General features: G+C 41.0%; 3 protein-coding genes across 3 annotated transcripts in view; all 3 read left to right on the forward strand.

Annotated features, from left to right (window-relative positions):
- Positions 1–1,406: 1,406 nt before the first annotated feature.
- Positions 1,407–34,342, forward strand: LOC311494174 (plexin-A1-like; the record flags this gene model as incomplete). Its single annotated transcript, XM_084553084.1, has 7 exons — positions 1,407–1,421; positions 2,120–2,273; positions 5,320–5,419; positions 13,022–13,136; positions 31,708–31,908; positions 34,095–34,151; positions 34,241–34,342. 7 exons carry the CDS (start codon positions 1,407–1,409, stop codon positions 34,340–34,342), a joined length of 744 nt encoding a protein of 247 aa, XP_084409210.1.
- A 22,175-nt stretch (positions 34,343–56,517) lies between these two features.
- Positions 56,518–71,541, forward strand: LOC311494693 (plexin-A1-like). The gene is made up of 4 exons (XM_084553880.1): positions 56,518–56,978; positions 69,618–69,769; positions 70,640–70,760; positions 71,341–71,541. Exons 1-4 carry the CDS (start codon positions 56,796–56,798, stop codon positions 71,479–71,481), a joined length of 597 nt encoding a protein of 198 aa, XP_084410006.1. The 5' UTR covers positions 56,518–56,795; the 3' UTR covers positions 71,482–71,541.
- A 52,963-nt stretch (positions 71,542–124,504) lies between these two features.
- LOC311494969 (plexin-A1-like) overlaps positions 124,505–144,179 on the forward strand; it is a gene marked incomplete at its 5' end in the record, with an annotated part of 21,486 nt that continues 1,811 nt past the window's right edge. The window contains 9 exons of the mRNA XM_084554249.1: positions 124,505–124,509; positions 126,514–126,580; positions 135,087–135,233; positions 135,858–136,017; positions 137,275–137,378; positions 137,493–137,589; positions 138,875–139,065; positions 142,222–142,391; positions 142,923–143,135. Of these exons, the coding sequence (XP_084410375.1) occupies positions 124,505–124,509; positions 126,514–126,580; positions 135,087–135,233; positions 135,858–136,017; positions 137,275–137,378; positions 137,493–137,589; positions 138,875–139,065; positions 142,222–142,391; positions 142,923–143,135 (1,154 nt within the window). The remainder of the gene's footprint in view (positions 124,510–126,513; positions 126,581–135,086; positions 135,234–135,857; positions 136,018–137,274; positions 137,379–137,492; positions 137,590–138,874; positions 139,066–142,221; positions 142,392–142,922; positions 143,136–144,179) is intronic.

Consider the following 144,179-nt stretch of genomic DNA (forward strand, 5'->3'; position numbering starts at 1 on the left):
AAGGTTAGAATTTGTACCCAGGAAATGGGCCTTTGCTCTTTTGTTCCATAAACTACATCTACTAATTCAGGGAGAACCCTTTGTGTTACCAGTAGACTATTTATACCTAATAAAATTGATTATATTAATAGGAAAAAGCACCTTCTCTTTAAAGGAGGTCTCAAATAATCCAAAACATGCGATACAGTATTCTGCGGGGATATGTAATTTTCCCATTCCCAAATTTAGGCAGTATTTAGACATTAATACAAGCTTACTTACATCAACAGTACAGAATGTTTAGCAGATAAAGAAGTTGGAGGGAAGAAAGCTGTGCCACCAAATGACCCAAGGATATCATCAGAGTAACATTTAGAAGTATGGAAAAAGGCCAACAGTGTTATTATGATTATAAATGTTAGTGAGCTGGTAGCCTAGCAGCTAATGTATAAACCACTGATTGTGAGGCATGAATGAGCAGCTGGTGCTATTCATTTAATGCAAGAGCAGCATCAGTCCTCTGCCTGGACTAATGCTGTGCTCTATTTGTTTTTGCACTCTGCTTGTGCATTGGACTTTATGTCTGACTGTTATACCGTAGGTAATTTTGATTAATGCAAACCCTGGTTATATATTCTGTCACTGTAAGTACTCGTATATATTGTGAGGATCTTAATAACCAGACTATGGTCGTGTCACCTGCAAACTCTTTTATAATACTATTGAAAATGTGTTCAGTTTGTGGTTGTCATGTTGCTGGGTTCTGCTCGAGGTTTCTTCCTGTTAAAAGGGAGTTTTTCCTTGCCACCGTTGCCTTCAGGCTTGCTCTGGGGGTTTCAGGCCGGGTTTTTGTAAAGCGTCTTGAGACGATTTGTATTGTTATTGACGCTATATAAATAAAATTGAATTGAATTGAATTGAATTGAATTGCCTTTAAAGTGACCAGTTACTGCTGTGTTAACTCCTTTAACTGCATATGGTGTTCATACACACTTTCCTAATTTACTTCTGATTTCCACGCATCTGTGCACCCACTAATAAACACACTCTCTGCCTGAAACTCAGCATCCCGGGGTTGTTCAATTAATACTGTATATCACAAATTCTGTCATGTCTGCAATCCAAACAATCTGGGATGTGCACAACTTTGTGAGTAAGGATTTTTTTTCGTTTTCCAAGTGTGAAGTGCTGACTGCATCAAAGCCACTTTTTGACCTAATACAAGAACAAAAAGGGAACAGGTGTAATAGGAAGTAATTCTTACTGTATGGATCAAATGTGTTTAAATGGAGGTGTAAAAGTGGTTCTCCTTCTCTAGATGTTCAAGGAAGGATCGTTGCGAGCGAGCAGAGGAGCCTCAGCGTTTCACCACCAGAGTGGAACAGTGTGTCCGTCTTTTCGTTCAACCCAACACAGTCTCAGTCACCATGTCAGAAGTCCAGGTACACATTTCTGTTTTTTTTTGTTTTTTTTTACGTGTTGTTACGTATTGATGTTTTATTTGCTTGATGGGGGAATAGGAAACAAAAAAGATGCATAGGAAAAATGAACACAGTAAATGTGAAATGGGATTTAGTAAATCTTTTGTAAATCTGTTTTTGTGCCATTACTGGCATCATATTGAGCATTAGCTGAAGAGTGAGTTTCGAGCCACATATCTGAGCAGCTGTGGGGCATCACTAATAAGCAGTGTTGGGCACGTTACTTTTAAAAAGTAATTAATTATAGTTATTAGTTACTTCTCCCAAAAAGTAACTGAGTTAGAATTACTCCACTATAAAAGTAAGTAGTTACCAGGGAAAGTAACTATTGCCCTGCCGCTGATTGGCTTACCATAAAATCTTACCCTACCTTAGCCAATCATCATCACTTATGTGGCTACACCCCCCCCCCCCCCCCCCCCCCACAGCTCTTGTGGCTGGCTGACGGCGCAAGTAACGCACCACATTTAACTGTCGGTAAAGGTAACGGCGTTGTAACGGAGGAAGTAGTAATTACTTAGATTGCTCGTTACTGAAAAAAATAACGCCGTTAGTAACGTCGTTTATTTTAACGCCGTTATTCCCATCACTGCTAATAAGGTATATTGATTTAAATTTCTGTTTTATCTAATCTTTCTGCTTCCCTTCCTACTTCCCAGTTGGAACTTAAGACCCAGAATGTGCCCAGCCTGTCTGCTGGAGTGAACTGCTCCTTTGAAGACTATGTAGAGACAGAAGGACGGATCTACGGTGGACGGATCATCTGCCTGTCTCCTTCTACAAAAGAGATTGCACCCATCACACGGGACCAGGGTACGCACAAAAACAAGACATGAACATGTGTTTTAATTCTATTTCTGACCTTTCTGGGGACCCTCTCAGGTCTGTGACACACCAAGCCGATGGTCGGGAGTATTTGTGGCCCCAGTTTTTCCAGGTGTGACCTTCAATGTTGATACTAGCCAGACTCTTGTCACTGAATTTTCAGCTGATTCAGCATGTTGAGTAGTCCCTCTGACCAATTTATATCAATGAGAGAGATCATTCTGATTGGCTGTTCATCTTAGAGAACCACTGTGAAAGAAGAAAAGCTTCAGTGACAAAAGTAGACAAAAGGATGAAGTTCAAAGGTTGCACACTCCAAACATTCCAATACACAAATATTTTCAGAACAATATGATAATCTAGCTTTACTGCAGAACTTTATCTAGCCTACCAGCTAATGGTAGGTCTTCCAATTTCCAGGAAGAGTTATATCCTTTCAGAACGTACACTACCAGTCAAAAGTTTGGACACATCCTCTCATTTAACCCCTTAATGCCTGAATTGATTTTTTCATTATATAAAGAAATTAATTATTTGTGTTTTTGCTTACCACTCCGACCGGTCCTACGAGAAACTAGTGCTTGCAAAAGGTTCCTAGGAATTTTTTGAATACGCACAAACCGACATTGGAGTATTACATGCGTTATTTTGGCTGCAGTCTGAGCGGACACTAGGCGTGAAGGGGTTAATGTTTTTTCTTTATTCTATCATGATTATTTACATTGTAGATTCTCGCTGAAGGCATCAAAACTATGAATGAACACATATGGGATTATGTAGTAAACAAATAAAAAGTGTGAAATAACTCTAAATATGATTCATATTTTAGATTCTTCAAAATAGCCACCCTTTGCCTTGATTACTGCTTTGCACACTCTTGGCATTCTCTCGATGAGCTTCATGAAGTAGTCACCTGAAATGGTTTTCCAACAGTCTTGAAGGAGTTCCCAGAGATGCTGAGCACTTGTTGGCCCCTTTTGCCTTCACTCTGCAGTCCATCTCATCCTAAACCATCTCGATTGGGTTTAGGTCAGGTGACTGTGGAGGCCAGGTCTTCTGGCGAAGCACTCCATCACTCTCCTCCTTGGTCAAATAGCCCTTACACAGCCTGGAGGTGTGTTTGGGGTCACTGTCCTGTTGAAAAATTAATGATGGTCCAACTAAATGCAAACCAGATGGGATAGCATGTCCCTGCAGGATGCTGTGGTAGCCATGCTGTGCCTTCAGTTTTGAATAAATCCCCAACAGTGTCACCAGCAAAACACCCCCACACCATCACACCTCCTCCTCCATGCTTCACGGTTGGAACCATGCATGTAGAGACCATCCGTTCACCTTTTCTGCGTCGCACAAAGACACAGCAGTTGGAACCAAACATCTCAAATTTGTACTCAGACCAAAGCACAGATTTCCACTAGTCTAATGTCCATTCCTTGTGTTTCTTGGCCCAAACAAATCTCTTCTGCTTGTTGCTTTTCCTTAGTAGTGGTTTTCTAGCAGCTATTTGACCATTAAGGCCTGATTGGTGGAGTCACCTCTGAACAGTTGATGTAGAGATGTGTCTGCTACTAGAACTCTGTGTGGCATTGATCTGGGCTCTAATCTGAGGTGCTGTTAAGTTGCGATTTCTGAGGCTGGTGACTCGGATGAACTTATCCTCAGCAGAAGAGGTGACTCTTGGTCTTCCTCTCCTGGGGCAGTCCTCATGTGAGCCAGTTTCGTCGTAGCGCTTGATGGTTTTTGCAACTGCACATTCAAAGTCTTTTCAATTTTCCGGACTGACTGACCTTCAGTCCTTAAAGTAATGATGGACTGTTGTTTCTCTTTTCTTAGCTGACTGGTTCTTGCCACAATATGAATTCTAACAGTTGTCAAATAGGGCTGTCAGCTGTGTACCAACCTGACTACTGTACAACACAATTGATGGTGCAACTCCATTAAGAATGCAAGAAATCACACAAATGAACCCTGACAAGGTACACCTGTGAAGTGAAAACCATTTCAGGTGACTACATCATGAAGCTCATTGAGAGAAGTCCAAGGGTTTGCAGTGCTGTCAACAAAGCAAAGGGTGGCTACTTTGAGGACTCTAAAATATGAATCACATTTAATTCAATTCAATTCAGTTCAATTCAATTCAATTTTATTTATATAGCATCAATAACAATACAAATCGTTTCAAGACGCTTTACAAAACCCGGCCTGAAACCCCCAGAGCAAGCCTGAAGGCGACAGTGGCAAGGAAAAACTCCCTTTCAACAGGAAGAAACCTCGAGCAGAACCCAGCTCATATGGAGGGACCCATCTGCCTAAGGCCAGCCGGGTACAGAGTTATTTCACACTTTTTTGTTAACAACATAATTCCATATGTGTTCATTCATAGTTTTGATGCCTTCAGTGAGAATCTACAATGTAAATAGTCGTGAAAATAAAGAAAAAACATTAAATGAGAGGGTGTGTCCAAACTTTTGACTGGTACTGTATGTGCCAGTTGTTCGTTGGTCATAGTCTTTGTGGTGTGTCCAAGTGCAACTTTTTGGCCCAGAAACAGGCAACATGAGGTGATGCCACAGTCGGACACAAAAATCCATTTCAAATTCTTCTATTGTGAGCTTTTTGGTTGAGCAGCTTTGTTTGATGCTGCAGTAATATCAGTTGTTTGCTTCATTCAGTGTGTTCATTCAGCTGTGTGACGCACAAGATATTCTGCTCCTTAACTGCACCCATTTTTTCACAATGAATGTATATGGATAGCTGAACCGTTCCCTCCACTGAGTAACTTCTCTCCAAACTGTGTTAATTTCGTTTGAGGCAGAAACACTGTGGCCCCAAAATGCCAGCTCTAAAGGAAATGACAAGTAACACCTAAAATGAGCCTGCTAACATTTCAGAATGCATCACATTGGGGATGGGGCTTGATCCTGGGTTCAAAAACGACTGTCCACACGCTAACTGTAAGTGATAAATGGGCTATAGAAAGATACAGAAAACCCACTAATGATGTGCAATGTGTATGCTTTGTGTCTCCTTGTAGGAGACCAACGTGTAATAAAGTTGTATCTGAAGTCAAAGGAGACAGGGAAGAAGTTTGCCAGTGTGGACTTTGTCTTCTACAACTGCAGCGTCCACCGGTCGTAAGTTGAGAGTTTGTTACTAAGTAGGACGAGTGGAAAAGTTCAAATTCTCCATGTTAAGAAGCCTGATTGCTGTTACAAACATACAGTAACATTAGACTCAGCAAGATGCATATTAGTGGAAAGCCATGGTCAATAAAACAGTGATGGCAAATATCGGCCTGCAAATAACTGATATAATGCAGAACTAAGAGAAAGGCATGCAACCTTTACTAATTCAGTATTCAATGTATTCAAGCTTTTTAGAAATCAATTAGTTAATTAAATCCCAAGCAATAAAGGGACTACTGGTGAGTGTAATAATAAATTGATTCCTAACCATGCAAGACCTAGAAGAGCAACCAAGCTTGGAAGGCAAAAACACGCCAGTCATGTTCTTTGAAAACAAATTAACCCTAATTTAAGTATAGGAATACTGATAGACTTTTCAGGACTGGTGGGAAAGCATTGTTTTTGTTTGTTTGTTTCTGTGCATGGTTGAGTCTTAAATTTAAGAAAGAAGCGGGGATGGAAAGAAAGAGACCAATACGCAGTCTTCATGTAGGAAACGCTGTTCTAATTTGAAGAGAGCCATTTATTTAAATTGTTGTGAAAGGTACTTTATATCCACAATATTAATTCAGCTGATTGAATATTTGTTGGGCTATATTTGTTAGAGTCAAACAATTAATTGGTTTGTAAAAGTGTGATTTATAAGGCTGCAGTTTTCAAACTGCAAGGGCTAATATTTTTCATTGTAGGAGTTGCAGTATGAAAACCAAAAGAGGGGAAGATTGTTTTTTCAGTTTCAGTTATAAGGGAAACTCTCTTCCGCGAAAGCTAAAGCTTGTCTTATTAGTTCTTCAAAGTGTGGAAAAAACATATGCACGGACATTGGACATTAGTGGGGGATCATCCCACAGATACTTGATCAGTTTGGGATCTAGTGAATTTGGAGGCCAGGTCAACGCCTTGCACTGTTTTTCATGTTTTTTGACTTGTTCCTGAACGGTTTTTGTGTGTGTGCCTGTGACAGGCTGCATCCTGCTGGGGATGGCTGCTGCCATCAAGGAGTGTCATTGGTATGGGGTGGGGGTGCCTGGTCTGGTCTAGGTGGGTGGTATATGTCTAAGTAACATCCACATGAATGCCAAGCCCAAAAACTGCCCAGCAGAACATTTCATTGTCATAAGATTGATATTCACTTCACCTGTCAGTGGTCACAATGTTCGGTGTGTACATATACCGTATATATAATTAGTTTCTTCTTTTCATACCACTAAAGTAGATCTTTATTTGAACTGGCACAAAGAGAGGAAGGGGAGCTCGGAGAGAGCGTCAGAGCAGCAGTGAGATCAGCTCTATAATGAATGAAGAATGTGTTCCTAATTGTCCTGCCTTGTTAAATAAAGGTTAAATGAAAATAAATAAAATGTCACTCGCTAAATGACTCTTGGCTGCTCCTGTGAAGTCGCTGAGTGGGATGCACTGCCCAGAGGTTCTCTTGCCCTCTCGCTCTCGCTCTCTCTCTCTCTCCCTCTCCCTCTCTCTCTCTCTCCCTCTCCCTCTCCCTCCCTCCCTCTCTCTCTCGTTCCAGCCTCTTCCACTTGACACTGACTCAGATCTCTTATCTCGGTATCTGCACTTTGCGTCAGTACACCTGAAATTAAAATGCATCTACAGTATACTTAAAGAGGATTTCTGTTACTCTTGCCAAGATGTTGATGACTGCATGACTTCCTCTCCTAATGTTTACGTCATTTAAATATCATAAAGTTAGGATTAAGGCATCCTGAAGATATGTAGCATCAGTATACATGAATATGGACTTTTTTTTTTTTTTACACATGCTTATCGTGTATTTTATGCATTCAATTATAAGAATACAAAAGATCAATAATGGATTTTTTAAAAATATGGCCAGTTATGACAACAGCCTTTAGTTTCTGAATCAGCGCTACAAGCAACTAGTAATAAAAACTGTAAAGTGCACTTATTCTGGCGCCAGCCTCTCCTAACCTCCCTGTAGCCCCCCGTCTTCCCACCTTTCTCTTGTCTGCCCATTACTTTTTTCCCTCCCATTCGTCACTTCACTCGTCTCTCCATCCCCTGGCTCCAACCCCTCATAGCCTTCTCCACCTCTTTTCTTGCCTCTCTCTCGTTCATCAAGCCCATTTATTGCTCGCATTCTCCTTCTTGTCCTGCATATATCTGCATAGTAATAGGCCGTTAATTAGCTGTAGCCAGGGTCCCTGTGTGTAGATGGACATAATGGAGTGGGTTTGGAGAGAGAGCTCACCTGGGCCACTTCCCGGGGCCTCTAGGCCTGGTTCACTGACTTTGATTCATTTTTGTGAATATGTGTGAACCTGTGTGTGTGCACAAAGAGCACTGTAGTGTCGATTAATGCACATTTGTGTGAATGCAGGACATGCTTAATCATTTGTGCGTGGGTGCGTGTTTATGCCCTGCACCCTGTTTAACTTGCCCACCTCATCCCCCTGTCTTTGCTGCATAAACAGGCATGCTGCTATTTAAGCCTTTCATGTTTGCTTTGCTAGCCCCCTCAGGACTTTGCAGGACTGTAAAACTACTGTGCAGTTAATTCCGCAGCAGATGTAACATAAACCCACATATTATACACCACTCCCTCTCCACCGTCACCTTCCACCTCTAAATCTTTAACCCCGGCTTGTAGGAAGCCGGGCCCAGGAGTAGGGACGTTCATCTGCTGATAATGGAGTCGTCCTCACGGCTGTGGTGGGCAGCTGAAAGCATAGCACAGGCTCCCACCAGCAGACGCACAGACCCACGGTATCAGCACAGATGAACCAGAGCAGCCTGCAAGTGAGAGCCTAGACAGGCCGGTGTGCAGCTTCACACAGCCTTGTGCAAAACAAGCTTGAAGGCGGACACAGCACCAGCCGAGTGCAATACTCATGCAAACACACTAACAGGTGCGCGCACAGTCAGAAGGAATATGCAGAGACAGAAGGCACAGACTCGGCACAGCAAATTTTGCCATGAGCTATTTACATGCAGTTTTAGAAATTTGCATTAAAAAAGAGGTTCAGGATAGTGTAATTGAACATGCGGGAGGAGGAATAATGCGTCCTGGAAGAGAGGAGCAGAGACAAACGTAAGGGAAGGGAAGAAAAGAAGGAAGCCGCACAAGAGTGGAGAGGGAGAAGAGCTTCGAGAAGGGGAAATGAAGAGGGAAAGAGAGATATAAAGACAGAGATTGTGCCCATTGTGTCAGGGATAATGTGTCCCACAAAGCTAAAAGGTTAGCGTCCCAGTCTCAGGCCACCATGACCATTACAATATGAAAAGGCTGAAATCTATGCAGTGCAAGGAAGCACTCAAGGGAGGGGAGCGACCCACACTCCAGAACTCATCTCATGTCCAGGCAAGCCGTTCCCTGTCACCACACTCTTGATCCACTGGTAACTTTTGGACTCATCTTGTGGGAAACAGTTTAGAGTCAGTTTAGAGGCCTGGAGTTGTGTGTTTCTGACCTGTGGAGCTCCATACTACACTTGTTGTTGTGGTCTCATCAGCCTGCCCAGTGTTCATGGCTTCCTGCAGTTATCCACTCCTACCTGAATGAACAATTCTCCAACCTGCCTATGATTCCTCTTATATTCTCAAACTGTCATGTAACATCATCAGCTATATGTTGTATTTATGTCATCATCAGATTCTACATGTACGCTTTAGTCAGACGTATGTATCTATGACAGATGTATGTCTTGTGACACGATGCAGTAATACCTTATAATGAGCCAGTGTCCCTCGCCTAGAATCTAGAAACTCACTTGGCTCCCGTGCTGTATAAATTAATAATTTATGCATCAGTTTATTGCTGCTCACTTTGGAGCTTTATTGGATAAAACACAAAGAGACCTATTTATAGATCACACAGCACCGACAGCCTTATCTATGTTTTTAGCACTATAAACATGAAAGACTATCAGATATCTCAGAGATATGATGTCAGACCCATCCAAGGTTTATCAGAATCATAACATGCCTATAGCTGCTTCAAGTTGTTCTGATCTGGCCATTAAAGCTGTAAGCTTTTGGCCTGTTTCATCTGGGTTGACACATGCTGACATGTTTTGGCAAGCTTTAGATAAAAGACTAACCCCCTAATTAGGAAAGAATTGCAGCTTTATCTGTGACTTTATCCACATTGACCGGAATTAAACAAGCATATGATTGTTCAGTCCTTTCATACATGCTTGTGCGGGGCCATTGCTCGCATATCAACAGCTTTGTTTCATTGATCCGTCCTCGCTAGAACAAAAGCTTGGAGAAGATGAAAAGGTGTTTGACCCAGCTCTGTTGCTAGGCCTTGTTAAATAGCAGGGGATTTTATTGACTACATTGCAGCAGTGCAGCCACTTACCCACGCCAGTTGTCTAGGCGTTGACAGTTCCACTGTAGGACAAGCCTTCACTGCTCAGGTAACCCAGAGGATTGTTTCGATATTGACATGGGTGACAGCTAGTGTGTGTAAGTTTGTCTCAGCCCTGCCAGTGTGTGTTCTTCTAGTCATGAGCGTGCATACACATGCCTGTGAATGTGCACACACACATCCCTGCAACGAGGAATCGATAAACCCCAGGGTTAATAGTGAGGAGGAACTGGCTCACTAGCTCTGCTAACAAACATCAGACTGTTAGCATAACCTCAGTCCACCCGTCTCCCCATGGAAATCCACTGACATTGATTATAAACCTCATGCAGCAGTTCAGTCTACTCTCACTGGCTTATCTCTAGCTATATGCAGCCTCTGCCATCACTCTGTCAGTCCAGTTCAGGCGATTTAGGATTTAACCCTAGAAAATCTGAATAAACCAAGGACAAGGGGACAAATACAGAGCAAGGATTAGATTGAAATCCAATTTAAAGTCTGTCTCTCCGGCAGCAGGGTGGCATTGTGAGCTGAGCGATTGTCCTTCAGTTTGGAGGACCCAGATTTAAACCCCCGTTGTGGCTCATTACTGTGTGGTGTTTTTGTTGCACTGAAAGTGTCAGAGATCAGTTTTCAGTCAAACAATGAAAGTGGTTTTATGTATTTTTTCTGTAACATTACTACTGACATTTGTATTTATCAAGCCAGTTTCTTGTCCAAGGAATATCCTACCTGATGGAGCCTGATTTGAACAGAAGAACATTTGTGGAGTGATTATAGACTGAATTCCTGTACATCTGTGTCCCTACACTAATGCGAAATGTTTTGTGACACTTTGCCTACGCGTCATTGTAAAATGTGCTAAGCATGACTAACTTTTGCTCCCAAATACACAATGCTGAGTTTTACACATTTGACCTTTTGGTCTTTACAGGATTGTAAAGCCTTTGGGTTGCAATAGCAGCAAAGATTAAGTCGTATAATTACATACATATAGGATATAAGTAACTAAAGTTAGTCAAACTTCTCATAATAACAAAATAAAAAGCAAACCAGCTTTTGCATTATTTTTTTTTTTTTTTTTTTTTACAACATTCTCTTGCGTTGCTTCTTTGTGGTAGCCATGACAGACTTGTTTTCGACTGGTAATCCATGTTTGAATGCATATATTTTCGTTTTGCTTCCTCAACTCTGAAGGAATAATAAAAACAAATGTTATATAAAAACAGGCTTATCTTGGTCTGCCAGCTTACGTTACTGTAAGCCTCAGAGCATGGAGAATAAGAAGGGGAGGAGTGGATCGCAAAGGATTTTTTTCCTACTCTCTCTCTGCTGTTTTAGGCATCTGCCTTGGCCTTGCCGTCAGATGGAATAATGTCTTAATGCACAAGGCCATAGTTACCTTGTCATTCCTACGTGTTTTCTGGAGACTTGATCATAAACATTCAACGCTGTATGACTGTGAAGATGATGTGTCCACTTTTTCAGTATTTTAGTTGGCAACTGTTCTCCCTGAGCATACTGTAACTTATCTATGAAGTATTCAGGTCTCCGTAGTGTTTCCATCAGTTATAAAGAACATGTTGAAGTTTTGATTAATATTGTTATTGATCGTGTCTGTGGTTTCCACTCTATTTTTCATTAAATGATTGACAACCAAAAAAGTTCGCTACATGTCTTATGATGCATTGACATGTTAGCTTGAAAGTCAGAACATCATTCCTGCCCACATATACTTTGCAGCAGAAAGTTGGTCTGTTACTCTGTTGGGAAATGGTTATGCTTCAGCAATGATCTGCTGGGCCAGTCGAATCATTTGGACGGGCTTTATGTGGTGATGGACAGAAGAGTTACAGCGACATTGTCATACATGCCATCTGTGCTGTATGGAGTTGAATTTGTTAACAATAAAGTGGCTGCCATCAGAGAAGCGACCCGTACGTACTCGTTCACGGAAAAGTTCAGATGTATCAAGAATGAAATGACCGCGAACTTGTACGTGCCTCACGCCAACGTCATGGCTGGCGTACGCTGGCTTCTACAACGGTTGATCCTTTGGCGACACTTAGAGGTGATGCTGGGAAACTGACATAAATGTGGAGGACAGCGTTCCAAAGAGTACATTTTTGCGCACCTCCACTCCAGTGAGTAGCATCTCCAATTCGCTTTCTGTGAAGTTCTTCTTTTTTCCCGTCTTATTCATTCTTATGTTTTCATTTTCTGATAGTGCGGAGAGAGGGAAATCTCGGGTGCAGGGTCAATTTAAATACAATTTGCATATTTCAAAAGGGTGTGTATAAGGAGGGGTCAGGTACGACATGTGCGCTCAATTCCACGTTGATTGGGATGTACAAAGGAAATGTGCTTCTGGATTTGAGCGTGTGCCACGTTTTAGAAGGAAATCCACGCAAGTCTTTGTACATGAGTAGCCTGGTCGTTACCATCCTACGTTTCCGCCCGAAATTTGATTTCGGTCTGGCACGTTAGTCTGGCCCAATGTAATAGGAATCTGTCTCCACTAGTGCAGTGCCCGTCGGAAGTATGTATTCCTATAGTGGGAGCCTACAGGTGCTGTGTATGAGGATTAGTGGAAATATTAGAGCGGTGAAAACCTATTTTACCGATATATTTTACATTTCTTATCCAAACAACGTCAAACTTAGCAGTGCACATCTTCGTGCCCGTAGCGAGACACCTGCCCAGTTTCAACGGTTCGCGAGATATGCGTGCCACAGACAGACACACAGACGCTTCTTGATTTATAGATAGATTCCCAATAGTGAACTGAATTTCTAACTGAATCAAATTAATGCACTACACATGCTCTCAGGACATCTAGCCTACGATTTTCAGGAAACATAGAAAATAAGACTGCTGCACCTGTAACAAAATAACATGGTCATCTCATTGTTTGTGGCAATGTAGGTTATCACCTTGTCTATTATCAAAAAAGTTTTGGAAATCCTTCTTGCCGTAATGTTTCCAAAATTATGTCGATCATCTACAGGACATGAAATTGCTTATAACAGAATTATATATAGGGATTTTTTGTGGAAACAAAACACCATGGTTCACCAACAAACAAACAAACAAAAAGGAATTAGAAAGAAAATTGGTACAAATGGGTGACAAATGTAAATGTTGCAGATTATATTGTAGCTTTAAAAAAATGTCTTTTCTTCTCACATTCTTACTTGCTCCAGGTGCCTGTCATGCGTTAACGGAAACTTCCCCTGTCAGTGGTGCAAATATCGTCACATGTGCACGCAGGATGCCAGCGACTGCTCCTTCCAGGAGGGACGAGTCAATACCTCGGAGGTGAGGGTTTGAGCATGCGCAAACAAACACACACACACACATACACACACACACACACATACAAACACACACACTGATGAGCACATGTTGTTAAACAATCTCTCACAAACTCACTAACACATTCAGGCATACAAAGCATGAACACATGAGTATTAATGCCTGTGCAAACACACACACAGCGGCATAGTAATGCGAAGGGTGCGGGTGATTCCAGCACACACTCTAAGGGTGTGTGTGTGAGTGTATGACTGAATACTGCCGCGAGTGGCCCAGCAGCAGATGTTGTACTCTAAAAGGCGCTGGATTTATTCACTTATAAACAAGTCGGGGTGAATGAGTATGCAAATGGACGTGCGCTCTACCCTCCCAAATGTTATATTTGCATGAAAACCCTCATCCACCCGTGAGCTTACTCGCTTTCACAGTCCCTCTGTCTTCGTCAAACTCTCTATCTCTCACTGGCTCCGGCACAAACACAGAAATATATACGCTCAAGCACAAGTGTCTTCAGAAAGTAACTTTGTTTAAAATGACATGCATATTTTCTCATCCATCAGATTCTTCTTACTCCTGTCTTGTCACCTTTCCTTTTCTTGTTCCTATTTTATGTGGTGTATGGATGGCATTCATATTCCTCTCTGACTTCTCTCTTGTTTATTCCCATACACATGTTCAAATAGGTAGGTAGGTTTGTATGTTTATGTGTGTGCATCACTGTCTTTATCTTATAATATGTAGAATTTCATAAGAGAGGGAGGTGTATGTTATTAGCACTTCCTAAAGGGGTTGCAATTTGAAGAATTTTATGTGTGAATATTTGTACGTGGGTGGACAAGGGGAAAGATAACACTTGACTCCACACACCCTGTCATCACGTTACGCCCTTCTGTAACACACCATGCTGACATGCAGCCTCGTCTTGTCTGGAGAGCCGCACCAATCAAGCTTTCATATTTTGTTCTCTTTTTGTTTTTCTTCTTCTGATACTACCCTGTCTTCTTGGTGCAGGCGTTGCCATGGCTACCAAGACACTTTGAATGTTTGGAGGGTTTGTTGAATTTTGATAGACACACACATACACTCACACATTGCGCTAGCACAACCTTACATAGATTATGGTTATTAACACAGCAGACAGTGAAGAGACAGCTTTGGGCTTTTGTGATGAGTGCGTGTCTTTTGATGTACCCTCACGTTCCCTCTCACCGTCGATGCATATGCTCACTTAGGCCAGCAGTGGCAGTTTTGTCGTCACACATTTATCTCCTCTAGCCTTGATTTTGTTCCAATTTGCCAGTTCGTAGCCCCTGCTGAAAGCAATATTGCCCATCACTGCTGCCTGGAAAAGTTTCCCCCTGTGTCATTAGCAGTCAGTTGCCAAAGTGATTGAATTCACACTACACTGGTTATATTCCCGAAGGCATTTGTCATATTTCTTGAGGCTGACTTCACTTCGTATCTGATAAAATTCAAAGCATTTGTGAATCTGCAGCATAGGTAAATTACAAAGACTGTTCCACATACATGTAAACCCGATAACCTGTAGATAACCACTAATGTATAAATTTTAGCTTTCTTAAAGTATGTAAATTCTCTGCTGTCACTTCCCAGATTTGTAAATCATATAAATCAGCTGTGTTGTGACAGCAGATAAACACAGAGGCACATTAGAGGCGACCAGGCAGAAAATTGCCAGAGTAGGCGAAACACTTGAGAAGGCCATCAACGGAAATGCATATAAACACAAACAATGAGAGAAACAAACACCAGTAGAAACAAACACAGAGACAAACAAATTTGCTCTGCTTCGATGAATCCCAGCATTGGGCTGGTAGAGCCGTCTGGGCTGGCGCTGGGCCCCAGGGTTAGTTCAAATGACTTCATTTAGATTCAAGGAAATAGGAAAAATAAAACTTTATTAAAACCATGCATTCATTTTGCTCTCTACAAGTTTCCCTGCTTATTCATTTATTGATTGCAATTCACCTGCTTGGTAATTAAGTCATTCATTTATTTTGCATGTGGTTGCTTTTCACTCAGGACATGTCCCACAAATAAATTAGTGCAACATATGACTGACAGCAGAGACAGAAAATAGCTGCCAAATAACATCCCCCTAATGGGAACATTGACAGGAAGTGACTTATGTTTTGTGTTTGGGTGTGTGTGCGTGTGTTTGCGTGTGTGTGTGTGTCAAATGCTCCATGCAATAACCATTTCATCTTTAAGCCCCGTCTATATACAAAGCAATTAGTTTGTCACCTATTGATTTTCAGTCGACAGTTGGTTGTTAGTGGACGTTACAGGCTGTGGTTGCCAAGGTAACACTCCTGTGTATTTCCAACCACAAATATTTCAGAGTGAAACAGTCAGTATGTAAAAATATTGCTAATATATGGACAGAGCTAGGTCTTTTTGCTGAATAACAAAGGGGAGATTGATAGGAGAGCTGCTGAACACCATTACTCTATCTGGGTTCACTCAACATTCCAAGCATGCTATCAGCATGGTAAGTCTTTCTGGTAGGGACTTAAGTCCTGGACGGTGCTTCCTTGCTGTTAATGTTTGTGGAACTCATGCCAGTATGCAGCACCAATCAAATGTGTACGTCTCTTTAGTCATGACCTTAGGTGGTGGTTGTTGATGAGACCCTAACACGTCTACACAGTTGGGTACAACAGACGCACCCAATTTACCAACAAACCACTAAGAACATGTCGGACAAATGTGCTGTCCCACATGTCCAAATTATCTAAATCTGTCATAGGGTAGATAGAAGGGGGCCCCTGGAGGGGGTTTATGGTTGCCACTGCAAAATATGCCAAGAGGTAGCAATCTGGGAACCCCATTTCTGAATGTTTTCCACAGGGCTAACAATTACTCAGTTTGCCTGTCCTGAGTTATACAGTATGTGCTTTTCAACCGTGTTTTCGCATGTGATTATTTATTATAAATCTTTACCCTGGTCTTCCTGGATCACAATCATCTTACCAGTACCAGTTAAAGCCATTAGAATTTTTTCAGTAGTGTTTTCTGAATACTGCCATGTAAAGTCTCACTTTTACACCTGCTATGTCAAGTTGTTCTTTTTCTGCATCAAAGACTATTGAGGTGTTGATGATTTTGACGAGTCTTTTTCTTCTATTTGTTCATTCACAGTTGAGGAGAGTGAAACTTCTAGTAGATCTTTATTTAGGCCCGATATATTCATAAAGACACTGCCTGAGTGAAGTCATCCAACTCTGTCAGAAGAAGTGCTCATTATGTTCTGCATCGGCCGCTATGAAACAGTTTAGTTAACCAGTGACAAACTGACCTTTTCAGTGTGAGAAACTGCAACTCAGTTCCCACTGTCATCTGTGCTTCTTCTTTTTTTTCTTTTTTCTTTCTTTCTTGCAGTTCCTTACTAACCACATGCAATATTTGTCTATTCTTTTGTCCCTCCCTTTTTCCCTTTTCAGTCCCGTTTTTCCCATTTCATCCTTTGTCATCTCTGTCTTCTTCCCTCTTTCCATCCACTCTCTCCTCCTCCTCCTCCTCCTCCTCCTCCTGGAAGCCTGACCTTCTTACACGGTTGTAAAATACAGTACGTCAGTGATGGATTGCTGCTCCACCGGGGGGCGAACCAGTGGCTTTGTAGCCTAGCCTCATTGATAATCATTAGCAGTGGCTTTTAGGTTCCAGTTATACAGAAGGTAAGCTTATAGATATGTGGATCAGCGTTATCCTCCATGCTGCTAATTAGAGGATGTATTACTATGATGAGTTATCTGGTCAGATGGTCACATGTTTTTGTAAACTCACCATGCTGCAGCTACAGCTACACTCTTTGATCTCTTGCCGATTGAGCTCTTTCCTCTTGTTCACCCACTCCCTCATTACCTCAACAAGTCAATTAACAGGAGCCAGACACCTTGTCTTTGTGTCTTTCAGCTAAGGGTGTCAGAGTTACAGCAGTCTTTCCATTGTTTCTGGTGGCTGGAACTCAGACTGGTACACAACTCTGTGTTGCCCAGCTCGGAGGCTCTGATGATGGTGCTGGCACAGAACAAGCTTTCCTTTTCCCTCTGGGTCTCCCTGGCTCGGGGAGCTGCCTGCCACTGATAAACTCAACTGTGTGTGTGTCGTAAAGACGCTCGCGTGTGTGTATCGGTGTGTGTGCAGACGCACATGTGCACATGACACATGTGTTAATTATTCAAAGTGTATTAAAGCTTAAAGATGCATCTCCAGATGCCTCTCTGATCGTTGCCGTGGTTAATGGAGAGAGACAGATGAGATGAGAAGCGAAAGGTGGAGCATCCGCGATGAAACATAAGGGGAGGAGTATGGCAGTGGCCTAGTTGTTAGAGAAGAAGCAAGCATTCTAAACCGACCAAGGGACACATTTAAGAAACTATGCCCACACTTTATATGAATAAAAAAAAAAGAGGAAAACACTGAATTGTTTTCCTTTGAATTGCTAAAACGCTATGAACATGCATTTTCTGATTCCCTTTGTTTCCCCACCAGTTCAGCAGTTAACAAGAAAACTAAAATGTGCTAATATCACCTCTGATTATGGTTCAGAAGGTTGTGTGGAATAAAGCTTAAGAATCGGAACTGAACGAGGGCAGTGTGACATTTCTGAGCTACTTTCAGGGTTATGTGTATTGAAATGAAAGGTTCAATTCTACCCTTTACAATGAGCCTAAGCATGTCCACCTTGCGCCTTCAGAAGAAAGCCAGCATTCTAATCAGTGACATAAACATAAATTCCATTCAAGCAGATTCCAGGGAGGCAATAATATATCAAGAGTTCTCTTATTGTAGTTTGATTTGGTAACACATACATCAAATTAAACCTTGAATCTTGCTCTTTTGAAGAAGACCAAACAAGTTGTGCTTGCACAAACACAGATAAACACAATATCATGAGAACATTGCTTGAAGTATTTTTAACTGTTCTCTCTCAAACGAAAGTTCAGAGTTGTGAATGAGATTCACTTTTAATTAAACTTGTACCAGTGGTCTTATAGCACATTGGACCACACTTTAAGGAGTCAATAATCAAGTGAAATTTATTCTTAGTTTGTATGCTCAAATAAGATTTAAAAATTGAGCAGTTAACAAATCAGAGGATAGAGGAGAGGAAGGTGTGATAAGAGCAAAGGGATAGACAAAGGAAGCTTAAGAAATTGTTAGGGGAAAGGAAATAAAAAGTGAAAGAAGTGTTGATCTGCTGAAGTAAGCAAAATTAGAGATATCCATGTTAGAGGTATTAACAGAAGGAGAGAACAGATGCATCAAGTCAATGAAAGGAGGAGAAACACGGAGGACTAGGAGGAGGTTGTGACATATGTTTAACCATTCAGGAGATGAAAGGATACTCGAGGGTTGTGACACCACACGTAACTTGTGTCTCCTTAGCATCTACTCAATAATTCCATCTCATTTAGCAAATGCTATCTGCCCTACTTTAATCTTCCCTAGAAGCCAGGCCGCTTAAATTCCATTTAACACTGTTGTAAGTTTACTTTCGAGTTACAGAATGTGTATTTGTCTGCAAAAGACTAATAGGAAATATTCAAATATCACATATGATTAAGTCAGAGAATTCTAAGTGATTTCAGCTATTTAAATTATTTAGTTTTTTTTCTCAATGTGACATTTCCACAACAGGGAAGATTTCATGTATTTAATGATTATTATTAAGAATCTAATAGATGTAAACTATCTACAACTATATGTAAACTGTAAAATCAGTTCATATTCACTATTGAGTTCACATCATGATTTCTTGCGTTGTTTATCTCATCTGACCTTACATCCCTCATTCCAGTGGCTTAATGACTCTCACTTCACATCTGCTCTGAAGACACATGAGTAATCACAAGTGGAAAATTGTTTTTGGAAGATTTTATTTTATTTTTTATGGTGCTCACAGTCTCAGTGGGTAACTGTAATGGCCATCAAACTGTTGAATGGTGCGCCAAGGAGCCATTAGGAGAGTCATTAGCGAGGGTATCACTTCTCCTCAGTCCATTGTTCTATGCTAACAGAGATGATTTGGCAAACTCTTTAAAGCCTAATCACTTATACATAGGTATAGTTCTACTCTAGATGTGAGGCCATTTTGTTTCCCATCTTTTCTCCAGTCCTACAGCATCCTCGTATAACACTTTCTGTTATAGTATTGTATGACACATTCTGTGGTCTTGCTAGATTGGTATTGCTAATGAAGTTAAGTAACAGTGTACATTCCTTTTTTTAGTGTGTGACAATAGGTTACCCTTGAGGTAGCAAGAAAAGGTAATAAGTTGCTTTGATTTTTCTTCTCAACTTAAAAATAAAAACTTCTCTGTTTAAGCTGTAATGAAGCCATGGTGTTGCTTATGTTCATACATTTATTTAAGTCTCAGAATTTCAGTTCATAGCAGTATGAAGTCTTTATGTGTACGGCTTCACCCCTCTCGCTCCTTATCCCCTATGGTAAAGGAGTGCGAAGAGTGGGTGGACACTCCAAAAGGCTTCCAGCACAGTTCAAAGCGTCTTTTATTCAACAGAGGAGCTCCTGGTATGCTGCGATGGGGTGCCTGCCCTGCTTCCACCTGAGACTATGACTGAGGAGCTCTGTTCATTTGAGCAAAATAGATGAAAAGTATTCTAGTTAAAATGAAGCACAGGGGATGAGTCACAATTCTGAAATAAAAGATGAAACAGGTCTCACAAAGAGGTGTGATCCTTTTCAAAAGTTTTCTGGCCCCAGTGAATTTGCATACTAGATACTGCCACTATCTTTTGTTGTGAAGTTTGCCGGGTTGTGTAATGTTTAAACTTTTCCAACCTAGGACCTCTGGGACCAAGAAACTCATTCTCTTTTCCCAAGACTGTGAAAAAATGCATATATGTGACAGGAAAGTTGGTGCGTTTGTCACTGGCTTTCTACTGACCTTGAAGGGTTGGATAATTCTTAGATGGGTCACAGAGATCTCTTTTTATTCACTGGGTCATAGTCTAAAGTGGGTTGTCTGTTTTTGGTTTGCTCCCACGTGACAAGGAGCACTTTGTCATTTTCTACTCATAAGCTGAAACAAAATTCATCAAATTCTGATCCTGCAGGCTGAGAAGATGAGAGCGCAGGACATTCTGAATAGCTTCTTGTTATCTGTCATGTAGCCACTGTGTCACAGAAATACACACATGCACACTCACAAACAGATTATGTATTTTTAGAGGCTCCTATTGATCCACTAGCTGATGCTTATCGTCTACATCCTCCTATTTGACCATCCAGTGCAGATAGCAAGACACACAATCACTATTGGGCATCACAGATAGCACACAGGGCCTTGCTATTCAAATGGATACATGTGATGAAGAGCCTCACGTGCAGTGACAGCCTCAATGGACACAGTCTCTTTTCTGCAGCGTGATTGTTGTCCACAACTTGACAAAATGTCTAAAAGGCCAGGTGTTATTAAATAGTTTGAAGTAACAAAACACACAAATTATACTGGTGAAGGATGGTCAGGAAGTAACAGTTATGTGATATTTTTATCAAATGACAAAATTGTTTTCTAATTGTTTTATTCAGTTTGACTTAACTTTTTAGTGGGTTTCAATTTTTCTTACTGGTTTAGATGACTGGCCCGCAACTTTATTGTTCACTCTCATTGCTTTCATATAGGGCTGCTTCAAACAATTATTTTTGAGATTAGCCGATTAATCTATCTGATTAATTATTTCAATATATATACCAACTATTTTCTGAGTAGTCAATTTATCATTTGGTTAACTACTAAAATATAGCAGCATTTTCCTATTTTTTATTGAAACATCCTGATGACATAATTCAACACAGTACCTGTGAATGACTAACCCATTTCAGATCTTTAGGTTAAACCAAATTATTCTATTCAACAAAAGTTCAGTCTTATTTAATTAAGACATGTTTACTATTTTTTGTAATTAATTAGTATTCCGAATGATTTCATTTCATTGACTTGTGCTGATTGTATTTGGAAATGCATCTGTATTATCCTGTAGAGGGTCAGCATTCATACTCACATTAACCTTTTGCATGTCTTTGTGAGAGGAAACACAGCAGACGCAGAGAGAACATGTAAACTGCACAAAGACCCCAGCCACCCAGCAGGTTAGAACCCAAAACCTTTATGCTGATTAAAATCACTGATAAAGGTTGCTTGCATCCACTTAGAGCAGAACATTGATTCAAACTTATGTCTTCCAACTTGAGAACGGACAGAAAATCAACGCAGTTAGCATCTGTTTTTAAGTCTCTTCTTTTCTACTGGTCGTATTATTGCCCTCTGGAATAAAATTATTAACGTCAAGTTTCTCTCAAGCGTCCGAGTTTAATGCATTTCCTCCCTTTTGACATTTGGGTAATGACTTTTTTGTAAACACTGTAACGTGTTGACATAGCAATTGACATTAAACAGCAAAGATGAATAAAACTTGAACATTGAAGTCATTTCTGGTCAGTTTGTGTCACGACTGTCTGTGGGGATAGGACACGCAGATTCAGTCACAGACCAAGAACCCCGAGATCGTGGTGATTTAACCGGTTTATTGCCAAGACAGAGGTACCAGGTGGTAACAGATAATGCAGGATGACAAAGATGGGCCAGAACCAGCTAAGTGGGGAATCCAGGAAAAGCTGGGTTAGATATGCTGGGAGGGTGGCTGGCTGACTGGCAGAGCTGGGTGAGGCTTCCAGGGAGAACACGACAGAGCAGGCGAGTTGATGGATGCAGGAGCTGAGGCCAGGGAAAACAACAGTCAGTTATTGCAAAAGAAGAACTCAGAACTAGAGGCTTGAGCCATGGCACTGTACCACTAAGGTAAGCTGACGATCTGGCAATGAGTGGAGAACTGAACCAGGATTCATGGAGGGGAGTAGATGGCTGATGAGGATCCATTGATTGCAATCCATTGATTGCAGGTGTGCAGGTAAGTGGCTCCATTTCCGTCCAGCTCCAGACCAACCTCACGGAGAGGCAGATACACCCAACAAGGAACACACACAGGAAATCCTGACAGTTTGAGCCATTAAACCTCATTGTCTAAAGGCTGGACAAAAGCCAAAGAGTCCAACAGGGCTGACAAAAAAGTTGCACCATGGTCAACTTTTCTGTCAGCTCTACACGGTAGATACAGCCCCATAGACTGTCTGTCATGACCCTTTGCACACCTGCTGTGAGTGCGTTACCTTCTGTTAGTAAGGGTATAACTACACCGATTAGGCATAACATTATGACCACCTTCCTAATATTGTTTAGGTCTCCCTTGTGCCTTCAAAACAGTCATCAGAGAACGGATATAGGCCTTCTGAGGGTGTCCTGTGGTGTCTGGCCACAGAATTTTGTGTTGAGGGGAGGGGCCTCTGTGAATCAGGTTTGTTCTAGTGCATCCCGCAGATACTTGATCAGTTTGGGATCTAGTGAATTTGGAGGCCAGGTCAACACCTTGTGCACCTAAACTGTTTTTGTGTGTGTGCCTGCAGGCTGCATCCTGCTATGCAACTGCTGGTCTGGTTTAGGTGGGTGGTACATGAATGCCAGGTCCAGAGTTTTTCCACCAGAACACTGAATTGTCACAAGATTGTCAATATTATTCACTTCACCTGTCACCTGTGGTTTTAATGTTGTGGCTGAACAGTGTATATTAGTGTCTGAAACTGAGACATTGCTCAACAGATGACTCTTCCTCTCTCTCTCTCTCCTGGGATATGCAGTCATCATATCAGGTCCTTTATTTATTTGTTTGTGTGTGTGTGAGAGAGAGAGAGTACTGGTCGATGGGGCCTCACCCCCTCCTTTCTGAAACGGTTCACTGGACTGTAACGCTAATCCGCTGGGACCCTCTACACTGTGGTGACCCCCCCGACACTTACACGCACATAGACAAACACATACAGACTCCCTCATTCATCATACTTGGAGGCTGTCTGCGCCTCAGTGAGGTACTTTCGCCTGTGAAAGCCAATCGGGCCTCTCGCTTCATCTCTGACATCACCCTTGATGTAATGTCTCCATCCTGGTAAAAAGCAACTATAAGCGAGAGAAAGAAAGAAAAGAAAATACAGTATGTGATACCTTAAGATGCATCAGAGACAATATAAGTTAAACACATGTCAGTTTTTTTTAGTCTTTCTTCCATCAGATAAATAAACTTGTGCCTTTTTCTTTTATAAATAGTCTTTCCAAAGCAATGGGATAATTCAACTTTATGAGTACATTGCCACCTTTGTAAGTGAAATGTGTGTTTCCCATTCTTTCCCTCTCTGTCTCACTGTCCTCTTTTTGGATGCCCTGCTCAGTGTTCCAAGTATTTTCCTTTTTGAAGGAGATAAAACAACGGTACAGTATTGGGAGAGGGAAAGGATAAGCGAGTGAGGAGAGGGTGGCTGTAGAGGAAAGGAAAAGTCAATATGAAAAAGCAGCAGAGCGTTCTAGACAGCTGGGCTTCATGACCATAAAATGTCATAATGCTTGTTAATGCATTTTAGCATACTGTTCTGAGGCTGAGAAGACAAGAGAAACAATGAAGTGATTAAATTTATGATTGTCGCCGCTACATTTGGGTTTACCTGACACTCCAAACCCACTATCAGCATGGTGAATTTGATGGTAGCAACCAAAGTCATAGTAGATTAGTGTTAATTTTGTCACCTATTTTTAATTTAGTCTTAGTCTTAGTCTTGTGCCAAATGTCCTTGTTAGTTTTAGTCATATTTAGTCATTCACATATCTTTTTTTCTTAGTCAAGTTTTAGTCGACTAAAAGTCTCGTCATTTTTAGTCTAGTATTAGTCAAAAGAAAACTCAGTATATCTTAGTCAAGTTTTAGTCAAAACATTTTAGTCTTTTTTTATATAACAAATTATTTCTGAGATTATTTCTGATAACCATTTCAGTCAAATATCGAGCCTCTTCCTTCTACCTAGCATGTCGACGTCTGCACCCACTCTGGCAGAAATCTCTGGTGTTTGCTACTGTCTATCTATGGGTGTTCTTGCTCCATGTAGTTTCATGTTGCAGCCACAGGTTGGCAGCATAGCCACAGGCTGGCAGCAACAGCACGAACTCATTCGGAATATTTTGAAGGCCTAACAGTTGAATATCGTATTTTACCTGAATATAAGCCGCACCAGCTAAATTTTGGGGAAACTACAGATTGTGCCATATAAGCCGCACCCGACTATAAACCGCTGGTGTTTTAATGTTTAATTACCGTAAGGGTTTCTTCTACCACGGAGGGGATTGTCGGGACAGAAATGACTGTTTGGAAACGCAAAGCGTCCCATTTATTTACATTTGACAAACATAAATCTTTCGATCAATCAAACAAAAAAATCAATCGATCAAACTTTCACATCTTTGACATTACAAACAGCATTCGTGCAGTGCACAAATAATACAACGGTGCGCTCCTGGCGCACTTCCTGCAGCCATAGTACCATAGTGCAGTATAACAAAAAACAAAGCTTACAACGCTTGACGAGGCAATAACGTTAAATGGCTAAATTTAATTCGTTTTTAAAAGTGCTTGCCTGTAACACGGCAGCAAAAGTGCAGTAACCCGGCTGCTCAACAAAATAACCAGCATCTTTTTCGAAAACAGCCAACACAGCAGTAAAGGTGCAGTAACACGGCCGTTTACTGTATCAAAACAACCAGCCTACTATACCAGAAAAGTCAGTTCTTAATCCTCGTGTCATCGTCTATGACATGATAGTGCGCCCCTGGTGACCGTTAGCTGTAAAAATCCATCCGCCGTTGTATAAGCCGCAGGGTCCAAAGCAAGTGACAAAAGTAGCGGCTTATAGTCCGGAATTTACGGTAGCCTATTCTATCTCATGATGAAAAAGTAGAGACAATTGTAGACGAAACTGAAGAGAGATTTTATCTTAGTTTTTATTTTATGCAAAACATTATAGTCTCGTAGCCTGGGTGTTCCCATACTGCTTTGCGCGCGATTTCATTCTCGCTGCAAAAGCAGTCTGGAAACCATCGCCCATATTTTCTCCTGAGATAGGGAACCAATCACAGAACGGGGGGGGCAGCAAGACGATGACGACGTCTATGCGCGACACCGAAACTTGTAGTGTGTTAATCCAACATGACAGCGGACCTAACGTTACCGTTCGATGCAGCCTTAGACAGTGTTTTAAGTAGCTTAGAACGCAAGTTTATTTTAAAAAAAGAGCAACGTTTGGCGTTGAAAGACTTCATTGCCAAGAAGGATGTGTTTGCTCTGCTACCAACAGGCTTTGGCGATGAATCGCGCGCAAGGCAGCATGGGAATTACCAGGCGCATTTGATAGACATTCGTAGCGCCCAATAAACGGCTCTAGGCATTTGTAAAACCACGCCTCAAATACGAGAAAATAAACACGTAGTTTCCAGACCAGCATCTCATTGAGATGTGCAGTCGCGTCAGCCAGGCTAATAGTCTCGTCTTTTTTCGTCAACAATAATGGATGTTAATTTAGTCTTAGTCAGCGTTTTTGGACAATGGTGCAGTCTCATCATCGTCTCGTCTTACTCATGGAAAAAAAGGTCGTTGACGAACATATTTAGTCTCGTCTCGTCTGACGAAATTAACACTATAGTAGATGGTGTTGGTCTGGAAAATGTATTTGTTTGCATATGTCCATCAACTAAATCAAACTCTCTCATTGGACATTTTCTGAGTCAAGTTCATCACTAACATTTTATAGTCTTGTGTTGTCACATTGCTGCATGTCTGTGTGTGCCTCTTAAGCCGTTGGGAAATAAATATGATCTAAATGCTTCTTAAAACTTTTGGCTTTGACAATATCACTGTTGACTTTAGTCTGAGCTAATTCTCTGAGGCAAACTACGGAAACACTGAAACGTTATGACTACATGGTTTAGCCCAAACCTCACTCTTCTAATAAGCAAGAAAACGATATGTTGCCTGTATTTTAAACATATCTGCTTGAATAACTTGAATAACTTTGAATCACCCTTTTTTCAGTGTGTAGTTTTGTTTTAACAGCATATATTTTGTATTTACCAAGAAGAGCACAGGTGACGCTAATACTTAAATATTTACGGATAGCTCTCCTCTGTTAAAGTAGTGCAGTAAACTATAACCACCATTCATACGTCAACATTAAAATGAGTGCAGTCACCTTTATTGTTATTATTTACAGTGGTACGTTTTTTACCATGGCTTGCAAAAATGCCTGCATACTTAAAATTTCTGGCATTTCTGCATATAAATTCAGCTATTTTTATTTTTTAGCAATCAACAAATTTTACTTAAATATGAATTATAATTAATACTTCCAAAGTATGAATATGGGGCATAACTTTGAGATTTTAAGATTTACAGTTCAAATAAGGATTGATTTTTGAACAGTGCATAGACCTACAAAAGCAGCTGACAGAAATCTAGTAGAGATTTGCATTTGTATTATGGAAGACGAACACGTACCATTTTCTTATTTTTTCCTAAAGGCTTACTTTACCACCTTTGATCACAGTATCTGTGTATTCGGGCCTGCGGCTACTGTAAAACACTCTACAGACCTAAGCACTAGCTTACTGCACAGAGCCAGAGGGGAAGATGTGTGTGTGTGAAAGACAGAGATGTGTATGTGTTCAGTTTGTGTGTATTTTGGACATATCTATATAGACATAGATGTGTCCTTGTGTGTTTTTATGACAAGTGTTCTGTGACTCCCATGTTGCAGAGCTCCACCCCTGCTTCGCTCTGTTGGGAATTTGACCTTCTCGACTCTCATCACCCACTTCAATAAAAGATTGTATAGCTTCCAAGACATCGCCTCGCCTCCTCATCTCCAAAACTCCTTCCTTTGCGCTTCACCTCTTTCACCCTTTCTCATCTACTGGCTTATCGCTACTCATCCACTGCACCACATCTCAGACTTACAGTGCAGTAAATTTAAGTCTCAAAGGTGCATTCCTGTCAGTTCTCATGTGCCGAGAAGAATCCAGCGACCATGGCTTGGAGCTATATGACTGAGGAAAGTCCTCTCTGAAAAAGAGGATGTTTGTACAGTTAACTGTAATACTTGCAAACAAGGTTCAAAAACAAGGTAACAATGAGAGAGAAAAGAAAAAAGAAAGAGAAGAAGAACGCTATACATAGTGTGACAAAAAAAAGCGACAGGATGAATGAAAAGAGTAGGGAGAATGAGCGGGATTAGAGGAATTCCCTCTGGTACAGAGATTGTTGTGAGCCATTGTGTAAAACTGCTCCCCTATCTGATGTAGACTCAGCTCTGACACCTGTCACCACTCCTAATGAAACGGCTCCCACAGTCCTCTGCTCACAGATCCTTTGTTCGCTGCCTCTCTCCTTTGTGTGTTTCCATCTCTTTTTTTCTTCTTCATGGGTTTGTGCAATTGTGTGTCTTTGTAGTGGATATATAGGCCCTGTGTGGGGGATGCTTTTGCATGTGTGTTGAGACATGAAGGTGTTATGCTCCGCAGAGAAATGTGGTGCTGTACTTTTTATTCTAACTGTGATGCAGGAGTAATAAGGAACATACCTTGGTGTATGTGGCTATGTCTGCATTGTTGAAGCAGTAGAGACTAGTATGGGCAGCGGAGAGGCACAAATGTGAAGTAGTCTCAGCGTGTGTATGTGTGTATGGTAACCACGCTGGACTTCCTTACACAATCGCAGCAGATGCTTGATTGTGGTCTTTATAACATTAACACTGACTGCTAATTCAACCCCTGTCAGAGTTTCTAGACACACACTCTTTTTCCCTTGTCCTTTTTTTGCTTCTTTAGTCATGGTTTCCTATTTGATGAGAGACTAGAAAGAGTTCATTAACAGCCAACTCTCATCTATGGATACTTTGGCAATCTCCTTCACTGGGCTTACTGTCGTTGTCATCCTATCGTATATTTATTCCTCTTTTCTTTCTTCTTCAGTAAAAAAGAAACTGTTGATAATTATTAGTAGCAGCTTTCATATAACTTCATTTTGGCCATAAAGTGGATCATATTGGTTGTTGTATAAAGTCAAATTACCAGCTGCACAGAATGTTCTAGTTTTGCATCTCCCTAGTGGCCTTATTTTCCTCTTACTTCCTGTTTAGACACAGTCATGCATAGGTTTAGTTTCCTCAAAAGAGCTTACTAGCTAAGCTGGAAATAGTGTTAAAGTGCAGTTTACTGGCTTAAAAAACAAAGCAATTAGCTAAAAGCAGCCAAAATGTCATTGTTCTTAAATGATTATTTTCAATGAAGTCTGTGGAACTTTTCTTGAATGCTTCTTTGATTATATTTCTTTTTTCATGAATTCATAGAAACAGGGTGTGTTCACACCTGATTCAGAAACCGAGAGCACTTTCTTATTTTGTTTGTTTGCATTTGTGTGAAGACAACAATCACACTCAAAACACACATTATCCATGGGCCTTCTCCTTTGGAGGTGTTTCCAAACAGGCGACAACACCTTCTCAGCATATACTTTTAAACTTTGTTTTCTACTGGGCCAAGAAACATTGAATGGCAAAATAATGCCAGTGTGCACACTGATGATGCTCCATGTCCAATTGAAGTATTTCTGGATTTCCTGAAAAAACGCCATAAGAAAATAAACTAAGAAAACACAAAGTAACTCTCTACAAGGAAAAATACTAAGAAGCAAAAGACTTGAACAACAAAACAGTATGACAGAATCAGCACTGTATGAACTTTGGCAAAGCCTTGAATATGACAGTGCTTCATTATACTGTACTAAAGCTTTCTTTGTTTGTTCATGACTATTCCATACATAGTTTTGACAACATAAATGGTGAATTATAGATTTAAAAAGAAGACTTTAAGCTGATTGTGACATATAATCTCCCAATATCTGCATCATCACATTTTCACCATGCATCGACCCATTATGTGTAGGTGCTGTCACCTCTGACTCTTATGGTGTATCATTATGGCCAAACCTCTATCCAAACTCCAGACTCCAAATCCTCTCTGCCATTCCCAGGACAATCTACAAGTCATTACCGGTGTGCCTCAGCACAGAGCAAACTCATATTGAGATCCCTCTTTAGTATAGAGGCTGCTGGTTTAATGTTGGCTGTTCATTCCTGATTAAATTGTATGCTGCTCCCACTGATTTATCACTGAAGATATAAAGGTTCGCTATCCTAATATAACATTTTTACTGCGCTTGATGGTGCTTAAAGTGGGATGTGATTTAATTTAGAAATTCTAGTTTGATGGCCCTCATCAAAACTACAAACCTACATTAGTGGATGTAACTAGTAATTGCGAATATTTTTTTCAAATTATTTAAAATATTCCACAAATAATATTTTCTCCATTTTGATCAACATACTCAATAAAAATTAAGACCTCAGTCACATTAGGGCAAAACAAAAAAAACCAAAACAAAAAGAAAAAAACATGCTGGATATCTGTACTGATACTGATATTTAGAATCACCAATTAACCTAACCAGCATGTCTTTGGACAGTGGAAGCCAGAGTACCTGGAGAGAACCCACATAGACACAGGGAGAACATGCAAACTCCACACAGAAATGCCCCGTTGGGCCATGGATTCAAACCCAGAACCTTCTTGCTGTGAGGCATCAGTGCTAACCACCACACCGCTGTGTCACCCGTCTCATATTGACTGGGTAATATGTTCGATGGAGATGAAAATTATCAACCTACAGAGGGCTGAATTCAAAGACACATTGAAAAATTATGAGGCAGGCTAGTCCATGTTGCTGAAATTTCATTGCAACAACTCAATATGTCACTTAGTAGTTTGTATGCCCCCCACGTGCTCGTATGCATATTTAACAATGTCAGGGCATTCTCCTATTGAGACAACGGATGGTGTCCTGGGGTATCTCCTCCCAGATGTGAACCAGGGAATCACTGAGCTCCTGGACAGTCTGAGTTACAACCTCAGGTGTCGGATGGACCAAAACATAATGTCCCACAGGTGTTCTATTGGATTTAGGTCAGGTGATTGTGGGGGGGCAATTCCAGGCATTGTTGTGCACCAGGAGGTACCCAGGACCCACTGCAGCAGTGTAGGGTCTGACAAGGGTTCCAGGGATTTCATCCCGATACCTAATGGCAGTCAGGGTGCCATTGTCTAGCCTGTGTCCCTCCATTAATATGCCTCCACAGACCATCACTGACCCACCACCAAACCAGTTATGTGCTGTGCTGTAGTAGCCGGACTGCCTGTGCAACCTCTTTAGGGTCCAGGAAATGCCTCGTGCTACCAGTAGTGAAACTGACCCTTGCTAAATGCGAAACTAGTGAAAAACAGTCAGAAAAGATGAGGAGGGGGAAAAATGTCAGTGGCCTCCACCGTAAAATCATTCCTGTTTTGGGGGCCGTTTCACTGTTGTCCCTCTGGTGCATATGTTGTTAATTTCATTAACATGAAAGCGGAAGTGATAAACAAACCCCTCCTCTACTTAACTGACCGGATCAATAACTCAGAAGATTAAATGACTCGATGCTATACTCTGGTTAAAAAGTGTTCCTTCAATTAATTTGAGCTGTGTATTTTCAGGTTAATCGCTTCTTCATTATCAGTAAGAGGGAACTTAAATTGAGCCTTCCCTTGAAATTAGGGAAATACAAAATCCTATACATAAATATGATGAGACTGAATCTCATTAATTGTAACAGATGTAAACCGTTTGGAATACTAATCTATTCTTTAGCATGTGCAATTATGTAACATGGGCTCCAGCTGACAGCTGCACATTGTCTTTTGATTTACTTAATAGTGAAAAACTGCTTCACGATTCAATTAGCTTCAATTAATATGCCACAAAGCTACTGTTCTAGCCAATTTTTGATTCAAAAGCAGCAGGAAGCTGCTGAAAGGAAGTACTGACCCCTCAGTCATCTCCCTCTCCAATCCTTTAGACTGTAGATGTTTCATTGTGCAGCGTGTCAGAATCAGTACTGTCCGTGTTCCTAAGAGACACTGCCTCGGGCTCTCATTTTTGGTCCACACAGAGACAATTAGAATCCTTTGGTGGGTTTTTGGGGGCAAAAACATGCTTAATATCCGTTAAAAGCCATGTTAATATGAGGATGGGGTCAATTCCAAAATTAAATGTAGTATTTGTGACTGACATTCAATATTCAGTGTTTCATAAACAGTAGTGTAGATTGTTGGTCTTTTGTAAGTGACATTTTAGACTGATTGACTCAGCATGAGAACAAAGGAAACTGAAATTAATGTGGAATAGTGCACAATGTGGTTCGATCCTCTTGGGAAGAAAAAGGAAACGATTCATAATGATGGACATAAGGGTGTTCTGTTATAGGTTGCCAAAATGGATTTGGTGCCACTTGTCAGTTATAATAAATAGCTATTTGAATGCAACTTGGATTTTACTGAATCGTTATTTATTTGCTGGAGAAAATGTCATGTATTTTTTCTAACTTCATCTCTCTCTACCAGCATGTCCAGAACATTCTGTCCATCCAGATCTGTGTCCCACTGAGATTTTCTACTTTGCTTTCCTGTCATGTCTCAGTCTCATTTATTCTCATTTTTCCCCATGTTAAGGAGTGTCCTCAGATCCTGCCCTCCACCCAGATCTATATTCCTGCTGGAGTTATGAGGCCGATCACCCTGCTGGCCCAGAACCTGCCCCAGCCTCAGTCTGGGCAGAGAAACTACGAATGCATCTTTCACATCCAGGGCAACACTCACAGCGTCCCAGCGCTGAGGTTCAACAGCTCGAGCATTCAGTGTCAGAAGACCACGGTAAGAATAAAAGCACACTCATAGTGCACACATATTCATAAGATGAGATATAATATGATCCTATGTTTATCCCACAGTGATGAAATTTGCAATGATGCAGCAGCTTACAGTTTAAAGGACAGTGCACATAAGAGAATAAAAAAGTAAACATTAAATGAATACAAAAATACTTATGTGTTCTACTGGGAGCAGACAAGGTATTACAGTTTCACAGCAGTAGGAAGGGAGTACCTGTAGTAATGCTCCTTCACACAGCGCAGGTGAAACAATTAGCTGCTGAAGGTGCTGATCAGTGCTGTTATAGCACCATGGAGGGCCTGGGATTGGTTTTCCATCAGGGATGACAGCTTTGCTTCCATTCTCTGATCACCTATGGAATGAATTTACTATCATAATGCAAGAGCATTTTAAATTGATTCGAGGGCAGAATTTATCGATTTCATTCTCAGATTTTGTGATATTATCTCTCAAAACTCTGCTCTCGCTCTCAAATTTGCTCTGCGCTCTCAAATTTGCTCTGCGCGTGCTCAAACTGTGTCCACGCACTCGGTTACGATGCTGCTCGCGCAGATTTCCTGCGCTCAATCTCCAGCTCTCTCTCTTGCTCTCACGGAACATGTGCGCTCACGGATCTCTGCTCTGCTCACGGATCTTTGGTGTATCAACGCTGTCAACCAATAGAAGGCCGGCTGGTAGTGACCAATCAGATGATCCCTGTTTGTATACGGTGCGTTGGCTGTTTTTCGAGGAGCGTCGCATACGGGCGGGCACTCTTTTAACAGGTTTTATCCACTCCCTACCCCCGGGGCAGTAATAAATGTGATTTCTTGTATTTGTTGGACTACTGTTCGAATAAAATATCATTCAACACATACAAGAGCGTCCGAGCTTCTCATTAAAATGGCTATATTGTATAATAACAGCCGCATCGAACACTGCTCTTTGCGGTGTGCTGGTGCAGAAAACAATGTCACCATCCTGAAGCTAGCGGGACGGACAAAATGGATCGGCGGCAAAGCCAAAGTGCTCAGGTGAGTTATTTTTAGACTCATTTTAATGTCACGCGCTCGTGGTAACTTTCGTGAACGCTTTAAAATCAAGGTAAAATGTTTACGATGAGGCAGTGAGCTGCTGAGGCTCTTGGTCTCTGTTCCAGACCTAGCTAATGAGCTATATTCTAGATGTGCAACAAATATTTACATGGGACATTGGTGGTTATTATTTTCCTTCCTAATGTTAGCAGGCCATAAAAATGCCTCATCGTAAACATTTTACCTTGATTTTAAAGCGTTCACGAAAGTTACCACGAGCGCGTGACATTAAAATGAGTCTAAAAATAACTTGCCTGAGCACTTTGGCGTTGCCGCTCCATTTCGCCCGTCCCGCTAGCTTCAGGATGGTGAATATTGTTTTCTGCACCAGCACACCGCAAAGAGCAGTGTTCGATGCGGCTGTTATTATACAATATAGCCATTTTAATGAGAAGCTCGGACGCTCTTGTATGTGTTGAATGATATTTTATTCGAACAGTGGTCCAACAAATACAAGAAATCACATTTATTACTGCCCCGGGGGTAGGGAGTGGATAAAACCTGTTAAAAGAGTGCCCGCCCGTATGCGACGCTCCTCGAAAAACAGCCAACGCACCGTATACAAACAGGGATCATCTGATTGGTCACTACCAGCCGGCCTTCTATTGGTTGACAGCGTTGATACACCAAAGATCCGTGAGCAGAGCAGAGATCCGTGAGCGCACATGTTCCGTGAGAGCAAGAGAGAGAGCTGGAGATTGAGCGCAGGAAATCTGCGCGAGCAGCATCGTAACCGAGTGCGTGGACACAGTTTGAGCACGCGCAGAGCAAATTTGAGAGCGCAGAGCAAATTTGAGAGCGAGAGCAGAGTTTTGAGAGATAATATCACAAAATCTGAGAATGAAATCGATAAATTCTGCCCTCGAATCAATTTAAAATGCTCTTGCATTATGATAGTAAATTCATTCCATAATCACCCACTACCTTCACAGGCTCAAGAGGGCAGAACAGAACAGAGCCAGCCTTCTTCAGCAGTCTGTTCAGATCACTCCATAGAAAATGGCTGATGCCACAACGGAGTCATAGTGCTCAGTAGTGCGCCCAGCACTCAAGTGTCCATAGCTGGTACAGCCTGTTCTGGGCTTTCTTTTAAAGAAAAAGGGCACTGGTGTGGTCAGTCCAGTCAAGTTTTTTGTTGAGGTGAACACCCAGGTACTCATAAGAGTCCACTATTTTTATGTCCACTCCATGGATGTTCACCAGTGTGTGTGGTGTTTGCGTCTGCTGAAATCCACCAACAGTTCCTTGGTCCACATTCACCAGACTACAAAATCTCAGATGAGTCCTCTCTGTTCTCCGTCTTCCCCATCCTGGATGAAGTCGATGACTGCAGAGTCATCTGAGAATTTCTGCAGATGACACCTTTTTGAGTCATGTCTGTAGTCTGCAGGGAGAAGAGGAAGGGAGCTAGGACTCCCTTGCTGCAAATGACTACATCAGACACACAGTCCAGTGTCCTCACGTGCTGTGGTCTATTGGTCAGTCCAATATCCAGGATGTTAGGTGGTGATCTACTCCTGTATGCACCAGCTTGTACCACCCTGTGACAGACTGGAGGGTGTTTCAGTGAGATTGCAGTTACTTGTACAGGTGAAATTCTCTGCAAACCCCCTCACCAAACACTGCAAAATCAGGGTGGGGTTGTGGAGCTCTGTTCATGACTAGCCATGCTGGTTTAACCATTAGGAGGCTGCATTGTGAGACAGACAGGCTGACAATAATTGACTGGTGCAGCAAAGACTTATATCTTAGGTATATGGCTAAAGGGACACTGTTGCAACGCTCTCTCTTCATTCCTGCACCTCATTCCTACTTCTTAGTCCTCAGTCAAACTGTCACCGCTAATATGGTGCGACCATGTCAGCAATGTTAATTTCCTCAGCTCCAATCAGGGCATTAAGGCAGAGGGGAGGAATTTTAACGACACCAATTATGACTTAACTTCACAAGACATATGATTAACATGCAAGGCACACACCACGGCGCTCTGGTCCAACAGCCTCCTCGCAGTTAAAAGGGAGCCAGGAGCCAGTGTGTGGCTTTGGCAGCTTCACCCTGCCCCCTTTTCTTCAGCCTGTCACACACTTGTCAGAGGCTTGGGGTCATTTAGCTGACTTCTGCATCACCACTGGTCTGGCGTTGATTTGTGACCACTTGCTGTTTTTGAACTATACTGAATCGCCCACTTTCTCCCTACAAAGGGATGGATTGAGCTTCTATATTGTGATTTTGGAAGTCTTTCTGCCTCTGATGTTGGTTGGTGACACAAAAAATAGTTCCTCAGCATACTATTGAAGTTTATTTCCAGAATGTAATGATGGCCCCTATGGTTCTTTTGTGCTTTGGAAAGGTAATTTGTGCATATTTAGTCACTTGTGTCTCAGTAATTGCTTTATGCAAGTGAGTGCCGGCTTAGATTTGACTTTTTTGGTTGTTATTTGAACTACTTGACAGCCTACTGAATGCATCAAGTTTAATGTTTGAATAACCTGGTCAGAACAAGTTTTTTTCTTTCTAAAGGAATGACAATTTTTGGCCTGGTTCAACACAGAAGTCATAACTTCCATGACATCTATTACAGTACTTCTAGAAAATATTATATAGACAAACATTTTTATTTTTTCTTAGCGGTAAATATTATTTTCTGAAAACCCCCCACTTCCAAAACCAACACTTACTCCAGGTAATAGCACTGTGCAGTTTGCATCATCCCCAGTGTTTGATACATTTATTACTGCACTGCTGCTCTTATATAGAATTGCTGATGGACAGAGACCTTCCTCTGCAAATCTCTGATTCACTGGTAAAAGCAAATGGACACACACGCACATATTTGGACATGCATTTATTTATTTCTTCCTCAGTGCACTTTAATGTTTAGTAAAATCCCAATGTTATCTCTGCAGGAGTCAGGAAATTTACAGGTCTCAACACAATTTTGCAGCTGTTGGCGAAGCTAGACATAGTGGGCTTTGGCATGTGTGTTTGTGTTTGAGCCCAGGTGCACACACATCCATGTGGCATTAGGTGGAGTAAGTAAGCCTCCTTCCCTCCACCCCCCGCCTCTCTTCTCGTCAGGTGGGATTGTGATAGGATCCAATTAAGGGAACTGTAGATAAAATGATGATGAATTGCTGTGGTGTGGTAGTTTGACACACACACACACACACGCGCGCGAATACAGACCCAAGAGCAAAAGGCTGGTAAAAGGTAAAGAAGGAAGCAAAGAGACGAAGAAAGAGAAAGCCAAAGAGGAAGTGAGGGAATTAGGAGCAGACAATAATGATGCAACAAGTGTGATGGAGGAAGTAGAAAGATGGGAGAGAAAAATAAAGTATGGAGGCCGGGAGGAAGGAGACTAAGCTCGGCAAGCAGGCTAGGGGAAACAAACGAGTGAGAAACGGACAGCGAATATATTTGGAATACAAAAGATATGCATGTTTGAGAAAGTGATTCTCAAAGAAAACAAAACCATGATCTGTGAAAAAGTAAAACTGTTTAGATTAGCTAGAACAGCCGAGGGTGGACAGTGTGGATGGGTTACAAAGCTGTTCAGCTGTGCAGTGATGGTTTTCAGATATATTCGTTGAGTTGTAAGATTCAGGCAAGAAGAAAGTAATTGGAAAAGGTGTAGCAATCCCAAATGTTAGTAATTCAGCCTTATTGTGCATACTCTTGGGAAAATCAGGATGGATGCAGTTAACAAAACTCAAAATTTTTAAATTTCACACTTTTGACAGATCAAGGCCTTACAAGTTTATAACTGCATATATATATTGCAAATGCCCTATAATGCTTACCAGTTTGTTTTGTTTGGTGCTGGCTAGATATGCCCTGTCGGCCTATAAAGCAATTTGCTTTGTAGCTGACACTTGGCTGCTAGTAGAGGTTGAAGGAGTGGAGAGTGGAACATAAAAAATATTGGTAGTATGTAGGCCTGTCACAATGATCAATAAATCAATTAATCGCATGATAAATGAAAATTATTTTGCCAGCCTCGATATATTGCCATGTGCATGCGTGCTTGTTTTCCCCGTCCTTCTCTACCAAACAGGCTGGATGACAAGAGGGTTCACTCTGTGCATCGGTCTCAGCACCTGGGCGGGTTGGTTCCATAGGGGAATGAATGGAGTGAACTCGCCTGTCAGTCATCCAGTCTCTTTCTCTAAGTGGGGGGAGTCTGGGTCGCTAGCATACACCATACAGTCAATGGCATACACACACAGAGAGAGTGCAGCAAGTGAGCCTCGTGAGGGGTAAGGTAACGCAGGTAGAAATTTGTAAGAATAAAAGGGATGATTTCAAAAAAGAATGCCACAGCCCCAGTGTGGGAACATTTCGGATTTAAACCTAATGAACAAGGTGAGCCCATTAACACGGACAAACCAGTATGTCGTATTTGTTTGAAAGAAGGGGCAACGAAAAACACTCATTGATGCGTTTTGTGCGCTCACAGAGAGTGAAGTTTGCTACATTGCAGTTGAAAAGCCAGCATTTCGAGAAATGCTGCAAACATTTGACAAACAGTTGTTTTTTGTGTATGTTTTATTTATTTAGGATATTTAAAAGTTCTTGACATTCCAATTAAAATGTTAAATACTCTTGAGAAATAAAAGTTTCTTGCTTTTGAAAAGGTGTGCTTGCATTATTATGCCATAGTATCATGACATTAGTGAAAAAATGGTCTCAAAATAATGTTGACAATAATATCGTTTATCTGCAATAAATTAAATTGTGGGACAACATACTGTCCAGCAAAATTCGTTATCGTGACAGGCCTAGTAGTATGTAGACTATTTGCCTTCTGGCTGTCTTGGCTTACTATCTGAAAAGAAGATACTGTCAGCAGTGCCTCACCATCACCATCAACACCCAACGAACCCACTCTTAACATGGTGAATTTGGTGGTGGGAACCAAACTCGTGGTCAGTGGTCCCATGTGATAAACGCTGGGGGAACTCTATGTTTACGTTATATGTCAGTCAGCTGTACCTGTCGCTCCCATTGATTGCTGCCACAGTCATGTTGCCTTAAAGTTAAAATGAGTTAAACATGGCCACTTCACATCGTCAAGTTGCTGCAACTCACTGAATTTAATTAAAATTCCATGGTTTCCATCTGTCACATTAATGCTAGTCTCCTAGACTACTACTCTCCTCCTGTGTGTGGGCAGGTAGAGCGAGTTGTCCACAAACCAGAGGGTTAGCTCTTCGATCCTTGGATCTCATGCCGGAGTGACCTTGATTAAGGCGCTTGAACCCTGATGTGCTCCCAGTGCTTGGCCCTGGTGTGTATATATGTGTGTGCTTGTGTGAATGAGTGTTATTGTGTTTTATTTGTAGTTATACCTTATAATATGTGAGGTAACAGAAAAAAAGGGACTGAAACCATTAATACTGAAGATCAACAGATAGGAGATACATCTGTGATTGAGAACCTGCAAACCGCCACCATTGTATTCAGTATTCTCACTGGGGAAGTGTGTGTATATGTATCACAGCTGGCTGTGACTGGGACAGTTGAGGGTAATAAATCACAGAGAAAATTAGCAGTAGTTGTGCACTCATCCATTCAATCTTACTGTCTCTTTGTGCATTATTTAGCCCCTCACCAAACACTGAAACATTGAACTTGCATACTCAAATACACCGGGGACCCACATGTGCATTGGTGCACACTGGAATAGTTACAGGAAAGAATGTGGGGGTGCGCACACTCACAGGCACAAACAGGATGACTACCCAAGCTTCGGGGATACCTACTGGTTTTGTTCATGGACAAACACATGAACACACTCATTCTCCCCAGGGGTTTGGAAGCACGACGTGAAGCAGACATATGGAGATTCTCCACATGATCCTCTTCCTAATCATGTGGAGCAGACGGAGACTGTAGCATCAGCAGCAACCAGCAACCCGCTTTACATGATTTATTACATTGACACACATAGGCAGATGCAGTGTGCGCGTGCAACTGCACTTGTATTAACTTTCCACTCTAAGTCTGTGCATCTGGCACTTCTAAATTTTGGGATGATGACAGACTGCATGCGCTTGTATGTTCGCAGTCCACTAACTGCCTGGCTGCAGTCTAGACTTGTCCTGCTCTCAGTCTTGCTACATACAGTATAACACGCATACCTGTATAATACCTGAGCAGCACATCTCAGTGTATATTTCTCTGCAATACTTTCTCCTAGAAATTTTGTTTGTTCATTCATTCATTCATTCATCTTCTATACCCGCTTAGTCCTGTTAAGGGTCACGGGGGTCTGCTGGAGCCTATCCCAGCTGTCGTCGGGCGTAGAAATTATGTTTACATACTAATTAACTTTGCTTAATAAATTTTGGAACAGTAGTGGGTGACTTGATAATGTTCATAGGCATCACTGTTGTTTGGTCTAGACAGTGGTAGAAAAGTATTTAGATTTTTCACTCAAAAACAAATCTCATGGTCCATGGTTTCACATCCTGTGGGGGGTGCTCCGGGAGTATAAGAAGGATGGTCCCTTGCTGGGGGGGCTCAGCCTTAGAGATAAGGTAAGGAGCACACAGGAGGAGCTCAGAGTAGAACCACTGCTCCTCCACGTCGAGAGGAGTCAATTGATGTGGCTAGGGCATCTTGTAAAGATGCCTCCCGGATGCCTTCCGGGAGAGGTGTTTCGGGCATGTCCCACTGGAAGGAGGGCTGACCCAGGACACGATGGAGGGATTATATCTCTCGTCTGGCCTGGGAACATCTGGGGATTCCTCCAGATGAGCTGGTAGAAGTGGCTGGGGAGAGGGCTGTCAGGACTTTCCTGCTGAGGCTGCTGCCCCCACGACCCGGACCCGGATAAGCGGGAGAAGACGGAGACTCAAATTAAATTGGCAATACTGCATCATAACAGTAATCTATTGCAAGTAGAAGTCTTGCATTGGCATAAAGTGTTGGATTTTTAGCAAATCTGCTTAAAATTGCTCATATAAAAAAAAAATAGTTCATTGACATGTTATACTGTGATCTTATATTATTGTGCACTAATGTAAATGTGCTGCGTAATTCAGATTCTCAAGGTGGAGCTTGATTTAACAGTTAGGTATGTAATTTAACCTAAAATAGTGCATGAAATTTATATGACTTCTGAAATACAATCAGCTGTGTACACGTACAGTTCGTTAGGTACACTTGAAAACTGCATAAGAGAGGTGGTAATTCATATGTATGGTTATTTTGGAGGATATAGTTTGCAGTGCTGTTCATCTGTACAATTGGGTTTGTCAAAATAATTGGACCATGTGTCGCTCCAACACGATACAATTCAATAGTACTACATAGCACAGTCTCCAAATGCTCTTCCACACAGAAAGTGTATGTCCTGAGCTCTTAATTGTGTGACTTATAAATATTGTTCATTCGTGGAGCTGCAGTATCAGTTTTAACCAAAAAATAACAATAAAGGGCAACTGAATTGAAATTAAGTGAAATGGAGGATTATGTGAGAGTGTGTGTGTAGTAGTGTATTTTTAACACATGCTCAGGTATCCTTCAACATGACTAATTACACGATGGTGACCTGCACACAGGCGCACACACACTGCACAGCTCTCCACCGCCCCACCCCACCCACACACACACACACACACACACACACACACCCTTACGCCAGCCAGCTGCTCTGTTTTGTTAACATCGGCAGTTTTCAGTTCCTTGACCACGTACACACACTCACACACACATGCTTGCTCTCTCTCTCTCTCTCTCTCTCTCTCTCTCTTTCACACACACCAGCCATATCTATTCATACAATCCATGGAGACATGCAATCCATGGAGACGATTCATGTAGCGAGAGAATAAACGAGTGCAGGAGCAGATAACGAATGAACCTGAGCCAGGCTGGTGTGTTACTGTAATGAGGCCAGGGACGGCTTTGTGCTCACCTTGTACTTTTTTACACCTCCTCCCCTCCCTCTTCCTTTTTTTCTCCTCTTGTCACCTTGCCTCCCTCCCTTGTCCCCCTCTCATAACCCCTCCTCCTCCCAATGCCTCTCTTGTCCCTTATCTCGTCCTCGGTTTAGCTCACTTTCCTCTGCTCTCTTTTTTTGTCCAGTTTGCTCTTCTCTGCCTCTTACTTTCTCCCCTGCTCTTCTTTTTCTCTATTTGTCATCCCACACTGGCTCTTACTGCCTCTCCTCTTTTCTCTCTTTGCCCCCCTGTTGTCTCCGTGTCCCAGCTAATCCCCTCTCCTCCTTCCCTAATTCCACTCCTCTTACTTTCCACTTATCTGCTTTTTAGTTGTCCTGCACTTGCATCTCCCTAACTTTCTTCTACTGCATCCTCTTCTTTTTTCCTCTCCTCTCCTCTCCTCTCCTCTCCTCTCCTCTCCTCTCCTCTCCTCTCCTCTCCTCTCCTCTCGTCTCGTCTCGTCCCTGGGGGGGAGGGGGGGGCACACTATGAGTTGTCTCAGGTAGATTAATTACATGCAATAACACGAAGAAGCTGGCCAGAGGCTTCAGTAATGAGTCTGATTACTCATCCCCAGCAGCTCTGGGCGCTTAGGGGAGGGAAGACAGGACAGCAGGCCAGTCGAGGGTCCTCTCAGTAGGGGGAGAGCAACTTTTACCTAACGGTGTTCCACCAGTACAGTGTTTCTGACAGAACTGATGTCACCACCTTGAAGAAATAGTTTGGATGATTTGGAGTGGGTTTGTTAGAGCTATTTATCCATAGTCATTGTCTTACTTACAGTAGATGTTTTGAGAAGCAAATAGGGGTACTGACCATCATTTAAATGTTGTGGACGAGATAAGCAACAAAATGTAATTTACCTGACAAAGTGTAATCCTAACCCAGAATCTACTATGGGCACTGCACTGTCTATAAAGATTAGTATCTCACACTTTAAATAATCCAGACTATCCCATTAAGATCAAGAGTCACTGACATACTGAAACTCAGTAGCTTTACAGTTCAATTCAATAAGAGAATACTTTCCAACCACAGCATACAGGTCTGCTTATATATCTGTTGCTGTAATCAGCAACTCAGTTAAGCTGTAGCCTAGAAATCCAAACAAGTAACCTACAACAGACTAGAGAAATGCCTAGAATGCAAAGAGGGCAAAGATGGAACCACACCTGGAATGGTTAAACCTAAAAAAATATAATTAAATCAAGGAAATGTGTGAAACCTGAGAATCAATAAGAAAAAGAATGGTAATAATTCCTAATTTTTTTAAAGCAAGTAAAGTTGTTTTGAGAACCCATTATTTTCTTAAATCAAACATTTTGCTTTATCTCAGGGACTACATGTTCATTGGCATACAATTTTTATTGTAATCATTCATGTTCTTTTTAGGATGAATTGGAATAACTTCCCTTTGCAAATTCCACTTTTGTTCAGTGCATTTGTTTATGACCAACACCTGCAAAACTACTGACAGTTCTACGTGCTCAGTGCTAATTAGTAATTATTGGCCCATGACTTCAGTCCAGACTGATTTATCTCAGCAATTAATGCAATGGATTGTCACTAAATTGTGTACAGAGGTTTAAGATCCCGGGAGGATAAATCAATTGACTTTGAAGATTCCTGTCATTTTTGTTAATGCCACACTGAGGTACAGTACTAGCCACTAACTAAAAAACAGTCTGAGAATGACTCTTGTCTGGCCTCTTGCTTGGTCAGTCTCTCTTCTTTGCTTCCTCTATCAGTGTTTTCCTCTTTGCGTTTGAAGGAAAGACAATCCATAGTGAGTATATGGACCTAGCTTCTTCTTCTCAGCTGAAGATCCATGTATTTGGTGTTATGTGACGTAGTGCAGTGAAGCAAGCTCTCCTCATGGGTGATCAGTACCTGATCAAGTTACTATACATAATGCCAGAGTAAGCTTACTGGGCTCAGAGTGGTAATGAAGAGGAGGAATTCTCCTTAGTTAATTTATGGTAAAATAGTCCATTCCATTGTTTTGCTTTAACAATTTTAGCTTAACTGGTCTCCCTCTGCTGCTTCAGTCCTCTGCTGTTTTTCCTCTTTTGGCTGTTCCTTTTTCTTTATTTATTTTTAAGCATAAAATCAGCATACAACTTTTCTGTTCCTCCTGAGCATCACCTAGGAAAGCGAGTTAGACACTGGGCGATGCTCAATGTGACTGGGTGGCACGGTGTCACAGTGTGGTTTGTGTCAGCGTTTTAAACCATGTGACAGTATGAATAAAGCATGATGTGGCAGGCAGCAGGGTGGGCAGGGACTGACAAAAGAACAAGCTCACTCTGTGTTTTGGTGACTGCCGACAAGTCGAAACCCTTAAAGTTTAATGGGGTCCACGCCACAGAGAGGAGTAATATGTGAGCGTGTGTTGGGAGGTGCTGTGGTTTCGCAGGACTGCAATAAACAGGCCTTTATCCAGTGTGATGTAATAGTAATGCAAATAGAGTCAACAGCACTGCGTGTGTGTGGTGGTTCAGGGTCACACTGATCTAGTGGGACGGGAATATGTTCAATCAGCCTTTCCTTTGTGGCGAAAGAGTGCTTTGGTTGATTCTCTCTTCTATGGAGCCGTTGATCTCCCAGAATCTTGTGGTTTCATTGGTCTCTGTTCATCTAATCTTTTTAATGTCTCAGTGGAGATCCAAACTTCCCACATTCTTTCGTCTGTGGCTGCTTACAATGACTGTATTTTTTCCCTTTTTTTGTTCTCCTTTTTCTTCAGCTTGTCTCTTTTTTCCATCTCTTTTTCCTTAAGGCTGAACTCAAACTATCTGAAATAAGGATGTGATTTTTGAAAAATTGTTGATTTATTTTATTTTTTTCTATGTGAATTCAAGATAAAACCTGTATACCCATAAGGAGCAGATACTGGTCCTACTGATGGGTTGAGGACAGCCCTGTCCAACTCTCCTAGAGTAACTGCCTGTCTCCTGGATTCTCCTCCATGCTCTTGAGACTGTGTTGGGAGACACAGCAAACTTTCTGGCAATGGCACGTACTGATGTGCCATCCTGGAGGAGTTGGGTTGCCTATGCAATCTATGTAGGGTTCAGGTATTGCCATATGCTACCAGACCCTACCTAAATGCAAAACTAGTGAAAAACAGTCAACAAAGGTGAGGAGGGAGAAGATATCACCGGCCTCCACCTGTAAAACCATAACTGTTTTAGGGGTCATCTCACTGTTGCCGCTCTAGTGGACATGCTGTTAATTTCCTTAACATCAAGCAGCTGAAACTGATTAACAACCCGTTCTGCTCACTAATTGCCCAGGGGCGCACGCTCAGATCCAGAAGCACATTTCGCTTGTACTTCCCAATCAATGTGGAATTGAGCGCACATGTTGTACCTGACCCCTCCCTGTCCACGCCCCCTTTTAAATATGCAAATTGTATTTAAATTAACCCTGCACCCGAGATTCCCCTCTATGCACGATCAGAAAATGAAAACATAAGAATGAGTAAGACGGGAAAAAGAAGAACTTCACAGAAAGCGAATTGGAGACGCTACTCACTGGAGTGGAGATGTGCAAAAATGTACTCTTTGGCACACTGTCCTCCACGTGCCACAATGTTGGTTAATTGCATTTGTGCATCACATATGATCTGTACATTGATCGAATGAAAATGTTTCCTGTTGATATATACAAATTCATCATGTGATGGCGCTTTTATAGCAATATGTGTGCAGTCAATAGCTCCGATTACATTCAGAAAACCGGCTCTCAGTGCAAATTGCACTTTAATGTTGACCTGTTCAGATGCATTGTATGGGAATTTGATATATCTGGCTGACATGCGGATAATTCACAGCTCTGCTCAGGGTCGGTCGGCAAAGTCCCGATTGGTCAGACTAATTGTTTTCACATTTATGACAGTTTCCCAGCATCACCTCTAAGTGTCGCCAAAGGATCAACAGCTGTAGAAGCAAGCGTACACCAATTGAATGCCACTATAAGAGCAACCCCAGAGAGAAGGGATGCATGCAGCGAATAGGTACGAGCCTCCTATTGGATAATTACTGCATGGGCGATTATCTTTCAGCTGGCAACAGTTATTTAAACCTAACTGATGCAATGAGTAACTTCTCATTTCTTAAACAACCATGTCTAAAGACCAAAAAAAAAAAGACAAAAACGTACTCGCTCATGAAAAAGTTCAGATGTATCAAGAGTGAAATGTCTGCGAACTTGTACGTGCCTACGCCAACGTGTTAATGGCTGGCGTACGCTGGCTTCTACAGCTGTTGATCCTTTGGTGACACTTAGAGGTGATGCTGGGAAACTGTCATAAATGTGAAAACAATTAGTCCCACCGATTGGGACTGTGCCAGCAGAGCCATGCCAGCCGTGTGGGACGGAGTTATTCTCATGTCAGCCAGGTATATCAAATTCCCAAACAATGCATCTGAACAGGTCAACATTAAAGCGCAATTTGCAGCGAGAGACGGTTTTCCGAATGTAATCGGAGCTATCGACTGCACACACATTGCTATAAAAGCGCTATCACATTATGAAACATTTTAATTTGATCAATGTACAGATCATATGTGTTGCGCAAATGCAATTAACCAACATTGTGGCGCGTGGGTTAGGGAAAGCTTGCTAAAGAGTACATTTTTGCCTCCACTCCAGTGAGTAGCGTCTCCAGTTCGCTTTCTGTGAAGTTCTTCTTTTTTTTCCCATTTTACTCATTCTTATGTTTTCATTTTCTGATCGTGCAGAAAGGTAAACATCAGGTGCAGAATCAATTTAAATACAATTTGCATATTTAAAAGGGTTGAGGACAGGAAGGGAACAGGTACAACATGTGCGCTCGATTGGGATGTACAAAGGAAATGTGCTTGTGGATCTGAGCGTGCGCCACATTTTAGAAGGAAATCCACGCAAGTGCTAGTACATGAGACCCCAGGTTATTCCATCAATGGATTTTTTCTTCCCTGATGGCACGGGCATTCCAAGATGATAATGACAGAATTCAACGGGCTCAAATTGTGAAAGAGTGGTTAAGGGAGCATGAGACATCATTTTCACACATGGATTGGCCACCACAGAGTCCAGACCTTAACCCCATTGAGAATCTTTGGGATGTGCTGGAGAAGGCTTTGTGCAGTTGTCAGACTCCCATCATCAATACAAGATCTTGGTGAAAGATTAACGCAACACTGGATGGAAATAAATCTTGTGTGACATTGGGGAAGCTTATCGAAACAATGCCACAGCAAATGCATGCTATAATCAAAGTAGGGGTGGGACGTGTTAATTCCGATTAATTAATTACAAAGAAATTAACGCGTTAAAAAAAATAACGCATTTAAATCGTAGTTTGCATTCCAAACAACGCAGAACTTTTGTCAGTGCACGATTTCCTGGTACACCCATTACACTGATACACGTGAGAGCTCGGCTTACGGCTACCTAAATCGAGGAATCAGATGAAAGCACATTGCTGGGACTGACGGAAGGTAACTTTATTTAAAAAACTACCTGATGGAAGCCTTGATAAAAGCGGGGTATTGCACACCACCGAAGCACTTAAACCCTACGGTGCCATCTAAATGCAAAGGATGCTGGCAGCCCAATTGTTTTATTATTATTACTATTTTTACCATTTAAAGTCAATACTGTTCTGAAAAAGTACTTAAAGTGGTACTTTAACTTTAGGTCTGTTCAGTTTTGGCTAGGGATATTTTCTTTCAGTTTCTGCTGTTTTGAATTGAAATGCAATTAAATGCATGTTACCAGACATTAAAAGAGCTTGAGTGTACAATATTCATGTCTATGCCTATTATTTGATTCAGTCCACTAAAATCCATTTAAATAAAAAAATGTTGGTTTTGGGGGCAAATATTGTTATGCGATTAAAATGTGATCAATCAAGATTAATTAATTACAAAGCCTCTAATTAATTAGATTCATTTTGTTAATCGAGTCCCACCCCTAAATCAAACCTAAAGGCACTACAACGAAATATTAGAGTGTGTGACCTTTTTTTTTTTCCGGTGGTGACTTTTTTTTGGCCAGGCAGTGTATTTGCAGCTTGATGGTTCCTTATGCTTGTTTATTTATAAACAAATGCCCCCATTTTTGTTTTTGCTCGCGCTTCGTGCACTGGCATGGATAGGGGCCCACTGACATTAAAAGTGTACAGGGCCCAGTATTCCTCCCCATTAGCAGCTGTCCGAACAAACAACAATCTTTCCCCTTACTTTTCCCTTCATCGCGGAACCCAAAGGGCTGTCCATTATCTCCTTCCTCTCCTATTTGCTATTTCAATAGAACCATTGGCCTTGGCGATACGTGGTGAAACCAGTATAAAGGGAATTCAGAGGTATGGCTCAGAAAATAAAGTGTCCCTATATGCTGACGATACGCTTTTGTATCTGTCTGACCCTTTAAGCAGTCTGCCCACCACCCTGAACTTACTTGAGGAATTCAGCAAAATATCTGGGTATAAAATTAATTTACAAAAGAGCGAAATTCTGCCAGTAAACGCGACAGCTAAGAAACTTAACTTTGACCTATTTCCATTTAAAGTCAGCCCACAAAATATTAAATACTTAGGAGTCTGGATAACACACACCTTTAAAGATATGTTCACAGCTAATTTCTCACCTTTATTAACTCGCCTTAAACAAGATCTGGAGCGATGGAGTTTACTGCCCTTGTCATTAGGAGGACGCATTAACACAATTAAAATGAATGTATTACCCAAATTTTTGTATATCTTTCAGTGTATTCCCCTATATTTATCCAAGTCCTTTTTTTGTCCGTGGACACATTAATATCTAGGTTTATATGGAATAAGAAAAACCCTCAAATAAGAAAAGGAATCTTACAACAACACCGTCAATATGGGGGTTTATCACTCCCGAATTTTCAGTATTATTATTTGGCTTCTAATATCAGATCAATGTTGTACTGGAAGGAGTTTCCATCTAATAACACTTCACCAGAATGGTTGCAAATGGAAAAATTATCTTGTCCTCAAACTTCCTTACATTCACTACTTTGCTCAAAACTTCCTCTTTTGGAGCCTATATCTAAATTCACCTCAAATCTGATTGTAAAACACTCCTTAAAATTTTGGGTACAGTTCAGATGAGCTTTTTTTTCTTAGAGATCTACCCATTTGTGCTCCTACAGTTAAAAACCATCAATTTATGCCATCAATTGTAGATACAGCTTTCAATGAATGGACCAATAGAGGAATTACCACAATAGAAAACTTGTTTGTTGACACTAAATTTGCATCTTTTGATCAGTTAAGGTTAAAATTTGACATTCCCAGGTCTCAGTTCTTTAGATTCTTACAACTTCGCAGCTTTATAACAGCATCATTTACTCATTTCCCATCGCAGCCACCCCATTCCCTCTTAGATACCATTCTGAGACTTAATCAAGGTTCCAAGGGGACTATTGGGGAAGTCTATTCCCTACTAAGTACATATAATCTGGAACCCTTGACATCATTGAAAAAGCAATGGGAGGATGATTTGGGGTTAGAACTTCCTGAAGAAACTTGGGGAAAGGCTTTAGATAGAATACATACCTCTTCAATTTGTCTGCGGCACACAGTTATTCAATTCAAGATTCTGCATCGCCTCCACTGGTCTAAAGTGAGACTAGCAAGGTTTATACCCAGTTTCGATCCTATCTGCGATCGATGCAAACAAACACCAGCTACCCTCTCACATATGTTCTGGTTTTGCTCAAAACTAAAAAACTTCTGGCGTGCAATATTTAAAACTTTATCAGATGTTTTACAGATATCTATAGAATCCTCTGCCGCTACTGCGATATTCGGAGTAATTACACAAGACACTCATTACAATCGATACGCAAAGAATATAATAGCTTTTGCATCTCTCATTGCCAGACGATTGATATTTCTTAGGTGGAAGGATATACACCCTCCAACCTTTAGGATGTGGGTCGGTGACCTTTTACACCACCTGACACTTGAGAAGATCCGCTATTCTACAAGAAGGTGCGCTCAGAAATTTTATGACACATGGAAGCCTTTTCTGGCACACGTGGAGAGGTTGGATATCACCCATGTTGATGCTATGTTGGAGTGACCTTCTGTTGTAGAGAATTAGGGACTCACAGGAACCACTTCTGCTTTGATTGCATTGTGTGTGTGTATAGATCTCCTTTTTCAGACCTGTCATACACTATTACTTTAATTTATCTGTTTTCTTGATTTTGTTTTGTGAGCAGTTCCAACATGCAGACAATGCATATGATGTATGTGCTTGTATGTAGAATCGGGGCCAGCAAGTTGAATGGTACAGTAAATTTATTTATTTATTTTTTCTGTTTGTTTGTTTTTTTTTGTTTTTTTTTGGGGGGGGTGGGGGGTGGGGCTCTGTTGGAGCATGGGTGGGGATTGTTTTCTTTTGTTTGTATTGATACATTTAAATCTTAAATCTGTGATGTATTTGGTTTGTACGTTCTTTGCATATATGGCAATAAAAAGACTTTGAGCAAAAAAAAAGTGTACAGGGCCCAGAATTTGGTGCTACGCCCCTGTATATAGGTCAATGTATATGCCAATGGAGGCTATTACACATGCTAATAGCTATGAGGCTAAAATATTGCTAGCTGTGTTATGTTTAGCAAAATATGAAGTAAATGAAGTTTGCTGAGTTGGAAAATGCAGTTCTGCGATGGCAAAACTGTTTTTGCCTCCAGCTAACCACCATGAAGTAGTCATGACATAGTCTGTAAAACAGTCTATAAGGCAGCTAAAGCTTGCTGCTTTGAAGTTGATGTTTTGGAGCTTCTCGCACTCACTACATGCCTTTATTTCATGCTGCCACATTTAGTTTTAGGGTGCTTTCCCACCGAGGTCTTTGTTCTGAAACCCAGGAACGTTTCACCCTCGGGCCAGAAACAATGATCTCAGGTCAGCCCGGTTAGAGAGATTTGTGTGGAGTGTGAACACAAGTCACCCACAGATGAATACAACTATCCTTATAAATATTCCTGTAAAATGATGACCATTAACAAAACTGTTTGCATGCAGTAGTGTCAAGTGTCAGGACGCTGTTTGAGTTGCTTTGTCTCGATTGCACTGTGAACATGAACAGACAGATGAAAGGAAATTACTATATGTTTTAAAGTTCTTTGTTTTGCAAATATCCTCGGCATTCTATACGTACTTGAATTGGGACATTAACATGCCCAAAGTAATTCTGACAGCTTTTATAATTTCATCTAAGGTAAAGTTGTTAACTTTGTCCACCTCATCAAGGAAAACTCTGGATCAACTTCAGAGTAGAATGGAGAAAAGTTCAGACTGTATCATAAGTGCGTGTGTGTGTGTTGGGGGGGGGGGTTCTCACGCCTTTCGTGGAAATGGCAATTTCACTTCACACTGTTCCGTATGTCATCTCTCCCTCATGTGTTAATGAATATGGTCCTCTCAGAAAAAAAAATTGAGTTTCTGGCTCCTTCTCACCTCTCACATTCCTTCCTGAACTTCCCCTTCTACTTCTCTTCTCCCCATCTTTCACCCTATTTTCCTTTCGTCAACTGTCCTGTCTTTTCTCCCTCTGTCCCGCTCTGCTCATCTCCTCTCTCCCGTCTCCATTCCTCCGTGCCCGGTCAACTGAAACCAATCTGGTATTTCTCTGTGTGTATTTATGAAATATGTCTTTTCTGATGGATATGGATTTATGCATGCGTGCATTCTTGGGCTGTACCGCTGCCTGCAATGAACAAGTTGGGGTGTATCACTATGCAAATTAAACAATATTTCATGCAATTCCTAGTTTGCATTGAATCCATTATAAATAAATCAGCAATTTCTTACACCTTGTCATTCTCTGTCACAGTATGACTACGAGGGCAGTGACATCAGTGATCTACCGGTTGACCTCTCTGTGGTGTGGAACGGAAACTTCGTAATCGACAACCCATTCAACATTCAAGGTAGAATATTTCTTTTCAGTCCCTCCTTCTCTATTCTTGCTGGGTATTGCAAAACATGTGAATCGGTCATGCTTGTTTATTTGCCTGTAATGATTTTCTTGGAAGCAACGACAACGTATGCAGCTCCATGAGAAATCTGTAATTTAATTTTTGACAGCCAGCAGAGAGAAAGGTGAAAGTGTGCCATTTCTTTTGAAAAACACTACTCTTGTCTCGGGGCATGGGCAGTGATTGATGGACGGCGATGATAACAAACAAGCATCCAACACAGAAATTAATAGGGATGGATGTTAGACAGGAAGATAAACAAATGGAGAATGCAATAGACAGAAGAAAGGATGGAGATGGGAGCATGACAGGTTGATAAATGAACTGGTGTAATGTTGGGGATAGATGTGAATAAAGGGATTCATAAAGAAAAACTAAAAGTGACATGAAGCATTTCATATTTTTAATCGATATTTGTGCATGATGTAGAAAACAATTACCAATTCTAAATTCTGGTAGAGCCTAATTATTTTAGACAACTCATTACATAAAATATATTTCATGCTCTCGAGTGTGTCATGTAGTTTTTCTCAGATTAACTAACACTTCCTTTTCTGTTTCCTTCTATTTTTTTATTTGGCTTTAAAATGACACGTTATAATATCACTTCCTTTGTGCGCAATCTGACTTCATTTTGATGGATGTCAAAAATGCAGTTCATTTCAGCAGGTCGCTTTGAAATTAGTTGCTTATCATTTGAGACCTAATTCTTCTGCCTGCATTACTTTGTTTCAAATGTGCTCTTTTAAGGAAGTCTGTCTGTTCTGAGGGATCCTCTCAGGGGATTAAACATTTTGTGTTTAGCATGTGCCGAGAAATATGGTAGCTGTCACAACAAAATTACTAATCCCATTTTAATGTGGTCAGGTAATAAAATCCTATACTGTCACTCTAAACTATAAACTTGATGAATTTGTCCTAATTAGATAACAGCAATACAACCCATGGTCAGTGTCTACTGAGTACAGTTGTGCACTCTCGACAAACTCCTCAATGCTGTTAACTGTTCATGCTTTAATTTCTAAATACGTTATTTCACTGTCAATATCTTCTACAACACAATAGTGGACTCTAAACAGTTCGCTTCACTGATTGCAACCAAATTCAATTGACTATGTCGCTGTTACTCTTCCGCCCATCACTGCAAGCCAATCAGTTTTATTGGCCCTGAGTATAATTTCCTGAATGTAATCAGTCCCCAACAGAATGGATCCAGACCAGCTTTCCAACACAAAAACTTTGTGGGCAGGGGTTGTACCGATAGTCGACTAGTCAATTAGTCAATTAGTCAATTAGTCGACTTTACTGCTGTGCCATGATACTTTAAGCATAAGGTTGACTAGTCGCTGATCATGTGAAAATAGCAACATTGACACCTCTGAGAAGACATTTGGTGAGGAACCCAGTTGGTCATTGCAGCAAACTAGCACTGGTTCATCAAGTGTGTGGAAAGATGAAGCCCATACTACTGTGGCATGTAAAATATTTAAGTCAGTCTTGAAATACAACAAATGTACTACTGCAATGCACACTCACTTGGCCTCCACTAACGCTAGCAGAGGAACTTCTCGACAGCAGTCAGTTAACAACTGATTCACCAAAAAATAGAAGGAGGCACATCAACATTTTGAATTTTCAAATTTCATTGGCTGAAGTTATTAGACCTTTAGTTGCTGTACACAGAAAAGGCTTCAGAGAAATACCACATTTTTTTAATTTTATTTTATCCCGGTATTACACTATCCTATCTTACAACACGCTGTGAAGTACTATTAAATGCTATTGACAGTGCCGATTTATACATGGCAGCACACAGTATTGATAAGCTCATGTGTTGCTTATTTCTGTCTTTACTTTCACTTAGATTTTTTATCCCCAGTATATTCTCTGCAGGGCGGCACAGTAGCGAGGTGGTTAGCACTGATGCCTCACAGTGAGGAGGTCCCGGGTTCGAATCCATTGGCCATCTGGGTCTTTCTGTGTGGAGTTTACATGTTCTCCCTGTGTCTGCGTGGGTTCTCTCCGTGTACTCCGGCTTCCTCCCACCATCCAAAGACATGCTCATTAGGTTAATTGGTGATTCTAAATTGGCCGTAGGTGTGAGTGTGAGTGTGAATGGTTGTCTGTCTCTGTGTTAGCCCTGCGATAGACAGGCGACCTGTCCAGGGTGTACCCCGCCTCTCGCCCGATGACGGCTGGGATAGGCTCCAGCAGACCCTTCGACCCTTCACAGGAATAAGTGGTTACAGAAGATGAATGAATGAATGAATGAATATTCTCTGCAACGTAGATGGATTGTGCAAAGTTAGCAACAAAAAGACCTATATTAACTGAATACCAGGATGGAATTAAAAAAAAATAACAGAATTATCCTTTAAAGTTAAAGTAAAGTAAAGTAAATGTATCAAGTTTGGAAATGAGAACAGAACAAAGGGAACAAGGTGTATTCTTTTGGCTTAGAGTCACTGGTTTTGTTGCTAAAGCAAAGAATAATAAGAATAAGAGCATAAGAAGTTTTTATTGTCATTGTCTGGTGAAAAACAACAAAATACAGTTTGGAAGCTCTTATATATACAGTAAAAGCACACAGTAGCACAGAAATGAATGTAATTGGCACAGTGAAGAAACAAAACAGTAAACAGTTAAACAGCAGTGCAAATGGTATCCACATTAGTGCAAATATGCCTATTGAGTGTAGGTGGACTGGAGGATAAATATGGGAATTATTGCACAGTAGTCTATGAAAGAGAGGTTGACGGTGTGAAGGATTTGATGTCTTGAGGGTAGAAGCTGTTTTTTAATCTACCACTCGCTGCAGGTTCTTGCTATTTTACTCTGTGCAGCTGCTGAAGCACACAATGCAGCAGTAGGACAGGATGCTCTCTATAGCTGACCTGTAGAAGTTTGTCAGGAGGCACTGGGGGAGGAGAGCGTACCTTAGCTTCCTAAGGAAGTAGAGTCTTTGTTGTGCTTTGCTCACCTGGTGGGAGATGTGTGAAGCCCAGGTGAGATCAGCAAAGAAGTGGACACCAAGGAACTTAAAGCTATCCACCCTCTGAACCTCCTCTCCCTGCATACAGAGGGCAGACTGCAGATTATGCTTGGATTTCCAAAAGTCCACAATAAGTTCCTTGGTCTATGAGGTATTTAAGTCAAGGTTATTGTCACCGCACCATTGCACAAGATGCCGAACCTCTTCTCTGTAGGCTCATTCGTTGTTGTTAGATATCAGTTCTACAACGGTGGTGTCATCAGTAAATTTGATAATTGTGTTGGTGGTTGGTACCATCAAAATGTGGCATGGCAAAGTCTATGGTCTGGAGTCTCTGTTCGGAATTTATTTCACCTGTCGAAAAAATCTGTTCAGTCAATCATATGGTTTGGGTGAGCTTTATGTGGTGATGAACAGACGGGTAACAGCTACGCAGTCATGTAGGTCATTGGAGAGCTGTGGGCTCCAGGGCTCTGATTTGTTGTAGGACTATCCAGTTGCGCGTAATTTCTTTCTGCATGACTGAAGCTCACCACATAATGAAGCCCAAATGGCGCCAGACTAATAGCATCTTCAAATCCTCAAATTTCCTCATGGCTTACTTTTGTGATTTTTAAAAATAAACACAGTTAACAGTTGAGATCAATTAGGAATTTGGGGGCACCCTTACGTAAGCTAAGAATACAACAGTTTTTCACAGGTTATCTGAATATAAGTCATAACTGAGTTTTTTGATATCTGTATTTTTCTTGAGGTTTTCTGCATGGATCGCTCTTGACACAGGCCAAGGGGATTCGTGGCACAGAATGCATTGCATGTGACAACGTTGTGTTGAGCGAGTGAAATCCAATGCTCTTAGATGAGCGCGTGCGTGCGTGCGTGCGTGCGTGCGTGCGCGCGCGTGTGCGTGTGTGGAATATTTTCATGTTGTTATAAAACGGTGCACTTGCTATCTGACTTTTGAGGTGCATAAGGTTTAACACAGGAAGCATCTGAGGCCAGTGGTATGTTCTTCACAATGAGTCAAAGACTTATGAGAGAGCAGACCAATAGATTATGGTTTGCTAAAGCCTTACAAAATACTCATTACAATTATATAAGTTCAATGCGAATTCATGTTAAAGGTCTAACCCTCTTTAAAAACCTGCATTATAAAGCTGCTCCTGCTCGTATAAAGACCCTCTCCTCCTGTTCTCCTCCTTTTTTCTCTCCATCCTCTATTAATCCCTGCCTGTTCCATCCCCGTCTCTTTCTTTCTGAATTGGAGCTGTAACATCCGTCTGAAGCAGAGCCGCTCAGCGCTGGCCCAGCCCTGGCCCTGGTGTAAAGAGGAGATGTTAACGTTAATTAAATCATTCATTTGGCTCGGATTAATTACTGCACGCTACTTTTAAGACGAGCCGTCGCTAATCAGATTAGGCCAAGCTGAGGGCCGAGGCAGGCAGATGGATACGAAAGAGGCTCCCTTTGAAGACCGGCCCACGTCTGTCTGGAGGAGGGAGGAGATTCCTCCATGCTCTGATGCTTTAATTTCTTTTCTTTTTTTCCTCTCTGTCCCTCTTCACCTCTTTTCAAATCAGTTTAACCAGTGCAACAAAAAAATAAACAAATGCCTGCAGATTTGGCGACACAGCATAAACTAAGATAATTAAAATGCCGATTAACAGATGAAAAAACGAAAATTTGACGCACCTCACTGGTACTTCTTGCTCTCTTGTGTTTATGTGGGCTTCTCTTCTGTTAGCTTTCGCTTTTCACTCACATCCTCTGTTGTTTAAGGCCTTTCTCTGATATTCTCTCAACCTCTCTCGCTTTTTCTCTCTCCCCCCGAGGGTCCTCACCATCTTTAAATTCATAACATTCCCGTTGCTGTTTTGTTAACATGCGCAGCTAAAATTTCCTCCCTTGCTTCCTTTCATCTCCCTGTCCTCCAACTTCTCAGGTGTTTGAGGTTTTAATTTATCTATTTATTTATTCATTTTGTACTTTTAATGACTTTTTCCACTCTGCAGAGTTGAGGGAATGTTTTTTTTTTTTATTCTTTTAACACAACTAATTATTCAATCCCTATTGGCACTAGAAGACATTACCTGTTGAATTAATTTCTGTGATTCCCTCTAGCCCCCCCCTCCAATTTATCTGCAGAAACAGTTATTTCTTATCGTCAGCCTCGGAGTGGTAATAATCTCTCACTGGAGGTTTTAGGTGTTGTGTGGCTGATTAACATTCATTTGTGCTGTTCCTCAGTTCTCTCTGAAGCTCACAGACACAAACTCCAGATTTCTAGAGCTTCTTAGTACAAATATTTTGCTTAAATAAATATGGTTAAAAAAAGGGTAATGTAGGAAAACTGCGTGGTTTGACAAACTGTGCACTTTGTCACACTAGCTAGCAGGCTTCACTGTCAAGTGTTATAGCTTAAGTTATAACTGTAAAAGCAGAACAGTTTAATATTGTTACAAAAAAAATAAATATTAAGCAGGAGTGTTGGTTCAGTAGATTATGTAGGTTGTCCACGAACCTGAGGGTTAGCGGTTTGATCCACAAAATATGGACCACACACCAAAGCCTGAGCTGCACTGGTGTGTATATACAGCGCTTTAGGGCCACATTTACCCGTTTGTTCACACCAGCCTCCCGCAACCCTTCACAGGACAAGTGGTTACAGAAGATTAATCTAACATTTAATTTAACTGCTGTTTAACTCCTTGGTATAATTTGATCCTCCAAAGCAGCTTGTTAATGGGATTGTTTGTAAGAGTACAGCTTCAGTTATAAGCCTTTCTTTGTCATTCTGTCTCTCAACCAGCTCACCTCTACAAGTGCAAAGCATTGCGGGACAGCTGCGGGATGTGCCTGAAGGCAGACCCCAAGTTTGAATGTGGTTGGTGCGTGCAGGACAAGAAGTGTTCCCTGAGGCAGGAGTGTACTGGAGGTGGAATTTCTTACCTCCCTCTGCAGCTAGCCGAAGGTGTAGGATGGATGCACGCTACATCTGGAAACAGCCGCTGTACCCACCCCAAGATAACAAAGGTATTGTGAGCAAATGTTTATGTGACTGTATTTGTTAGGATGTTAATGTACTTTTAGGTGTTTTTTGTGACTTTGCATGCAAGTTTGTTGTTCATGGTGTTATTTGGGCCTTTCTGTCTTTATCTGTCTATTTGTGAGAGAGTAAGAATTCAGTCTGTTGCTCTGTTTAAGATTTCTGATCTACCCTCTGTGTACATACAATTAGGCCTTCTTTGGCCTTTTGACTCTCACAACTTACTCACCATGTTGCCAGGTAGCTAGAATGAGAGCACTGAGCCTGAATTTCTTTCACATGTAGCTGAGTGTTCTCCAAATTAAAGAAACGCTCAACTTGAAGGTCACTTAGCACAGACTGCATTTTTCATGTGCCAGTACTTAATGTGGAATTAGATGCTACATCATAATTCCCTCCACATATTAGAAGATCTCTCAGTAACGTGCTTAGTCCTGAATTTTTATTTATTTATAATTTGTTGAAGCTGTCCTTTGGTTAACAAACAAGCCCCTATTTCTCGTATGTGTTTCAGACCCTGTTAAGTCATTTAAATATGTCACATTAGTCTATTTACTATGGAAAAATTAGAGGATATAATTTACCATTTTAGTATAAAAAAAATAAAAAAAACTGAACAGGCTATTAGAACATCAAAACTGGTATAAGTATCCATAAACTATTATAATTAGAACATTATACACAATTGTAATAATGATGTTTTTAAGGAAAAAACAGGTCTGAATTCAAAATCTTCTCCTCAAAGTAGATCCAATATTTCAGGCAACTTTACAGGTTACGTTAAAAATGGTTCAAAAATTAAACTGTTGACTGCGAATGAAACTTGGCAACAAAAATTAGTTTCTGGCCAGTTTAATTTTTATCACAACATTAAAAACCAACAGATAAGTAGATCAGTTTATCAAAAAGCAGACGCAATTGTGTTTGTGTTCATCTTGAGGGTTACAGTAGGTGAAAACCTTTTGACATTCTGCACTACTTTTGGTTTTTGTTGTTATGCATAATTTGAAATTGAAATGCCAAATGAGCCTCTGAAAATGATTTGATGAAAATGTACATGTTTTTGAGACTGCAAAGTAAAGGAAGCATAGGTCAACATAGAGTTGCTCAACGGAGACATTGCATCATTTAGAAAAAAAGGAAAAGAAACCCCAGCACTAGCCTGGCTGACGCGACTGCACATCTCAATGAGATGCTGGTCTGGAAACTACGTGTTTATTTTCTCGTATTTGAGGCGTGGTTTTACAAATGCCTAGAGCCGTTTATTGGGCGCTACGAATGTCTATCAAATGCGCCTGGTAATTCCCATGCTGCCTTGCGCGCGATTCATAGCCAAAGCCTGTTGGTAGCAGAGCAAACACATCCTTCTTGGCAATGAAGTCTTTCAACGCCAAACGTTGCTCTTTTTTTAAAATAAACTTGCGTTCTAAGCTACTTAAAACACTGTCTAAGGCTGCATCAAACGGTAACGTTAGGTCCGCTGCCATGTTGGATTAACACACTACAAGCTTCGGTGTCGCGCATAGACGTCGTCATCGTCTTGCTGCTCCCCCCGTTCTGTGATTGGTTTCCTATCTCAGGAGAAAATATGGGCGATGGTTTCCAGACTGCTTTTGCAGCGAGAATGAAATCGCGCGCAAAGCAGTATGGGAACACCCAGGCTACCCCAGCACCACAATCGACAATAACCAAAAGAAAGTCTTCTAGTCAAAACTGACTCCAGTGATACAATGCTAAAAAAAATCACCTGCACGGAAAGACAGTCCGGCTTCTTTGAGCACCTCATCCATGATCTCATCAATTTGTGAAGACTGTAATGTCACCTGTGAATATATCCAAGGCTGGGAAACCTTGGTCGGCCGTTGCGTCATCCCTCTTTGTTGAAGCCCCTGTGGTCACGAAAGTCCTACGTGTCCTGAACCGAGAATGAAGCTGCTCTATTTTAATGTGTTGCTATTAAAACACACTCTTGTTGGAACCTTGTGCCTGCCCTTGGCACAGAAATGATATTATTACTCACTGTTACATCAAACTGGTACTCTAGAGACAGCGTCACATAGAAGTTTGTTTGGTTCTAAATCCGTTTTAACAGTTTTCTTGGCACGTTTGTTCTTGTTTGTCACTGTGTCCACCTGTGTAGTGAAGCGGAAAAACGTATGGGTCAAAATCCAGCATTGGTGATCGATCTTCGTCGATCATTATTCTCCCAGCTTTCCTTTCTTTTTTGACTTTCAGTGGGTATAAGGTAATCCCTTCTCAGTCCTCACCTGCTATGATATCAGAAAAACCTTACTGATGACAATGGAAACTTTATTTCCATCATATGCAGTTACAACAAATGGAATAAGATATATATGCTTAATTCCAATGTAATTGGTGACATTGTCTTGACAATAATTCCAAAATGTGTGCCACCTTTCAATATTCCTAGCATTTGTTTTAAGAGACATAATGACTTCTGAAGCCTTGGTTCTTTTTACAGAAAAGGCAGATGGAGGGTTTTTAATTCCGTTCTTCTGGTAGAATTCCTCCATAGCTTGTACTGTCATTGTTAGTAAGAATCCATGAGTGTTTTCAGTCACCCTAAAACCCAAACCCAGTATACATCTGCTCCTTAATGCTGTGTGTGTTTGTATGAGAGACAGTGGTTATGTAAAGTATCAACCCATCCTTACTTTTGCACATGTTCAATCAGCCTCTTTGTGTATATTTTGTCATATTTTTTTGGAATCAAGGGAAAGTGAAAGGGAAGGGAGAGAAAGAGTGATGTGTTTATATGTTATATTAATAGTACAAGTGGTTTGAGACTGGGAGTGATAAATGTCTATCTAATCAACAATTTGACATGGGAAAGTTAGCAGATGTGTGTGTTCTCTTAATTCGTAGAATCATTTCCCCCAGTTTAGACTAGATTGCTTTCCAGCTTAAATAAATTTTTTTAAAACATATTTATTATGTGGATCCATTACTGATACAGGTTATTTTGTATAAGATAAGACCACGGCTGCTGAAGACGCCACTCAGTGCTGTTAAAGCACCACAGAGAAGGTGGGATTGGTTTTCCCCAGGAATGGCAGCTTTGCTATCATCCTCTGATCACCTACCACCTCCACAGTCTCAAGAGGGTAGCCCAGAACAGAGTCAGTCTTCTTCACCAGTCAGTTCAATCTCTTCTTGTCTGCTGCTGAGATGCTGCTGCTCAAGCAGACCACACCGTAGTGTGATGCAGATGCAACCACAGAGTCATAACAGGAGTCCTCCCTGCGCTCTGAGGTCCTCTTTATAATCTCTTATCCTGTAGAGTTTTGCAGGTGGCATGTATGTCTTTGGACTATGGGAAGAAGCTAGGGCAGAGAAACCACCCAGGCAAAGGGAAAGTCCTTTACTGACTTGAACAGGGCCATTTATATCACAACAAGGACTAGTAAAATAATTAGAGTTGATTATATAATATAGTATGGTATCTATTCCTATCAAAACTGGTCATGTGAAGGGGCCTTGACCTTTTCACTCCAGCAGTCGTGAAAGTGGGCCAAGCAGTATCTGTTAACAAAAAGCTTAAAAGTTACAAAGTACCAAGTACAAGTACCTTATCCATAGAACAAGATGTCATTCTTTTTGGCCTCACTGTTGTGGCGCTACCGCCGAGTGGATTTTTTGGATTTTTTAGGTGGGGGGAAAAAACTTAAGAATCCCAGTGAAAACAAGAAACATTTAATGATGTTGCTGCCTCTGAAGAAAATCAGTATCACCTTTCAAATGTTTCAACATAACTATTCCAATACTGCAGAGGATTTCTTTCAGGCAATTTAGCTAAGTATGCCTGAGCAGAACTCCAAAACTATTTCCTGACCACATAAACAACTTTCAAAGTTTTTAAGAGCTGCTGGCCTTCCATGGCCCCATGTGCTATTGGTTACCACTCAAACCACTGCAAGTTTGCCACGTTACAGTCACACAGTGTGTAGAGGCTGGAAGACAGACTACTAGGAAACCACTGTGGTGATATTGATGTTTTGATGTGGCTATTATGTGGTTAGGAGTGCAGTATAAAGGCCACATCACCACAGAATGACTCCCTAGTACTTATCTCGCCCATTGGATTCCGGGCAGCGCTAAACAAAGGAAGAAAAAATTTACAGCATAATCTATGTTAATATAAACCAAAGTTAAACCAATAATATAAATCTAATTGTAAAGCTCTTCTAACTGTGATTGCAAAACAATGGTCATGGTGGAGGGAAATTCCTTTTTCATTATCTGTGGAATGTTGGTCTCTCCAATGTTTCCCAACTTTTGCTAACCGTGCCAGCCAGTGCTGTGGTGATGGCATCAGAGCAGCAGGATGTAAACATCAAGTCTGTACTGACTGGTTAGAGTATATTCAAATCCTCCTATCACACAGGTAACAAGCACTGCAGCATCAGACTGAATAATGAAGTACTAACAAAATTGGCGTTCAGTTTGAATATCACGCTGTGATATGAGCTCCAGTATTCAGTGGCTAGTAGCTGGCTGACGCTGCTTTAAGCTAGAATGCATCCTCATGCATTTGTCGTCTGTGTGTCAATTGAGTCCCAGGTCAATTTAGCTGCTCATGTGAAACAATTAAATCTGCTGTTCTTTTGCAGTTGTATCTTAAGGCTTGTTAGATTGTGCTTAAAAACTGTGCTGTTATATCAGATTACAATCTTAAACCATCAAACTGCCTGAGGTCCATTTTCAGCCACAGGGCGTCTTAACTTTACATAACCCAGGGAGTGATGGTTATGTCCCTGAGTGGTGTGTCAAATTCCTGCAACATAAGTCCAATGCTCCTTGAGGTCCCAGTTCCAGGCTGTGGCGTCTCTTCCTACCCACAACCACAGTGAGGATTGGTTATCTTGTTAAATATTTCTATGGTTCCAAGATTTTCTGATGTTCCAGTAGAAATTCACTCCCAGATGTCAGAGGAATATTACAATTCTCAACAGATACATTCTTTAATTCATAGCAGCTAATAGGTGTCATGATCTGCCTCCATATTTTGTGCCACAATGTTCACATTTCAGATGCATAGCTACAGATCCCAGTGCGGTTCATTAAAAGAAAAGTTGCCTACTTGTTCTATGAAGTACAGTATATAAGGTATAACTTGTCAAACCTCAGAGTATTAGTCCACAGCTCTGGTGTGCACTCAGTACCCCACAAAATGAGAGAGGAAGTTAGTCTGGAGTCTCTTTGAGCTAATGGACAGAAGAGTCACACAAACGTAGTCATATACCTCATCTTGAGGTTGAAGTTGAATTTCTACACATAACACAATGGCTGTGATTGGTAGTAGGAAAACACACAACATAATTAAACCCCAGTGGCGTCTTACCAGATTCTTATTTTGAAAAGAACTGTGTCTGGCTGTACCATGCAAGAGGATTCTTGTTTTCTGTAACCAATCATGCTGAATGCATGTGGTGGCACAAAAGGTCCTTAACTATCAAGTATTTATTGGGTCTTCTCATATTTACTGTATGGATAACTATTCACTATATACTGCGGCATCATTACCGGTAATGAAATTCTTAGTACTTGGTGCCAACTAAAATAAAATATATAGAATAAATAACATAATAAAATATATAACAGATTAAAATATGTAGAATAGAAATAGAATAAAAACAAAAATAGGAGTGTAATCGTGGCTGCGGTCAGCAGATCTGCTGTGCCTTCCTACTGCAAGATTCAAGTCATGTTTATTGTCACTTCCACAATACGTTAATAAAAACAAAGGTGTGAAATCCAGTTTCTCCTAGTCCCACTGTGCTACATACAGTTGAAACCAGATGTTTACGTAAACTGTGTTAAAAGACACATAAACCTTTTTTCCTCACTGTCTGAAGTTAAATCAGACTAAACCTCTCCTGTTTTAGGTCAGTTAGGATTACCACAATTATTTCTATTTGCTACATGCCACAATAATGAGAGAGAGAATTTCTTAGAGAATTTTTTATTACTTTCTTCAAAGTCAGAAGTTTACATACATTTCCTTAGTATTAGGTAGCATTGCCTTTAAACTGCATGACTTGGGTCAAACGCTTTGGGTATCCTTCCACAAGCTTCTCGCAATAGTCTGCTGGAATTCTGGTCCATTCCTCCTGACAGAACTTGTGTAACTGAGTCAGGGTTGTAGGCCACCTCAATTGCACACGCCTTTTCAGATCTGCCCACAAGTTTTCTATGGGATTGAGATCGGGGCTTTGTGATGGCCACTCCAAAACATTGCTTTTGTTGTCCTTAAGCCACTTTGTAACTACTTTGGCAGTATGCTTAAGGTCATTGTCCATTTGGGAGACCCATTTGCGCCCAAGCTTTAACTTCCTGGCTGATGTCTTGAGATGTTGCTTCAATATTTCCACATAATGTTCTTTCTGTTATGGATTTATCCAGGGGAGGTAGGACCCAAGTGCAGGACAAAGAGGGAGGAGGCAGGAGTGAGCAAAAAACTAAGTTTAATTAAACAACAAAGAAACAAAAGGCGCTGATGAAACAGCAGGAACTCCAACAAACAAAAATCAAAACTTTCAGAAGACAAAAAGGTAACAAGAGACTGAAGACAAAAACACTCGAAACACTGACAGCACTGGTGACACACAGGAGTAAAAAAAAAAAAAAAAACAGTAAAATGACGCGACAAGGAACAAAGGGGAAGGCAGGGCTATATATGCACACATGAGGAACAGAGGGGTGACGAGACACAGGTGACACAAATCAAGAGAAGACAAGCAGGAAACCAATTACCTAATCAAAAACACAGGGAGTAACACAACAGGAAATCAAACACTTAACAAAATAAAACAGGAAACAGGAAAAAAAGAAACATGAACGAAACTCAAAACGTGAACACAGAAACCACAAAACCAGAACCATCACACTTTCCTCATGATGCCATCTATTTTATCAAGTTCATCAGTTCCTCCTGCGCCTCCTGTTCTCAGGCTTACAAGCTTCCCCCTTTTTCCTCCAAATGTAACAATGGTCATTATGGCCAGACAGTTCCACTTTAGTTTCATCAGGACATGTCTCCAAAAATTAAGGTCTTTGTCCCTGTGTGCATTTGCAAACTGTAATCTGTCTTTTTTATGTTGCTTTTGGATTAATGTCTTCTTCCTCGCTGAGTGGCCTTTCAGCCCATGTCGGTACAGGACTCGTTTCACTGTGGAGAATGACACTCTCTTACCAGCTTCACCCAGCATCTTGACAAGATCTTTAGCTTTTGTTCTGGGGTTGATTCGCACGTTTTGGACGAAAACACATTCATCTCTGGGACATAGAACCCGTCTCCTTCCTGAGCGGTATGATGGCTGGACATTCCCATGGTGTCTATACTTGCATATAATTGTTTGAACAGATGAACGTATCACCTTCAAGCATCTGGAAATTGTACCCAAGAATGAACCAGACTTGTGGAGCTCCACAATTCTCTTCCTGATATCTTGGCTGATTTCTTTTAATTTTCCCATGATGTCAAATAAGGAAGCAGTGTGTTTGAGGTGTAGCCTTAAAATACATCCACAGGTGTGCCTCCAATTAACTCAAATGTTGTCTGTTAACCTATCAGAAACTTCCAAAGCCATGACATCATCATCAGGGCTTTCCTTCATTGTTTAAAGACATAGTAATCTCTGTGCATGTAAACTTCTGACTTTGAAGAAAGTAATAAAAAATTCTCTAAGAAATTCTCTCTCTCATTATTGTGGCATTTAGCAAATAGAAATAATTTTAGTAATCCTAACTGACCTAAAACAGGAAAGGTTTAGTCTGATTTATGTGTCTTTTAACACAGTGTATGTAAACATCTGGTTTCAACTGTATAATCATTACCACATGTCATATGCCACGTCACTGATTTATATAATATTCATCAGAGGGCTTCCAGTGACACCCTCACCAAAGTGTCAACATTTTACAGTACATGTAGTTAGAAGCTTGCTGTAATAGTTGAGTGCATTCATACCACCAAACGGACAGTTTAGCTTAATAACTGTAACTACTGCTGTACTACTCTATCCTACTACTCTACAACTTACGACGACACAGTATACAAAAACTATTTTCTTACCAGAAGATATACAGAGCTCAATGTGGAACTTTTAACTATACAGTGAATCAACACTGCTATTGATATATACAACTGTACATAAAAACTGTATATTGTTATTGATATTTACCACTACTCAGGATAACTTTCAATTTAAGAGATACCTATACTTTGTACTATATTAATACCTATACAGTGTTTGGAAGTTTGTGGTGATACAGGAGTGCTTTGTGTGTGTTAATGTTGTGAGTAGTGAGTCTTTGGAGCAGGGAGAGTATTCTCATGGCCTGGGAGGAAACTGTTGCAAATTCTGAGTGTTCTAGCCCGGATGCTCCAGAACCATTTACCTGATACGGGAGAAAAGGTAGCAGAGGGGGTGGGAGAGGCTGCCTAGGATGCTGAAAGTTTTCCTGATACACCATTAGTGCTATGAGATTGTCAGCCCTGCGCCACCAGGTCAGGTCTTGCAACTGTTGTTGGCCTCATCAGCAACAACAATGAAACACTGTACTGAGGTGTTTTGTTGTTGTTGATGATGAGGCCAACAACAGTTTTGTCATCAGCAAACTTAATGATGTGGTTGGAGCTGGACCTCATAGCAAAGTTGTGGATCAGCAGGGTGAACAGCAGTGGGCTAAGTACACAGCCCCGGAGGGGCTCCAGTGTTCAGGATGGTGGTGGCTAAGAGTCTGATGCCAATCCAAACTGACTGCAGTCTTTCTATAAGGAAGTTCAGGACCCAGTTATAGAGGAAGGAGTGAGTTGAGGCCCAGGAGGCCGAGCTTCCTCATGAGCTCTTGTGGAATGATGGTGTTGAAGTCTGTTAACAGCATTCTAACGTAACTGTCCCTTCCAGATGCGTCAGGGCCAGATGCAGAGCCAGGCATACTGCGTAATTTGTAGCTCTGTTTGAGTGAGTGTTAGCAACAACCAGAAAGGGTTCCAGTGTTGATGGGAGGGTGGATTTAATGTGCTGCATGACTAGCTGTTCAAAGCACTTGATCACAATTGGGGTCAGTGCTACAGGGCAACAGTCATTCAGCACTTTGCAGGAGACTTGTTTGGCACTGGTATGATGGTGGAAGTCTTAAAGCATTTTGGTACCACTGCTTGGCTCAGCAAAGTATTGAAGATGCCCATGAAGACCTCTTTGAGTTGCTCTGTCACAGTCTTTCGATACTCTCCCAGGAATGTTGTCTGGTCCAGCAGCCTTGTGGGGATTGATCCTGGACAGTGTCTTTTCCACATCACCTGAATAAAGACAGAGTACCTGGGTTGTGGGGTGGGCTTATGAGCAATGGTATGGTTCAGTGCTTCAAACCGTGCAGAAGTCATTCAGTTTGTCTGGAAGGGAGGGGTTGCTTGTGGTTGTGGTGGTTTGTAGTCTGGATTCCCCTCCGCAGGCGTTGTGTGTCTCTGGTGAAATGGTTTTCAATTTTCAAGGTTGCTTTGCCTCCTTGATGCCACAGGCCAGGTTGGTCCTAGCTGTCCTGAGGGCTGCTCTGTCTCCTGAGCTGAATGCGGCATTCTAGGTTTTGAGCACGGAGCAGACCATCCACTGTTCAGATTCAATGTGAAGGAGGTGGCGTTGCCAATCTGCACCATCTGTGGTCTGTTTGTCAGGAAGTCCAGGATCCAACTGCACAGGGAGTGCACTGATGTTTAGGTCCCCGAGCTTCATGCCAAGTTTGGATGGAACTATGTTGTTAAAGGCAGAGCTGAAGCCGATAAATAGCATTCAGTTTCTGTAAAATTTGCATACATTTTCTGCTCTTTCTATTAATGCCTTACTAAAGCTAAACATGAAAATGTATAACCACATCCATACATCTATGAATCACAGCTCTATTGGTTTTGGTCACAATTGTTCAGAACTGGTGCACGAGTTAAATGAGTCATTGCTGCATTTGCTTTATCTCCAGACCCCAACAGTTCTTTTACTCAACTTTGTAACCCAGTACCTAGAGAGTGAGTGGAAACAGGACTTTCTAGGATACCATTATTTAAAAGTACATTTGTCAAACAAGAATGTGTTCAAGCTAATGTATATTTAAAGCTTCTGCCATCCCTACTTAACTCTAGCACCAAAACCTTTCTGTTCTAATGACACATGAATGTATGAAATGTCCAAAAGCATTTCCCGTTGCTTAATGATTATTATGTATGGTGTGACAGTATATATGTGCTTCCATAGTCTACACTGGTCCTTTTCTAAATTCCGCCTACTGACAATAGTCATAATCCCTTTAACATCACTCTTCTTTCTCTTTCTCTGTTGCCTCTCTCTCTGAGGCTCCACCACAGTTTATATCCCGGGGCTTGGTGGCTTGCTGATTGTGTGTTGTGGTAGTGTTGCTTCATACTTTCAAAACTATCTGAAGCCCAATTTCCACACCCCGACATCTGTTGTCCATACCAGTCCCTAGAGCTTGATGGCTACTCACTCTAGTCAGTGTTTACCAGCTATTGTGTTTGTGGAACCAAAGTGCTGAGACTCTGCTGGCGCCTGAGGTTCCAGTGTGAGTCAGCTTCCAAATATTAGGCAGCAGACTGCTCTCTCTCTCTGCCTCCCTCTTGGTATTTTAATTCACTTCACTCTAGTTACTACAATATTGTGTTTCATAGATTATTTTGTATGGTAGTGTGTAAGGTTAAGTTACAAGGTAACAAGATATGTAAGGTCAATGTTTATAATTATTTGTCTTAAACACAACACAATATTGTGTGCCTATAGTTGTGTGGTTGTTTATGAATATGTGTCTGTGTGAGTGTCTTTTTTAGGCATAATCATGTCTCCTTGTAGCATAATTCTGCCAAAGGTATTTTTTTCTGCCAGCATGCAAAATCTTCCAAAATGTGGTTTGTCTGGCAATCTGTCATACTATTATTTGCTTGTTGGCAAAAGAAAGATTAGGTTCATTTAAGATAATAGTTAGATCATTTTGTGAGTATGAAAAGATAAAGTATGCGATTAAAGCATCTTTTAAAAGGCATCTGGCAACATAAGTTTGTTTGTTGAAACATGAAATGATCCTGGTGAAAATCTCTTTGGAAGTGTTGAAATTGTAATTCAAGTTTTTATATGAGTATATTACGATTGGCTTCCACTGTATTCTCTTTATTTAACATAAAGCAAACTCTAGGGATATAATTAATATTAATGTTTTTGTATATGCTCTACACGCTGTTATGTGTCGTTGTCTGTCTCTGTTGGTGTGAGAGGGTTTATTTTTTTCTGCTTGCTGGTTGGGTTGCATTATCACTTTAGCAGGGTTGTTGTCATGCAGTTGCTAGTTTGTTAATTAAAAGACACACACATCTTGTGCCTTCAAAGAGACAAATTGTCTCTCTCGGCATCCCGACAATTTTTACAAACATATATTTTCTTTGATCTTCTTCGATGCCATTTCCAGTTTAATTACTTCTTTTTGAAACTTCTTTTTTCACTTTTCTTGCTTTCCATTTTCATATTTAATTTGATTATGGGTAAGATTATACTTAATACATTTGGCAGTGGCAACCCTGAAGCAACCAGTTAAATTAAGGTGGAAAAGGTCAGTGAGTAATGCCCCTCCATCCTTTAGTTACTGCCCTTGAGCGAGGTATTTAACCTCCAGCAGCTGTAGCTGTTCATTAGTCAACATTATGAATTTTGTTTTAAAGTAATGTGTGGAAAAGTGTTTGAATCTCATCTAACTTTCTCCCTACATGAGTTTCACATTATATCTCAAGTGTCTTGGAAGACAAATTGTTCATCCCTAAACTAGTCCACACTGCTGAAATCTCCATTTGTCAAGGTCTCCTGTTTGGAACAATCTGCCATAACAATAACACTGTGACTCTATAGTGTTGCTGCCTCAGTTTACTTTTCCACACTGCTGTCTGCTCAGCCAAGCAATGCTGGAGAACAGGGCAATGGACAGATTACACATAATTACCTTGTGATGCTTGTTAAGGAGTAGGTCTGCGTGTGCGTGTGCACCTAGTGTGTGCGATGTTTGTGACAACCACTGTCCATCATTTACCATATTTGTTTTGTCACACCACACCTGTCCCCGTTACGTGCCGTAACCTGGCTAAATAAATCACATTAAGATTGGTCGACGCGACCGAGGTGTTTCTCCGCCGCAGACCCATCGATGAAGCCAAGCTGCCATAATAAATTTCAATTAAACAGAGATGATACTGGATTGGTTGTAGATGTCGGCGTAACTTGTTTTTTTGCCCTCTCTTTATCTCATTTTAAGCGTTTTTCAAAGCCAAGAAGGTGATTTTTCTTCATTAAATCTCGAATCAACGGCTAGGGATATTTTTATAAGGAGTGTGTGAATGTCTGAGTGGTCTGGTGGCATGTTTTTATGTCTGTGTGTTTGGGAGTATACAACATCATACTCAGGTACCAATTTTAAATTCATTTTGAGGCCATAATATAAGCATGTGTGTTTATTTATGCTCATGTGAATATGGAGTGGAAATCAACTGATTTCGGTTTACTCTGCTTTATTTTATTTTCCTCCTTCATTCTTACCAATTTCTGTTCTCGTTTGTGCAGTTATTCCCTGAGACAGGGCCTCGTCAGGGGGGGACCAGGGTGACCATCCTGGGAGAAAATCTGGGTCTGCAGTTCAGAGACATCCAGATGGGCGTCAGGTTGGGGAAGGTGCCCTGTGTGCCTGTTGAGGAGGAGTACGTGAGTGCAGAGAGGTAGGTTAGGATGATACTTGTATGGATAAGGCTGCATGCATGCACACATGCACAAACTGTTTAAAAAAGGCACTCAGCTAAATAAGCACAAAACGCCCATTGACACAGATGAAGGCATTTGCAGACTCACATACCAACAGCCTTAGCAGACAGATTGTAGGAACATCAGTGACATCAGTTTTTTGTGTATATCTGTGTGTGTGTGTGTGTGTGTGTGTGTGCGTGTGTATGTATGTGTCTTTAAATTCTATCTTTTGTTCCCCTCCATTACTCCCTATGTATGCTCTTTCCTTTATTTTCTCTCATCCCCCCATCCTGACATTTACTCCTCTGCAGGGTCCTGCACGGCTGAGGAATTGAGTTCATGCAGATCAAACAATCTCTCTGTAGTGCAGTTAGTTGGGAAATGATGCATGTTCAGATAGAGGGCATCTCTATTCAAATATTACACACACATCAGTTATTCTGCACATTATTCCTGAAATCACTGCACCGTTTCCTTGTTGGGTTCTTCCATTTTTCTTTCACTACTCCTAGAACACAGATTGAGATCTATAGGTATTTTGGTGCAGTGTGCCAGAAACTGCTGGTCATGTGATTGACCATTAATGCCTTCTTACTGTCTCTAAAGCACACAGTACAAGTACTGCAGGTAAAAAAAATAAAATAAAAATTTATTACTCTACAATTCGCTTTATCAAGAACACTAATGGTTGCACAGATGTTATTCTATGTGTGTGTTTCCTAGTGTCATGTTGTCAGCCCAGTTCTGTACATTTACAAACCATTACCGTGAATATGTGACATTGTGTCGAACAAGGACTCATCTGTTTGAAGATGGATTTTTTAAACCCATCTTTTTATCTACAGAATAGTGTGTCTGCTGAACGACGCTACAGGCTACAGGGTGCAAGAGGCTCAGGTGGAGGTGTGTGTGAGAGCCTGCGTGAACGACTATAGAGCCCTGTCACCAAGGCCATTCACCTTTGTGGTAAGGATTTGAGCAAGGATATTCAGTTCAGTGTTAGTTGTTAGTTGACCCAGGTCAAACAAGAAAGAAAATAAAAATTCTGTTTGACTCTAAATAGATTGTTTCGAGGTAAGTATTCTTGTTTTTGGTCTGTGAAGGTCCTTCAGGTCATGGTATGTCCAAAAAACAACCTAGAACAAGGACAGCTGGACTTGTAGGCTTTCTTAAAGATGTTACATCCAAGTTTTAAAAAACTGGTGGGAAGTTGGGGATTTATTAATAACATCCATGGGTGTGTAACTGCTAGATACTTACCTGTAACTAGAGAAATTCTGTTTTCTATTTATTTATTTTGTTTTAAAGTTAATAAAGCTGCACCTCCAACTGATTTTAATGGCACATTGTCACATAATATTACCACATAATTGAATATTATGATTATTAGGCATCTCATCACTGTTTCCTTCAAAATTGTATGACTGTACCAAAGGGTGCATTTAAAAATACAGATTTAAACAAGGTGATATATTTAATAAGCAATAATGTACAATTGTTGTTTGATTTAATTTTACGTGTTCTTTTTTTATCCCTTCTTGCCCAGACTCCATACTTTACTCGTATCCAGCCATCTCAGGGGCCCATTTCAGGCGGCACTCAGGTCACTATCGAGGGAAGCTACCTAAATGCAGGCAGCTACGTGTCTGTCAGCATAGGACCGCAGCCCTGCTACTTCAAAAAGTAAGGAGAGTTTAATTCTTTCCAAATAAAATTGAAATGGCCCTGTTGAGGGAAACATAGAAGAGAAAGGGATTTAGATAAGAATAAGAAAAATAAGCAATACTTAAGATAAAACCTAATGCATAACTAAGACTGAAGGTACTAGATAATGCAGGTGAAGCTAAAGAAAATGTGCATGAACATAGATTCACCGTTTGTTCATAGATTTGTTCAGGGGTAGTGAAAAAAAAAATTAATTATCATAGAGATATTACATGCACATGCAAGCATGTAATCGGTGTGTCACGGGGGGGGGGGACTGTTTGCGTCAAGTGTTCTTGTTGTTTGCAGAATCTCTTTGTCTGCACACAGGCTTTCCCTAATCTAGTGCATGAAGAAAATCCAAACTATCACCACAGTTGCTGGCATGTCAAACGTATGGATTAGCCTCTCATAACTAATCTCTGCTGAAGCAATCGTACGCTGGCTTTGATGTCACAGCAGTCATTTCTGTGCCGCAGCCTCCTCGCAGTAATCCCGCAGGCTCCACTTCGCCACAGCTGTTCGCTCACCTCAACTCTGTCTTGATCTGTCACACCCTAACTGTGTGACTGTGTTTGTCGCATCTCGTGAAGATTGCTGGGGCATGTGTTTTCTTTCTGAATGGAGTTGCTATGGTTACATGCCAACGGACTTGGAAGAGTGGATATTGGGGGTTCTCTATCCACTCTCACTCGCTCCCTCTATATGTGACTGCCATAGTATATGGAGACACAGTAGAATGTGCAACAGTACATTAAATCCCCATAGGCATACACACTCATATACAGATCCACACAATCATTACTTCCTGTGAACTCATGGTCCAGAAAACCAGCCACCACTGGACTGTGCTAAATACATATTAGATAATGTAGCTACTGGGGACTGTTATTTAAGACTGCAATTCAAAATGTTACTGGGGGACCAGCGACCGACAGATTCACATGCATATACACACAAACTCTTTCCACCAGTTTGACTGGTGGTGTTGATCCTCTTGCGTACACTAGTAACAGTAGGTATAAACTTCATTAAACATGGTTTTAATTCCCTTGATTTTGTTTCTCCATTCTCTACCTCCCTACACTAAACAATATTAGTTTTTCATCAGAAAAAAAGTGCAAGCCGTAGAGGAGGGATTCCATTTGTCTCAACTCAAAAAGTTATTTAACACTATTCGTAGAAGCATTTTCTTTACTTCAAGTGAAGCAAACAATCCCACCTAACCTGCTGAATACAACATGTGTTTGGACTGTACTTCTAGCCTGCCGTAGCCAGAGTCAATAATCATAATAAGAGTTTGGTAACGCTCATTATGGGGCAGATTTCAACCGATACAGAGGCAAATTTTCTGTGAACACAATAGACCCACAACCAATCAAAGCAATGAAATATGTGACATTAAACGATTAAGGCATTCTTGGCAAATATATTTTACAACAGACATGATGGTGGTCAGTAAACATCCGGCTTCTTGGATAGCAGGTGCTCAGATGACTTCAGTTCAATTCAATTCAATTTTATTTATATAGAGTCAATAACAATACAAATTGTCTCAAGACGCTTTACAACATCCGGTCTGAAACCAGGCCTGAAACCCCAAGAGCAAGCCTGAAGGCAACAGTGGCAAGGAAAACCTCCCTTGTAATAGGAAGAAACCTTGAGCAGAACCCAGCTCATGTGGAGGGACCTTTCTGCCTAAGGCCAACCGTGTAGAGACAGAAAAGAGAGAAGAGAACAGCAGAAGAAACGAGATAAACATACATCTGTCATAGATACATACATCTGACAAGAGAGAGACTTCGCTGTTATTCTTTGGTCTATCACTGCATAAACCCTGTCCAAACAGTTTGATTGGCCCCTCAACTTCTTTGCTACAGCATAATCAATTCCCGGTAGAGTGACTCCAGCAGACCAACACCACAAAAAAAATTGCAGGTGGGGAACTGGCTTCTGTTCTGCTACTGTACCTCAGCAAAGAGTAACCAGTAGATTAAAAGCAAATATCCCACCTCCAGGACCTGGCAGTTTTGTTCAGACTGCTTGTTTCAGAGCTGAGAGAACACAACGCCACAAATCGCATGACTCTTAGCAGTGTGGTGAAATCTCTGAAAAATGGGTATTGTTAAGTCACCTCTGAATAATGGGATGAGATTGCGGTCAAAAGTGAATGCAGTCCACGCAGTGTGATTACATTTTTGAGGAAAAGGAAATCCACCCATCCGGGCAAAAAGTCAAGACATTTCTTGTAAAAACGTATTTCCATTTATAACATTGCTTCCTTTATGGTTTTGGACTTGCTGGCTTTATTTACAACCACAGATAAGAAGGTGATCATAATGTTATGCTTGATCGGTGTATATTCATGTTTGCCTTTGTCTCACACTTTGCTGTGATCAAACCAGACCTTTGGTAAGTCAAGTTTGTAATGTAATCCAATCCTGTAATCCAAAAGGCTGGAAAACTGGTCAAATTGCAGAAATTTATCAGATAGTCACATGCAAAAAGAATAGGCTTAATTAGCTTCACAGAAAGGACATTGGTAGTTACAAGAGCGAGTGATTTACTATGTCAACTGCCCAGCTTGACCTCAGTATTAAATGAATGCCTTGGCACAAGAGAGTGGTCATTGCCTCTTTATTATTATAATTTGGTTTTTAGAGTAATGGGATTCTGCTAGACAGCTTGTTACCGGAGTCTTTCAATTCAATTCAATTTTATTTATATAGCGTCAATAACAATACAAATCGTCTCAAGACGCTTTACAAAAACCCGGCCTGAAACCCCCAGAGCAAGCCTGAAGGCAACGGTGGCAAGGAAAAACTCCCTTTTAACAGGAAGAAACCTTGAGCAGAACCCAGCTCATATGGAGGGACCCATCTGCCTAAGGCCAGCCGGGTACAGACAGAAGAAAGAGAGAAGAGAACAGCAAGATAAACATACATCTGTCATAGATACACATATCTGACTAAAGCGTACATGTGGAATCTTATGATATAAACTGATGATGTTACATGACAGTTCGAAAATGTAAGAGGAATCATAGGCAGGTTGGAGAATTGTTCATTCAGGTAGGAGTGGATAACTGCAGGAGGCCATGAAGACTGGGCAGGCTGATGAGACCACGACAACAGATGTAGTATGGAGCTCTACAGGAAACGCACAACTCCAGGCCAGTGATACTCACAAGAAGAGGGGGGAAGAGGGGGGAGGGACACACACACAGCAGTAAACATTCTACATAGTAATAGCACAGAATTGCATGACTAGTAGTAGATAGGAAATTAGAGGGCAAGAGCTCTGTGCCAGAGAAAAGAAAGTGGAGGATGCGCGAGAGGAGAGAGAAGAAAGAAGGAGGACACGTGTTTGGTGCATCGTCCCCCAGCAGCCTAGGCCTATAGCAGCATAACTAAGGGATGGTTTAGTCCAGCCCTAACTATAAGCTTGATCAAAAAGGAAAGTCTTAAGCCTGACCTTAAAAATAGAGAGAGTGTCTGCCTCCCGAACCCAAACTGGGAGCTGGTTCCACAGGAGAGGAGCCTGATAGCTGAAAGCTCTACCTCCCATTCTACTTTTTGAAATTCTAGGAACCACAAGTAGGCCTGCACTTTCAGACCAAAGTGATCTGTTGGGATGATATGCTACAATAAGGTCTTTAAGATACGATGGAGCTAGGCCTTTAAGGGCCTTATATGTAAGGAGGAGGATTTTAAATTCTATTCTAGACTTTAAAGGGAGCCAGTGAAGAGAAGCTAAAACTGGAGTAATATGATCTCTCTTGCTAATTCCTGTCAATGCTCTTGCTGCGGCATTTTGAATCAATTGGAGGCTTTTTAAAGAGCTATTTGGACAGCCAGACAGTAATGAATTACAGTAATCCAGTCTGGACGACACAAATGCATGAACTAGTTTTTCAGCATCACTCTGAGACAGGATGTTCCTAATTTTGACGATATTACGCAGGTGAAAGAAGGCAGTCCTGGTCACTTGCTTTATGTGACATTTAAAGGACATATCTTCATCAAATATAACACCAAGGTTTTTTACAGTAGTACTGGAGGCCAAGGTAATGCCATCCAAAGACACAATGTGATTAGATAATGAATCTCTGAGATGCCTAGGACCGAATACAATAACTTCTGTTTTGTCTGAGTTTAAGAGTAGGAAATTACAGGTCATCCAAGCCTTTATGTCTTTAAGGCATGCTTGGAGTTTAACCAGCTGATTAGTTTCATCTGGTTTCATAGATAAATATAGCTGGGTGTCGTCTGCATAGCAATGAAAGTTTATGCCATGTTTTCTAATAATCTTGCCTAATGGCAACATGTATAACGTGAAGAGTATTGGTCCTAGCACAGAACCCTGAGGAACTCCATAACTTACTTTTGTATAAGTAGAGGAATCATTATTGACATGAACAAACTGGAATCTGTCAGATAGATAGGATTCAAACCAGTCTAATGCAGTTCCTTTAATCTTGACCTCGCTTTCAAGTCTCTGTAGTAAAATATTATGATCAATAGTGTCAAATGCAGCACTAAGATCTAGCAGAACAAGTATAGAGACAAGTCCACTGTCTGAAGCCATGAGGAGATCATTGGTAACTTTAACCAGAGCTGTTTCTGTACTATGATGAACTCTAAAACCTGACTGAAACTCTTCAAACAGACCATTCTTGTTTAAGTGGTCACACAACTGATTAGCAACAACTTTTTCTAGAATTTTGGAAATAAAAGGAAGGTTGGAGATTGGTCTATAGTTGGCTAAAACATCTGGATCTAGAGTGGCTTTCTTGAGTAAGGGCTTAATTACAGCAATCTTAAAAGACTGAGGCACATATCCTGTTAATAAAGATACATTTATCTGGTTCAATATGGAGGTGTTAATTAATGGAAAAACTTCTTTGAGCAATTTAGTTGGGATTGGATCTAGAAGACAGGTTGATGGTTTAGATGCTGTAATTGTTGAAGAGAGCTCAAGAAGATCTACTGGGGAGAAGGATTCCAGATATTGATAAGGTCTTACAAAAGTTTCTAATGTCACTGTACTTGCATCTTTAACAGCTGTTGGGAGGATGCCTTGAATATTTTCTCTAATGCCAACAATTTTATTAGTAAAAAAGCTCATGAAGTCATTACTACTGAGGGCTAAAGGAATAGATGGCTCAACAGAGCTGTGGCTCTTTGTCTTGTTGGAAACCTTTCTTTTATTGTGTTTTCCTATGTTTTGACTTTCTCTAAACCATTTTTTTCCCTCCGTCTTGTGTGTTTTTTTTCCAAAAATTCTTTATTTCTTAGAATGTGTTATGAGAAAGCCAAATCTTTAAAACCTCCATATGGCCAAAAAAAAAAAAGTCGCCACCTGGATTTAACGAAGCAAATAGGTACAAGCCTCTTATTGGATAATTACTGCATGGGTGATTATCTTTCAGCTGGCAACAAGTTATTTAACCCCAACTAATGCAATGAGTAGCTTGGAAAATATATTAGTCTGTTTGAGAAATGTCATATCATTGGCATGCAACAAGCAGAGAAAACAGGAGATTGTAGAAACTACTAAAATTGGGTTAAGAACTGTCAAATGCATTATTAAAAACTGGAAGGATAGTGAGGAACCAGCGCATCAGGGTAAGAAGAGAGGCAGATGAAGTGATGCACCCATCATGCCTAGTGTCTACTGTACAAGCCTGTGGGGGCAGTGCTATGATCTGGGGTTGCTGCAGTTGGTCAGGTCTAGGTTCAGCAACATCATGTGTCCAAAGAATGAGGTCAGCTGACTACCTGAATATACTGAATGACCAGGTTATTACATCAATGGATTTTTTTCTTCCCTGATGGCACGGACATATTCCAAGATGACAATGCCAGGATTCATGGGGCTCAAATTGTGAAAGAGTGGTTCAGGGAGTATGAGACATAATTTTCACCCATGGATTGGCCACCACAAAGTCCAGACATTAACCCGATTGAGAATTGTTGCGATGCGCTGGAGAAGGCTTTGCGCAGTGATCAGAGTCTCCCATCATCAATCCAAGATCTTGGTACAAAATGAATGCAGCACTGGATGGAAATAAATCTTGTGACATTGGAGAAGCTTATTGAAACAACGCCACAGTGAATGCGTGCTGTGATCAAAGCTAAAGGTGGTCCAACAAAATATTAGAGTGTGTGACGTTTTTTTGGTGACGACTTTTTTTTTTTGCCAGGCAGTGTATATTCAGAAGTCTGCTCACATTTGATACAAGAATTTCTCAGCACTAAACCGTTGCCAGAAAAATCTGTTGTATACAGTTTGACACTTGTCAACTGCCCCCTGATGGATTTACCCATGCTCTGCAGTCAATAGCAAGCTTGGCAGCCATCTCTAAAATGGCTGCTTTCATTTATTAACTTGACATTATTACTATTTTTTTATTTATTTTTTTTGCAGGGAAATCAATACTGATTTTGAAAAGGCCAAAATGTGTATAAGGTATGAACTCACCTTCCTCCAACTTGTCCTATGTCTGTCCATCCAGGAGGAATGCCCGTGAGATAGTGTGTGTCACACCAGCTGGAATGACTCCAGGTAGCGCTTCAGTCTTGGTGGACATCGATGATGCTGAGCTCAGAAACCCAGAAGTCAGGTTTAACTACACCGAAGACCCCACTGTCCTGAGGATTGAACCTGACTGGAGCATTGCCAGGTGAGCCATTCTTTTGTGTTATGATTTACTTAGATGGAGTGCTTAATTTAATCAATGCAGAAATCCAAGTGATATTTGGAAAGTTCTTGTAGGGACCAAATATGTTGTTTCCTGATTGAATTTTGTCTAGCAGATATCCTGAATAAGTGCAGTTTTGATACTCACAGAAGCCTGTGGTTAAAACTTTTAGAAGCATTCTCCGAGTAGGTTGACCAAACTTAAATGCCAGATGAGTGCAGTGACAGTGGCTTTAGATGTAGGCTAATTGACGGTGCCTCTGGAGATTTTTAATCAGTCTCAAGCAAGATATTTTTTAGTGGAGGAAATCAGCAGCTACAGCTCGGTTCGTCCAAAAGTGAGACAGTGCAAGAGGTCAGATTATACAGCCCATTAGTTGTTTGAATGTGATTGGTGACTGAATAGGCAGCGAATACTGATCCACTGATGGTGCGTGAGACTGAGGTTCTGCGCCTGAACTAATGAATCTGTTGCAGTTTGATGGTCAGCTATGACCTGCCATACAGTACTGTATATCACCAGCTAAATAAATAAAAGCCATCCACTACTCAGCATTGAACATGACAGCTGCGCCACAGAGGAGGACACACACAAGAAAACGGTTTCACATTAAAGTAGATTTAGTGTCAGGGGCAGACTCTTGCTCGTATTGGTCTTTATGATGGATACTTGGCTTAGATGTAAAGAACATACTGTATACCTTACCTCAGCCTGGGCTCTGTTTCTCAGGCTGAGGTTGGCTGAGTTTGATGTTACTTGGACTAATCAGTTATTTTAATCCTATGTTGGAAGCATATACTACCACAGTATTAATTACTAACCCTAATACATAACGGCACCTATTTGTCCTGATGTACTTTAATGCCAGTCTGGGTGTTTGATTTCTGAAAAGAAAACTTTTTATACTCCTCCTTCTGTGATTTGGCAGTGGTTAAGATTTGGTCTAGGTTTATGACTTCAGTTATTTTATTCACCAGTCAAGTAGACTTAAAGTATATCACATATTCTGTCAGAATGGCTGCTGTACACTATTCTATGCGGTGTGTGCCAACATTTTGTCATTCTCTGTCAACTTGAATTTAAAAACTTTGAAACAGGCAGTTGTCCATTTCCCCTCATTTGACCTCCTTCCTCCTTTCTTGCCTTCTCTATGTCCCCTCATTCCCTGTTGTTACTCATCAGCAGATTGTAGGAGATGCAGAGCTTGTTAGAGGAAAGTGTTGATGAAGCCTGCCCGGGTCCCTTTTCCCAGTAGGGGAAGCAGCTGAGGCCCAATCACTGTCCTGCCCACCCACTGCGATGGTGTGGTTGTATGTGTAGCTCAAACGTGAGGTTATGCTTCAAGAAGCAAGGGTGATGATCCCACATAAAAAATAGAGTCATGCGGGCACACATGCACACATACACCACTGATTCCCAGAATCCCTGATGTTTGGCCCCAGATTTCTCCTCCATCTGGTTTATAAAACCACAAAAAAAATCACCACACACCCCACAAGCGACCACCAAACTGTCAGAGACAAAATGTGTGCATCCGTTACTTCAGTCAATGGGAGCTTTTAATTTATCTGATGCATTTTAGCCATTCTTCGTCACATGTCGGTTCAGGTTTGAATGTATACCAAACCGGAGAGAGTTATATTGGTTCATATCTGCCTTATTGTCTGCCTTTGTGTGAATACATGCACACCAGCAGAGCACTATCATTGTGCAAGGGAAATTATAGCAAAAGCAGATGAAAGACAGCGAAAAGAGAAAAAGAGCAGAGGTGGTGAAAGTGCATTATCATTGTGCTTCACTGATGATATTCCATTTAGGAAGAAGACAGATCACATAAAAAATAAATCATTGAGGAGTGCTGATCTGGCGTACTGAGGAAAGAGATCTGGGCAGTATTAGAGGTTAGATAAACAATTTTGGAATGAAACATTAAAATATCCTCCCAAACAGCCTATGAAGATACATCAGATGGGTATAACTTTGCCTTTTTCTCAGCAAGTATAGCCAAGGTGCCCTTAAGCAAAGTACCCACTCATGCAGCTACACTGTAGTACAGCTCCTTAATGGCAACCATTTGAAAACTGGTCGTTCTAATGGTCTAATTATAGATGTCAAGGCAAAAGGCACTTCTACAAAATCCTAAATCCTAATCCTAAAACAAGTATTAATTTAATTTCAAGCTTAAAGGTCATATCAGGTGGTAGTGTACAAACTTCTTCCACACACGGCAACCAGGAACAAAAGTGGTTATTAGTGTTGCAATCACACAAGCTGCTTACCATGTGACAGACTGGTCAAAATAGCTAAATTTCCATTACATCTTTGTTGAAGTGGCTTACAAAGTCTAAAAAAGTTGTATGGTTACATTTTTATTTTGTCTCATTTGTGTATGCTGTGAGTGTAATACTTCAGCAAGTAAGCACTCAGCTTACTCAAAAGTGTTGAGCCATGGAGCCAAAAGTACAAATATACACATGGAAAGACCTCAGTCATCTCCTGGTAGCAGACAGTTGGTCCCTAATCGATATCACAGGATCTAGTTGTCTACCCTAAATGTTTTTGAGTGTATCAAGCAGAACGTAAAAATATTTCTAGTAATATAGATAATTTAGATCCTGCTTCCAACAGTCATTGCAACAGTTGTCACCTTAAAATGACAAAGATTAGTTCAGTTTGGTACCCAACAAACCAAAGGTTTCACCTGTCATCAATAAAACTTGCTGAATTTTGTTCACAATTTCATCTCTTGTGTGACAAACACCACTACTATTGTCTTTCTGTGTGTAACATAGGCCGTGTATAAATATGGACAATGTGTCCCTACACTTCCTTACATTGGCCACACTGATGCTACTGGAATACGGGTGGCTCTACCCTACACTTCCTTACATTGGCCACACTGATGCTACTGGAATACGGGTGGCTCTATCTTGCAGTTTGGAGCCAGAGTCTAAGCAGTGCATGCAATAGTGGAGCCAGGCGGAGCCGTGTTATCCATGACCACCTACACTTCCTCTAGACTTGTGTTTTCATTTGATTAATACTACATTCTGCTCTCCCTCCACCACTTACAAAGAAATGTTGGATTATACACTGTACTTTTTCCCCCCTATTCTCATGGTCGCTTTATGGCATGGTTAGCATGACAACTGACAGTCATCATGAGATCACGTGTAGTGTGAAATAACTAACTACAACAAAACTTATCAGGAAAATGGACACCTGACCATGCACCAGCATTATATTTACTACCTAAAATGAGAGGAACTTTCCTTGGAAAAAAAAAAAAACCAACATGCTTCTTCTGTTGAGTAGTCTATTCCGTCCCACAAGTAAATCCGACATTTGCTTTAATTTTAGCGAAACCAATTAGTTCAGAGCAAACTTAGCATAATGGTATGGCTCAGAGTCCACATTAATAATGTCATGCAATATTTGTTTGGTCAAATTATTACAGTGATAACTTAAAAGAATGCTTTTAAGCATCCCCTGCTGTAAAAATAACAATCTCAAAATGATAGTAATATTCAGTAAGAGGCATTTTAAGAACAAAGAGTGTGAGAAAAAATAAAAAGAAACTAATGCAAGAAGGAAAACGGGAAGAAATGGCTAGAGGAGAAGGGAGAGCAGCATAGAGAAACACTAACTGTGGTTGGATTTCCCCAGCTATCCATGGGAGTTTATTCTGATTGTCTTGTTGTCTGTTCCCTGAAGCATATACCTGAGCTAAAGAGACTCACTTAGACAAAGAGAGGAGCAACGGAGACAGAGGGACTCAGTACAAATATACATCAAGCTGAGGAGAAAGAGGGAGAGAGTGAGAAGAAGAGAAAGCAGGCAGAGAGACAACCAGTGTTTTAAGAAGAGTAGTCGGTGTACTCCTGCAATGCATTTGTGGCAATGACATAAACATCTAATTAAAAATCTGTTTGAAATTTGCTTCAGCTCTTTTGTTAATCAGGAGTACATTTCCTTGCCGTGACACAATCAGCTTATTTGTATTAGTAGTGGAATGAAGGATGTACACAATAAAAGAGTTTCATGAAGTTTAAAGAAGTTTACAGTCATATTACAACTTTAAACTTCTTAATTAGAGGCTGCTCAGCAGAATAGAACCCGAGAGCTGCTAAACTGTATTTTGTTGTTTTTTACCGAAAACAATGATGATACCTCTGTTCTGCCTCTATTCTAATAGACTTGATTTGAACAGAATGAATTTCATTATCTGATGGCATACTGTATTTTCATGGCACTCAGCCATAGTGGATTGAAGTGTCTCACATCCAGCTGAGCTGAATTTGACTCTTAAAGACTACAGTGCTGTTTTAGTAATGTTATAATACCATTCAAAGACTTGATGCCTTCCTATCATACAGTCACATCTTAAATACTATAGCTTTATCCAAAGAACGAATGAGATCAATTTTCCTTAGCCAGTAATGGGCAACCTGCCAAAAGAAAAGAAAAAAAAGGAAGCCTTTATCTACCCCCATTGTCAGCGACAGTACATCTACATTTATCATTTACTCCCTGTCCCACCCTATCATTACCATTACTGTTTGCAGCTATTGTAAGTCTTGCTGGATCTGAGTGACAGATGAATGTCCACTATTTGCCAGGCAGTTGCTCCATCTAAGATATGAGTTGCTTTAAGAGGGCCCGTATCTGCTCACTTTCACTATATCCTTTACTCTACTGTTGGTGCTTGTACCCTAAATCACTCTGGATAAGTGTGAGATTAATGTTGACTCTGATTGACATCTGCATGTTGTGGAAGTCAGTGGCAGTACATAGTGAGCCGACAGATGAATGTGCCTTAATGCCCTTATGTGGAGGAGTTGAGGAAGAGAGTAGACTTGCCCTGTGTCTTGGTGAAAGGCCTGATGCCATGACAGAATCTTTCAGTTAGTGTCTGCCTGTAATGTCTCTATAATGACCTGTGGATATGTTGTCTGGATCAGTTGCCTGATTCTCCAGGAAGCTCTTCACCTGATATAGCAGCTATACAGCCAACCTTAGGGAAGCACTACCTTTTTTGTTGGCCAGATTGGACTAGGCATTTTTGTCCTATCTCATGCTTGATTGGTGTAGAGAAAGACAGGATTGTCAGCTCCAGCCATCACATCATAATCCTACAATTTTAAAGCAGTGGGACAATAGTCCACTCATGCACCCGCAGCTGCAGACACTCCATTACTTTCACATGGAGGCAATATAGGCAGACTCACAGAATTTCCGAAAGATCTCATGATACCTGGAGGAATGGCAGATAAGGTATAGATATGAAGGGATAAAGAACAGGACGAACTCTACCAGGTACAAGCCTACAAAGATTATTGATTAATATACTGTGAAGAGTCATGGGGGGGCAACCATTCACACTCACATGCACACCTACGGCCAATGAACCTAATGAGCATGTCTTTGGTCAGTGGGTGGAAGCCCACCACCACCAACAACAGAGGAACTAAATCCTAGAAAGATTTTTCTTTAAGTAGAAGCAGGCTCTGAGAGTCTTTTGATCATCTACATACATCCAGTTTACAAAACATCTGCAGAGGAATGAAATCTAGTTTAGGGCTGCAGCTATCGATTCTTTTTGTAATCGATTAATCTAGCACTTTATCGATCGATTAATCGGATATTTTTTTTACGTTTTTAAACAACCAAAACAAATGATGCATAACGAAAATTATGTGGCTGTAAAATGATCAAGCATTTGCCTTTTATTTCTCAAAAAAACAGAGAACTCCAACTCCAACATTTGGCTCCAAAACTAAGCCCATGTATTGCAATTTACCCATTAAAAGTGCCAGTGCCAACAATTACATAACAATACAGTTAAGCAAACTTACTGTAAAACAAAAAGCAATTTAATTTATTAATATGCACAACAAGTTTCATGTTGTAATCTAGCCCTGACATCAAAGTAAATATCCGTTTTATGTAGATTTCTACACCTGCAGCATTTACCATTAGGCTACTAACAAATAATACATAATTTCTGGGGTGAGCCTATTTGCTATGGTAACCTAGCAACCTGTGTGTTTGTTTGTGAACGCGTGCTGTGCGTGAGGAAGAGTGAGAGAGATGAGGGTGCAGAGAATTTAGTAACGTCAATGATTCTGATAAGCTCAGGCCGGTCGCGTTCGCCTCGCGGCCGCTCAATTTATGATAATAGGGGAGTATATGGGAGTATTTGGCCGCTATTCGCGGAGAATTTAGTAACGTCAATGATTCTGATAAGCTCAGGCCGGTCGCGTTCGCCTCGCGGCCGCTCAATTTATGATAATAGGGGAGTATATGGGAGTATTTGGCCGCTATTCGCGGAGAATTTAGTAACGTCAATGATTCTGATAAGCTCAGGCCGGTCGCGTTCGCCTCGCGGCCGCTCAATTTGTGATCCGCTGCGTAAATCCTTCGGCTGGCCCGGTCGTCCCGATTGCCACTCCGCCCCTGAAGCTAAACATCATATCTAGTCAAACCGCATCATGACATCGCTACATACAGTATGCGATTAAAATCAGCGAACATTAATGTATAGGTTTAGGTTACGTTACCTTGTTTCAGCGACGCTTGGTGAAACAGCATGTGGATGTTTTCTGTTCAGATGCTGGATCATTGAGCTTGTCCTGCTGTGGTACGCCAGGTCTACTTTGCAGTATCTGCACTTTGTTCTCTTCCTTTTTTAGAATGTAATGATCCCAAACTTTAGACATTTTTTGCCGTTTATGGGCATCTTTACTCTCCGCCATCGCGCCAACTAAATTCAAAATGTATCACGCGCTAGTGGTGTGCTTGCATAGGTGCTTCCAAAACAACGGTCCGTGTGGAACAATCAGATCCCTGCGCGTATAGTGCGCGTCATAGGAATTTAACGAGGCTTCGAGGCAGAGTTTTTGCCTCGACCAATTTTTGTAATCGAGTTAATCGAGTAACTCGACGAATCGTTTCAGCCCTAATCTAGTTTCAGTTTGATCCAACTGTGGCCTGAACTGTAGGTTCCACCAACGCACCGAAACACCTTTTTGGACGCCCAGTGTATGTCCAGAAATGTGCAGTAAGGAAACACATTATTTATGCCTTCTTCAAGATGCAAGGTTTTATTCTTTTTATTCTATTCTTTTATTTCAAACAGCAGAGATACACTCTACAGCATATCCCCCTCCAGGCAATGAGAAACCTGCTGAAAGACACATTATAGGGAGTCTTATAAAGTGTATTTCTCAGAGGCACAGATAGCCTAGCAGCAGTGAAAAGCAGTGATCTTTGAAAACAGAGAAGACTCCACCACTGTAAAACAAGTTGGGTATTGAGAAAGTAAAACACGTTTCTAAAAAAAACAAACAAACCAAAAAAAAAAAAAAACTCATACAGCATTTTTGAAGCATGAACTTCAAGATCCTACCTGAGCGCTACTATTCTTGTATTGTTTATGGACCTCAAAAGAAATGTCCACCAGTCATGTTAGATCACACCAACAATTAGTAACTAAGCACCAAAAACACTTGTCTCAGTCAGTGCTGACTTGGTGATGACCATCACCTTAAGTCATCAAGATTTAGTTTGATCTAATATGGAACACAATAGGGTTTCTAGTCCAGTGACCTTCACCAGCTCAAGGCAAAACAATTTCTGTAGATAGAATTGTGATTCATGTACTGTATGTAGAGTATATCTGTGGATCATCCCAAAAGAAAAGCTTAAACAAGGGCAGCTGGTCTTCCTGAAGGGTTCCTTGAAGGGTTTCTTTCGCCACTCATCCAAGTAGCTTCTTCGGTTCTAAATGACTGTGGGGAGTTGGGGTTTTGTTAGAGATTCCTCCAATAACAGGTAGGAATCTGGGTGTTAATAGATCCTAGTCATGTGAGTTTCAGGTGTGCACCACCCACACATGTTCCTGGTAAAACCCCAACCCCACCAGTCATTTAGAACTGAATATTGGCTTTATTTTATACTTATTATCTGGATAAATCATGACCTGGATGACTTGACAGACCTTGACAGACATCTGTGCGTCAGTTTCTGGATTCTTACTCTTCCATTCTTCCATATCCTATCTTCTTTTTTCTCTATAAAATCTCTTACACATCTTTTTCAGAATCTTTTAGCTTTGTTTGTGATTTTTTTTTGTGATTGCAAATGTGTGTATTTTGCTCTTTACTTTTTCTCCCTTTAATTATTCTTGATTATTGTTTCGCATCATTCTTATGTATTAAAATAAATATATATCACTTGAAACAAAATGCCAGGCAGTTTATGCTTTCTTTGAATTTATTAAAGAAACCTTGCTAATTAATGTATTTTTGCAAGTTGCAACATACTGTCTTCTTTCCCAAACTTTAGTAAACTTTTCACTGCAGCAATTGCATTCTTGGTTTAATACAGACAATGTCCTTGGTGCCTTGAAACTCACAACACTATGTCTTTGCTCACATTCATTTATAGTACGTGCCTTGTGATGCCAGTCGTCATATCAAGTGTCCAAGTGTCTCTTTCTACCAGCTTAATGGCATAATTTTGTAAATAATTTCCTTCAATTTCACATTGTAGTAATGTCTATTTTACAAGTACATTTGTAGCAGGACTGGGCACACCTACTACCTCTGCGATGCGCCAATACGCTTTTTTTGTCTTTCTATCTTCCTCTGCTACAGTGGCGGGACTCTGCTGACAGTGAGTGGCACCAACCTCGCAACCATTCGAGAGCCAAAGATCAGAGCCAAGTATGGGCAGGCTGAATCCTTTCATGTGAGTGCTGATGTGACTGACAGACAATCACGGAACTATCATCCAGAGTAACAAACAGGTTCCCATTTACACCAGCTTGCACAGGCTCATGTGCCAAAATTAAAATTCACAAACACACCCAGAAATGCAGTAGTATACATACATTGTTGTATACATTGTTCTGATACACACACGCATTAACCGACAAATACATTTAGGCAGACCATACATGTACACAAGCACATCTACAAACAGCTTCTTCTATGTGCTGCTGAAGGTGGCAGACAGTCTGTCTCTGTGTGTTGCTCTCGTCTCCTCTTTCCACAGTTACAGCCTCAGACATCTAGCACTACCTCAGGCCATGTAGCTTTTCAAATGTCACCGTGCCACATGAGTGTTTGTGTCTCAAAAAATACGCAGCATAAGAGAATAAGTGTGTATGAGGGACAGAGAGAGAGCTAGAATTTTTTTTTAGGGGAATAAAGAAAGGAAAGCAGAATCGAAGCAAAGCCTGAAGCCCCAGCTCCAGAGTTTCATGAGTTCTATACATAATATTCTCAAAGCACTTCAGTGACGGCCATAATGAGCTAAAGCTCTTTCACTGTCAGGGTTAAAAACTGAACTTCAAACAACACTAAGATGCTTCAAGCTGCAGATAAACCTGTCATTTGTTGAGGGAAAGCCTACATGCTCATCCCACACAACCCTATAGCAAAGTGCTGCTTTGTGCTTAAAGAAACATGTGGATGTTTTTCAGTGCTGTCACCCTATTTGCTACAAATTACGGTTTCTCACCTTCCAGACAGCCTTTTATTGCTGTTTATTCCCATACAATATAACAGTTAGGTTGTGTGAGATACCAGTCACAGTAGAAATTATATCATTTGGTATTTCTATCAAAGTGGCTTTACAATTGGTTAGAAATTCTAAAACACATTTGTAGGAAATTGTCTAAAACGTGCAGAAACACCAGTATAGTCCTCTGAGCAGTTCTTTAAATTGATGCAAACATGACCATGACATCATGTATTCGTGTATTCTCCAAAGCTACGATGTAAATACTCCCAGGTACAAGCGAAGACTCAGAGCACACTGCCTATTGCTAACAGCTGATCATAAATTTGCAACCAATTTACATTTCTAACAGCATTGTAGTTTCACGGGGCATTGACTTACAAAAAGGTTGGGTTATTACACCCAACAGATCCATTTTAAAAGAAACTTATGGCCTGCAGTTTAATATTAGCATTTCTAAAAGAGGCTGTGTTTAACTCAATATCCTGTAACATCAGAGTATTTCATTTGCAAAGTATTTAAATATGTGCCAGATGATATAGTTTTATTCCAACTTAGGCAATTTTCTTGTTCTCTTAATGACTAAAAATTTCTTCCTGTATCACTTTCAGAACTGCACAGTGTATAATAACTCCGTCATGGTGTGCCTCGCTCCGTCAGTGGCAGACTCAGAGCTCGGTTTTTCTGAGACTGGCACCGGCCCTGATGAGATCGGATTCTACATGGACAACGTAAATGCTCTGGTGGTGGTCAACGAGACGTTCAGCTACTACCCCGACCCCGTGTTTGAACCACTGAGTTCCTCTGGGGTCCTGGAGCTCAAGCCAACATCACCGCTTATTCTCAAGGTCAGAGGGGAGCTTCTCTCTTCAAGGCTGTAGTACTTCTCAGTTTATTTTACCAGCGCTGCGGACTGAGGTTTTTATCTTGCACACTGGCAAATACTTTTCTAGGAAGACAAGACATTCTATTGTACGTTTCTGTTACTTTTATATGGTGTTATGGAGTGGGAATAAGGCTCCCGACACTTAAATATCACATTTAATCGGAAATAAACCTGATTTTTAGTTAATGAAACATTCTTTGAGCAGTAGTTGCAGACATAGAAATATCCTTGTTTTGTGTTCTGTTAGGAAATTAGATGGTATGTCACTCTTCACCATAGACTGGCTGATTTAATGTATAATGAGGGCTGCTATTCTTTCTGCAGGTAATATTTAAACATATTAAATATTTAAGTCATATGTCAGCCTTTCCATTTCTGCATGGCACATACTGTTTTTGGCCACTGATTACAGCGGCCAGTTTTTCCTCTCAAACATTTTTGTAATCTTTGAAACAGCTCGCTCTTTTTTTCTTTTTTTTTCTTTTTGACACTGGTAGATAGCGTCTTATTTCTATCTGTTGTCCACGATTATGCCAACTGAAATAACTGTATCTAGCAGATTTCACTAGCTGCTCTAGGAAATTATTAAGCGCTCACCCATGAGTTTATTATAATTGTAAGATCAGACAATTATTATTATTTTTTTTTTTTTTTGATATAACCAGTGTTCAGTGAATCAGAAATGAAAACAGCAGCAACCACGCTGTTGAATCCATATATCTTTACACTGGCCTTGTGGTTTTGGTTTTGGAAGCTGAAAACAACACTACTTCCCAAACTCTCCTAGACCCTCATGTGCAAGAAACCAAGCCTTGACAAGCTTTGATATGATTTGACAGCTGCTCTTGGTTGGTTCGCTTATCAGCTACTTTTATATAAAGGATGATGAGCTAAAGTTTGACAATATTAGGACCCTAAACTCTTTTAATTTGAACTATTCTTGTTGCCAGGCATTTATACAAAGAATACATGGTTTTTCTCTCAAGGTTTTCCAACTTTCTGCTTGACTACAGCAGTGTCAAACATATTGGACCTGTCTTGTATTAATAACGGCAAAGTCTACTTAGACACGCCAAAGCACACTCTCACACTCTCACAGGCTTTTTATTTATTTATTTATTTTTAAGAAAGAAAAAGAAAAAAAACACTCTCAAATGTGTTTACAAGGTCTCTCAGAGGAGAGAAAAAACTCACTACTTTATAATTGAAAGCTGAAAGCAAATGTCCACACCTTCCAAGGCCAATTTCTGTCCTTGAGTAACTAACAGTAACTTGTTTCACTGCCGTCCCCCTCCACGGCCCCAAGCCCTCTTAAATAACAGTCCTTTGAATTTGCGTAATTAATTTCTATTGCTGGAATGGCTGTATGGAAGCACACAGGCCTACGGTCCAAGAAATTGGATTATATTGTATTTAGTTTTTATTAATAGTGATTGGACATAAATATGTGAAATTAATTGGCAGTTCCTGAGCCCTGTGTATGTGTCGTCACATTATCTCACAGAGCTCACCTTAAAATGTTTAGTGAGAGAGTTATTGAAGAGGAATTAATGTGGTTGTTTCAGAGGGAATATTTATACGATGTTACTAATGCGAAATTAACTGAAATAACTAGCGGATTAGAGGCCAGAAATAAGTATTGGAGCAGGAGGTATAAACTGAATTTCTCAAGTGCACACATCAGTCATTTATGTTGGCAGTATGTGGGCTATAAATATAAAATTAAAACATTTTAGATCAGTACTACATTTGGATTTAATCCAATGTTCAGTGCTTTTATCTTCTGCTAGAATTTGCCTTGACTATCTTTTATGTTATCACAGAGAGTGTGTTACGCTGGTTATTTCCATGAAGAGATTGAAAGCGGCCTAACCATCGTAATTTATTTCTTAAATGATAATTTATTAGCGTAGAGCCTCTCAGTAATTGCCAAATCTCCTGCTTGGCTTGTTGGTGGAGCTGCCTACCCACTGGAAGCGTTGATGAGATGGACAAAATAAATGCAATTTGGCGAGATGTGGGTGTAGCGCTTCTCAGATGCACACACTGTGCCTGCCACGCAATTATTTTCTTATCTGTAGGGTCGGGTGTGTCTTTACTGAGGTATGTTAACGACAGAAGGGGAAGAACAACAGGCATGAATCATCATGCCTGTTGTTTATGTGTGGCAACAGCTCAGTGTGTGGCTTGAACTGTGTGTGTGTGTGTGTGTGTGTGTGTGTGCGTGTGTGCGTGTGTTTGCAAGATGGAGTGGGATGCATGTTTACAGGGTTGCAGAGCGGGGGCTGGGTGGCGGAATGCAGACACGATGAGATTGGAAAACGGAGTTTGTCTCTGCGTCCCACTGCTAAGCCAGCGGGAGACAGGGCAGCTATCGCCTCTCTCTCTCACTCTCTCTCACTCCTCTGTCTATCTCATTCACTCACTACCTTCATCATGCTCGTTCCCCTCATTTCTCTCTCACTTTAGAGTATACTTCTTTCATCTTTTTTTACTTCTCTCATAATCTTTTCTCTGCTCTCCGCTCTCATCATGCTCACTTTCCTGATGTTTTCTTGCCACATTCCCTATCTGCCTTATCTTCTTTGTATTCATCTTTCCTCGAATTGCTTTTTGTTTTCTTGCTGTTACTTGGCTCTCCTCTTTTCGCACCACGATCTGCCCCCCCCTCCCCATCCTTCTATCACAGACAAAGTGTGTGTCAAATCACGCTTGATATCGAAATGAGAAACAGGAAGTGAAATTGGCAAATGTTAGAATTTGCACACCTCTGGTTAGACCACCTGTGTGGAATTCAGTTTAGTGGACAGAAGGCAAAACAGAATTGGTCTGTGTGGGTGTGTGCGCGCCTTGCTAGGCACATTTTCTTAGCTTGATTTATCAAAATGATGTCTGAATAGAATGAAGACCTTGAGTGCTGTATCCAAGAAAAATGCTCAGTTACTATTATGAAGAAATAGGTGCAGTTTCAAGCAAAAAGCAGTTGGTTGCAAACCAGTAAAACAACTACTTTTTGTTTAATTGATAAGACTTTTTGTGAACAAAAATCCAGTGGGATTTAGCGGTAATAAATTAGAGCTCCAATATTAAAAACTATTGCCAGCCAGAAAGACTGAGAGTACGTAACTCTATGCTGCATACAACCTGCTGCTGTTGTGCTCACAAATGGTCACAACAGCAGCTGATGCAATTTCTTCCCATTCACTTATAGAAACAAATGATTTTTGTCAAATAATCAGAAAAAAAAAATCTGTCATCTTGAACAAGTTCATTGTTGGAAGTAATTAAAAAAGAAAATCTCTGGTATCTCAACATACATCAGGATGCTATTTTTTGACTTCAGCTCGGCATTTAACTCCATCAGCCCCAGCCGACTCAACAACACACTGCACCAACTGCAACTTGGAACGTCCCTCTGTCCATGGATCAAGGACTTCCTGACTAACAGACCCCAGCATGTCAGGATGGGCACCTCCACATCCTCCACTATCATCCTCAATACTGGTGTTCCTCAGGGCTGTGTTCTGAGTCCAGTCTTGTACACACTATACACCCATGACTGCGTCGCCACCCCATAGCTCCAACACCCTCAACGATACAACCGTTGTGGGGCTGATTAACAACAATGATGAGGCACCATACAGAGAAGAGATCTAAGCACTGGCGGCCTGGTGCAGCAACAACCATCTCAACCCTCAACACCAAAAAAACAAAAGAACTCATCATCGAATTCCGGAAGTCGAGGACCACACTGCACTCAGGCCTGAGCATCAATGGGGAAGAAGTTGAGCAGACCACAAACTTTAGGTCTCTTGGACTGTACATTTCAGAGGACCTGGGCTGGACTGTGAACACCACCCACACTATAAAAAAGGCCCAGCAGTGTCTCTTTTTCCTGAGAACGATGAGGAGGAACAAACTCCCTCTGCTGAAAAACTTTTATCACTGCACAATAGAGTCCTGACCTGACAGTGTGGTATGCCAGCTGCACTGCATCTGAGAAGAAATAACTGCATCAAGACTGCTCAGTGGATCATTGGCCCTCCAACCAAACACACACACACTACCTCCCACACTAAATACGTTTTTACAACTGTTCTTTGCAGTAGTGTTAATACAGACTATTTATATAAAATATTTTTACTGCACCTTAATATTTATTACTTATATTACCATTATTTTTTGCTTGACGTGCTGCTACAAGAGATGTATTCTTGTACAATGACAATAAAGCTTCTTCTTCTTCAATTACTTAGCTCAATAAAAGGGTTAATAACACTTAGTATGTTTTTTGACAAATGTATTGAAGTAAAACATGAACAAATGAGGAGTGCCTCTCCTCTTCAATTCTCTTTCTCTCTGTCCATGTTTAGGGCCGTAACCTGATCCCAGCGGCTCCAGGTAACAGTCGCCTGAACTACACGGTGCTGATTGGAGAAACCCCTTGCATCCTCACCCTGTCTGAGAGCCAGCTGCTGTGCGAATGGCCTAACCTCACTGGGCAACACAAAATCACGGTCAGATCACGACTCTTGTGTCCTTTGCGTCTTTGTCTCTGTCTGACATGCCTGAATTTGACTTGCTAAATGTTGCACTTTTCTGTCACACGCTGTCCCAGCATGCACTGAGCAGCAATTACTGGGAGGATTTATTATTCGATAGTATTTCTTCTTTCAAAATGTCAAAATGTTTTAGTCTTACAATCTGAGCCTATAATGTCACTCTAACCTTTTTTAGTAATATTGATAACCCATTTTCTAAACAATAAAATACACTTAATCAACATGTTGGTCTTCATAGGCCCTCTGCTAACTTGTTGCTGAATATAAGTCACTGGATTAATCAGAGCCCTGGTAAATGTAAGACTGTAAACTTAACCCTCAGATCTGCACACTGAGCACCACCACGGTGCTGTTAAAGTTGAGTTAAATCCATTAAGTGTTTGAAATGTTGCTGAACAGGGAAATCAGTCGTCTTGTTCGCATAATATTCTCAACATGACCACGTTGAACCTTTAGACACATCTGCTGATGCAAAGCCATGTTTCTTCCTTTCCACTGAACAGCTGTGCGGGCATCAGCACTTATCTGCTGCAGGTGCTGCTGGGTTTAGATGTGGGAGTCTCTCAGCGCCATCTCTTTTCCTGTATTTTTATTAGCTTGACCTTACTATGACGGTGCACACATTTAATAGTACACAGAGTATATCTGTGAAGGTTCTTAGTCATCCAGGTCATGGTATATCCAAAAAAGCATTTAAAAAAAGCTACTGGACTTGTAGAGTTTTTTGAGAAGACATTTCACCACTCATCCAAGTAGCTTCTTCAATTCAATTCAATTTTATTTATATAGCGTCAATAACAATACAAATCGTCTCAAGACGCTTTACAAAACCCGGCCTGAAACCCCCAGAGCAAGCCTGAAGGCAACGGTGGCAAGGAAAAACTCCCTTTTAACAGGAAGAAACCTCGAGCAGAACCCAGCTCATATGGAGGGACCCATCTGCCTAAGGCCAGCCGGGTACAGACAGAAGAAAGAGAGAAGAGAACAGCAAAGAGAGAACAGCAAGATAAACGTACATCTGTCATAGATACACATATCTGACTAAAGTGTACATGTGGAATCTTATGATACAAACTGATGATGTTACATGACAGTTTGAAAATGTAAGAGGAATCATAGGCAGGTTGGAGAATTGTTCATTCAGGTAGGAGTGGATAACTGCAGGATTCCATGAAGACTAGGCAGGCTGATGAGACCACGACAACAGATGTAGTATAGAGCTCCACAGGAAACACACCACTCCAGGCCAGAGATACTCACAAGAAGAGGGGGGAAGTGGGGGGGAAGGGGGGTGGAACACACACAGCAGTAAACATTCTACATAGTAATAGCACAGAATTGTATGACTAGTAGTAGATAGGAAATTAGAGGGCAAGAGCTCTGTGCCAGAGAAAAAAAAGGGGAGGATGCGCGAGAGGAGAGAGAAGAAAGGAGGAGGACATGTGTTTGGTGCATCGTCCCCCAGCAGCCTAGGCCTATAGCAGCATAACTAAGGGATGGTTTAGTCCAGCCCTAACTATAAGCCTGATCAAAAAGGAAAGTCTTAAGCCTGACCTTAAAAATAGAGAGAGTGTCTGCCTCCCGAACCCAGACTGGGAGCTGGTTCCACAGGAGAGGAGCCTGATAGCTAAAAGCTCTACCTCCCATTCTACTTTTTGAAATTCTAGGAACCACAAGTAGGCCTGCACTTTCAGACCGAAGTGATCTGTTGGGATGATATGGTACAATGAGGTCTTTAAGATACGATGGAGCTAGGCCTTTAAGGGCCTTGTATGTAAGGAGGAGGATTTTAAATTCTATTCTACACTTTAAAGGGAGCCAGTGAAGAGAAGCTAAAACTGGAGTAATATGATCTCTCTTGCTAATTCCTGTCAATGCTCTTGCTGCGGCATTTTGAATCAACTGGAGGCTTTTTAAAGAGCTATTTGGACAGCCAGACAGTAATGAATTACAGTAATCCAGTCTGGACGACACAAATGCATGAACTAGTTTTTCAGCATCACTCTGAGACAGGATGTTCCTAATTTTGACGATATTACGCAGGTGAAAGAAGGCAGTCCTGGTCACTTGCTTTATGTGACATTTAAAGGACATATCCTCATCAAATATAACACCAAGGTTTTTTACAGTAGTACTGGAGGCCAAGGTAATGCCATCCAAAGACACCATGTGATTAGATAATGAATCTCTGAGATGCTTAGGACCGAATACAATAACTTCTGTTTTGTCTGAGTTTAAGAGTAGGAAATTACAGGTCATCCAAGCTTTTATGTCTTTAAGGCATGCTTGGAGTTTAACCAACTGATTAGTTTCATCTGGTTTCATAGATAAATATAGCTGGGTGTCGTCTGCATAGCAATGAAAGTTTATGCCATGTTTTCTAATAATCTTGCCTAATGGCAACATGTATAACGTGAAGAGTATTGGTCCCAGCACAGAACCCTGAGGAACTCCATATCTTACTTTTGTATAAGTAGAGGAATCATTATTGACATGAACAAACTGGAATCTGTCAGATAGATAGGATTCAAACCAGTCTAATGCAGTTCCTTTAATCTTGACCTCGCTTTCAAGTCTCTGTAGTAAAATATTATGATCAATAGTGTCAAATGCAGCACTAAGATCTAGCAGAACAAGTATAGAGACAAGTCCACTGTCTGAAGCCATGAGGAGATCATTGGTAACTTTAACCAGAGCTGTTTCTGTACTATGATGAACTCTAAAACCTGACTGAAACTCTTCAAACAGACCATTCTTGTTTAAGTGGTCACACAACTGATTAGCAACAACTTTTTCTAGAATTTTGGAAATAAAAGGAAGGTTGGAGATTGGTCTATAGTTGGCTAAAACATCTGGATCTAGAGTGGCTTTCTTGAGTAAGGGCTTAATTACAGCAATCTTAAAAGACTGAGGCACATATCCTGTTAATAAAGATAAATTTATCTGGTTCTTCAGTAGAAGAAAAACTCAAAAAATTCTGTAAGTCCAGTTCCCTTTTTTTAAACGCTTTTTTGGATATACACAGAGTATAATGTACCTAGCCCCCAGTAAATCCACAGACAGCCAGTCTCCCAGCAACACCATCTTTACTACATCCTACTCTGACTACTAACATCTAGACTTTTGGTTCTCAGTTAATGTTCAATTAACAGTCTATTTGGTATTATTGTGTTTTGGTGACCATTGTGGTAACGATCGAGCTGAGTTTTAAGGCAAAGCTTTTTCAATTACCTGTCGATCAATGTTCCAGCCCTCAATTAACCAATTCAATTCAGTTTAATTCAAACCCCCAGAGCAAGCATGAAGGCAACAGTGGCAAGGAAAAACTCCCTTTAACAGGAAGAAACCTTGAGCAGAACCCAGCTCATATGGAGGGACCCATCTGCCTAAGGCCAGCCAGGTAGAGACAGAAAAATAGAGAGAAGAGAGCAGTAGGAGGAACGAGATAAACATACATCTGTCATAGATATACATCTGACTAAAGCATATGTATTGAATCTGATCGTGATACAGTACAAGATGTAGCTTATGCATGTTACATAAGAGTTTGAAAATTAATATAATAAAAGCTGTTATTGACAGCAGTATTCAGGTTGGAGGATTATGCATTCAGGTAGGAGTGGATAACTGCAGGTCATGAAGAATGGGCAAGTTGACTTATAGTAATGAATTTTGGGTAGTAACCAAAAGAATGGCGACCTTAAGCTCCATCCACATATAAAACGTTCCCCATCACTTTGCAGTTGACAGTGGACCAGGATCTGGCTGCCTAGCTAACACTCTTGCATTTCTCACCCCAGATGATCCCTAGAACCAAGCACAAGATAATCATATTGCTGGTATAAGGACGTAGCTAGCCTAGGCTTCAGTAGTTCACCCACTTTTCTTTTACCACACAGAGTGACAGTAAATCTCTGTGGATCTCTGTGTTTGTATGATAGTAACTCAGTCAACTGTAGTCAGTCGCACCCATTGGTCATGGCCTCAAAATAGAGATTAGTATTTCAAGTAATTCACTTATTTCCATTGTCTCTTGTTGATACAGTGAAGTATAGCTGCTGCTCCTTTGTGATGAAAGGGGACTGCTGATGGTTTGGTCCTCTAAAGAGTATTCCTCCGGTGGACCTCCCCTTGGAGGTTTACTGTTCCCAACTGGGATGAGGCCCTAGGGTAGACACAGAATTCACTGGAGGGAATTAGTAACTTTGGATGAGCAGACAAAAAAGTGATGTATGCAGTATATCCAATTTTAGTTAGTTTAGTTTAGTTAATTTCCACAGAGTCCACCATAACATCCTCACATTATTTGCTTTGTCTACCCAACACCCAAATCCAGACACAGAATGCCTGAATAATCATCTTGGCATTTACCAGGTACCGTGTCACTGTCAAGATTTGTTTTAAACCCACAGCTGAGAAAAATGTTTATTTTACTCTGTTTTGATCCTGGAGTTCACCTGAATTTATCCCTTACATGTTAAAGTTACCTGTAAGCATTCCCCTGCTGCAGGGTCATGTGCTTCTGTCACATTTTTAAGCTGACTCAAGTTTGCAGGCCTTCCTCAGGATGTGTCATAGCTGCACACTGTCAAGGAAAGACAAGTATGGTGCTTTGTTATTTGTTTATGCAGACGTGGGTTGGTTGAAGTCGATTATGGGGGGTATTGTGTCAGCAAAGGTTTGTGTACCTACTTCTCATTGTCAGGGTGAGATTTCTAATCCTCAAAACATTTTATTAGATTACTAAAACTCAATGAGGGCGAACTAAATAATTTTTTCCATATTTTGCAAGATATAAGAATTTATGAGCAATCCTTTTTAGTACAATTTATGTCCATGACAAAGCTCTCTCAAAAGTGGAGCTCTATCCTAAGGCTAAGCAGAAACATAAAAGGGGGCATTAATAATAAAACTGTTCTTCAGGATGCCACAGATATGAAGACACTAAGCTTGTCTCTGAGCTCTAATCCAGGAGCCTACTTCATCGTTTCTGATGTGTAAATTTTGTCCAAATCTGAGCAAATCAAAGCTACAGCTGCATTTTTGAAGGTCACTGTCCCATCCTGTATGCAACTCAACACATCCAAAGAGCATTTTCAAAAGGCAACTGGACTTGTAGAGTTTTTTGACAAGACATTACGCCAGTCATCCAAGCAGCTTCTTCAGTTTTAAGGGACTAATGGGAAGGTGAGGTTTAAATAGGAAACTCTGTGGGTATAACCCATCACAAACATGCTTGAATTGTTTCTGTAAAGGACCACTGGTACCACTAGTGTCCAGTAACGGCTAGATACCTACCTGTTGTTGGCACACCAGTGCAGTGGACGACAACTTCAATTTTACTCGGGAGGACATCAGCAGAGATAGTTTGGCCTTCTTGGACTGTCTGGTGCACGTGGAAGAAGACTGAAGTCTCAACACTGGAGTATATAGGAAACTCACACACACTGATCAGCATGTATTATTTGGTTCCCAACACAAACTAGGGGTCATCAGAACCTGTCAGCACCGAGCACAGACTGTACCTACAGGACTGGAGGGTAAGGAGACATGTGGATATCCCAACTGGTACATTGTCCCCCCTCTCAACGACAGGTAAGTATCTAGCCGTTAATGGACACTAGTTGTACGAGTGACACGCAAGTTTCTGATTATACCCACAGAGTTTCCCATTTAAACCTCAACTTCCCACCACTCCCTTAGAACTGAAGAAGCGACTTGGATGAGTGGCGAAACATCTTGTCAAAAAACTCTAAAAGTCCAGTTGCTTTTTTGAAATGCTTTTTGGATGTGTTAAGTTGCAGCCGAGATGGGACTGTGACCTTCAAAAATGCAACTGTAGGTTTGATTTAAGTTTACACATCACGATAGAGTTAGCTCCTGGATTAGAGCTCAGAGACAAGCTTAGTGTCTTCATATCTGTGAATTTATATACGTATACTATAACCTGGATGACTGAGAACCTTCACAGACATGATGCCTTTTAACTGCCGGCTTTTGTTTTTCTCTTCCCCTCCTCTCCTCCCTTCTCCTCTGCCCCATCTTTTATTGCTGTCTCTTCCCAGCTGGCCTTGAGCAGATGATTCCCCCATGTGAGCAGGATTCTTCCTGGTTTCTTCCTGTTAGAAGGGAGTTTTCCTTGCTATTGTCGCCCGGGCTATTGTTTCTGTATAGCGTCTTCAGACAGTTTGGATTGCATTTGACGATATGCATGTTAATACAGCTGAATCATCATGTAGTTATACTTCCTGGCCTCTCTATGAGGTTTCTCAAGCTGCAACACCCACAGTGTGATTGCAATCAATTTCACTTTCATTCCTTGTGTTTCATATCTTCCAAAATTACGATACAGCAAGAAAAAGTACTGGGGAAAAAAGTCCAAGAACAAGCTTACAAGTTTGTCCCGCAGCAGCTATTCATCTTCACTTGTCTAGAGTGTTGAGCTGTCAGTAGGCTGCAGACTGCAATCCCTGATTCACTCTGACTGGAGCAGACTTTCAAAATCACAGTGCAGCTCCTGGAGCATCTGTATTGAGGAAGGTCAAACCTCAGCTGGGGCGACGAGGCAGGCACTCACTGTGAATATATTTGGATTTTTGTTTGAGTACACCCACTCAGTCCCCACCCCCCACCCCCTTTAAACTTATCACCAATGTCCTTTTACAGTCATTTCACTATATCTTTATGACATTTCCTCCCTGCTAGCTACAGCTAATATACCTAGAAAGCCTCTGACAGTGCATCCGTGTAATTCAATATGATAGCGCTCAACGGAACCAGCCAGCTCCAAGGTGGATCTCTCTGGTTTCCTTTTTCTTTTTTACCCCCCCCCCCCCTTTTTATTTTTTTTCAACGAAATGTCATGTTGAATATCGGAAAGATGCGATGTGTTGGCGGGGGCGGTGGAGTCAGTCCTCCGCCTGACAATAGCCGAAGAAAAAATAGAGCTGTCTGTTCTTATCTCTTCTGCTACGTGTGTGAGTGCCTACATGCACTGTGTTTACGGCTCACTTCTGGTGTGTGTGTGCATGTGTGCGTGTGTGCGTGTGTGGGTGTGTTGTGGTGCGTGTGTGTGTGCGTGTGTGTGTGTGAGCTCTCATTTGTTTGTGTTTACGTGCACATCTTTGTGTGTGTGTGTTGTGCGATGTGTTGCAAAGAATGGCACAGCTGTAGCACAATAATATCTCCCATGTAGGATGACCTATATACAGGGGACCCCAAAATGATGTCCAGACATGCTGGGCTTGTTGTTACATTGCTGAGTGCGTATGGGTGTGAGTGTACAGTAAGAGGTAACATGTGCATGTCAGTGTGTCTTTGTGCGTCCCTTCAGATGTCTTCCGCAGCTGTGTGCTTCAGTTGAGTTTTCAAAAAAACTTGTTTGTGTTTTTTGGCCTTTAGCTTTTTAACTTCCTATGCCAGTCCTTCAGTCTGTCAGGACAATACTAATAAAAATAGACAAACACCTTAAAAATGTGTCACCACCTTAGGCTTGTGCTGCTTTCAACTAAGGATATGTTTGGTTCATTATTTAAATGACCTTTGATAGCTAAATGGTCACCTGAGGACTAGTAAAATGGCCCTATATCTCTCTAAATTTCACACTTCTATTGTACATTTTCTCTTGAGAGGTTTTGCATTCAAAGCCGATTGTAAAATATGTATGCACAAATTCCGAGTGTGCTCTAGGCAAGCTCTCCTGTATTATATTAAAAAAAAGACAAGTCCTTAATCTAACTCCACTCTCTGGGCTCGCAGTGGCAACACAGAGAGGGCTGATCTACAAAGCGTTCTCCATTTTCCCAAAATAAACATGTGAAGACTCATTAATATTTAAATCAAGTGCCCATCAGCATTCTGTTTCATGTGGAAACATGTTCATTTGCCTCAGAAACTTTCAGTTTCAAAGCCACTCCATGGGAATTTTGTTAATGTGGTGAGAGACCTTTTTCGCAACGGAAGTTTTGACTTGTCGTAGCAGGAGATGCACGTGTGTGACTAATAGCACTAATGATCACTGTATTCTGTTCTAGAGTCCCAGTGAACTATGGCAGTGCACTAACATGCACAATGCTAGGATGCTGACACTGCAGCAGATAAATGATATTCCACTATTAGTCCACTGTTATTTACACGTCAGTGTGTCTGACTGTGACTGTGATGTCAGAATTGCTGCCATAAAAACTAGCCTCCAAATCTCAAAAGTTTCACTCATTGCTGATGTTTTGGAGCTGCAAGCCAAAATAACAAGCCCAAAGACACTAAAATACTTTTTCAAACCTATAAAGTTGGATACTTCATTCACGTTCCCTTTCCCAAGTTGGTCAATCACTTTTTCCGTCATCATTCATGATCTTTTAAGTCTGGATATGGAAACACCATCCATGCTACAAACAAGATATGTTATTTTGGTTATTTTCTCTGAGCATTTAAACAGGACAATCATCAGCTTTTTACAGTATTTGCATGCCAACAAAAATAACTAATGAAATAGCCATGACATATGATTCATTTCATGAATCATTACATTTATTCCAAAGTCATGTACCAAACATTTCACAGACTCTATGAGTTGTTTTTCTGATTTTGGGGTGCTTATTTCAGCGTTTTACATATTCGGAACAATAACTCATACATCACATAGATGCACAGTACTTCTCTGTGGATTTGTCTCCCCACTTATCACATCATGTAACCGATTGGAAAGAAAAACAAAAAATATATATAATTACAGTGGTTTATAAGTGTAAGATTAAGATATGTAAAGTTCAAGAAACTTGTTGTACATTGTATCAGACTGCATCACTGTTTCATTGATATCTTCGGACTGGTTGAAGATTAAAGCAAACTGAAAGTCAGATTGAGTGAGAAACTATTTTCACTTCACCAATATTAAGCTAAACTCGTACTAAAGTTAATTTAGTTCAGTCTCCTTTGCAAACTAACCGTGTCCACGCACCTAACTGGCTCCCTAATCTAACACAAGGCAGTCTAATTGTCTTTACTATTGCAAATTGAATTTGTAGGTATTGACTACATTGATATTGATACAATGGCTTCTCTCTTTTATTTTTATTTTTTCTAATCAGACTTTGATAGTGTTAACATGAAAGTGCACGTATAAGAACTTTAAAGTGCATAATCACACCTCATTTGAATCAGTTATCAACCCCCCTGGTGGATAGCTTGATTTGATGGATTCCAGTGATGTGTGTGTGCATGTGTGTGTGTGTGTCCTACTCTAGACTGCGCTTATGTAAATGTAGTCAGAAAAAAAAAACATTACATGTGTTTGACTTCCCATAATTAGCACGGCTCCTTGGGGAGGGGTTTAAAAGCTGGTGATTACTCTGTTTGATTGCTTACACTGTGTGTTTCATGAGCGTATGTACACGCTTATGACTTTAACACTGTCTGTGTCAAACTCTTGACATACACGGCATTCACTTTATGACCTAAATCATTTTGTGTTAAAGTTGACAGAGCCAACAAAAACACTTGGGCTAACCCAAATATTGAGCATAAATATCTGCAAATAAAACAACATTAAAAGAACTAAGTTAACTTGTGAGATCTTCATTATCAAAGCCTTCTGAAGCTGCTCCCCCTGAAGGCAAGAATCGACAGTCTTTCCTACAAGGAATATTCACAGCATTCGAGCAAGTCAAAGATCTGCCTGTTTAGTGTGTGTGTGCACAGAAGGGAAAAATATTTAATGATCCTTGTTACAGGAATCAGGATAAACTGCTTCTCTTTCATCAGACCGGCAATTTTTGATCTCCACCACCTCATCTATTGTCAAACCATTGCCAAGACTTAAAAGGGGAAAGTAAGAAAGTAGAATTTTCTTGGTCTTGAATAACCAGTCTTTGAGCAATGCGCTAAAACATTTGCGCTAATTATTAAGTTATACAGTGTCCAGCAGCAGAAGGTGGGTTATACCAAGCTGCTTTCTGATGAATGACTATGTCACTGCGTGAAGAAAGCAGTGAAGATAGAGGAACTTCTGTCTTTTCTCCCATGATCATTCAATATCTTGTGTGTATGTGTGTTCAGATCCGTGCTGGTGGGTTTGAGTACTCCCCAGGGACTCTGCACATCTATTCCGACAGCCTGCTTACGCTTCCTGCCATCATTGGCATCGGAGGAGGCGGCGGCCTGCTCCTGTTGGTCATCATTGCTGTGCTGATAGCCTACAAGAGGAAGTCAAGGGATGCCGATCGCACCTTGAAACGTCTACAGCTCCAAATGGACAACCTGGAGTCCAGAGTGGCCCTGGAGTGTAAAGAAGGTAGCATGGACAGATTCATCCTTAACTTTGTGCAAAATCATTACAAAATGAAATGTCAACCCACAGGTTGTCATCTGGTGATAAAATATACTTTTAGTCAGCAAAAAAAAAGGAAGTTGTGGGGACAATCATTTAATTAGCATGAAACCAAAGTAAATTATTAATCTCTGAGTTTTATTTAAATAAAGTGTTGAATGAGTAGTGTGACATTTTAAGGAATATTCACTTTTGAAAGTTAGATGAGAAGATTAATATCACCCTAATGTTTGTACATTAAACATGAAGCCAGAGCTAGTTAGCACAGCATGAAGACTGAGAGTAGAAGGAAAGAGTTAATCTAGCCCCATCCAAAGATAACAAATCCATCTACATGTGGCTCTAAACTTCACAAATTAAATCATATTTTTAGTTTAATTCCTAAATACACTAAAGCGTAAACACAAGCTGTTTTATTAGGGGCTATGTGTGGGACTATTTCTTCTCTGAGTCGCTGGTTGCCTGGAAACGTCACAGTGATCATATAAGGTATTTTGGTTAATAAGTTACCTGTAAACATACTAGCAGGTGGCTCTATTAACAACACTATGTCAACTTTGTTTTTATTCATTATGCTAAACTAACTCAATGTTCTTTTTTGGTGTCTGTGTTTTCTCAAGTTAATATAAAAAAAAACTCCTAATCCAAACATTGCAAACCCAAATTTAATTAATCATAAAAAGCATTCCTTCATATAGTAGCACCTGCAAGATTGCTGAGTAGACTAGTTAGCAATGACACTCAATATAAATGAGTGAGTGTGCAGCAATACATAATGAAAAGGGGCCCTGAAGTTTCATCACAGGAATGTGCAACATTAATGAACATTTCTGAAGATTTATTGAATTTCAAAGTGCATTTTATCACCAAAAACATCATCATGGAAATAAAAGGATATAAATATATATAGGAAGTTATGAATGTGATTGAAACTGAAAACAAAGTTCAAGAGATGCAGTCAATTGCCGTCGGATGCTGTGATCATCACTAACAACTGGGTGTCCACAGGATATGTTTACTGAGGCAACTGTGTCATCAACTGAGTCATAACAAATAAAAAACTGTTTTATTTATGAAAGTACAGTGCGGATATTATATAAACAAAAGGAACTCTTTGCCACATTAGTTTGAGTCATATCACTGTCATTACAGAAATGCAGTCAGGCAAACCAAATGCCATTTAATTTAGCGGAAAGCCAGTATTAAATGTCAAAGTAAGATGTTTGACCAGTGCTTGTCTTGTGGTGGTGTTGGAGTGCTGTCTAACATGTCAATCATCTGTCCGTACATCTAAGTGAAAGCACAGCCCAACAGCAAGATTGTCAGAAATAGACAAGAGACAGCATACACAGAGTTGAAAAGTAGGTAGTGTGACGACACATGAGGTTAAGGTAACAAGGGGATTGTTTGCGGATGGAGGACCTGGGCTGAATAGCAACGCAGACATGGTGCAGAGTTGTAATATGATTACCCTGCAGCCAGGACACAGTGACAATTTAGTCCAACTCCAAGGATCAGCTGTCAAACACATGCTGCAACTACTCTTAATTTAAGTGCTACATTTTCGGGGCGACCTCACTGAGGTGACATTTTCCTACCGTGTTGCACTGCCTCAGTTTGAGATGTTATCTGTGTTTTTCAAGGAAACACAACCTTAAGAATTCTGCTCTTTCTGCAAGGGGAAGACAGGCAGTGTTCGACATAAACAAAAACAAAAGCCCTCCCTTTTCCAGGAAGTAAAGCATGGCCTTATTTCCACCCTCCAAAAGCTCCCCGCCCTGCCTGCTGCACTCCCAGCTGGCCTATGGAGACGAGATGGTGCGTGTGGGCGGAGGAACAGATGAAGTGGGTGGGCCGGCGTGCATGTGGTAGCGGCTTTGTTCTGAGGGTCTTCGGGGGGAAGAGAAGGGACGTGTGGTTCAGTCATCCGTGAGATTCGCATCACACTGTACACTGTCATCCAAACTAGCATATTAGCAGTCACACATTAGAAATGACAACTGCTGACTGACAAGTGTCTTTCTTTAGGGGAGGCAGTGCGTCCTCTATCACAGCATAAAGTAAGAAAATAACTAACTTTCAAACTTATACATGGACAAAGCTTTGTTTACGTACTAATTTAAGCACTCACAACATTGCAGCATTTTTTACACTTCACCCCCAGCCTTAGTGTGGGTTGAGGCATGTTGTTTGTGTGAGTACTCACTTCAGAAACACTTTTCCCAGAAAAGATCAACAAGACACAAAGTGAAAGCTGCACATAAAATGAAGAGAATGTTATAGTAGCAACAAATAATGACATCACTTTATTTAAAAATCCTCAGTGGAACAGGTAATTTAAATACTTCCACTTTGACCAGCAGCCATCATTGTATTTCAGAAAGTACTCTCCACTTGAGCTCATTTTAAAGTTCCAGGTCAAGCCAAAGTCTGAAATATTTGAAGAAGCTGACAGTCTCGAGAAGTGAACCATCATCAAAATTGATTTGCAAATTGTGATTTGCAAAACACACTGTTGTTTCCTGCCGCTGTAACACCCTAATTTCCCCACGGGGATGAATAAAGTCTTATCTTATCTTATCTTCCTCCCACCATCCAAAGACATGCTCATTAGGTTAATTGGTGATTCTAAATTGGCCATAGGTGTGAGTGTGAATGGTTGTCTGTCTCTCTGTGTTAGCCCTGCGATAGACTGGCAACCTGTCCAGGGAGTACCCCGCCTCTGGCCCAATGACAGCTGGGATAGGCTCCAGCAGACCCCGCGACCCTTAACAGGAATAAGCGGGTACAGAAGATGAATGAATGAATGAATAAGAATGTATGTGTTTCTTCGCTTCCACTGGATTGTTGGCTCTGTACACCGTTCCAGTTACCTGTCTTGCTTAAGATGGTGATCATAAATGTTCCCCCCATTTTACCTATCACTTTCTGTCAGTTGAACCATCCTGACCTCATTTACTGCATTATGCTTTGTTTTTAAACACAGCGTAGCATAAAGTTGGAACAGAGCGACATATTTTTAAATATCTGATTATTTTAACATGATGCCCCTAGTCACAAAACCTTATGATGCATTTGGTGATAAATCATAATAAATTAATAATACATTTTCAGAAAAAATCGTGGCAAAAGTGATAAAACTGATAACTAATTGCAGTACAGTCTTTGTAGTTACCCTAGTTACCTGGAGTTTAATTCATCTTTAATTAGCAGTGGAATTCTTTACTTAAAGTGAGACTTTGAAAAAAAATAGTTTCTCTCATAATCAAAAAATTTAAATCACATTAGATGTTGCTGCTTCATCCTTACATGGTCTAATACAAGCAGTAGATTATTGCCAGTCAGCACGTGACATTTTTTGTTGACACTGCCATATAGCACTCCAGGCGTCACGTGACTTTTTTTGTTGATACCGCCATATTGGCAGGAAAACTCTTGAGGGAAAATTGATGGTGCCAGCACTGATTTCAGGCCGTCAGATTTTACTGCGCACTTGACCAGTACAGAAATTGAGCAGTACAAGGCAAAACTCGTCAGATTATACATCACGGATTTTTTTCGAGCATTGAAACAGCTGGCACGGACAATATTCCTGACCTGTAGTATCTGGTTATATATAACTACCTCATTAACTTTCCTTTGTCCAACTCGGGAGAGTCACTCTAAGCATACAAGAGGATGGAGGGATATGGTCCATTTTTCCATGCCTGCTTCTTGCGCATTTCATTGCAGTAATCCACATCTGTCGTCTTGCGGGATCTTTGGAATCCTTTAAAACGACTGCACCTTTGCTTGCCCCCAACTATTCTGACATCCTGGGGCACAACAGCTGTCATCCATTTTTGGATGTCATTGGTACAAGGATAAGTTAATTGCTTGCAGTTGTCAACTGAATAGTAATTTGAAAAGTGCGCTTTCCTGCCAACATGGCGGTGTTCTAATTGCTGGTGCAGGGTGACATCAACTACCGGAGGAGCTATATGTTAGCAGTTTTTTTTAATAGGTTATACTGTAGTTTACCTTTGGACTTTGCTTGAGGTGCCAGTAAATATTATTTTAACAAACTTGTCAGCCAATCAGAAGAAAAACAAAGATAAAAAGAGATTGATTCATTAATAGAAGATCAAAAGATAGAAGTGGGCATAGTAAACACACACAATATGTGTCTCCTTGAGATTCTAGTTCTACTGAATCGTCTTACCTTTCCCTCCCCTCTCTACTTCTTCACGTGTCACTTTGCCTTTCTATTCTACTCTATTCTGCGTCTCGTACTCTGAGTTTTTTCTTAGTCCTTTGAATCTCACTTCTTTACGTACTTTCCTTTTTTCCCCTTCTCTCCTTCATCTTCTCTGCTTCCTCTCCTCTACATCTCTCTTGTGGACCAAACAGCCCAATAACAGCTGGGGGAAATTATGCATGAAAACTCATCCGTCGCTCTCTTAATAATTATCCACTCATGCAATTAATTGACTTTCCTTTTCAGGAACTTTGTTTTCTGTCTCCTGGTTCTGCCTCTGTCTCCAATGAAAAGCCTTTCTATTTTTACGTCATTGTTTTTTGGAGATTTTGTTTTGATAAGCAAAGATTCAAATTGTCATTGTTAAGCCACAGAGGAAGAAATTCAGTTTACCAAATGTATGTCGGTCAAATGTGTATTTTTTGTGTCTTGGATCTTTGGATTTAGGTGTGCCTTAAGGTTTATTAGTTAGACTCCTGAACTATAGAGAAATCACATTAATATGTCCTTTACTAAAAGTAACTAAATTGCTGTTTCTGGGTCACTTATTCTGATTTAATGTCCATCTATCCTTGTTATTCCCTTATGCCTTTGTCTTGTCTGCATTTGGTCCTCATTTATTGCCTCTATGGGCCTCTTTCTTCATCATTGCTGACCTTTATTTCTCTGACTTACTGTCTAGCTCCTTTTATAAGACCCAGACACTCTACCTAAAATTATTCACTAGTTGCTCTGTCTGTCTGAATTGCCTCTCCTTCTTCTTTTCTCTGGCTGGCTCCTCATCTGACCCAAATATCTTGTTGACAGGGATGTCGTGCACTTATAGCATAATCCTTACATGCACCGTCCATCTTTGCTGTAATTTTATCAAATAATAATAATATAATAAATATAATATTGAGGTCATCTGTGTTTCCCAGATATGTTTTGCTTGTCCTCATAGCTCTCAAATGTACCAGCTTGTTGCAAGTATGACATTTATTTTTAAGTTGAATGTGTCAAAGTTTAAATGAGGGAAAATTACCTCTTGTTTCAAATAGTGGAACGTGTCAAAAAACGGAAACCCAGGGGATTCCACAGGGAACCCATTCCACTGCAAAATAGTTCAGTTAATGGGGGCCCATGTCCTTGTGTTTACACTACTGATCATTGCTGAATAGCTTGGAGAGAGAAAAAAGTTTTGCAGGTATTAATATTTCCCCATCAGCTTCATTTTTCATTTGGTTAGGCCCCTTTTGTTGGATGTTAACCGGTCCACTAAAATGAATGGATCATGCTGCAAAATGTCACCAATTGCTTTTGTGACTTTTGGACTAGCTTTTGGCTAGATTAGCTATTACATTCAGTGGTCTCTAAGAGGGCAAATTAACATGATAGAAATATCAATGCAGCAAAACAATGATATGAGTTTCAGTTGCAGAGCGGATGCTACTGAATATCAATCACATACAACTGTATTTATATGTTATTATTGAACCTCCCTCAGCCATCACCTTTTCTGTTTCTCACTCTGCCTGTAGCTTTTGCAGAGCTTCAGACAGACATCCATGAACTGACCCAGGAGCTAGACGGAGCTGGCATTCCCTTCCTGGACTACCGCACTTATGCAATGAGGGTCCTGTTCCCTGGGATTGAGGACCACCCTGTGCTCAAGGAGATGGAGGTACGGGTCAGTACACCACTAACCAAACTTGAAACTGAAACAACAAACTTACAATAAAGTAGATGAGATCGGGCCGAGGGGGCCGCAGAGGCGGGTCAGACACGGCCTGAAAGGAGGCAAGGTGTCTGTGGAGGAATCCTTTGGCTGACAAGTGAGTGAGTCAGGCGGGTCGGAGGCAATGAATTTGGTGGGCTTGTATGCAGTCTTCCATAGATGTTATTGCCTCAGTCTGCTACTAGAGGGAGTCATAGGATAAAGCAGGTGGGAAAAGACCTGACAGGAGATCAAGATTATTATTGTCAAATTTCAAGCAGTTTACTGTGGTGGTTTGTGAGATATAAACATGTAGTGGTTGTAGCGCCCCCTGTAGACCGAATGTCACGAAACTTGGCATGGTTGTACACAAGCATATTATAATGACTGTCGCTATAAGGATTCATAAGGATTGGCTGAATACATCAAAAGTTATAGGCGCCACCTAAAGACCAAGGGTTGCAATTTTTTTCAAAATGACAGAAAAAAATGGCAAGCGGAAATGGATGTGGCCTCGTCCATTAGAAGCAGGCCTATATAAGGAATCAGAGGGAGAAAGAATTTTGTTTCTAGGGCACACGGTTCTCGAGATATGAGCCCAAACTCAAAAATTGGCTTATTATAGCGCCACCTAGCTGTAGTCATGTGTATTGGCACCTTGGCAAAGTGAGATGCAAGGACTTCTACCAAGTTACCAGGTTTGATGAATATCACCCTTGCAGTTTGTCTTGGGCAGACAAATGGGCAGATAATAATAATAAGAAAAATCGAAACAAAATCAATAAGGATCCTTCAGCTTCGTTGCATGGACCTCTAATAATTGTCTGCAATGGCGCAAAGATTTAGGAAGCTAACACCAAATTCTACAATTACTGTACTTTACCTCAGTGAGTTGTTTTGTTCAGAGGAGTACATCCTAGAAATATTGTGGAAAATATACTCAATAACATTAGAACGTCCCCTGGCTTTGCTGCTTAATACCTCTGTAGACATTATCCCAAGACAGGATTCATAAGACATAAGACATAATAAATATGTAGATAAACATAGAAATATAAAGACACTCTGTATATACATTGTGGTGGAAACTTTACAAATAAATAATTTCTAAAACTATAAAAACAGTGAGGTAGTGGTTTGTGCAACATAAGGCAGTGCAACAAGCAGGTTTTAATTGTGTAAATAAAATGACTGTAAAAAACAAAAAGAAGGCCAAGTCTAACATAAGAGTTATTGTTGAAATGCATCAAATGCAGGACTCTCAGAAAGTTTGAGATCTACATGAAGAACTCCTGACACTGTTCACCTTATAGCGATCACACAACCCATATTTTACCTACTTTATCTTAATACAAGAGTCTTCAATGTTTTCCCAAACTGATGGACAGATGGAGCAGGGACCCCCTACTTATGTATATGTGTATTTAAAGACAAGCGGGGGGGTATAAAAAAAAACGTCTAATCAACCAAAACTTTCGTGACCCAGGCAGTACCGCCTGTTGAAGACCTCTGTCTTAATATATTCAGCTTGTGAATGTGAATGATTCTTCAAGAGACATATTGTCATCATTAGGTTGATCTCATGGGACAGACAGAAACCATATTTTCTTTACGTGGATGCACAGTGTTTTTAAGTATTGCATGAAATTGACTGAAAAGAAATGAGAGAGACAAGATAAAGAGATGTAAAAAGTGAGGGTATAAGAAATGATAAGGAAAGATGATTAGAGCAGAGAGGGAAAATAAGATTCAGGGTTAACTGAGATTGTTGCTTGCACTATACATCGCTGTTAAGTTACTAACTGAACCAGTACATGCAAACAACTTGGCAGCACAGCTGAATGGAGCAAGTGAAGATGTTTTACTGCTGAGACCAAGTAAATTTATAGTATGTCAACATAAACCACTCTGCTCCAAAGCTAAAGAACAGGGAATTTGTAATCAGCAGTATCATTAAGAAGTAGAATCCGGTGCTGCTTCATTGACTTTGATTGGAGTACTGACTTTTTGGAGTCAAGCAATAATTTGTTTGACCTTTTTACAGCTTAATTTAATCGCTCTAATCCAGAAAGTGGATTTATATTCTCAGAAAGAAAAAAAAAGCTCTGGGTGGTCTCGTAGCTGTCGTTTGTGCCTTTTTTATTCAGTCCTAGTGATTCGTCCGCCATTTAAAAAAAAAAAAGGAAAAAGAAAAAGCACATTATGGCTTCTACCAGTGAATACTAATCTTCAGCTTTAAACTATAGATCATGCAAAATTTGAAAGAGTAAAGAGTAGTTAGAGAATGTTGAACAATGGGAATGGAGAAGAGGGAAATCTTGAACTTGATATGATTCATTTTAAGACAGAACTTTATTAAATATGATCTTCATTAGGTCTGAGTAAAAAAATATTTTCAGTCCCTTATTGAATTTAAGTAGATATAGTGTTATATATGTAAAGATTTAAACATGTAGAGCTAAAAATATATTATCAAGATGTACAATGACTTTTTGCTGTCTGAAAGCAGTCTGGAAACAAAGATAAGGGATCGCCTGATGACTCTTGTGGCAGCAGCTGTGGTTTTGGAGCTACTGGTCAATTGGTTTTCAGTCCAACTAGCAACTTGAAAAGTGAGAATGTAGCTGGAGTTAAGAGATGTTGTATGTTGAGGAAACAGTGTACACTCAGTTAGCAGGTTCTTGTCTTGGTCTCTTTTGCTCTCTATTTGAACTGTTTACTGTCATGAAACTAAGCCCCATCAAACAATTTTTGTCAAAACTCCATGGATGACAAATGGAAACCAGAAAGTTTTCAGTTACCAAATCGTGTTCCTGGCCTCCAGATTCTGTATATTAATGTGCAGTTGTTTTAATGTAGTGTACCAGAGTTAGCACAAAGCTAATTTTAATTTATAGTGCTTATAATTATAATTTATAGTTCTTCTTCGCAGTCCTGGCTGCAATTAAAACATGCATAATAATATACCACACCAATGTATGTTACAAATTGTCATACAGTTACGACCCATCTCACTAGAGGTCAAAGGGAGTGATATAAAAAGAACGAGATGGCAACCGGTTCTCAAAACAGATGATGTACTGTTTAATGAGAGCAGCAATATAACCCTAACAGAAGGAGAACTTCACTCAAGTTTAAGTAGTCTGCTGTCTAAGCCGAAAGAATACATTCCCTATGGAAGCTCTCAAAGAGCCTGTTTAGACCTTGCATGAGGATCCAATCTGGGCAATCCGATCACGTAAAAGACAGGTGTGAACACCCCAGGACACATTGAGAACGCATCTGAAAGATCCGATGTCTGACCACATTAGAGGTGGTCTGGGTCGCATGTGTCCACATGTGTCCCCATTTCTTTGGTAGTGTGAACACAATCCATCTTGAGACGCATTAAAGCCTATACTCAACAGGGGTGCTCCTGCTGAGTTTTGCCTCATTCATTCATTCTTTATTAAAAACACACACCGCTATTATTATAAATGATTGCCTGAAAAGGAAAAAGCCCCGTACGTGATGTTTGTTCATTAGTAATGAAAGCCTTTTAAAATATTCTGTCCCTGCAGCTGTTAACTAATTAAAAATAAATAAATCTAAATAAAAATGTACAATGAAAGTATTTACTATGAGTACACAAGCATGATTCTTTGTTAATTCTTGATGTAAAAGGAGTAGTGTGTGGTTAAATTCATGGATCTCTACCTGGCCCACAACCAAGCTGTTCTTGGTTGTGGGCCAGGTAGAGATCCATTAAAGACAACCGCTGTTAAAATATTCTGCTGCTCCCCAGATGATGTCGGGTTTATTTGCATACAGAGCATGAAACTGAGATTGAATCTGGAGATGCATTTGGAGACGTATTTTAATGCCAGTTCTGAACACACATGCCTAAAGCTGGGCACTTGTGATTGAATAGGCCAGATCGGATCTTAATGCAAGGTCTGAACAGGCCCGAGATGAACCAGACTAAACAGGTGGGAGTAGCACCCCTAAATCTGTGTATATCTAGATGTGTAACAAGCTCAGTATTGGTCCAAAAACATTTTATTTTTTCCCAATGCTTGTCACAGTTAGGATAAAGATTTCCTGAAGTTACTGTGTAGATGTGTCAAGATTTTAACTACAAACTCGATCCATTATCCAAAGTCCCTAAATTATGAGTACACCTTTAATTTTACTGTTTAATTTAATTGTTATGTCTCGGCTTCTGTCCTTATCCCTCTCAACCAGGTTGCCGCTGTAGTTTGCTGGCCTGAGTGAACCAGTGCTATTAGCTTTATTGCTCTGTGTGACTGCTCTCTCCTCTCGGCTCAATAGCAACACCACACATCCACTACATGCGCACACATGCAGTTTCTCAGATATGCAAATGTACCTTTCTTAAATCTGTCTTGGATTGCCTGTTCAGTCCATACAAGCATCTCCATCATTCTCTCTCATCTCTCTCATCTCCTCCTCTCTCACTCACGCTATTTTCTTTTCAAACACACACACATCACAGCCAGTATCTACCCTGGAGGCCCGGGAATCTCATTTGGCACTTTAGAGAGAGGCCCAGACACTTTATTATGGCACAGTGGAGGAGAGGAAAACTAGATGTTATAGTGGTACAAAGGGAACTGGAAAAAGAAAGATAGACAGAGGGGTGGATGTGTGTTTGTGTGTGTGTGTGTACATAAGAGAGACACACAAAGACACAGAGGAAGAGAAATTAAAATGAGAGAAGACCAATGATGTGAAACAGTCAACAATGAGAGCGAGAGAGAGAGAGAGAGAGAGAATTAGAGCGGTGAGGAAGATGGAGCAGGTGAGCCACAGAGAGGCGTCTTTAGGGGGTTTAGTGTGTTGTTGATAAGTAGTGACAGGTGCCAGCCAGTGGAACAAGCAGGGTGCACCTCTGTCACTAACCCCTTACACACAGACACACATACACAATCCTTTTATGACCCAGTGGTTCCCCTTTCCTCATACTCCTCTCCATCTCTTCCGTCCTCCTTTGTTTGACAGAAGGGTGTCTGTCATGCCGGGCTGGTTTAGGCCAATCTGATTAGACGTTTTCCTCTAAAAGATTAAAAAAAAAATGACGGTGGGTTGTTGAGGCATTAATAAAATATTCAGTCGAGGCCTTGCAGGTTAATAAAACTCCCTCAGCTGAGTGGAAAATGCGATCAGAATCTCATGGCAACCTTGAATTAAGATTAAAACCTTAAGTCACAGGCAAAGTCAATGTCTGAGCCCGCGCGGGGCCCAAACAAATACGTGCAACACAGGTAAGGCTGACAATCAAAATGATTGATTTATCAATATTCAACTGGAAGATGCTTTGAGCAACGCAGCCCCTGATGTCGAAAGAGACAATCATGTCAAATGGTGTGCTAAAGTTGTTTGAAGTACAATACGTAGCACACAACTGCACAGCAGGAGAGGGAGTAGCCAATCAGCCTCACCTCGCTGTTTAACTAGCCAATCTTAGCTCTTCATATAGTGGAAAAACATGTCTGCTTGGCGACATGTTCAGAATGTAGTTTATGTTTATGAAAAAAAAGTTTCCTCTAATTGTTTTTATACAAAATGTTTAATTACCTAAGTGTAAAAGTATTTTACACCTTGCAATTTTAACTACCTCCCGCAACCCTTAACAGGAATTAGCGGGTATAGAAGATGAATGAATTAATGAATTTTAACTACCGAACACAAGATGTCTTTAGCTTCTTTAGTAAGGTCACTGGAGGCTTTTGTATTACATCAACTGGTTGTGTTCCCACAACTTGATGCTCATACTGACACATCTTAAACTGAGATTTTAAGGTGAGCGCAGAAAAACTTTTCCCCCTCTACAGATGGATCTATAAACTTCGCATAGACATTAAGGCAAGTAAAGCAACAATAACCAAACACATTTTTGAGTGGGAGTAGCAACTTCCTATGGCAACTTACTGTGAACTTGTCATTGTTGTAATTTAGTTTTTCGAGAAATGATTGTAACTACAGTTTTAAAGAAAAATTACTCTTCAATCAAGAACTTAAATGTTTGTCTGTGCTGTAACCTCCGTCTGTCACTGTGTCTTCCTTCAGGTCCAGGCAAATGTTGAGAAGGCTCTCACACTGTTTGGCCAGCTGTTGACGAAGAAGCACTTCCTGCTAACATTCATACGAACCCTGGAGGCACAGAGGTGTCCATCTGTCTTTATTTATTCATTTAGTTTATTCATTTGTTTTCATTATCTAATATTTTTCTGAAATACAATTCTACTCTTTGCTTTTTCAGAATGAACTTTTTAAATACTCTGTATAGTGGGTAATACATTTTGGACAAAAAACATGTATGTGTCTTATAAAAGCGTGTTTTTATGTTTAATTTAATTTTAAAACAGGCTGTTCTTTGTCTTAAATTTGGACAAAAAAAAGAAAAGGAGTAAAAACATTTTAGCAGCGCTAAAATGACCATAAAACACAGCCAAATGGCTTGTGGCCAAACAGAGTCAAAACACTATTCAATCAAGATTAACTGTGCATTAATATTTAAATTAGTTTCTATGAGGTTAATGGTGCACATGCATTTCAATAAACAGCTTCTGATGCGGCTCAACTTTGTGTTGCATCATTTATTAAGTCTTAATGCCTTCCCAGGTCGTTTTCAATGCGGGACCGAGGCAATGTGGCATCTCTGATCATGACAGCCCTGCAGGGGGAGATGGAGTACGCCACTGGGGTCCTGAAACAGCTGCTGTCTGACCTGATAGACAGAAACCTAGAAAGCAAAAACCATCCCAAACTGCTGCTGAGGAGGTGAGGACGATGTGGGGAGACTGCGCCGTAAAACATCATGCAGGAATTTAGTTTTTTTTTACAAGTTATTGCCGAGGTAGAATGGATTATAAATATAAAAACAAAATAAAATAAAAAATAAAAATAAATAAATAAATAAAAGTGGAGGAATGTTCCTGGGCAGTTCCTGGGAGTATAGAGGTGGGGGGCAAGGAGTGTCTGAATGTACTATGGTTGTGTGTGTGCTGGAGAAGAGTCAGAGAGAGAGAGAGAGAGAGAGAGAGAGAGAGAGAGAGAGAGGAGTTGAGGAGAAGGATGGCTTTGGGGACGAAGGTGGCCTTTCTGCAGGCGGGGCAGCGGAGACGTCGTCCAGAGGGGAGCCACTGAAATGCTGACTGGAGGACGTATGAAGGGTCTTTGGTGATTTTTTCTGCTAAGATGAGTGTCTGTTGGTCGTGAATGTGTGCAAGATTTCTTACACTCAGGCCGATATATGTTCACTAAAATGGAAAAATCTGAAGTTTAGTGAACTTAACTTCATGAAATTTGGCATACACAATCCGTAAAATATTGTGTAGACGGCCATCAAGTTGCGTGACATTACTTCTACAGGTGACAGAAACATTTAAAGGTGCAGTAGGCAGGATTGCGAAGATCCAGGACTTAGCCAAAAAATTTGAACATCGACAACTTCTCAGTCCCTCCACACTTTCCGCTAAAGCCCAAAACGGTCTCCCAAGCCCCTCCCCCCACAAGGGAGAGCTGTGCACGATAGAGCGCGTGCATATTGGCCCTGGAATACTGTGCACGAGCAGAGAACCGAGAGAGAGCGAGTAAACAAACTAGCATGGAACACACCGACGCAACAACAACAAAATAGTTTTAATAATACCCTTCGTTATTGCTAAATAATTTTAGGTCAAAATATTTAGTAATAGTCAACTTCAGGACAAAACCAAGGTTAGGATGTTTCTGAAAGTAGCCTACATCGGTGATGTTTGCTATCAGTAACAGTTAGAAGCATTCATTGTGGCGTTTTATTCCACAGTTTAGATTTATCAATTTGCTATGTGGTAGATATATGACCGCTACCTGTTGATGTGGTTAGACGTTTGAGAGTGAAGCTGAGGCACAGGCCTCAGACGAGGATTACGTCCCGGCTCCTTCTACATGCCCACGGACAAGTGGTGCGAGGTGGTGGAGGGAGGGGAGGGCGCTATGAAATGCGTGTCCATGAGCAGTGATTGACACTCTGTTAGATACACCCCTGGGCTTGATTGGTGCATCTGGATGTGGAGCGGTGGATGTCTGCAAATCGCGCTGCAGGCTCTAGGTGGGGCCAGAGGAGCCGAATTTTTTTTTAAATGACCTGCTTTATGCAATTACACCTGAACATAGGGTCAGTTTCAGCAAATATGACAGAAAGTTAGTTTTATAAAACTTGCCTACTGCACCTTTAATATGACTTTAAGGCCTGTAACTTTTGAAGTGTTCACGCAATCCTTAATGAAACTTAGCGACCGTCATTATAATATGCTTGCGTACAGTCATGCCAAGTTTCGTGAAATTCAGCCTGTAGAGGGTGCTGCAACCACTACATGTTTATATCTCACAACCACCAGTCAGCTAAAGGATTCCTCCGCAGACACTTTGCGTCCTTTCAGGCCGTAAAATATAATATATATATATATATATATATATATATATATATAAAAAACGTCCCTCTCACCCTCCTCGGGTGGTATCTGTGTTATCCTCAAGCTCGGGTCCTCTACCAGAGGCCTGGGAGTTTGAGGGTTCTGCGCAGTATCTTAGCTGTTCCTAGGACTGCGCTCTTCTGGACTGAGACTTCTGATGTTGTTCCTGAGATCTGTTGGAGCCACTCCCCCAGTTTGGGGGTCACTGCCCCGAGTGCTCCTACTACCACGGGGATCACGCTCGCCTTGACCTTCCACATCTGCTCCAGCTGTTCTTTCAACCCTTGGTACTTTTCAACTTTCTCGTGTTCCTTCTTTCTGATGTCTATGTCCGGTTGGTTAGCCAGGTTGGTTTGTCAGTCTGGAAGCTGAAGTCCCACAGCACCTTGGCCCTGTTGTTCTCAGCCACCTTCTGTGGTGCGGCCCATTGGGATTTGGGTACTTCTATTCCATACTGGGTACAGATGTTCCTGTACACTATTCCAGCCACTTGGTTGTGTCTCTCCATGTACGCTGACCCGGCTAACATCTTACACCCTGCTATTATGTGCTGGACAGTTTCAGGGGCATCTTTGCATAGTCTGCACCTTGGATCTGATCTACTCTTGTAGATCTTGGCCTCTATGGCTCTTGTACCTAGGGCCTGTTCTTGTGCTGCCATGATCAGTGCCTCTGTGCTGTCTCTGAGTCCAGCCTTTTCTAGCCATTGCACACCTGCCAACATGTACGCATTTTTCGTACTCGGCACGCATTTTGACCCTTAAGTACGCTTGTACGGTTCGCTGCTCTCTTGGTACGCATTTTGTTGCACCTCGCATTTCGCCGGTTTCAGTTTCTAAACTTTCTATGCAATCTATGACGTTGATTCTGCCACTGAGCCACAGCGTGTAAGTGGAGTGAAAAGCTTTCGGCCAATCAGAGCGCTGCATTTTAACCCTCCGCCCACCTGCCCCTCTTAGCCAAATGCTTCGCGCGTTCAGTTCAATTCAGTACCTAAAGCAAGCCAGGCTGGCCGGATAACTTGCAGGCTTGTGTGCTATGGCTGAACCGCCGGGCAACAGGTAACGAACACGGTAGCCTACTACACACAAACACTTCCAACCCCCCCGAAACATACCGTAATTTCCGGACTATAAGGCGCACCTGAATATAAGCCGCACCAGCTAAATTTTGGGGAAACTACAGATTGTGCCATATATACAGGGTTCCCGCGAGTCTTAAAAAGTCTTAAATTTACCAACTTAAGGCCTAAAAAACTCTTAAATATGAGCATATTTTGCATCGTAGGTCTTAAATTACATTTCGTCTAGTCTTAAATCCTGACGTGCATTTACCGCTTCATTCGCATTTCGTTCAATGCGTTAGTTCCGTGTGTTCTGTGTAGTTCTTTATTAAATATAACTATTAGCAGTACGCCGAAATTAAAATACAAATGAGACCTGGAAGTGGAATCCGGTGTTCAGCCCGGTTTGTAATGTGTTGCTGCACCGGGTATGGTCCGGTCGTACAGCGCAGGCGAAGCGGTGAGATTTTATCGTCACGTAGCGTTTGTTAGCGATATGTATTTATTAGGGATGTAACAAATTACCGATACGAATCGGAAATCGGTTTTGATTTAAAAGATGTGAGTGCATCGATACACAAGCCCCTGGACCGATCCAAATGTACCACGAACCGGTCGATGGCCCGATTACAAAGTTATGAATCGGGTTATTACCGTAATTTCCAGACTATAAGGCGCACCTGAATATAAGCCGCACCAGCTAAATTTTGGGGAAACTACAGATTGTTCCATATATATATAAGCCGCACCCGACTATAAGCCGCACCCAAGCCGCTGGTGTTTTAATGTTTAATTACCGTAAGGGTTTCTTCTACCACGGAGAGGATTGTCGGGACAGAAATGCTTTGCGCTTGGAAACGCAAAGCGTCCCATTATTTACATTTGAGAAACACAATAAATCTTTCAATCAATCGATCGATCATCTTACAAACAGCATTCGTGCAGTGCACAAATAATACAACGGTGCGCTCCTAGCGTAGTGCAGTATAAGAAAAAACAAAGCTTACAACGCTTGACGAGGCAATAACGTTAAATGGCTAAATTTAATTTGTTTGTAATAGTGCTTGCCTGTAACACGGCAGCAAAAGTGCAGTAACCCGGCTGCTCAACAAAATAACAAGCATCTTTTTCGAAAACCGCCAACACAGCAGTAAAGGTGCAGTAACACGGCCGTTTACTGTATCAAAATAACCAGCCTGCTATACCAGAAAAGTCAGCCAGATCGATCGCCTTTAACTTAAAAGCAGCTCTCGTACTGCATTTGTTTTGCTCTCGTTTACCTGTCGCGAGCTGTCTGTCTCGCTCCTGCGCTTCCATGATAGTGCGCCCCTGGTGACCGTTAGCTGTAAAAATCCATAATTCGTTGTATAAACCGCAGGGTCCAAAGCAAGTGACAAAAGTAGCGGCTTATAGTCCGGAATTTACGGTATATCAGCAATACAGCTGGAAGCCCCGCTTGCTTATTCTCTTTCTCTCTCTCTTTCCCGCAAAAATCTCGCAAGACTCTATTAAACTTATCACTATGAAGGTAAACAATATCACATTTTTAGGATTGATTTTGGATCATTCATAATGTAAAATGTCTACTTTAAACAAGGAACTATATCGGATTACTCTCTAGGCAATTGAATCAGGTCAACTGGACTTGGTTTTTGTCTGTGTCTGCGGGCTAGTCAGACTTGCTGCTAGTCTCTCGAACTGATGAAGCCACTTGGATAAGGAGCGAAACGTCTTCACAGACAAAAACCAAGTCCAGTTGACCTGATTCAATTGCCTAGAGATGCCTTTGACCTGGACAAATGAGAATTTGCACAGACTCATCGGATTACATCATATTGCACTGAATCGTACCGAATCGGATCGGATCGGATCGGATCAAATCCTACCGAATCGGATCGAATCGGTTGTTTTTAAAATGTATCCTTCCTGAATCGTTTCGTACCCCATGTATCTAGATACGTATCGAATCGTCTTATAGTGGAGAGATGCACACCCCTAGTATTTATGCCTCCTTTTGGATTCGAGAATTCTCCTGTCACATGAACTGGGAAATGGGCAAAATGTAAGTTTAATGATTGCTGGCTTTGTAACGTGGAGTTGGAGAGAAGCTTAGCCACGTTTGCTAGTAGTATGCTTCAACATGAAGTAGCAAGGCAGGAGACGAAGTGGAGGGATTTCAGCTCAATACATTTATTAAACAGAACCATATGAAGCAGGTCTCACGGCTCATTACAGAACACTATAATAGCAGATAATAAAACGTTCGTGGCTTGTAGCCTTCACCAGCGTCCACATTACGGAGATGGCGGATGTAAAAAAAAAAATAAGAGACGGATTAAAGAGTGACACATGCTGAACTAAGCGATGAAAACAAAGGAGGCGCCGCCGTGTGGCGTAAATTGGTACTGCTCCATGTGAAACTGGAAAACGCTGAACAATCATTATGAGGCCTCATCATTATAAAGTGACATGACGGGGGGGGGCGATGTGGGGGGTTGTACTCATAAAATTTCTTCAAGGTTGGCAGTCTGCCATTGGTAGGTCTTCTCGATATCAGCCACTTCTTCAATTTGGCGGTGGTACATGCCGTGTAGGGGCTTGTCCCTCCAGGTGATCTGCTCCTCTTCCTCTGCACTCTTATCGGATTTCAGTTGCCTGAGACATTCACTTAGCAGTTCATCCTTTGTGGCCATCTTTCTGATGTACTCTTGGATTTTTGATGTTTCATCCTGGATAGTGGCCTTGATGCTCACTAGTCCTCGGCCTCCCTCTTTCCGCTTAGTGTATAGTCTCAGGGTGCTGGATTTGTGGTGAAACCCTCCGTGCATGGTGAGGAGCTTTCTTGTCTTGATGTCTGTGGCTTCTATCTCCTCCTTTGGCCAGCTTATGATCCCAGCGAGGTATCTGATGACTGGTATTGCATACATGTTGATGGCTTGGATCTTGTTCCTGCCATTCAGCTGACTTTTCAGGACCTGCCTCACTCTCTGGAGGTATTTGGTTGTGGTTGACTTCCTTGTGGCCTCCTCACGGTTTCCATTAGCCTGTGGGATACCAAGGTACTTGTAGCTGTCTTGGATATCACCTATGTTGCCCTCTGGTAGGTCGACCCCTTCAGTTCTGATCATCTTGCCTCTCTTTGCGATCATCCAGCCACACTTGTCCAATCTGAATGACATCCCTATGTCATTGCTGTAGATCCTGGTGGTGTGGATCAGTGAGTCGTTTTCTCGCTCATTCCTGGCGTACAGCTTGATGTCATCCATGTAGAGCAGGTGGCTGATTGTTGCTCCACTTCGGAATTGGTACCCGTAACCACTCTTTGTGATGATCTGACTGAGGGGATTCAGGCCTATGCAGAACAGCAGTGGTGATAGTGCATCTCCTTGGTATATGCCGCATTTGATGTTGACTTGGGCAATTGGCTTTGAGTTGGCCTCTAGGGTTGTCTTCCACATTCCCATCGAGTTCTGGATGAAGGCCCTTAGGTTCCTGTTGATCTTATACAGTTCCAGACATTCCAGTATCCATGTGTGTGGCATTGAGTCGTAAGCTTTCTTGTAGTTGATCCAGGCGGTGCACAGGTTGGTCTGTCTGCTCTTACAGTCTCGGGCGACTGCTCTATCGACCAGTAACTGGTGCTTGGCTCCTCTGGTGTTGCTACCAATTCCCTTCTGAGCCCCGCTCATGTATTGAGCTACGTGCTTACTCATCTTACAATTATGCCTGACAGGGCCTTCCATGTTGTGGAGAGACAGGTTATTGGCTGGTAGTTGGATGGGATAGGCCCCTTCTGGGGGTCCTTCAGGATTAGGACTGTCCTGCCCTGAGTTAGCCACTCTGGGTGGGACCCATCCCTTAGCAGCTGGTTCATCTGTGCTGCTAGGCGTTCATGGAGTGCTGTTAGCTTCTTCAGCCAGTAGGCATGGATCATATCGGGGCCTTGTGCTGTCCAGCTCTTCATCTTTGACACTCTTTCTTGGATGTCTGCCATTGAGATGGTTACTGGTTCTTGTTCTGGGAGGTTGCTGTGGTCTGCTCTTAGGTCCACTAGCCATTGGGCATCTGGGTTGTGTGATGCCTCTTTTTCCCATATACCCTTCCAGTATTCTTCCACCTCAGCTCTTGGTGGGTCTGACCAGTTGTTATTTCCTCCCTGCCACTGAGAATACACCTTGGCTGGTTCAGTGGAGAACAGCTTGTTTATTCTCCTGGCCTCTGCCTCCTTGGTGTATCTCTTCAACCGGGTGGCCAGCGCTGTTAGTCTCTGTTTGGCAGTTTCGAGTGCTTCAGGTATGGAGAGCTTGGTGTACTTCCTGGGTGCCCCTTTATTCACCATGTTGCCTTTCTGCAGTTCTATTAGCTGGCTAACTTCTCGCCGTGTTGCCCTTATCTTGGCCTCTAACCGTATTGTCCATGGTGGGTGCTGCCTGTTATGGTCTGAGCCCATCTTGTAGCCAAGCATTTCTAGGATGACTGTTGCTGTACTGTGTATCAGCTTATTGGTCTCAGTGATGGTTCCCGTAGGGATTGTTGTTAGTGCAGCATTCACATCCACTAGTAGATCTTCTGAAGGTACTTTACAAGTCAGCTTCTGTATTCGTCGGGGGTTCCAGGCTTCTAATTGTGCCATGATCTTCATTCTCAGGTCAGCAGCTCTTGCACTGAGGCTGGTATCTGCTGGGGCTTGGTACCCAATCTCTGATTGTGGGGGTGATGGTGACCTGTTGTCCTGGCGCCCCCTTGCCGTAGCATTGTTGTTGTATCTCATCAATCTCTAGTTGTGATAGGAGTTTTCGATTGCGGATGTTGGAATACTGGGCTAACAGCTGTTTCGTTGTTAGCCTTGATTGTGGGTTTCGAAGTGACCATTGGTCCCACATTCGCTGCATGTATCCCTTCTCTCTGGGGTTGCTCGTATAGTAGCATTCCAACAGTTCCGTGTTTTCCGCCCTTGTCCATCTATGTCTTGTTCCAGTAGCCCATTTCTCATCAGGTTGCCCTGGTTCCCTAGCACCTGACGCGGACCTTGTTGACCTGTCCGAGCCGGTGTGACTCTATCATTTGTCTGTACTCTCATGTTCCTGAGGTAGGCCTGATACATTAAGGATCTTGCCCAAAGATCCTCACTAGATGCAGTTGTGTTTTTGCCCTCACTGGCATTTTGCCCCCAACGGGTTTCGAACACTGCCCTCGACCGCTCGACTATCCAGCTGTTTATATATATATATGTATATATATATATATATATTATATAATAAAAAATGAAATGTTTCTGTGTCACCTGTAGCACCCCCTGTAGACGTAATGTCACACAACTTGATGGCCGTCTACACAATATTTTACAGATTGTGTATGCCAAATTTCATGAAGTTAGCTATTGCAGTTTTTGAGATATTGAAATGTTGCTTTTGTAGTGCCCCCTAGAGACCAAGGGTTACAAAAGTTGGGATGCTTGTACAGAATCATATTACTATCAATGATATGAAGTTTGATTAAGGTTGGGTATATAATTCACAAAATATTAGCTTTGGGGTTATACTGCGCCATGGCGTAAAAATTAATTAGCCATTAACTTTGTAAGCTTGAAACGTTATCATTATCTTTGTTCATAAATAATACATGCCAAGTTTAGTGAGAATTGGATGAACGGGCTAGGAGGAGTAGATTTTGCTTTGAGGCGCAATTTTTTTCAAAATGGCGGAAAAAAATGGCAGGCCTAGTCCATTAAAACCAGGGCTATGTGAGGAATCAGAGGGAGAAAGAAATTTGTTCTCGAGATATGAGGCAAAATGTGAATTGGCTTATTATAGCGCCACCTAGCTGCAGACATGTGTATTTACACCTCGGCAAAGTGAAATGCCAGGTTCGATGCCTTTCGCCTTTGCAGTTTGTCTTGGGCAGACACTTTTAGCTAAGCAGAAAATTTAGGCGAAGGCAAAGAAGAAGAATAAAAATTGCAACAAAATCAATAGTGATCCTGCAGCTTTGTTTGCATGGACCCCTAATAAGAAACCGAACCAGATACATGTATCATTCACATAAAATGTACTATACAGCAGAGCAGAGGTAGCGTATGAACTACAAATCCTTGTTTTTAATCAATGTTAACCTACGGGGAATTGTGGTGTACCAGTTTTCTGCTTTTTTTATATTTTAACACACATATACATGGCGGTGTTAATAACAGATATAAAACAATCGATAGATAGATAGATATCTATCTAGTTTTTCCCAGCACAATAAATGTCAAAGCAACATAAAGCTCTGATCTTAAAGCTCAGATCTTCTGTAAGTTCACAGTTGTGGGAAATTTATATATTCTCTCAGACAGAGTCCCACTGATACCAAAGTATTACGCATGAAAGATCTGCCTATAGAGTTCATTGGGGGTGTGACCAGACTTGTGTTGGGAAATCAATCAAGAATAAAAAGAAATCTGGGCTGCTTTATGGAGCTTTTATACAGTCATAGAAGACAGTATCAATGACATCCAAAGGGTAGTGTTTCAGAACCATGTTGCTTTGTTTTATGGGTCTGTTATCTTTTATCACTTCTTGCAATTTTCTCTGGAAATAAAAGGAAAATAAAAATAATGTTTTGTTTATCGTTTAGTTAAAGTTGCAAAACATATGATTCCTGTTTTGTCCTCTTTGGAGGAACCTATGGAGGGATGAAGTTATTGCAGGTGTGTCAGTCAACTGGGTGCTGGCTCCGTCTGCCCTCAGATATCTGCTGTGCACGGCTTGTGATTTTGCGAGGGAATGTCGCCACAGATTTTCAATTCAAAATACTGTAAATACAAGATTTTCATATTGTGGCATCAGTAGATCACTGGCTCAATCTCCATCTTGTTACATCATGTGGCAACAGATTGTGGAAATTAAAGTAGCAGGTTTTCTCAACACATTTCATTAAAGTAAATATATATTAAACGTCTTTGAGCCACAGCATTACAGGTCAGTTGAATATGCACAAATGTGAAGCAAGGAGACTATTCAACAGTTGTGAATAACTTTCCACTAATAAATTGATAATGGAGTGACTAGTGCTTGCCACTGGTGTATGAATGTGTGTGAGTGAACGAGTGGGTAGATGTGTCATTGTGACTGTGAAGCGCTTTATAAATACAACAATTCAGTCATTCCCAGCTGGGTGTAAGTGGTATCAAAATAAACTGGGGTAGCACAATGATTAAAAGTAAAGAGAAACATGTGTTTTATGAAAACATGTCGATCTTTTTGGAGCTTTTCTCTGCTTTTTGTGGAAAAATCAGCTTGAGGCCCATTACAATTGTTTAAATGACATGCTCTCAGCATGTCCACACTCCAAGCCTAAAATGATCTGTGATTATCACTGAGAGCATTCCTTGATATCTAGTGTTTTTAGAAACGGTGAAAAGTGTAGAGATCTTTCTTAGAATCTTTCCAGGATATTATCAGGACATTCCTTTTAGTTAGTTTCTCAAAGAAGTTGTTAATGTTTCCATCCAATTGTTTTTCTTTTTAATTTCTCTTTTCAAGTGTTTTTCTTTCTTCCTCTTCCTGTGCTTCTTAGAACGGAGTCTGTTGCTGAGAAAATGCTGACCAACTGGTTTACATTCCTCTTGTATAAGTTCCTCAAGGTAAGATTGTGTTCTTTATTCAGTATGTTTGCTGTACCTTTAGAAGCAAATTTGTACTGTAGGAGGTGTCTACAGCTTGTGAGTCAGAGAATTCCTGTAAAGGCCTCTGGCTTATATGACTCTTTGAATTTATTGAGGGATAGCACCTTGAGATGTAGCATCTCATTTTCGAGGGGGTCCTGAGTGCAGTAACACATAAAAACATAGATACAAACATATATTACATAAAACAATAAGTACAAAAAAAGAAAGACAAATAAATTAATCCATTCGTTCATTAAAAAAAAAAATACACTGAAATGTATTTTTGGAAGATTGTACTCAAATTAAAAACATGAGCAAGTTGTTCTGACCAAAGAAAATAAAGATGACCTAAAGCAGTTAATGGAGGTAATGGATCTCAAATGAGGAGGAAGATTATTCCAGTCAAATGGAGCTTTATATTGAAAAGACCTGCGACCAATTTCTTTGAAAATTCTGGGTATAGAAAAGGAGGGGTATTGCATATGTCTAAGTGAATAAGAGGAACTAAATGGAACAGGTAGTTGACTTAAATAGGAGGGACAGTGAGAGTGAATACACTTAAAGATGAACAAATCAGAATCAGAATCAGCTTTAATGGCCAAGTATGTACACATACAAGGAATTTGACTCCGGCAACTTTTCTCTCTAGTACAGAAGCAACTTAAATAAGTGAAATAAAATAAAAATAAAATAAAATAAAATAAATCTCAATCTGTACACATAAAATATAGGATAATATATACACCAAACCAGGGTTATTGTACAGTGAGTATATACAACAGTGCAGAGATTATTGATTATTGTTCATGTGGATGGACTCACACTCTGTGACTGCTCAGAGTTCAACAGAGCGACAGCCCGGGGGAAGAAACTGTCCTTGTGATGGGTGGTTTTGGCGTACAGTGCTCTGTAACGCCGGCCCGAGGGGAGGAGTCTAAACAGATTGTGACCAGGGTGTGAGGGGTCTGTGGTGATTTTCCTGGCCCGCTTCCCGACCCAGGACCGGTACAGGTCCTGGATGGAGGGAAGATCGGTACCAATGATCCTCTCTGCAGACCTGACTGTTCTCTGCAGTCTGTCCCTGTCATGCCTGGTGGCGGATCCAAACCAGACAGTGATGGACGTGGTCAGGACAGACTGGACTATTGCAGTGTAGAAGATGATCAGCAGCTCCTGAGGCAGGTTGAACTTCCTGAGATGACGCAGAAAGTACAGCCTCTGCTGGGCCTTCTTCCTTACAGAGTCTATGTGGGAGGTTCACTTCAGGTCCCGTGCGATTGTGGACCCTAGGAACCTGAATGAATCCACTGTGGGGACTGTCCTGTTGAGTATTGTGAGAGGAGGGGTTGATGGGGGACACTTCCTGAAGTCCACTGTCATCTCCACAGTTTTGAGCGGGTTTAGCTCCAGGTGGTTCTGACTGCACCAGAGGACCAGTTGTTCCACTTCCCTTCTGTATGCAGACTCGTCGCCGTCCCGGATGAGTCCAATGACGGTGGTGTCATCTGCAAACTTCAGGAGTTTCACAGAAGGGTCCGTTGAGGTGCAGTGAGTGGTGTAAAGGGGCAGTGGGGAGAGAACACATCCCTGGGGGGCGCCAGTGCTGAGGGACCGGGTGCTGGATGTGAAGTTACCCAGTTTCACTTGCTGCGTCCTGTCAGTCAGGAAACTGGTAATCCACTGACAGGTGGAGAGGGGCAGTTCTGGGACAGTTTTTGGTGGAGGAGCTCCGGGACGATGGCGTTGAACGCAGAGCTGAAGTCCACAAATAGGACCCGTGCGTAGGTTCCTGCAGTCTAGGTGGTGCAGGATGTAGTGGAGAGCCAGTGAAACTGTCTTCTGTTATTAAGATACAGCCAATTAAGGGATTCGTACATGAAACAGTGATGAGTTTTAAATGGACACCTCAAAATAAATCTACATAGGGAATTATAAACAATATTTAGAGGTTTGAGATAACTGTCAAATGTGTTCTGATAAACAATATCAGCATAATCAATGATAGGGAAAATAAGTTGAGTGATTATTCTTTGTCTAACATCAAAAGTAAAACACTTAATAGAGCGATACAGTTGACTGAGACATCCATAGGTTCTCTTAACAACAGAGTCAATATGAAGTTTGAAGGAAAGTTCCGGGTCAAGCCAAAGTCTGAAATATTTGAAGAAGCTGACAGTCTCGAGAAGTGAACCATCATCAAAATTGATTTGCAAATTGTGGGGATGTAAGTGACTGTAACGAGTATGAAATAACATGCTTGCAGTTTTCTTCGTATTAAGTACAAGTTTGTTATTGAAAAAACATTTTTGAACCAAATTAAAGTCTGACTGTAAAGTATTCTGGATTAGAGATAAATCAGTGTGAGAAGTATCAATAACAGTATCATCAGCATACAGATGAACAGAACATTGGGAACATATACTTGGCAAGTCATTAATGAAAATGGAAAAAAAGAAGCGGACCTAAGGTGGAACCTTGCGGAACACCCTTTTCAACAATTAAATAATCAGACTGAAAACCCTGAAAAGCAACATACGCCTGTTATGAAGATATGAATTAAACCAGTAGAGAGCATATTGTGAAAAAACTGTGTGGAGTTTGCATGTTCTCCCTGTGTCTCTGTGGGTTCTCTCCGGGTACTCCGGCTTCCTCCCACTGTCCAAAGAAATGCTCATTAGGTCAATTGGTGATTCTAAATTGGCCATAGGTGTGAGTGTGAGTGTGAATGGTTGTCTGTCTCTCTGTGTTAGCCCTACGATGGACTGGCGACCTGTCCAGGGTGTACCCCGCCTCTGGCCCGATGACAGCTGGGATAGGCTCCAGCAGACCCTGCGAACCTTAACAGGAACAAGCGGTTACAGAAGATGAATTAATGAATGACTAGAATAAAGCTTGTCAAAGAGGAGATAGAGGTCAACCGTATCAAAAGCTTTGGAGAGATCAATAAATATTGCACCGGTGAGTTGGCCTTTATCAAAGAAGGAGAACACATCGTTAGTGAATTTTAAGGGAGCTGTAGTAGTGGAATGCTTGGATCAAAAGCCTGACTTGGATCTAAAGCCTGTGATATTTGAATAAAGATGAGTTTCTCAAAAATTTTTGCAACAGAACAAATGATAGAGATTGGACGATAGTTATTCATATCAGTTGGATCTCCAGCTTTGAAAAGGGGAGTAACTCTGGCACATTTCCAGATCGAAGGAACTGAGCAAGTAGATAATGAAAGATTGAATAGTTCTGCAAGGGGGTACATTAAAACATCTGCAGCTATTATAAGAAATTTGACATCTAAGCCATCAGGGCCAGGACTAGAGCTATGTTTAAGCCCACGTATGGCGTGAAAAACATCAATGGGAAGGATTTTGCTAAAGGAAAAAGAGGTATTTGTAAGAACGGGGATTTGGGAATAAGCTGTGTTATGAAAATTGTTGAGTTGGGAACCACAGATGGATGAGAAATGTTGGTTAAAAGCCTGGGAAATGAGTGGTGGATCAGAGATAATTTGATTATTAAAACGAATCTGGTTAATGTTGCTTTTATTAGTTTTGTTGAGAATAAGTTTCAACTGATTCCAAAACTGTTTAAGATTATGAAAATTATGAGAAAGCTCTAGGAACTCAGACATAACACCAGATTTAATAATTCGTTCTGGGTTAGTGACAAGTATCCAATCTAGCAAAGAAGAAGAGCGAATACCAACTCTGGTAGGTTCATTAATCAGCTGTGTTAAGTTCACACTGCTATATAAATTGCGATCATTGGAAGAGGAACGATGAAGCCAATTAATGTTGGTCTCCAAGGATTATCATTTCATTGTGTATATTGAGAGAGTTGATAGTAAACAAAATACCCATTGTAGAGCCACTTGGAGCAGATTGGGGCCTATAAATGTTGCCGATGGTTAAATGTTTGTTGTCATGAAGAATACTGTTGATAAAGATACATTCAAAATGAATTGGTTCAACAGTAGGAGTAACACATTCAGAAACAAGATTTGCAGCAATTAAGTGGCCATCCCACCTCCCCTAGAAGCCCTATCAGCTCTGTACAAAACAAAATTATCAATTTTAATTTCGTCATTACTGATATTATTATGTAACCATGTTTCAGAGGCTTCTAATATTAAGATGAATCATTTTTAGACCATTAGCTGATTCCATTATGCCAGAGGAAAGCAACAGGTCAGTAAAATGAAAATAAAACAAACAAACAAACAAAAAAAACAACAACAAAAAAAAAGACACCATGTACAGCTGACAAGGACCATGAAGGCCTATAGGTTTTGGATAATGGGCCAATACTGTGTCTGCTTCATTGAAAAAATTTATAGATTTATAGAGAAAATCAAATTCAGGGAAACAAAAACCAGAGCCATAAAAATAAAGTAGTCTGACGTTAGTCAGTAAATATAACTGCCCGATAGCATGACTCTTCAGAGAAGTTAGTGCAACACAATGACTGCTTTGGCAAGAGTTAAAGATAAGAGTAAAAGAAAAATCATCCCTCAAGGTGATAACGATTTCTCTGCTGTGGTTATTAAAAGGTTTTCTGTTCGTCTGCACATTGTCTTGACTTAACGGTGCAGTATACATGCAGTAGATCAGTAAATCATACAGTAGATCAGCCTTGGAGCGGCAGGGTTTCTTGTCTTCCCTGCTTTATTAATGTCTTTTTGTCTCCTTGTTTTGCTCTTATAGCAGACATGTCCCCTTCACTGATCTTTGTATTGTTCCTTTAGCTCATATTTTGTCATCCTCTGATCTGTGTTTCATCTGTGGCGTTTCCATTGTCATTACCCCGCTGTAAGTCTGCTCTCTTCCTTAAGGTTGTGGGATGTCATGTAGGGTGGTCCAACTCTTAACTTCATCCCTCCGCCCTTCCACCCACCCCTTCTGTCCCTCATCCTCTCTTCCTGTATCTCCCTGTCTCAAACGTAAGCATGGCAATGTATCCCGATGTTTCTCTCTTCCTTCTCAGTGGTTTCACTGCTCCTCTCCACACTTTAATTACACATTGTACGCCTGGAAGTTGTCCTTATGTGCCATTATATTCCTAACTACATTAGGAGTGCTGTGTGATAATTATTCTAGTCACACAGTAAGCAGTAGGGAGTTTGGGCACACTTTTAACATCTTCAGCCATCTTCCGGTATTAAATTGGATATCATTCCCTCATATTAATGTTTATATTGCATACATAACATGATTATAGCTGTAAAAGTAATCTCATTGTATCACAATTCATCAAAATTGATGAGTGATTCCCTTTACTTTTCTATGTCTCTAGCCAGAAAATAATAAATAGCATTCCTGACTTACACTAATCAGGCATAACATGACTGGAGAATTAAAAAACATTGACCATCTTGTGTGTGTTGACCTGGCCTCCAAATTCTCTAGATCTCAAACTAATTAAGTATGGAGGCACAAGGGAGACCTACACACTATTAGGAAGTTGGTCATAATGTTATGCCTGATCGGTGTATGCATCGCTGACTAATACGTTCCACTGATGGGTTGCAGCGTAGTAATCTGAGCATCTTCCGCTGTGTGTAGCAAGACCCATCATTATATCCTTAAAATGTAAATGTCAGCATACAATTAGACAGCCTTAATGAAGTGTGCCAGTGTGCGGAGCAAAGGCAATTTTCGTAGACAAGCATGCAGCGGCCAAGCAACCAAGGTAGAGAGCTGAGGCAAAAACATAAGACTATAATGCATGCTCGCTCTGCCTCATTAGCAGCCGCCCACCTAATTGGCCCAGATGCTAACGAGCTTCTTAAGGCAACAGGCAGTGGAATGAGGGAGGGGAGAGTGTAAGCAGAGGAAGGGGTTAGAGGAGGGAACCGGAGGTGGCGGGGGAGAGGGAAGATGAATAGAGAGGGACATGACAATTAGGAGTTAGGATGTGGGAAAGGAGAGGAGAGCAAATAAGGAGGCAGGACTTAAAGAAGCAAAAGCAAGGTATGGGCAAATGCTGCATTTAAATAAGGTCTTGTTTACCATATTCACAAGAAAAGTTCATGTGAACATATTCCACTTGTGGTATTCACAGTCTCGTTAGTGGACATTTTCAGTTAGCTCAGAGGTTGATGTGGATGGTAAGCTAATATATTGTAATTTAGTCTTTTAGTTATGCCTCTACATTCAATTACTTGGCCATTTGCTTGCTTATCACAAGCATTAACCCAGATGTGGCTCCTGGATGCAAAGCAGCGGTGTTGTCACGACTTCTGGCCAATGTTGCCACTTAAACACCAAGAGGTTTGTGCACACAAGCTCGTGACATCCATTTGAATGCAGCAAAAGAAAAGAAAAATCAACAGATGACTGGAAGCAGCAAGGTGTTTTATTTAAAGAGATCATTAGGAACAAATGAAAAATAAATAAGTCCCAAGATCTACAAATGGAAGGATACAACAGAATAGATAAATGGAAAGAAATAGAGATTCTCAAGTTTTCAAAAGTGTTAAAGATTCATTCAAGAACATTCAGTAAACATGCATAAAATGGTACAAAAAGCCCAGATGTGGTGGGCAACGGTTGCCTAGCAGCGATGTTGTAACAACTGCAAGCAAATTTTGCTTGTTGTAACCACAAGCTCATGATTTCCATTTGTATGTAGCAAAAGAAAAGAAAATCAACAGGTGTAAGGAAGTAGCTGCAGGGAGAGCAAGCTACGTACGCGATGTGAGAATATAAGAGAAGAGAGAGGAGAAGAAGAAGTAAAAGAGAAAGATGAGAACGGTAAGGGATTGACGATTAATGTTACAGGAAGAGAAGAGAAAAAAGGAGGAATGTGTGTGTTATAAAGAAAAAGCGAGTCGTTGAGTGTGCTTGAAGGTGAGACAGACAGATTAGTACTTTCCCCATTCTCATCTGGACCTTGTGCATCTCCAGCACACACAGTCTGAAGTACCTCCCCGAGCACGGTGCAGCTGATCATTAAACTCTCGTCAGGAGGCGTATCGGCCGTGATGTTTCCTCTCTCTCTCTCTCTCTCTCTCTCTCTCTCTCTCTCTCTCTCTCACTCTCTCTCTCTCTCTAGAGTGCTGCTACTTCAGTTGGGAGAGTTTTTCTTGGGGTCGAGTGATGGCTAATGACACTATTGATTGGCAAGGGTCTTTGATGGAGGGGAGAGTGGAAAACATATTTATAACATCTGTGTCTGGTCACATAAGCACAACCATCAAAGCACTGAAAAGATTTATGTAACGCAGTTTTCTGTCTCCAGAAAGAGAGATGTTGGCATAACACAGCTGCATCTGCTGCATTTTCAGACATGATTTTGAACAGACTGTAAGGTCTGATCGCAAAAGTGTTGGTTTTTTTTTCACATATTTCACACATTCACATTCAGATATAAAAATAAAAGGAAAAAAAGAAATGCTGGCCTTTCTACCCCTTTAACTCTTATAGGATAGGAATAAACCCCCAGAAGTGTCATCATCAATAACTAATTTAACAATAGGGGAACATTTCTGCCAGTAAACAGTCAAAACTCCATTGACCACACACTGATATTTTGCATTGTGTAAAGTGATAAAAGTTGCACTCATAATTTTAATGCAACATTTTAAGGCATACCTGGTCAAAGGCAGAATATACAAGAGGAGTGTGCGGACACATATAAAAAGAGGAGAAAGTGAAAAGCAGCTGCTGCACTGGATTTATCACCTCAGACTGCTCACTGTGGCAGAGAAAACTGCAACGTCTGGGGAAATTAGATGTAAAATATGCGATACTATTTTATTGGACCCACAGAGACTTATCAAGCTAGTGAGAAAGAAACATTTCTACACGAGACAACACTTTGGCAACACAATATGTTATTTTTCACAATTTTTTCTGACTTTCAGAATGAAGTATTAGGTAATATGTTAAGTAGTATTTTCTGTCCATTTACACAAATAATTAATCATAGTTCTTGAAAATAATCCCACATTTCACTTTTTGTTAAGATGTGTGGCTACAAGTATTTTCTTGTATTTTTTCTCTCCTTCAAGATTTTGAAGATCATTTGGATTTTTATTTATACATTCAGATAAAAGAAATTACCTTGTATGGAACTGGATAGTCCTACAACCAATCACCGCCATTTTGCTGTATATAAATTCAACTCCACAGAGGTTGCTGATGCTTTTCTGTCTGTCACCCCATGAAGCACGCCTAATGTGACTGGCCTGGCAGATCTTTTCAGGGCCATGCCCCGGAGTTATCTGAACACTTTCATAAACTGTCTTTAGACTGAGTCACTGTGTTAATTAAATGCTGTATTTAAACACATCTTTACTGCATTATACGCAAAAATAAAAAAAAAATGTGGGCAGGTTTTTCATCTTTGCTTTTAGTCCTGTGGTTTTCAGTCTTCAGGAATTTAATAATTACTCAAATAAAAGAGCCAGAGAAAGGAAAATCACTCTTTGTTGGAACTGCAGACAAAGTAACTCCTTTGTTTCTGCTTTCTCTCTCTCTCTCACCAGGAGTGTGCGGGGGAGCCTCTGTTCATGCTCTACTGTGCCATCAAGCAGCAGATGGAGAAGGGACCCATAGACGCCATCACAGGAGAAGCCCGCTACTCCCTGAGTGAGGACAAACTAATCAGGCAACAGATTGACTACAAAACACTGGTCAGTTGACTTGCTCTCAAGGCTTGTCTTGTCTGCTTTGGTCTAAATCACTTGATGAGTTGTTAAACCTTGTTCACATTTGAGGTGGGAGACACCCTTTCCTTTATAGTGTCCTTGTGAGTCTTGAAAGGCGCTTATAAATAAAATGTATTATTATTATTATTATTATTATTATTATCAGTCAGTTGAGGATAATTTCTTCCATGATAAACTTGCCTTCGGTGCTTGTTGTGTTTGGTGTTAGTGAGAGCGTGATCTGGCAATGAAGCTCAGCATCTCTTACCCAGTGCTAACCACTTTGTCTCTCCAAACAAAGCACTTCAGGTTTGAATTAGAAACACACAGACTATCTCCCAGTCAACAGGATCTGCTACAGTTGCTTTGGTCTACACCTGAGTGTGACTATTATGTACACTGACAGTTCAAACATATTAGGAAAATGTGCGAGTTTTAAAAACAGGTGCTGCAAACCAGCTCGGTGTGAAAATGCTGTCAGGTACTATCAAAAGCTCCTAAACCACCATTGAAACATGTCACTAGTTGGCAACGTCCTTGTAGTATCCCTGAATAAGACCCACTTGTTTTATCTGTTTCCATTCCCCTTTGTTCCCCCTGTTTTTCCAGACGCTGCATTGTGTAAACCCAGAGAATGAGAATGCCCCAGAGGTAACGGTCAAGTGTTTGAACTGTGACACCATCACTCAGGTTAAAGAGAAGCTGCTCGATGCTGTGTACAAAGGCAGCCCCTATTCACAAAGACCAAAGGCTTCTGATATGGACCTGGGTAAGACATACAGTTCTGTATGAACATGCATATTAGTACACAGGTACACAGATCAGGCATAACATTATGACCTAACATTATGTAGGTCTCCCTTTTGATGCCAAACGCTTGTGACTCATCAGAGAAAGGACATGGGCCTTCTGAGTGTGTCTGTGGTATCTGGCAACAGCATGTTGTTAATGGGGGCCTTTGAGTCCAATGGGTTGAGGAGAGGGATCAGGCTTGTTCCAGTGCATTCCACAGATACTTGATCAGTTCTGATCAGGAACTATGGAATTTGGAGGACAGGTCAACACCTTCTGCTATTTTTCATTTTTTTGAGCCTATCCCAGCTGTCATTGGGCAAGAGGTGGGGTACACCTTGGACAGGTCGCCAGTCCATCACAGGGCTAACACAGAGGGACAGACAACTATTCATACTCACACCTACAGCCAATTTAGAATCATCAATTAACGAACCTGTCTCGAACGGTGGGAGGAAGCCACACAAGCAAACAAGCAAACTCCACACAAAAAGGCCCCAGTCGATGGATTCAGACCCTGAACCTTCTTGCTGTGAGGCATCAGTCCTAAACACCACACCACTGTGCTTCCCTTAAACATAATCTCGACAATAAATATTGCAGTGAAGAGCTTGTGCATCGAGCAGATTACAGAAAAGTTTACTCTCATTCAACCAACCTTTTGTGGTCGCCATCATCTCCTAACTAAATCATGTAGATAATTGAAAGACTGCTAGACCATAAACTGTAGAAAAAAATGGATGATGTGTCTCCATTTCTGCCCATGGGTGACACTGAGACTAGAATTCTGGAGATACAGCGCCACCATCTTATGAGTTTGGAGCCAGAGTCTGCTCATTACTATCTGAGAGTGGAGTCGCTTTATTGATGACCCGCCGATACTGAGAAACTGTTATTTTGATGATTCTGCTCCATGTCCTACCCTCGCATTCCTGCTGCGTTTCATGGAGTTGTTGTCAATGGCAACTGTCGGTCATCGTGATGTCACATCTCAACATTTGAACATACACCAGCATTATATTAACCACCTCGAACAACATCAAATACAGAAAAAAGGCAAGTTGTGCACAGTTGTATACAATCATGAAAACTGAACTATAAGTAGAAATAACAGAAATAATAATCGAGCTCTCTACCAGATATTTCACTAGAACATCAGTTATAGACACACAGAGACACATACATAGAGTTTTTCATGCGCTTGGCTCTCAACCTGCGTTCCCTCTTTTCAAAGAATGGCGTCAAGGTCGGATGGCCAGGATCATCCTGCAGGATGAAGATGTCACAACTAAGATCGACAATGACTGGAAAAGACTCAATACACTGGCTCACTATCAGGTACACAGGGACAAAAAAAATAAGTAAATGCATAGATACAAGCAGGAGCCAGCAACTGAGACAGATTCAGTGAGGGTTTTGGTGTGTGTTTGTCTGTGTGTGTTTGCTATGCAGGTAACGGATGGCTCAGTGATCGCCCTGGTGCCAAAGCAGAACTCTGCCTATAACATCTCCAACTCCTCCACCTTCACCAAGAGCCTCAGCAGATACGGTATACTCCCATTCTCGTTCTGACTTGATCCTCTTTGAATCATTCTCAGTGATTCCCATTTCTCTTACTGCCCACCTTCCCCTGCACCCTCTAACTCTATTTCATCCACTCTTTGCCTTTGTTTGTTGTGCTCATGATTGGGCTCTTTTTTTTTTTTTAACCTCCCTCTGAGTGAATGGCAATCCTTTTTATCCACTGCCATCAGCACAGGCCAAGGCTATTTCAAGACTATTTTGGAGCAGTCCATAAATGACACACATTAAAGCAGACAGCTCGATCCCCAGCTGACAGAGTGGGAGAGAGAGAGAGAGAGAGAGAGAGAGAGAGAGAGAGAGAGAGAGAGAGAGAGAGAGAGGACCTAGCAGTCAACTAACACTATGGTGTATTCCATTGAAACAATCAACTATTTAAAAGATATATTACTCTATAATTGAAAAACAAACTGAATCCTTATCTTATAACGAGTGGATTTTAGCCTTCATAATCATTGCCACTGATGTCTTGTAAATCCAATGACATTGAATTTTTTGCCATATAAAAGAAATTACATTTTTGAAAACAAATGTTTTCTTTAAATGAATTATGTCTCAGTGCTAAAATATAATATAATATAATATAATATAAATATATATATATATATATATATATATATATATATATATATATATATATATATATATATATATATATATAAAATTAAAAATAATGTGTTAGTTTAATTGTGACCACGGTGGTGTGTGCTTTTAGAAGGGGGTTATTAAAGAGACAGAAATGTTGGCCACCTACGGTCACAGTGACTTTCGAAGTAAAGCCACTCAGCGAGACATCACACCACTCAGCCTCTTTCACTTTTCTATTCCATGCTCGTCCATTACTCTCCATTTCAACCCTCACTTTCTCTCCCAACCTTTATTTTTTTTTCTCTCTGGCCATTCAGCCCACCTGTCCCCCTCTTCCTGTCATCCTCTCTGTCCTTTCACTAAGCATAAAGCTATTAAAACATGCATCACTCTTTTTCGCCTCTCCACCGCCTTCTGCCTTCTGTTCATTCCTGCTTTCTACCACCGAAACAACATCAGCCAAGATGAGCACATCACCTCCTTGGTTCCTTCTCCTACCTGTCTTAAATGGAACAGTGTCAGATATTTAATATCTTTGCTGTAATTGTGTTTGACACTTACACGATAAATAATAAAACAGACTCACATGATAGAAAAAAGGTGACAGTCGACCAGTTAAAACAGTCATTAACAAGGAACACTGGCCTTTTGTGTTCTCTGTTTAGAGAGTATGCTGAGGACAGCCAGTAGTCCAGACAGCCTACGATCCCGAACACCTATGATCACACCCGATCTGGAGAGTGGAACCAAACTGTGGCATCTGGTGAAGAACCACGACCACTCAGACCAGAGAGAGGGCGACAGAGGAAGCAAGATGGTCTCAGAGATCTACCTGACCAGGCTTCTAGCTACAAAAGTAAGACAGGACATCACTACACCGACGTTTTTCAAAGGTTGATTCCAGTCAGGGTTGATAAACCTCTTAAACCACTGGGGGACTATAAAACTCACCAATGAGACTCAGACTAACAGAATCTTTGCAGCATTATCAGCTCTTTAAGACTGAGTTATCCACCCACCTATTTAATGATAAAGAAAACATCTAATACATAGTGTCTGTAGATCCTTAAGGGGTCAGAATTTGTATTAAATCACATTATCAAAACTCGGAGTGATAATGATCCTAAATTATTCACATACATACATTTATGGATACATATAGAGTTGGGATGGGGACGTCCGGCATATTTCCCGACGCAAGGTCTGCTGGTGGGAGTGTGTGTGCTCATCTGTGTGTGTGTGTGTGTGTGTGTGTGCACGCATCGAGGCACCGTTCGCAATACAGAGAGAATTATAAACACGCTATCATGTAGAGACAATAATGACATGCTGTAAATAAGATAAATAACATAAGGCTGTTTAGTTTATTTAATAAAAGAACAAGGTATACACCTGTTCTATAGGAAAGGTAACCTTTACTGACTTCTGTTGTGATCTGGCGCTATATAGAAAATAATATTAAATAAAATAAACTTGTCCTTCAAGGGGGGGGCGTCGGAGTGATGGGGTGCCTCCTTAATATATTGGTTGGGGCAACAGTGCAGTTTCCTTGAGGGGTGTTTGGATAGTCTTCCAACCAATCAGAGACGCTTGTTCTCAGAGACACCAAAAATTTGTGGGCTTCCAGGCCTATGCTGACCTAAATAATAATGATCAATAGAGAACAGCAGGGGACTAATCACCAATTCCTGAGGTACACTATTGGAAAGAAAGTGTCTTGCTGTGCTGGTATCATTGGTTTAAGAAGTCAGAGTCTTGTTTTGGGGATCATATTTACTGCTCGAAAAATTAAAGGAACACTTCGAAAACACATCAGATTTCAATAGGAAAAAGAAAAATAATGCTGGTTATCTATACTGAAACCGTGAGGTAAAAGGTTTTAACCAAACTGTGCCACCCTGATGCGACATTTGGTGGAAATAAAAAATTTCAACCTACAGGGTGCTGAATTCAAAGAAATCCTGAAAATTGAAGTGAAAAAAAAAATGATGAGGCACACTAGTCCTCAAAACTCAGTAGTTTGTATGCCCCCCACATGCTTGCATGCATATCTAACAATGTCAGGGCATTCTTTTGTTAAGACAACAGATGGCGTCCTGTTGTATCTCCTCCCAGATTCAAATTCAGAAAACTTCATTTGTTCCTGGTGAGCAGCATGACATGCAAGTACAAGACACTTTTAAGGAACAAAAAACTGAAAATAGAACATTACAAAGTATATACAAATGTGCATGTGGACTAAGACATCACTGAGTTCATGGACAATGTTACAGTCAGCCCTTTTACATCTGTTACATGTGCCTAGGGTGAACCTGCTCTCATCTGTAAAAAGCACAGGGCACCAGTGACAGACCTGACAATTCTGGGGGTCACCTCATTAAGTCTGTTTCTGAGACATTCACAGCAGTGGCCTGCTGGACGTCATTCTGTTGGACTCTGGTCATCCTGTTCCTCCTTGCACAATGGAGCAGATACTGGTCCTGCTGACGGGTTGAGGACCTTCTTTATTACTGTTTACCTTACTGTTTTTTTATTCATTCATCTTCTGTAACTGCTTGTCCTGTGAAGGGTCGCGGGGGGCTGGAGCCTATCTCAGCTGTCATCGGGCAAGAGGCGGGGTACACCCTGGACAATGTATATAGGATAGGAAAGTTATTTATGAGACTAGCCTGTTACTCGGCCCATGAGATACGTCTAGTTTTAGCTTTTTATACATCTGTATGATGGACCCTCTCAAATTCTGGCAGGATTCTACCTGTAGCCAGTAGAGCAGTGAGGCATGATGCTGGGTGAGATTGCAAGATTGTATATAAAACAATGTACATACCTACATGCATGAACAGATTTATAACCATTCCTCCGTACTGAAGTCTTACAGTATGAGCCAGTCTGGCTGTCTTTCCTTCTCTCATTCAATGTCTCTCAGTTCACCTTCTCTTCCCTAATTGTAAGAGGGGGAGGAAAATATAGCAAGGGGCAACAGTTACAAGCGAGGCAGCTTTTCAATTTCCACAGGTAATAAGAAAAAAACTGATTAATAAAAGGTGGACTTGTGGTGCAGAGTGCAGGGAGGAAGATATAGGAGGTATCAGGAGACAGGTAATTTGTTGAGCAATCGAAGACGTGTCCATGCAAGATAAAAAAAAAAAAGCAGATATAGTGCAACTGAGAAGCCCATCTTGTCCTTGTCTGTCTTTCTGTGCTCATCTGCACGAGTGTCTTGTCTATGCAGATATTAGTACTTTCATCCACAACTGGTGTAGAAATCATTCCTGTTCCATTTCACAGTGGCTGACTAAACACAATCCCTAAACATTTCCTGACTAATAAATTCTGCCAGATGGAAAAGTCGGGGAAACAAATGTGTTGTTAGGGAAATTGATTTAGCTACATTTGATGTAATTATGCTGAAGCATTGTGATTGGAGAAAAACACCATCCAAATTCAGGGGCTGTGGTTCCCTTTTGTGATTTTGCAGAGCTCAGTGGGAAGACAGAACCAGCACCAGCCAAAGTTATCAGTGGGATTCCTACTGGGGCCATCATACTAAAGATGTGTACATTCAGGTGACATGAACACAAGGGGCTAGAAATGGTTTGATCCTGTCACACAACTCTGGGAAACTAATAATGTATTCACTCTCTGTGTTTTGAGATTCCACAAGATGTTCTTCCAGTTAATAGGTTGATTTGAGACTGAAGTGCCATATTAGTGATTTTGGTTTTGAAAGGTTGGATTTAGGGTAGATTGAGTGGCAACAAATACAAAACTAATATGAGTGATAAAAACAAACCAATGCAACTACAAAAGATGATTGAACATATTATATTATACATATGTATAATTTCAATTGTGTTTGATTTGCTATTTTTGTATATGTAGGACAAGCTAACTAAAACACAATAGGAAATGGTTAACGGAAATAACAAGCTTTACTTTCTCAGTATGACTATAAAATCACATTCCTTACATCTGTCTTTTTTTATTTCTCCATCCTCATTCTTATATTCAGGGTACACTACAAAAGTTTGTGGATGACCTGTTTGAGACCATCTTCAGCACAGCCCACAGAGGCAGTGCGCTGCCACTGGCCATCAAGTACATGTTCGATTTTCTGGACGAGCAGGCTGACAAACACTCCATCACAGACTACGACGTACGACATACCTGGAAGAGCAACTGGTAAGTGACCGAGTTGCTCCGTTTTTACCTGTTGCCACTGACAACTGGATGCAGTGTTTAAGATGGAACCCTGTACAGCGCAGTGAAATTCACCTCCAGCACTAGAGTTCTTCAGGTAACTTCACTTTTAGGGATGCAATGACTAGTCAGCTACTTAATGAATTAGTCGGCTACTAAATGAATTAGTCAGCTACTAAATTAATTAGTCGATGGATTGTTGGAGACGTCATCGTGTGTGTATTCCACAGCATGCGATGACATGCTAAACAATGTTTTACTGTAGCCAGTTGAACTAGCTCAAAGTGAGACATCACACTATATCTAACTCATTAATGTACAGCACATGGACACCATGGACTGGAAACTGAAGGGGAAGCAGCAACATGGAAGATTTAAATACAATTTAAAACTTTGAAAAAGACAGCTTTAATGCACAGAAGCAACTGAAGAACAGCTTGTGGTTCCATCTTTGTGTAAAAAAAAAACAACAACAAAAACAAACCCTTACATATATTCTCTTGCCCTCTCCAGTCTTCCTCTGCGGTTCTGGGTGAACGTGATCAAGAACCCGCAGTTTGTCTTCGACATCCATAAGAACAGCATCACCGACGCCTGTCTGTCTGTTGTGGCGCAGACATTCATGGACTCCTGTTCAACATCAGAACACAAACTAGGAAAAGACTCGCCTTCTAACAAGCTTCTCTATGCTAAGGACATTCCTAACTACAAGAACTGGGTAGAGAGGTAAGTCGGCTGGACTCAAAGCACCTGACATTCAAATCCACTGCATTTGACTGAAGAACACCACACAGGCCATGGACTAAATGCTAAATCTAACGATCCTTGTGAGCAGCTGTAAGGGAGAAGACAAATGAGGTTGTGTGAGTGAGTGTTAAGATCAAAGTTAATTACACTATTAAACTGCTGAGCTAAAAACAGCTGTAAGATTATAACAACATTACTGGTGCTGACATTTAAAGCACAGAGTACATATTTGGATTAAATTATAGCAAAGAAATCATGTGCCGTGATTACAACTGTATTGCTCCAGGCTTATTAATATAAAATGCACTATATACCGAGTGCAGAAAATTTCAGCTTCACATAAATTCAGTTCCAAGACAAAACATCCCCTTGCTTTTGTAGTTTAACACTCATGCTCATGTAAAAGACTATAACTAACTATATAGTATTATAGTCAAATAGCAAATTACATGCTCATTGTGTATTTTACCCTTTACCCTTCTGCTGAATCACAAGAGCAGACAATCAAACTAACCCATCCTGCAATATGGTCCAGCACAGAATGTGCTGCAGAAGTCCTCCAGCGTCCAGAGAGCATTTGAGGTCATGTGAGATAAGGATTTATAGGAGTGCATTACCTGGGTGCAGTTGAACCTTGTTTCTATTATGCCTTATAACCTAATCGCTATCCCAGTCTGGCCCGCTGCAGTAAACCTTGAGATAGCTGAGATATGGATCCTGCATACAGGTTCAATACAGCTCAGTACTGGGATATGCTTAATATACTATACTGTTGCCTGCCTTGCGTTCAATGGACTTTGATGCAGCAACACTAAATCGATAATATTAAGCTTGGTGTTGCTCTGACAGTGGACTAGACACTCTTGCCAGTTCATGAGGTACACTAGTAAAAAAAAGCATTCTAATATAACAGTCATGCACTAAATCTTAGCTTAGCTTCATAAAGGTTATGGTATTCAACTAAGAGAGTTGCTGATTTAGCGTGTGTGTTTTTTTGTGCTACTACTGAATTGTATTGTGTTG

The sequence above is a fragment of the Chelon labrosus genome (assembly GCF_963514085.1).
Source record: "Chelon labrosus genome assembly, chromosome: 10".
In the NCBI taxonomy this organism is placed as follows: domain Eukaryota; kingdom Metazoa; phylum Chordata; class Actinopteri; order Mugiliformes; family Mugilidae; genus Chelon; species Chelon labrosus.

Coding starts and splice junctions, on each gene's coding strand:
- LOC311494693 (XM_084553880.1), top strand. CDS start 56,796: ATGTGCCTGAAGGCAGACCCCAAGTTTGAATGTGGTTGGTGCGTGCAG. Junction 56,979..69,617: donor CCCACCCCAAGATAACAAAG/GTATTGTGAGCA, acceptor TCGTTTGTGCAG/TTATTCCCTGAGACAGGGCC. Junction 69,770..70,639: donor GAGTACGTGAGTGCAGAGAG/GTAGGTTAGGAT, acceptor TTTTATCTACAG/AATAGTGTGTCTGCTGAACG.